This window comes from Schistocerca americana, chromosome 5 (assembly GCF_021461395.2).
Source record: "Schistocerca americana isolate TAMUIC-IGC-003095 chromosome 5, iqSchAmer2.1, whole genome shotgun sequence".
Taxonomy (NCBI): domain Eukaryota; kingdom Metazoa; phylum Arthropoda; class Insecta; order Orthoptera; family Acrididae; genus Schistocerca; species Schistocerca americana.
This window is the reverse complement of record NC_060123.1, coordinates 123,015,536-123,159,714: the sequence shown is the minus strand read 5'-3', so window position 1 is coordinate 123,159,714 and position 144,179 is coordinate 123,015,536. Positions and strand designations below refer to the sequence as shown.

General features: G+C 43.1%; 1 protein-coding gene and 1 pseudogene across 1 annotated transcript; one reads left to right on the top strand and one right to left on the bottom strand.

Moving 5' to 3' along the window:
* Positions 1-42,008: 42,008 nt before the first annotated feature.
* LOC124616231 (zinc transporter ZIP1-like) lies at positions 42,009-138,742 on the bottom strand. Its single transcript, XM_047144533.1, has 3 exons — positions 138,505-138,742; positions 46,761-47,188; positions 42,009-42,032 (listed from the first exon to the last, which is right to left on the bottom strand). Exons 1-3 carry the CDS (start codon positions 138,740-138,742, stop codon positions 42,009-42,011), a joined length of 690 nt encoding a protein of 229 aa, XP_047000489.1.
* LOC124617105 lies at positions 42,866-42,983 on the top strand (annotated as a pseudogene).
* Positions 138,743-144,179: the final 5,437 nt, after the last annotated feature.

Sequence of the window (144,179 nt, the reverse complement as noted above, 5' to 3'; positions counted from 1 at the left end):
GGACGTTGCATAGGTAACGACAATACTATTGAAGCCCAAGATCACATTGCTTTTACTCAAAAATTGTGCGCGTAACATATCGTATACTAAAGTGTTCTGTCTGAAGAATATCCGGTGTATAAGTATGAAGTACGATTCATCGAATAAAAAGAGAACCTACTCTCATCGGGTACCTAAAATAAGCTAGGAATCGAACAACTTTAAATATACATGCAGTGTCAAGACAATCTCAGCCTCCCATCAGCCGGTGTGACAGGAAAGAGCGTCTGGAGAAAGTTGTTTTGAAGAATCGCCGAATGAGTTTGATACACATCGCCTCTAAAGCTGCCATTTCCGCAGAATCTGTGCACACAATCCTGCCTGAACGTCAGCAAAATGAGAAAACTGTCCTCCATGCATCCTACCAGGATTTCTTAAAGCATTGTGTGAAAAAAGGCAAATCAGACAACGCACCAGCGAATCGGGAGAACGCAATGCTATAGTTTCTTCGTGACAACAACTTTGAAATGGTTCCTTATGTTCCCTGCTCTTCTGACCTGGTTGATAGCCAGTTTTGGCTGTTTCCAACGATGAAAGACATTGTCCTTTGTCACATATTCACTAGCCGCGCCGCTATTGCGTCAACAATTTTCCAGTGGTCGAATCAGACTCCTAAAGAATCGTTCGCAGTGGCCATGGACGCATGTCGTCGACGTTGTGAAAAAATGTATTTGACTACAGGGAGATTACGTCTAGAAGTGACACAAGTTTCACCATTTTGGTGTGATTATTGGGTAAAAAAAAAAAAGAAAAAAAAAAGGAACTTATCGTAACCTGCACCTCCTATTTCCGCCAGTACTTGCCCTCCTTCCCTCCTTCTTCGAACTTTACAGAGGGCCTCCTGCACGAGTCTAACTCCGCTGCAGAGTGATTAATCATTCCCGAAATCCCAAAAATTGTTTCAGCATTCCGGCTATTCAACCAAGCAGCCTCAGGAGCAGATTTTTCTTTATTTCCGCTGTATAAGGTCTCTCGGGAGTCCTGCCAGGACTTTTAGCAATTCTACTTAAAACTAGTGTTGAAAAGTTAGTAACCCTTAAGCCCACCTGATAGCTCCGATTGTATCTCACTGTAGACGGATTAGAGGAGGACAAAACCCACACACCTCGTGGTAGGCGGCACTTATGTCACTGACTGGGCCACGACGTTGTTGGGGATGGTGTACTACTTGCAGAAGACATTCCAGAAAATAAAGGTTACGGTGGAACCAAGGCAAGCCAATAACCTAATCCTTCTATGAAGAATTATTTCGAATAACATCATTTTGGGCTTCAGGGCGCGTTATTTTTAAACTGTAACTACTCTTGGAACCGACGTCTAGATAATTTTTACAACAGTCCTCTTCATGGCCACCACGTTGCTTACTGGTTTCTGCAATGGTCTTCTCTTGTATATTATCCTATTTCGGTTGTCACGAGATAATTGACGTCACATTCCTACTCGTTGATGGACAGCTGAGAGTAAATATGCCTTTGGATGGGTGGTTGTGCGTAAAGATATTGCCTCTCCAAAAGAAGCAGGTGATAAGCAGGCAACAGCGAATGTTTCACTTGTATCAAGGAATAGAGCTTTCTTGCAGCAGAACGTGACTCCAGAGGGTAGATCTCCAGTGGCCGCTTGTTTACGTTGGCGTATCCGGGTATAGATAAGCAGCTAGCCTGACCCCTTGAACTGGGATCGCTGGTGAACAGGCCGTCGGCAATTTTTAGCCAACTTTCCTGTTCGTGCCGTGGGGATGTAAATGTACCGGATGTTCATAAAGTTCCATTATCATTTCAAATGCTAACAATTTCGGAACGTCGTGGTCTATTGTAAAACATTTAGCAGCTCTCATTTTTTCTGGTATTCCACAAATTCAATGTATGGCCGACTCGTCGCTAGTAGAACATCAAGCCGGTAATCGAGTTCCGTCTACGTACGGGTCAGCGTTGCAGCATCAACAGTTCGCATCGTTTCACTGATTCGTGCCCCAAGAGTAGCAATGTCATTGAGTGGTGTTGTGTACTTGACGTAATCCCACAAAAAGAACTCTAATGGCAGGACTTCGGGAGAGAGCAAGAGCAATGCGATGGGACCATCATAACCCATTCACTTCTCTGGAAATGTGTGATTCAGCACGTTCACTCTACAGAGTGGGGATGCACCATCATACTAGAAAATATTGTATGGCTACAGCTTTTCGATCTGTGGTAGCAGGAACTGTTCGAGCATACCCATGTAAGCATATTCCCTTCTCCAAATTAAGCAATAAATTGCAGAGAACCGCCAAAGTTGCAGTATTAATTTTCTGTATTACTTGGTGACCAATTTCGAGCCTAAGTTCATTATCAAATCACCCCAAAAAGCTATGCAATAGCATAGATTACGACAGCCACTTGAATGTTCACCATCGTTAAAGAAACCTTTAGTCCTCAATGGAGGTATATTCCATCTTCGCAACGAAATGAACGACGGTTTGTTTCTTGTCATGCGCGTTTCGCTTCTTTTATTCATCAAGCATTTTCAGTGACCTGTAATATATTTTTGTTTTATATAGACAATAAACTTGTAACTACCATATAGTAGTTACAAGTATGTTACTATGGTACATTTTGTGATGTTTCTCTCTTGTCTTTCAGGTTAGAAACATCTTTCGCAATACAAGTTTCATGAAGTTACATTGACGTTTTGTTTTACTTATTTTCCAATGTTACTAATCTGTGTGTGTGGTCCTGGACATGTGTTTACTCGGCCCCCATAATCCAGATAGCCGATTTCCGGCGTTTTTTCACCCACATTTATTACAAACCCTCGTTTGCAATTTTCATTGTGTGGAAGGTGTTTGTGTTTACGGTGTTTTGTGTTGCAAACTGTCGCTGTGTTTTTATCTTTTGTCTTTTGTTTTCGTTGTGTGTGTGGTTTTATATCTGTTCATTTGTTTTGTGTGTGTGTGTGTGTGTGTGTGTGTGTGTGAGAGAGAGAGAGAGAGAGAGAGAGAGAGAGAGAGAGAGAGAGAGAGAAGGGAGGGAAGGATAAGGGGGTAGTTATGTATTCCGCTTATATTTCGCATTTTATTGTTTTAGAGGCTAACGTGATCACGACCTGGTAAATGGACTAGCAACGTTGGAAAGCGTAAATAACACAAAACGATAACGTAACCTCGCGGAACTCGTGCTGCAAAAGTTGTTTCTGAAGTGAAAAACCAGAGATTAACATGAGAAAATGTAGCAAAGTAACATACTTGTAAGTACTACATAATCCATTTATTATAAACGAGTATATAAGAAAGAATGTGTATTACAGGCCACTGAACGTGCTACATGAATAAAAGAAGCTAAACACTTATGACGAAAAACGAACTGCTTTTCTATCAAAACTAGACATGATTGTTTTAATCAGATATCCGCGATCGTTCTTTAAATAAAAATATGGCATTTCAGTCTTTGATTGCTATTTTTTATTTTCAGTGACCGGTTTCAGGCTAACTGCCCATCTTCAGATCTGTTAGACAAAGTTAAAAATATAATTAACAAGAGAGATGCATTTATTGATATAAATATCGTAGTTAACAAAAAGAAGAAATTTTGGAATGTATTAAATGCCAACATACCGTATATTGCAGTTACAGAGTAACTTGTCAGTACAGAACTATCGGTTCACTGTCATAACTAAAGTAAATTTTAATCTGCTAAAAGCTTATATCGCAGTTTTGGAGAAACCTGATTGGAAACAGTAAAATTGTTTTATTAAAAAGTATATTCGCCATTAATATGTACGGTGAAAAAATGACATATTCACAATTATTATAGGTAGAGGGCACTTTTTGTCCCACAATGGTGCCTCGAGTTTGTTTTCGTGATGGTGTCGGTGTCTCTATGACTTACTTGCTTTACTCTATGCGATTAGGCTCAGAGGGCCGACCGACTTCGCAGTTAGCGCTCTCCATCTGATTCTGTCTTCTGCTGCCTGTCTCCCGTTCTCCATGGTTTCCAGCTGCATCAAGTCTTGTACTGCCCCATTCATCCATCTCTTCCCAGGTCTTCCCACTGCTCTGGGCCATCTCGTTCCTCCCATTCTCACTATATGTCTAGCCCGTTGGAGTATTTTGGTTATCATCACTCCAACGATGTTAGGCTCATTGCATATTTCTTCTAGTTCTGTACTGCGGCGCCTTCTCCATTCTCTAGTAGATAAGTCCCACCACTTGTCTACATACTCGTATTTTCCTGAGAACATTTGCCGGCCGAAGTGGCCGTGCGGTTAAAGGCGCTGCAGTCTGGAACCGCAAGACCGCTACGGTCGCAGGTTCGAATCCTGCCTCGGGCATGGATGTTTGTGATGTCCTTAGGTTAGTTAGGTTTAACTAGTTCTAAGTTCTAGGGGACTAATGACCTCAGCAGTTGAGTCCCATAGTGCTCAGAGCCATTTGAACCATTTTGAGAACATTTCTCCCAAATGTAAGCATTTGTTTAAGGTCTTGCTTTCTTGTGCTCCAGTTCTGACAACCAAGTAGTACAGAAAAAGAAAACAAAAGAAACCCTGTTATCAGGCCCTGAGGACCACGCAGTGGTCGACCCGATCGCCGTGTCATCCCCAGTAATTCATCATCGGATGCGGTATGGAGGGGCATGGAGTCAGCATACTGCACTCCCGGCCGTTGTCGACGCTTCGACCTTGGAGCTCCTACCTCTCATTCAGGTGGCTCCGTGGCTCCTCAACTGGCATCACGAGGATGAGTGCACCCCAGCCCAGTCATCGCACCAAGGAAAACTCCCTGGCACGACCGGGAATCGAACCAGTCTTCCTGCGTGAAGGCTTGTCACGCTGACCACTCTGCTACATAGACAGACAACATACAGTACTGATGGGATTATTGACGTGTTATATAGTCTTAGTTTTAGTTTTTGTGGTTGTTGTTGTTGTTGTGGTCTTCAGTCCTGAGACTGGTTTGATGCAGCTCTCCATGCTACTCTGTCCTGCGCAAGCTTTTTCATCCCCCAGTACCTACTGCAACCTACATCCTTCTGAATCTGCTTAGTGTATTCATCTCTTGGTCTCCCCCTACGATTTTTACCCTCCACGCTGCCCTCCAATACTAAATTGGTGATCCCTTGATGCCTCAGAACATGTCCTACCAACCGATCCCTTCTTCTAGTCAAGTTGTGCCACAAACTCCTCTTCTCTCCAATTCTATTCAATACCTGCTCGTTAGTTATGTGATCTACCCATCTATTCTTGTCCAAACTATTTATCGTCCATGTTCCACTTCCATACATGGCTACAGTCCATACAAATACATTCAGAAACGACTTCCTGACACTTAAATCAATACTCGATGTTAACAAATTTCTGTTCTTCAGAAACGATTTCCTTGCCATTGCCAGTCTACATTTTATATCCTCTCTACTTCGACCATCATCAGTTATTTTGCTCCCCAAATAGCAAAACTCCTTTACTACTTTAAGTGCCTCATTTCCTAATCCAATTCCCTCAGCATCACCCGACTTAATTAGACTACATTCCATTATCCTTGTTTTGCTTTTGTTGATGTTCATCTTATATGCTCCTTTCAAGACACTGTCCATTCCATTCAACTGCTCTTCCAAGTCCTTTGCTGTCTCTGACAGAATTACAATGTCATCGGCGAACCTCAAAGTTTTTATTTCTTCTCCACGAATTTTAATACCTACTCCGAATTTTTCTTTTGTTTCCTTTACTGCTTGCTCAATATACAGATTGAACAACATCGGGGAGAGGCTACAACCCTGTCTTACTCCCTTCCCAACCACTGCTTCCCTTTCATGTCCCTCGACTCTTATAACTGCCATCTGGTTTCTGTACAAATTGTAAATAGCCTATCGCTCCCTGTATTTTACCCCTGCCACCTTTAGAATTTGAAAGAGAGTATTCCAGTCAACATTGTCAAAAACTTTCTCTAAGTCTACAAATGCTAGAAACGTAGGTTTGCCTTTCCTTAATCTTTCTCCTAAGATAAGTCGTAAGGTCAGTATTGCCTCACGTAATCATACAGTAAAGCTGCATGCCCTCGGGAAAAATTACGGCTGTAGTTTCCCCTTGCTTTCAGCCGTTCGCAGTACCAGTACAGCAAGGCCGTTTTGGTTATTGTTACAAGGCCAGATCAGTCAATCATCCAGAGTGTTGCCCTTGCACCTACTGAAAAGGCTGCTACCCCTCTTCAGGAACCACACGTTTGTCTGGCCTCTCAACAGATACCCCTCCGTTGTGGTTGCACCTACGGTACGGCTATCTGTTTCGCTGAGGCACGCAAGCCTCCCCACCAACGGCAAGGTCCATGGTTCATGGGGGGGGTTTGTGGTATGTGTCAAAATTTTAATAAGGGGTTTAGAGGGTACCCGATAGGTAGCTGAGGCTCGCCCGAGAGTCAGTATCTCTATTAACAACTGAAATACGTACTAGATGTTCGAAATTTAACACATATTCAATAGCATGTTATTCATTTTTTCCGATGGATGCGGTTGTTACACAGGAACAGAAAAACTTTTCTGTCTTTTCTTTTATACATCGATTTTCTATAGTCCAAAGATATACGAAGAAAAATAAAAAAATGAAACTTTCTAATGATGTGACACACAAGGAACATATAAGAAGTTTCAAAATATGCATATGAATTGAGTAACACAAAAAACTGCAATTTGGTTGAGAAGACTCACACATTCAGTTTTTTAGGCAATAATATATGCTCATTCAGTGCCATACACAATACCTAAGCAGTGATTTATCTCCCCCCTTCCCTCCCCCCACTCCCCCCCCCCCCCCCAGTTATTCGTTACAACAGATATGCATCATCTATGGCCCTCGTGTAAGTGAACTGGGTCTTCACTCATAGGAATTAGGAAAAAGTCGATCCCCATAGGCTAAACCCATAAATGAATGTTGGGTGACTAGAGAGGCAAGGGAATCTCGCCATTTCTGACAGTTTATTCTTCTAGATAAACCAGGTCGGTGCACCATCTTGTTAGAAAAATGATGCTGGTCACAGAATATTAAAGAAAGTTATAAAATAATAAATATTTCCTAAAACAATGCTTCAATGATTCTACAAGTCGCAAACAACACCGTACAATCACTTTATGGCTATTGCGTATGAACGTGGAGATTATTTGTTTCCTGAAACGACCGTTACATTCGTTTATCATATCGAAGACGTGGAAAGTGGATTCGTTAGAAAATATCGCGCCGTTTAGGAAATCGCAATTCGCATTTAAAAAATGAATAATGCCCATAAAAATTGCTTTCGTTGTGGTTCGTGGGCCAGTTTCAGCGTTTGAAACAGTGTCAAGCAGAACTGCTGCAGATTTACAGATTTTGAAGAAGTCTGTGCACAGCCGATCTGCGGATCTGAAGCTTTTGTGAGACTTTCGTGCTGAAAGCTTTTCTGTGACAACTTCACTCAGCCTCTGTGATGTCGTCAGTCATACGACCACACCGCCGCCTGAGAGATCGATCCGCCGGATGCGATTCTCTCGATGAACGGAACAGAAGAACGGCTGTCCTAGCCAAAGAGTACACAGCCAGTCGCAGTACTTATGCTCGCCGCGAGGCGCCGCTAGGCCACTTCATGTGCAGAAGGAGAGTAGTGCAGTTGTGCCAGTTTATGGTTCGTAGCCGCGCTCAGTGGTCAGCCAGCGCCGATGTTAGTCAGTCATCGTCTGCAGCTCAGTCGTTGCTGCCATCAAGTCTTTATAGGTGTGTTCCAAGTTAGTCTTCAAATTCACCGGATTCGACATTCAATATTACGAGAGATTAATTCGTCACTGCAAGATTTGTGACTTGTAAATTATGTCATTCTACAGACGCTTAGTCTAGTCGCGTATTCTATAATTGTCAACCAACTGATCATGGACTACAGCAAAGTTAAGTAATAAATACTTTCTTATTTTGTACTCCTGCTAATTAATCGTGTTTTCCTGTTATATCTACCAAGCAGTCTTGGCAGCGAAGTTAAGCAATAAAAACTTTCTTATTTTGTACTTCTGCTAATTAACTGTGTTTTCCTGTTGTAGCTACCATGCAGTCTTGGCATAGTAAAACCCACGTTTCGACCTCCTTGGCTACCTCATATTTGCCACCTCATGTTGATGGACTCGATTATGGTAGAATATCGAGAGCCATCACCCTCAGTTAACCAGAATGATGTTTTACGTCCACACTGACTGTAAACATGTAACTGATGATGACTGTTTTACTATTCTGTCAGCGACGGTCACTTGATCATTTTCACGCGCAAGCGTAGCTCGTACCCTGCTCTCCAGATATCCCGTTACGCCTCGAGCGGTAGACATCACACACGCTGCTCAGCCAAAACGTTTTCTGACCATTGACCACCATGAGAATGCATGTTGTTTGGCGGTGTTGTGGATACCTGGCTTTGTAAGCAAAAAGTGTAAGCAGAGCAGAGGCGAATGGGATAGAATTCCAGCGACGATGTGGGATGCAAGTGGGCAAATTGCACCCGTGTAAACAGGGCAGATATTTATGTGAAACGTAGAATGGGAAAAGAAAGGGTCGGGGTGGGTGGGACTTCGCAGCTTAAAGCCGCACAGGGCGCCATTGTAATGCAATGGTGAAACTTGAAAATTTGTGCCAGACCGAAACTCAAACCTAGATTTACCACTTCTCATTGGTGACTGCCTTCAGCGCTTCGGCCATTCGGACAGCGTCCCTGAACGACTCAAATTTTCAACTTACTGCACGCTGCAGTGCAACATCCCTCGTCCATTAATCGCTATTCGCAATTATTGATTCCCGTAGGACGATGTTACTGTTATCTGCAATGAAACAAGCCTCAAGAGGTCCTCGCGCTCCTACAGATATGTATATATACTTGAGTGGTGTCTGCAATGTTCGGCAGAACAGACGCGACTCATATACATAAAGGCCCAGCGCATAGGAGAGAGTATCTCACAAACGGCGAAACTTGGGGGCTGCTTGCGTTTTACAGTCGTAAGCAGCTACGGAAAGTGGTTGAAATTCGGCAAAACCACGAGTTGGCGACAAGGCACTGGACGCCTCACACAGAATGTGGTGGATGGAGGCTGCCCATTCAGCGACGTAGGACAGGAGGTGGCCTGTCGCATATCTAACGACAGCGTTCGTGGCACAGTGCTGAGGCGGCAACAGGTATTCCAGAACATTATTGTGCCTGGTGCTCCACAGCAGACGACTCTTACGTGTTCCTACCGTGAACCAATGAAACCGTCAGTAAATCTGCAAGGGGCACTGTACCATCAACATTGGACTGTGAATGAAAGGAAACGTTTGCCTGGTCAGGTGAATCACGTTTCTTGTTACATCAAGACGATCGTCGTGACTACATACATCATCATCCAGATGCGTAGCTGCCAAGGGCGTAGGCTGGTGGGGACACTATTACACTTTGGGGCACATTCACCTGGGCTGCCATGGGACGTGTGGTAGTAATCGTGGTTGTGAATTACGAATCGTTATTGCAGACCACCTGCATCCATTCATGTCTGATGTCTTCCCCGACAGTGATGGCATCTTCCAGCAGGATAACAGTCTGTTTTACAAGGCCAGAATCGTGTAATAGTTCTCTGGGGAGCTTGATGGTGATCTCACGCAGATGCCTGTAACGTTATGCATATGTAGGCGAGTTAATCGTCCACCTATAGTTGGTACGAGGTGAGGTGAATTTGCTTTTACAGCTAAACGCTAGTGCCAAGGGCTGAGGGCACGCTACGGCTGGTCCAGGTAAGCCACCAGTGTGGCAAACGGCATGGCTGGAAAAGGGGGAAATCCCAGTGGGGAGCTGGGCAGTAGTCGCTCGCTTAGTAGAATGTGAAATGCACCAGTAGTGGCGGACAATCTGAAATATGGCAAAGTTGCAACCATACAAAATCTATAGTAATTCGCAGTCAAATATTAAAACTATTCTGAAGACACCTGCGATCTCAGAAATATAAGAAACATTCAGTGACACAACAATATTTTTAATATCTTCAAAACTGCAGAAGTTAATATTTTACAGTGTTTAGTACTTTCACAATGAAACTTTCAATGAACAACTTTTAAACGCTTCGTGGGATTTCAGAAAAACGATATCTCAGACGATAGGAGTCCACTGTAGCTATGATCCCTAAAAGCAATGTATCTGTATGTACACACATCAAAAAAAGTTTTCCATCGCCCCGGTTCCCAGAACTCCTGAAGATAGACGTTGACTGTGGATATTGTATCACAGACACAGTCCGTTTGACTGTTCAGACATGTCACTAAACCCGCCCAAAGACGTAAACAACCATGCATGAGCAGCGCCCACCTATTAGACCGAGGGGGTCTGACAGCCGATCAGTTCCAGTCATTTCACCAGGAAGGAGGTACACGGCTCGTGTTTTCTGTAGTTGAACCATGCCTAGACGGTCGATACCGGTTTGATTGCGACTGCATTTTTATTTTTTGCCAGGAAGGTCTGTCAACAAGGGAATTGTCCAGGTGTCTCGGAGTGAACCAAAGCAATGTTGTTCGGACATGGAGGAGATACAGAGAGTCAGGAACTGTCGATGACATGCCTTACTCAGGCCGCCCAAGGGCTACTACTGAAGTGGATGACTGCTACATGCGGATTGTGACTCGGAGGAACCCTGACAGCAACGCCACAATGTTGAATAATTCTTTTCGTGCAGCCACAGGACATCGTGTTATGACTCAAACTGTGCGCAATAGGCTGCATGATGCGCAACTTCACTCCAGACGTCCATGGCGGGGTCCATCTTTGCAACCATGACACCATGCAGCGCGGAACAAATGGGCCCAACAACATGCCGAATGGACCGCTCAGGATTGGCATCCCATTGTCTTCACCGATGAATGTCGCATATGCCTTCAACCACACAATCGTCAGAGACGTGTTTGGAGGCAACCTGGTCAGGATGAACGCCTTAGATACACTGTCCAGTGAGTGCAGCAAGGTGGAGGTTCCCTGCTGTTTTGGGGTGGCATTATGTGGGGCTGACGTGCGCTGCTGGTGGTCACTGAAGGCGCCGTAACGGCTGTAGGATACGTGAATGCCATCCTCCAACCGATAGTGCAACCACACCGGCAGCATATTGGCGAGGCATTCGTCTTCATGGACGACAATTCGCGCCTTATCGTGGATATCTTGTGAATGACTTCCTTCGGCATAACGACATCGCTCGACTAGAGCGGCCAGCATGTTGTCCAGACGTGAACCCTATCGAACATGCCTGGGATAGATTGAAAAGGGCGGTTTATGGACGAAGTGACCCACCAAGGGATCTACGCCGAATCGCCGTTGAGGAGTCGGACAATTTGGAACAACAGTGCCTTGATGAACTTGTGGATAGTTTACCGCGACGAATACAGGTATTCATCATTGCAAGAGGACGTGCTACTGGGTATTAGAGGTACCGGTGTGAACAGTAATCTGGACCACCATCTCGGAAGGTCTCGCTGTGTGATGGTACAACACGCGATGTGTGGTTTTCATGAGCAACAAAATGGGTGGTAATGATGTTTACGTTGATCTCTATTCCAATTTTCTGTACAGGTTCCAGAACTCTCGGAACCGAGGTGATGCAAAACTTTTTTGAGGTATGTGTTTTATTTCGTGATTTATTTTGTTTTTTAATGTCTTTTCATTACGCAAATATATGTTAGGACATCGTATTCCCACAGTAACAAACCAAATGAATGCAGCATGAATACTTCATATGTTGTCATAATTGTGTATTTAGTTAATGAACAAGTGAATATTTTTTTCCAGATATTTATTTAACTATTGATTACAACTGCTGATACAAAATCGTGGTAATTTAAAAACTGATGAGTCACATGTGTTACTTGACGCCACTACTGAAAAGAGAACCAAAGGACAGACGTAATAATTGGTCAAACAATATTTAACGACAATTAGTTCTCATTCAACACGAGCGCTGTTGCACAACAACACTAGCTTATTCATACATTAACCAACCTTTATATGTAATTATTGCGATTGGTCTGGAATGTTTATAACTTTAATTTATTGAAATATTGTGGTAATACAGTAGTTTAGTGTGGGAAGTTGTCAAGTTGAGTTCAAAATGGCTCTGAGCACTATGGGACTCAACTGCTGAGGTCATTAGTCCCCTAGAACTTAGAACTAGTTAAACCTAACTAACCTAAGGACATCACAAACATCCATGCCCGAGGAAGGATTCGAACCTGCGACCGTAGCGGTCTTGCGGTTCCAGACTGCAGCGCCTTTAACCGCACGACCACTTCGGCCGGCTGTCAAGTTGAGTCTAATTATGTCTACAGAACATAAGAACGATGTATATTTTGTGGGGATGGCCTTTAGCGAATGCAAAGGAGGCAGTGGTCAAGTGGAGACAGAGACTTTTTGAGTGGAAAGATCAAGGGAGCGATTCTAGACACTTCTGATATTTGTGCTGCGAGAAGGCAGACCTGCCTGTGGTAACATGCCTGATTTGGTCATGTAGGTGACTGATTCTGGGCAGTGAACGGCCGCTACGGTACTATGACTTTTCCCGATTGCGTTATAGACTCGGGAATAACAAAGTATGAGTTCCTACTCGGTTCCTCTCATATTTTAAGTTGTAAATCATGTTGAGCTCTCAACTATAGGGGCTGGTGAATATTTTCTGTATTGTGATCACAAAATGAGCTAAGTTTTCACGTGTCTTGGATGACTATCTAGCTTGGGGATTCTGCTGCCAATCTTCTAACGCTTTCAACGCAACTTTACTGCATTTGATGAGGTTACTTTCTGTCTGTATTTTGACTGGATATTGTAGAACCACTTCCTTTTTATTTGAGATGTCCTTTATTCAAAAAAAAATTATTCAATGTTATTCTCTGTTGTCTACCAGTTACAGACGTTAGAGTGGAACCCTTGTTATTAAATTATTCAATTAACTTTTATTTTGCATTTCTCTGTATTTTATAAACTCGAAATTCTAGCCAATGCGTGGAGTGACTCCAGGATCACAGCTACGGTTTATTATTTGTAGTTGCTGGATATGAATGCAGACGTGCACAGCGAGACCCTACAGCTATATCGACGTATTCTTATTAATCAGTGCCGTTTATAGCCCAATTACCTAATAAGGTGTGAGCAACATCTGGTGAAGTAGCACTTGGTTTGCTAGTGTGGGATGATGTTCAGAGGACTCTCACTCACGAGGAGAACATAGTAAGTGAAATAATCCGATTTCCGATAAATTTTGCTCACTGGAAGAGGAGCCAAAATAAGCTTATCCGTAGATGTGTGTGAAATCTTATGGGACTTAAATGCTAAAGGTCATCAGTCCCTAAGCGTACACACTACTTAACCTAAATTATCCTAAGGACAAACATACACACCCATGCACAAGGGAGGACTTGAACCTACGCCGGGATCAGCCGCACAGTCCATGACTGCAGCGCCCTAGACCGATCCTGCGCGGCTATTCGTAGATACTCGACCGTTTCTGGGTAAGCTACCGTCAAAGTTTTTGACCTAATTTAGGCGACATTTAGCGCTCAATGTTGTAGGCCCGCCAGGTAGCGTAGTGTCTAGCATTGTCTCTTCTTCGCTTTGCGTCGCGCATTCCAAACCCAATTATTGCGTTTATTTAATGCTTCAAATGGCTCTGAGCACTATGGGACTTAACTGCTGAGGTCGTCAGTACCCTAGGACTTCGAACTACTTAAACCTAAGTAACCTAAGGACATCACACACATTCATGCCCGAGGCAGGATTCGAACTTGCGACCGTAGCGGTCGCGCGGTTCCAGGCTGTAGCGCCTAGAACCGCTCGGCCACTCCGGCCGGCACGTTTATTTATTTTATTTCAGTTTTTTTCTTTTATCTACTCATATCCGTAGAAGGTTTCTGTACGAGTATTTATTAAGATAACAGATACAAGGGCATAATATTAATTTTAAAATTGCGTTTGGGCTTCACAATAAAAGTGATCGTTTATTATATAAGTGTGTGTGGTACATTCAGGGGTTACAATTTTTTTAATTCTCATATTCTTTTGCTTCAATCTTATATCAATTCTTCATTCTTATGTTCTATACTTATATTTATTCTTCAGGAAGATTTGACGCTTTCCCTTGGATGATAGCGATCATAGAAACATTCGAAACATAGATATTCAGAACACCAGGACCATCGCGCGAAGCCAGGTTTGCCACAACGACATTTCTTGGTTTGAAACTTACTCGGGAAAGAAACGTCGTTAACATTGCCGAAGATTTCACGTGTCGGCCATAATTTCGCGGCAAACCACGCATGACGGGTCACTTTTCCGAAAGCTGGCGCTTGCAATGGATTATGAATCACGATACAATAAGGGAATTTCACCGGAAACAATTTCAAATTAGTTTTCTATTCATTTATTGTGTTTCTTCGTTTTTCTTTTTTTTTAATTCGTTCATCAGACATACAAATAGGAGACGAATAAGGACAACTTTATTTAAATATACATTGGAAAACATTCGTGCAGCAATATTTCATGGACATGGTTAGATACTCGTAAATGAAAAATAAAAATAATAATCGGGTTTCGAACACAGCGCAAAAAAGTGTGAAACCCTGACGCTAGCCTGTGTGCCACAACTTCGGTCGGACCGTTTACTTGCTGAAAGGCATATAAATTAATTTGAAAACTTTGACTGTCGTTTTCTCAGAAACAGTCCAATATTAACAGGTAAGCGAAGACACGTGTACGCTTATTTTCACCTGTCTTCCACAGAGCGAAGTTTCTGGGAAATCGGGTTACGGCACTTGCTGTGTTCCCCTCATCAGCAGAAAGCGATAGGTAACGTCGCATGTCTTGGACATCGAATTCGCCTGACCTGAACTTGATGGCACACGTCTGGGACGCTATCGGCCGCCATCTCAGAGCCCACATCGGCTCGCAATTTACGGGAACTGGGTCACCCGGCAGTAGTAATCTGGTGCTGCGCTCCTCACGTAACCTAGCAACGACTTGTGGAACCCATGACATGCAGGACCCGCTGCTGCACGCGTTTCAAAGGCGGACCAAGGTACTGTTAAGCATCTACATCTACATCTACATTGATACTCCGCAAGCCACCCAACGGTGTGTGGCGGAGGGCACTTTACGTGCCACTGTCATTACCTCCCTTTCCTGTTCCAGTCGCGTATGGTTCGCGGGAAGAACGACTGTCTGAAAGCCTCCGTGCGCTCTCTAATCTCTCTAATTTTACATTCGTGATCTCCTCGGGAGGTATAAGTAGGGGGAAGCAATATATTCGATACCTCATCCAGAAACGCACCCTCTCGAAACCTGGCGAGCAAGCTACACCGCGATGCAGAGCGCCTCTCTTGCAGAGTCTGCCACTTGAGTTTATTAAACATCTCCGTAACGCTATCACGGTTACCAAATAACCCTGTGACGAAACGCGCCGCTCTTCTTTGGATCTTCTCTATCTCCTCCGTCAGACCGATCTGGTACGGATCCCACACTGATGAGCAATACTCAAGTATAGGTCGAACGAGTGTATTGTAAGCCACCTCCTTTGTTGATGGACTACATTTTCTAAGCACTCTCCCAATGAATCTCAACCTGGTACCCGCCTTACCAACAATTAATTTTATATGATCATTCCACTTCAAATCGTTCCGCACGCATACTCCCAGATATTTTACAGAAGTAACTGCTACCAGTGTTTGTTCCGCTATCATATAATCATACAATAAAGGATCCTTCTTTCTATGTATTCGCAATACATTACATTTGTCTACGTTAAGGGTCAGTTGCCACTCCCTGCACCTAGTGCCTATCCGCTGCAGATCTTCCTGCATTTCGCTACAATTTTCTAATGCTGCACCTTCTCTGTATACTACAGCATCATCCGCGAAAAGCCGCATGGAACTTCCGACACTACCTACTAGGTCATTTATATATATTGTGAAAAGCAATGGTCCCATAACACTCCCCTGTGGCACGCCAGAGGTTACTTTAACGTCTGTAGACGTCTCTCCATTGATAACAACATGCTGTGTTCTGTTTGCTAAAAACTCTTCAATCCAGCCACACAGCTGGTCTCATATTCCGTAGGCTCTTACTTTGTTTATCAGGCGACAGTGCGGAACTGTATCGAACGCCCTCCGGAAGTCAAGAAAAATAGCATCTACCTGCGAGCCTCTATCTAATATTTTCTGGGTCTCATGAACAAATAAAGCGAGTTGGGTCTCACACGATCGCTGTTTCCGGAATCCATGTTGATTCCTACATAGTAGATTCTGGGTTTCCAGAAATGACATGATACGCGAGCAGAAAACATGTTCTAAAATGCAGGTGGTCATAACGTTTTGCCTAATCAGTGGTGTCCGATAGTTGTTTGCTGCGTTTGTTATACATGTGATGTTTTCCTTCTGCCTCTTGACTCTAATACTGGTGGTGATCTAGAGTAATGTATCTCCGCCGTGACATAATAGCGCAAGCTGTATATGGTTCAAAATGGTTCAAATGGCTCTGAACACTATGCGACTTAACTTCTGAGGTCATCAGTCGCCTAGAACTTAGAACTAATTAAACCTAACTAAACCTAAGGACATCACACACATCCATGGCCGAGGCAGGATTCGGACCTGCGACCGTAGCGGTTGCTCGGTTCCAGACTGTAGCGCCTAGAACCGCACGGCCACTCCGGCCGGCAGCTGTATAAGAATTTGATTGCGTTTGTTATACATGTGATGTTTTCCTTCTGCCTCTTGACTCTAATACTGGTGTTGATCTAGAGTAATGAATCTCCGCCGTGACATAATAGCGCAAGCTGTATAAGGTTCAAAATGGTTCAAATGGCTCTGAACACTATGCGACTTAACTTCTGAGGTCATCAGTCGCCTAGAACTTAGAACTAATTAAACCTAACTAAACCTAAGGACATCACACACATCCATGCCCGAGGCAGGATTCGGACCTGCGACCGTAGCGGTCGCTCGGTTCCAGACTGTAGCACCTAGAACCGCACGGCCACTCCGACCGGCAGCTGTATAAGAATTTGATGCGTAGTAGTCACATTAGAAAATATCACAACCTGATCTAGAGGACGAAGGAAATCTGTGGAAGACCCGTAGGGTGTAACGTTGCAGAGCGATATGAAATAGAAATAGCATGTGAGAACTGTGGTAGGGAAGACGAATGATCGACTTTAGTTTGTTAGGAGAATTTTAGGAAAGAGGGCTTCACTTGTAAAGTCGACCGCATGTAGGATACTGGTGCAATCTGTTCTTGAGTACTGCTTGAGTGTTCGGGGTTCTTATCAGGTCATATTGAAGGAAGACATCGAAACAGTTCAGAGGCGGGCTGCTAGATTTAACCCGTATGTTCGAACAATACGTAAGTGTTACGGAGATACTTTGGACACGGGATAAGACCAGCAAAAAGAAGAAAGAAAAAGAAGAAGACGAAGAAGAAGATTTCAGTCTGTAGCAGAGAGGTACTGGCAAAAGTGAAGTTGTGAGGTCAGGCCTTACCATGGGAATCCGTGGAGAGAAGGCGACGTTCTTTTCGAGAAACACTACTGAGCATTTGAAGCATACTGCCAAAAGATTCTACTCTAGCCAGTATACGAGTACATTGCGCGTAAGGACCACGAAGATAAGATACGAGAAATTAGGGCTCTATTTGCGAGTGGAAAAGGAAAGAAAATAATTACTATTGGTACAGGGTACCCTCCGCCAGACACCGTACGGTGGGTTGTGGAGTATCGATGTAGATGTGTATGAAGAGACAATTCAGTGGGACATTGCTGCGTCGTACATCAATGGTTAATTTGGCACTAAAACGAACGCTGTTGAGGAAAAATAGTAGGGGCAGAGAAAGAATACTTAAAACTTATTATACAGGAAGTTAGGATTCGTTGTCACGTAAAGGCGGAAAGATTAGCACAAGACAGGAGAGAATGGATAGCATCAATCCAGTAGAAAACTCATGAATTAAAAGTAAAATGCATGTCACCTGAAGCTGTTGGAGTGATCGCAACCGAAAATAGAGCAAAACACTTAATTAGAAGTTATAACGGACAAGATTGATTTCGTGTCTGTAAAACAACATTAAATTGAACGATCTACGCTTAATGATGCATGAAGTAGCTGACGCTCTAGGTCGATCAGAAGATGCAGTATTCTACATTTTATACGACTAGTTTGCCAAGAGAAAGCCTTATGGAACCTGTGAGTTGCAAGTATTTCGAAGACTGAGCGAATGTAAATACAAAAACGAAATTTGTGCGTTGTTTGGACAGTTTTAAAAAGAATCATTATGACAAAGTGCTCTTCTTTGTCACCGTTAACAACGATACATTTACCACGAGATGTCAGTAATGTGTGGAAGGCGGTGCCTCTGCGCTATTAAAGTTGAAGTGGATCTTCGTATAATGTATCCTGAGATCAAAACACACTTTTCTCTCAGATTTTCTTGCAAATAGTAAAATAATAGTATGTTTGTCTTGGCAAACTAAATGCCAGAATGCATCTGGATGTAAAAGGAAAGAAAAGGGGAAGTCTCATCATTACAATAGCCTTATGAATAATGGAAAAATTGGGCTATTTGCAATAAAAATTGTTTCACCATCAACTGTAGTAATGGAATTTTCTGAACTTAAAATTAATGGTGAATGTAAGGCAATTTGCGACTTGAAGTTTTGACTCCTGTGGTGAAGATATGTCAACCTTAATCACTTTACATGAATGATATTTACTGATTGAGAATTCGATGGCCAAAGTGTATTGACCTTACAAGAGACTATGCTGAAATATTTTAGCAATAGGTTTTTCGTGAATACCACGAAATTTTCTCTTTGCACTCATACAAGAAACGCAGTTGAAGAGAAATGCTACGTAACTACGCTTTGGTTGAAATGGCTCTGAGCACTATGGGACTCACCTGCTGTGGTCATAAGTCCCCTAGAACTTAGAACTACTTAAACCTTACTAACCTAAGGACATCACACACATCCATGCCCGAGGCAGGATTCGAACCTGTGACCGTAGCGGTCGTGCGGTTCCAGACTGTAGCGCCTTTAACCGCTCGGTCACTGCGGCCGGCAACTACGCTTTATGTGCACCAGTGTATATCCCAAGTGAAAAATTAAAAAAAGAAAATTATTCCAATACGAAACGTATCGGCGTAGTAGATCTGGATAAAGTGCTTCATTTGTGATCAAAACATCTGCTGACGGAGTGCGTATATCCTCTTCCTCGCTGTGGTGGTTTGGACTGGCAGATAGATCTCCGTCACTCCGTCACACTGTGCCAACAGCGTGTCATTCATTCCAACTGATATTGTCTCTCCTATCTCTCAGGACACCAGCAAACAAAAGCTGACTGTTTGTCACGTATACCGTAAGTCGCGCCAGTGAAGAACGGTTTCTGGCATTCAGAGTCCGTTCTTGTCACAGTAGCTTCCGATGTTGCCGGGGCACATATTTAACGGGTAACAGACACGTAGGCTTCCACAAGTGCAACCAAAGTTATTTAATCGTAAGGCTGCGCAATTCTATAAGACGCTTTAGCGTCTGCTCTACTTGGCGGTCGTCGATCACAAATTGCACGCTTCGCCATTTATATTTGTCATTGTTGACAAAGTTGTGTTTGCTTCTTCACGTAATATAGTCTGTAAAGTAGACATATCTCCGGGGAAATCCAGTCACTGCTACCTTACGTGTGATCAAAACTTTGTCACACGCTAAACGTCTTAGCCGGCGGAAGAAGGTGCGAAAGGCGCCACTTTCATCCGCTTTGGTGAGTGCTCAGGAACTACCTACCGTCGCATTCAAGTGCTTCGCCCGGAGCCTCTCTTCCACGTACTTTCCGCTTTTTGCAAGAGATCCTGCACTCCTCTCAGTTTTGGGTTCACTTGCATTTTATTACATTGACCAGTATGTAAAACTTAGTGTTCCGATAAAACTATCACTTGAAACTTCCTGGCAGATGGAAACTGTGTACTAGATTCGGATACGACTCCGCAACCTAGCTTTCCCCTGGTAAGGCCTGACCTCACAACTTCTGACAGTACCTCTCTGCTACAGACTTCTTCTTCTTCTTCTTCTTCTTCCTGGCCTTATCCTGTGTCTAATATTACTTCTAGACAGTGGCCCGATGCCCTTCAACAACCCCTTCCTCCCTGGGACAGAATTTGTGTACCCCCATCTGTCTGCATCTAGTGTTATCCCATGAGCAAGAGAGAGATCGTTTTATCGAAATGTTTGTGAATCGTGTAAGACACGAGTAGGGTGGGGGGGGGGGGGGGGGTAAGGGGTGAAAGGGGGATGGGGGGGATGAGGGTGGTGTCAGTCCTTGGTTCCAACCTGGAGGGTCAAATTAAGTTTTCTGAGAGATAAAAGCTAAATGATTCCATTCTGTATCAGTCGTAAAGCGAAATTATTTTCAAAAGACTATTACTATTATCATATTTTTGTAAGACTCTAATACCGATTATTTAAGTTATCAATAATTACTTTTTCTCAAATGGTTCAAATGGCTCTGTGCACTATGGGACTTAACATGTGAGGTCATCAGTTCCCTAGAACTTAGAACTACTTAAACCTAACTAACCTAAGGACATTACACACATCCATGCCCGAGGCAGGATTCGAACCTGCAATCGTAGCGGTCGCGCGGTTCCAGACTGAAGCGCCTAGAACCGCTCGGCCAAAAGGTAGCTGAAAATTAATTCTTTTACTCTAAACGGAGTTTTTTTCACGATGACTCTTTGTGACACGACAATACTGTTCACCGGACTGGGATTCAATCCTGCAATTTACGCACGCCTCCCGGACACACTTAGATAATCAAATTGTCTCGAGATCCTCCCCTTTCCTGTGAAAATCTGAGGCTATGGAGAATCAAAATCCCCCACTGTATCGTTTCTTTATTCCAGCAGCACAGTGGGAAAGCTGGAGAAGAGTTTGGAAGGAAGGAGAGGAGTCCGAGAGAGACTGTGCGTGTGTGCTGGATGGCGTCGTCATCGTATGTGGTAATCGGTACAGCATTCGATGCGACTGCCAGTAATCCGGAATAAAATCTCAACCCACTATAAAGGTTCAAGTTATTCTGTTTTACTCAGGATCGATAATTATTACAATGATGTTTACACCAGCAGCTCTAGCAAGCCATTTCCGTCGACAGATGTGGAACCGTAAACTCGAGTAAATAGAAATAATGGGGTGAACAGAAACGAAGTTCAAAAAATGTTCGACGCTGCCGTGTGGGAGGAAAAATTGGGAATATTAGTAAAAGATTTGTTTGTCTAGGTTGGTTGCGAACCAGTCTAACAGCGAAATTATGAATTTGAAAGATGGCGACATTGTCAGATGATGTTTTGCTCACTCTAGGACAGTCCGGCCATTGTGGCCGAGCGGTTCTAGGCGCTTCAGTCTGGAACCGCGCTACCGCTACGGTCGCAGGTTCGAATCCTGCCTCGGGCAGGGATGTGTGTGATGTCCTTAGGTTAGTTAGGTTTAAATAGTTCTAAGTGCTAGGGGACTGATGACCTCAGATGTTAAGTCCCATAGTGCTCAGAGCCATTTCACTCTACGACAAACGTTGACTTTATTTTTGACTACCAATCTAAACTGTGTTGTTTTAAGTACGGCACATGGTAAGCAAATTTTCAATCTCGACTCATTAACCAAACGTTCAGTTTTAAATTATTCTTAAAGTATTCTTTAATCTCACTTTATTTTGGCTAATTGAAAATGTAGGGCTGTGTTATCGGAACAGAAAGAGTAACCATCACTGTATCTTCAGAGAGAGACTGAAAATTTGACGGAAATCAAGAACTTTCTGTCAGTGTTCGCAACCCAGGTCATTACATTGTGATTAAAATGTATGGTAAAGGTAAGTTGTTGTTGTTGTTGTTGTTGTTGTGGTCTTCAGTCCTGAGACTGGTTTGATGCAACTCTCCATGCTACTCTATTCTGTGCAAGCTTCTTCATCTCCCAGTACCTACTACAACCTACATCCTTCTGAATCTGCTTAGTGTATTCATCTCTTGGTCTCCCTCTACGATTTTTACCCTCCACGCTGCCCTCCAATACTTCACGCTGGCGATCCCTTGATGCTTCAGAACATGTCCTACCAACCGATCCATTCTTCTGCTCAAGTTGTGCCACAAACTTCTCTTCTCCCCAATCCTATTTATTAGTTATGTGATCTACACATCTAACCTTCAGCATTCTTCTGTAGCACCACATTTCGAAAGCTTCTATTCTCTTCTTGTCCAAACTATTTATCGTCGCGCGCATCTCGTGGTCGTGCGGTAGCGTTCTCGCTTCCCACGCACGGGTTCCCGGGTTCGATTCCCGGCGGGGTCAGGGATTTTCTCTGCCTCGTGATGGCTGGGTGTTGTCTGATATCCTTAGGTTAGTTAGATTTAAGTAGTTCTAAGTTCTAGAGGACTGATGACCATAGATGTTAAGTCCCATAGTGCTCAGAGCCATTTATCGTACATGTTTCACTTCCATACATGGCTACACTCCATACAAATACTTTCAGAAATGACTTCCTGACACTTAAATCTATACTCGATATTAACAAATTTCTATTCTTCAGAAACGCTCTCCTTGCCATTGCCAGTCTACATTTTATATCCTCTCTACTTCGACCATCATCAGTTACTTTGCTCCCCAAATAGCAAAACTCCTTTACTACTTTAAGTGTCTCATTCCCTAATCTAATTCCCTCAGCATCACCCGATTTAGTTCGACTACATTCCATTATCCTCGTTTTGCTTTTCTTGATGTTCATCTTATATCCTCCTTTCAAGACGCTATCCATTCCATTCAACTGCTCTTCCAAGTCCTTTGCTGTCTCTGACAGAATTACAATGTCATCGACGAACCTCAAAGTTTTTATTTCTTCTCCATGGATTTTAATACCTACTCCGAATTTTTCTTTTGTTTCCTTTACTGCTTGCTCAATATACAGATTGAATAACATCGGGGAGAGGCTACAACCCTGTCTTAACCCCTTCCCAACAACTGCTTCCCTTTCGTGTCCCTCGACTCTTATAACTGCCATCTGGTTTCTGTACAAATAGTAAATAGCCTTTCGCTCCCTGTATTTTACCCCTGCCACCTTTAGAATTTGAAAGAGAGTATTCCAGTCAACATTGTCAAACGCTTTCTCTAAGTCTACAAATGCTAGAAACGTAGGTTTGCCTTTCCTTAATCTTTCTTCTAAGATAAGTCGTAAGGTCAGTATTGGCTCACGTGTTCCAGTATTTCTACGGAATCCAAACTGATCTTCCCCGAGGTCGGCTTCTACTAGTTTTTCCATTCGCCTGTAAAGAATTCCTTTTAGTATTTTGCAGCTGTGGCTTGTTAAACTGAATGTTCGGTAATTTTCACATCTGTCAACACCTGCTTTCTTTGAGATTGGAATTATTATATTCTTCTTCAAGTCTGAGGGTGTTTCGCCTGTTTCATACATCTTGCTCGCCAGATGGTAGAGTTTTGTCAGGACTGGCTCTCCCAAGGCCGTCAGTAGTTCCAATGGAATGTTGTCTACTCCGGGGGCCTTGTTTCGACTCAGGTCTTTCAGTGCTCTGTCAAACTCTTCACGCAGTATCGTATCTCCCATTTCATCTTCATCTACATCCTCTTCCATTTCCATAATATTGTCCTCAAGTACATCGCCCTTGTATAGACCCTCTATATACTCCTTCCACCTTTCTGCTTTCCCTTCTTTGCTTAGAACTGGGTTTCCATCTGAGCTCTTGATGTACATACAAGTGGTTCTCTTATCTCCAAAGGTCTCTTTAATTTTCCTGTAGGCAGTATCTATCTTACCCCTAGTGAGATAAGCCTCTACATCCTTACATTTGTCCTCTAGCCATCCCTGCTTAGCCATTTTGCACTTCCTGTCGATCTCATTTTTGAGACGTTTGTATTCCTTTTTGCCTGCTTCATTTACTGCATTTTTATATTTTCTCCTTTCATCAATTAAATTTAATATTTCTTATGTTACCCAAAAAGTTGCCTTCACTACTTCATCCCTCAGAGCTACCCATTCGTCTTCTACTGTACTTCTTTCCCCCATTCCTGTCAATTGTTCCCTTATGCTCTCCCTGAAACTCTGTACAACCTCTGGATTTTCAGTTTATCCAGGTCCCATCTCCTTAAGTTCCCATCTTTTTGCAGTTTCTTCAGTTTTAATCTACAGGTCATAACCAATAGATTGTGGTCAGAATCCACATCTGCCCCTGGAAATGTCTTGCATTTTAAAACCTGGTTCCTAAATCTCTGTCTTACCATTATATAATCTGTCTGATACCTTTTAGTATCTCCAGGGTTCTTCCATGTATGCAACCTTCTTTCATGATTCTTAAACCAAGTGTTAGCTATGATTAAGTTGTGCTCTGTGCAAAATTCTACCAGGCGGCTTCCTCTTTCATTTCTTAGCCCCAATCCATATTCACCTACTACGTTTCCTTCTCCCCGTTTCCTACTACCGAATTCCAGTCACCCATGACTATTAAATTTTCGTCACCCTTCACTATCTGAATAATTTCTTTTATTTCATCATACATTTCTTCAATTTCTTCGTCATCTGCAGAGCTAGTTGGCATATAAACTTGTACTACTGTAGTAGGTGTGGGCTTCGTATCTATCTTGGCCACAATAATGCGTTCACTATGCTGTTAGTAGTAGCTTACCCGCATTCCTATTTTCCTATTCATTATTAAACCTACTCCTGCGTTACCCCTAATTGATTTTGTGTTTATAACCCTGTAGTCACCTGTCCAGAAGTCTTGTTCCTCCTGCCACCGAACTTCACTAATTCCCACTATATCTAACTTTAACCTATCCATTTCCATTTTTAAATTTTCTAACCTACCTGTCCGATGAAGTGATCTGACATTCCACGCTCCGATCCGTAGAACGCCAGTTTTCTTTCTCCTGATAACGACATCCTCTTGAGTAGTCGCCGCCCAGAGATCCGAATGGGGGACTATTTTACCTCCGGAATATTTTCCCCAAGATGACGCCATCATCATTCAATCATACAGTAAAGCTGCATGCCCTCGGGAAAAATTACGGCCGTAGTTTCCCCTTGCTTTCAGCCGTTCGCAATACATGCACAGCAAGGCCGTTTTGGTTAGTGTTACAAGACCAGATCAGTCAATCATCCAGACTGTTGCCCCTGCAACGACTGAAAAGGCTGCTGCCCCTCTTCAGGAACCACACGTTTGTCTGACCTCTCAACAGATACCCCTCCGTTGTGGTTGCACCTGCAGTACGGCTATCTGTATCGCTGAGGCACGCAAGCCTCCCCACCAACGGCAAGGTCCATGGTTCATGGGGGGAGGTAAAAGTAAGTACGCAATTAAATTGTATACATGTAAAATTTATTGTTTAGAGAATAAAGATTACGTAGATAATTTTTTTTGATAAAACAATGTTCATAAAATAAGTTTATTTCAACACATCATAGTCATGGCGATGTTGTTCGAAAGCTCTTCGTTACTTCTGGACGTACGATTTGTAGATTCAAAGACATTATTTTAAAAAATGATGTCAGTGATTTCATTTATTAACAAACAAACCAAGTTCATCAATTTAATGTTACAATAAAACAATTAGAGAAATAGGAATCATTATTTGGAAAATATAATAAAAAACCACAATTCATACAATATTTTTACTTTTTGTATCGAATAAATTTTTTTGTATCAGATAAATTTCATTTGTTATTCTCTTGTATCTAAATCACGTGTTATCATATCCCTACTCGCCCCAAAACAAATAAATAGAAAAAATAATTAGACTGACACTGATGTTTCTACTCACCTCTCCCTGCTAGTTGAATGGAAATACCAAGTTCTGCAATGTTATAAAAACATGAGCTAGGTCCCAAATTTAACTATAAATTTAAAGTCGGCGCAAGACGTACACTAACATACAATTTTGATTTTCATATTGCTTTTTAAGAGGGACAGTTTTTTATTTACAAGTTGAAAAACGTTTCTATTCAACCTATTTTACGGTGTGAATATATAGTAAAAGCTTCCTCCAGTCTAAAGAAAGTAGTTCCGTATGCGTAACAAAAATCGGTAACGATGAATACTTTAACGAACACAGATGCAATTCATGGCAAAATATAATAAACTAAAAGAGTACATAATTCCAAATTCTGTCATGTACAGTGCGATGTTTACAACTGATTGTTACACCTAGCTCCGTACCTGCTACCCTTCCCTTTTTCCTTCATCGATACCTAGTCTTTCAGTATCATGTGTATAAAGGTAGCGCTAATAAAGTACAAGTGCAGTCTGTAAAATTGTGCAGTTTAACGTACCAGAACATTGGTAACTTGTGTTCATCACTGCCGGTACTGTTTGCGCCTACATAATTATTGTTTCTGTCTCAGTGTGACAAATGATCACAGTGGAGAAGGCCGGCCGCGGTGGTCTCGCGGTTCTAGGCGCGCAGTCCGGAACCGTGCGACTGCTACGGTCGCAGGTTCGAGTCCTGCCTCGGGCATGGATGTGTGTGATGTCCTTAGGTTAGTTAGGTTTAAGTAGTTCTAAGTTCTAGGGAACTGATCACCACAGCAGTTGAGTCCCATAGTGCTGAGAGCCATTTTAACCATTTGAACAGTGGAGAAACCGAAGAGGTCAGTGTGGGTAGTACAAGTTTGCCTTATGAGAGGCTTCAGTTTAACCGTGATTTCCTATATATTCACACCGTAAAATAGGTTGAATAGACCAGTTTGGAGAGTCGTTTGTTGAGAAAGCGCGGTGAAGTAAAATTATGGAGTAAAATCTCCCTCTGATGTTGTGTTTAATAGGAAATATACTCTCTTACGAGGTAGAGCTATCCAACGCTAAAACGTGGTTCTGCTGAGGTCGGCAAGTGGTAAGAAACTCAGTATAACCTCGCGAACATAAACTCTTATTCGTAGAAGCGTACAGTATCTAAGACACAATGGGATTAGTTCACTAATTCGCTGACGGTAAAAAACCGGAAAACCAAGAAGGAGTTGTGCGACATAAGCAAAAGTTGGTGATTCTACGTCTGAGAGATGATGTCGCCAGTCACATAAGAGTGGCGCTAAAACCGCCACCATGAATATGCAAATCAGGTTTGCTCTAAATACCCGGTGTAACGATCGTGAGCATTAGGTATCTTTGAGATTGGAAGAGGTGAGTTGATGTTAGTCAATAACGCCGTTTAGGCGGCAGAGACCCTATTATCAACAATGAATTGAATGAGACCGTCAGGAGTGTAACATATTTGCTGGCAGCGGTGGTGACGAGAATGTACGGTGGCAAGACGACTAGACACCGTACGGCCGTGATGCGCTATCGAAAGGGAAGATCTGACGCTTCGTACTGCATCTGCAGCAGAAATTTGAGCAGTTTTTACCACAGCGACACGACGAACTGTTACAAATCGGTTACTTCAAGGACAGCTCCGAGCCTATAGCGTGCGTTACACTGACCGCAAATCGCCGCCATTTGCAATTTCAGTGGTGTCAAGCGAGATCTCATTGGAGGGGAATATGGAGAGGTCTATTGTGTTTTCGGATGAAGGCTGGTTTTGCCTCGGTGGCAGTGATGGCCGTGTATTGCTTAGATGTCGGTCAGTTGATGACCTGCAGCTAATTGGTTTGTGTACTAGGCACACTGGATCTGCACGTGGAGTTTGCGGTTTCGTATGTGTTCGTGATTATCCCACGCTGTCTGCAAATTGGTACGTCAGTCTGGTGATTCGACCTGTTGTGCTCCTGTTCATGAACAGCATTCTAGGGAGTGCTTTCCAACAGGATAGCGCTCGTCTACGTACCGGTGTTGTAGGCCAACATGCTCTACAGTGTGTTGATATGTTACCTTGGCCTGGTCGATCACCAGATATGTTTCCAATTGAGCACATATCAGACTTCATCGGAAGACAACTGCAACGTCGTCCACAAACAGCATTAACAGTCACAGTATTGACCGATCAAGCGCGACAGGAATGGAACTCCATTTCACAAATTGACATCTCGCACATGTACATCATAATGCATGTACTTTTTCAAGCTTGCATTCAGCTTTTGGCAGTTACACCGGTTATTAATGTACCTGCATTTCACATTTGCAATGGTTTATCTCGCATGTTAATTAATCTGTGATATTGCAATGTTATTCACTAAAATATATTACCTAAACAAATGTCTTCCCGAAATTTCATTACTAGGCGTCAATTAGTATTGCTGTTGTAATTTTTTTCCTTCATTGTATACAGGGTACATAATGAAGCAGACGCGACCACAGCGCAACAGCCGGCCGTGTGGCAGAGCGGTTCTAGGCGCTTCAGTCTGGAACGGCGCGACCGCTACGGTCGCAGGTTCGAATCCTGCCTCGGGCATGGATGAGTGTGATGTCCTTAGGTTAGTTAGGTTTAAGTAGTTCTTAGTTCTAGGGGACTGATGACCTCAGAAGTTAAGTCCCATAGTGCTCCGAGCAACAGACGAAATTTAGTTGTCTTACTGTATGCTGTGTGTGAGCGTGGAACTGGCGGCGGATCAGTGAAATCTCTTCAGCAAGGTTTCGTGAGCGTTTCATTTGTGTGTGTGTGTGTGGTGGCCAACACTTGCTGCTGCGTCAGTGACACAGTGGCGGCGAACAGCTGCGAGGAGGCGCAGTCGGCGCGAGAAAGATCACGCCATGGAGACTTGTCTGTCCGTTGCTCAAAACGTGTCGCAATGACAACACGGACGAGTATGGAGAGGAGAACGCTTCTGGCACCGTGGAAACTAAGTCGTTAACAGACGCTACGAACTGCACACCTGGCACTGATAACTGCATTTACTTATTCGAGAAATGCTATAAGGAAGAAAACAAATTTATAAAGGAGGATGTAGTCAGTAATAAAGTATAAGCAGCAGGAAAGCAGAGCTTAAAATCATGGCATGGGCGATTCTTCAAGCTAGGTTAACGGGGCGCATTGAGAAATTAGGCAAAAACGAGAAACTACGAGCAGATACAAGGGTGAGCATAAAGTAGTTCCCTGATTACAAAACTTTATTTCTAAGTAACTTCGTTTGGTATAGCTATACTGTTCGTTGCAAGTGGTACCTTAACATAGTTCTTTTTTTGTGGATAGTCTTTCACATGTCTGTGCGATCTATCGTAAATGATAGCTTAACTAGTGAAGTTCAGTGTATTTTGCGGTCTCATGAAATAAGGTTACCTATTACCAAAAAAATGGCTCTGAGCACTATGGGACTTAACATCTATGGTCATCAGTCCCCTAGAACTTAGAACTACTTAAACCTAACTAACCTATGGACAGCACACAACACCCAGTCATCACGAGGCAGAGAAAATCCCTGACCCCGCCGGGAATCGAACTCGAGAACCCGGGCGTGTTACCTATCACAGTTCAGCAACAGTTCCGGAATGCGGACGGCCGAGATCTGCCAGATGTGAAGAGCATCGAAAGATGGCATTAGAAGCTTGAAGATACTATCAGTGGTCGTTCTTTTCTTTGAACTGGCTTTCGGATCGTGCCCATACAGCCATGCCAACATTGCAAATGTCATATTACAATTTGGTTTGACAGTTCACTTTAGACATTGTTTTAAGACTTATTTTTATACGAAGTTACATAGGCTTAACAAATTATTGATTCGACATAAAACAGAATTTACAACCAGAGTATATTGAAACGAGTAAACAAAACGAAAACGGAACACGGCATACACAGTGGCAGGGTACTATAAAAATCCCACTGGTAACAACATGAAATAGCAAATCGCCGTTGGTAGACTGGCAGTATTGTTGACAAGGCAAGAAGCGGTAGACCTGGAGTGAGTAAGGGCACTGCTTATACAATGCGAGATGAAGTTCATCGCAGTCCGCGGAACTCGACGTTTCTCGTTTCCAGAGCAAAAAACGTATCTCAGAGCAGTGTGGTGAAAATTTTACACAAGCGGCTACATTTCCTTGCTTGCAAAGTGCAGCTCTTGCAGGTTTTGCCGCCATCTGGTAAGCCGAGATGTACTAGGAGCATGGTGGAACGAATCGATGTTGACAGTGAGTACCACAAGGAAGCTTGTTTTCCTGATGAAGCGACTTCTCCGGGAAAGTAAACGGATATAAAGTTCAGATCTGGGAGAGGAAGAACCCACACATCATGGTACAGCAGATAAAGGACAGCTCGAAAGTAAAGGCGTGATTTGGTTTAATGAACAACACAATTACTGGGCCGTTCTTTTTCACTGACAAGGGGATGACTGAAGCCGTCATAGACGGAAAACCAGCTCGTTATTTGGCAGGTCACCTGTGTACAAACTAAAATGAAAGACTAACATATTTTGGCTGAATCCCCCTCCTGTTCTTTGAGAAAACCAATCAGCAGTTGATGACGCGCAATCGTCTCTCAGAATAGACGGGATCGACAGATGATTGAAAATTGAATATTTTTATCATCATATATGGAGTCCGTAAACGCATCTTTTCCTAGAAATCGAAGAAATAAACTGTTTTGACAGCTGCTTTTTTACACACAGTCCGCCCCTGGTAGCTGAGTGGTCAGCGCGACGGAATGTCATACCTAACGGCCTGCGTTTGATTCCCGGCTGGGTCACAGATTTTCTCCGCACAGGGACTGGGTGTTGTGTTGTCCTTATCATCATCATTTAATCCTCATCGTCACACAAGTCGCCGAAGTGGCGTCAACTCGAAAGACTTGCACCAGGCGAACGGTCTACCCGACGGGAGGCCCTAGCCACCCGCCATTTCCATTTACACACAAAGTAAACGCCCCTGGTGTAGCGCCCAAGGCATTTGGTTCGGGAGCAGAGAATTTGTTTTCGATTGCCAAGTACATTCACCTTCTCTTTATTTGTATTTCTTTCCATTTCGGAATTGGTAGGAATAGGAAGGTTAATAAGGTACGTAAATAAATAAGGAATAACAACAAGGTACGCAAATAAATTTCCCAAACGACTTCAGGTAGCAAAGAATGAAAAATTTAATTTTGGCCGCTTTGCAATGGCTCTTTCACTCACTCTGTTACACATCTTCCATTTCTTTCGAACAAGTAGATGGCTGGTGCTTGTCATATAAACATTCGAAACAAATATACTCACGGCACCAAGAACATTTAATGAATGCAATATTCGCGAAATTACATCGTCCGTTTCAACGACTCGGCAGAAAAACGACTCGGTTTTCATTAAAAAATATTTATTTTTCGGGAATTAATTTTGATGCAGAGCATGCGTATGACAACATTGCCTGAAAAATCGGCGGTGGTAGTTGATCATGAATTATGCTGTGAATCGTTACTACATCCGCGCGATTGTGCAATTCCCGCTGGGTTTCCAGAAGCCGATTACAATTCTGAAGCCTCGAAATGAAATTTTTAACTTGGCGACAAAAATGAACATCACACTCCTGGCACTCAGGTGTGTATTTTAGCAGTATTACTTCCATTGTGCAAGTCGACTTACTCTCACCATGTATAAACATGCTGTCATATATGACAGTATTAATTTGTCCACCCCGGGGATCCAATACCAAATAAAAAACTTGTTATCAGCAACATATGGTTTTAAAATGCTTCAGAGATATGTTTTGTAAATTTAATTTGTCAATTTACCGGATTTAGAGCAAGTGGCATAAACATTTTTTTTAGCGAGTTGGTTAAACGATTGATCTCATCCATACCCAGAGGACCAAATTAATCATTTGTTACTTAGAAACACAAGAGAACTTGGCAACATTTTTCGGGCCACTATGATGGAATATTGCGCTGTGTACGTATGCATTATAACTGCGATAAGGATTCGTTTTTCTCCCTTATGCGACAAAGTGTGACGAATGCTCGTCTTCGAAGCACTCTTGCTCGTAATTGTTTTCATATAACGAGGCCTAAAATTTTAATTCCTTAGTAATCCAAGTGTTTTTCAGAAAGTTATTTGCCTATCACGTTATTATTTCTTCTCGATTTACTTACGCTATTAACTCCATTAATAGCACAAATTTATGAACGAAGAAAATTACAAATAAAAGAAAAAAAGGGTTGCGCTTTGGAATCGAACACAGGTTCTCTGCTCCCGCTCCAAATGCCTTGATCGTAATAGCAGCAGCGTTTTCATTTCACAGCTTTTACCTTATGGGTACATGAGGGAGAGTCAAAACTGTTCACATCATCGGTTTCTAGTACAATATGCATTTGTGGCCCCCATGTATTATGATAATAAGAGCTCAGTTTTTAATTATCTACCGTCTTGTCAATTTTGAGTCGACTGCACATCATGAACTTTTGGGACGATTTTCTCAAGAACCGGGGAGGGACGGAGGTGTTGAGCCAAAATATGTCAGTCTTTCATTTTAGGTTGTACACAAGCGAACTGCCAATTACAAGCCGAATCGATTGGCTGTGTTGAGGCTTTCCCCTTGTGAGCGTACCACAGCGGCAACAGTTTACATGGTTATATTCGAACTTCACGTTGCGCCTCAGTTACAGGAACTTCAACTACGGGTAGTGTTTCAGCAAGATAGTAAATCTGATTGGGGTTACTGTTCAACTGTGTGTGAGTTTCCAAGGAACCAAATTGCTTAGGTTGGCTGATGGCTCTGAGCACTATGGGACTTAACTTCGGAGGTCATCAGACCCCAAGAACTTAGAACTACTTAAACCTAACTAACCTAAAGACATCACACACATCCATGCCCGAGGCAGGATTCGAACCTGCGACCGTAGCGGTCGCGCGGTTCCCGATTGTAACGCCTAGAACCGCTCGGCCACCACGGCCGGCCAAATTGCTTAGGTCATCGGTCCCTAGACTTACACACTACTCAGACTAACATATGCTAAGAACAACACATACACCCATGACCAACGGACGACTCGAACCTCCGCGGATTGTGGGATATTTGTTCGCCAGTTCTCGGCTGAAACCTTTTGAGACAGCTCGGTCGGTACAGACGGTTCAGCATCATGGTCATCACTATCTCTTCATTTGGTTTTGTTGGGCTACGTTAAGGATAAAGTGTTCAGTCCACCAATTCCGGACAAGGGAACTCTGCCGGCAGGAATACGAGATGCTGTAGAAGCGGAAATGGAAGAGATGTCGGCAAAGACATAAAGACATGGATAGAAACGGAATCTCACCAAGACTTCCTACGAGTAACAAACGGAGCATATGTGGAAACATTTTTTTTAATGATCTGTGTATAGATTTTTAAGCCGTTTCTCGGCAACGTCGAATCCAGGACTGTCGATTACTGTATAACGCATCTTTTGAATTTCTTCGTTGTATATAGTTCCTCACTAGATTTTTCCATTGTGCACAATGTCTTCATCTTTTTCTTCTGCTTGGAGGTTGGCAACATAGTCCCTTTTTCGGCCACCGTTCATCCGCTAATCTTGTCACATGCCCGTACAATTTTAAACGCAGTTTAAACTTGGTTTCAAGCATGCCTCAAAGATGCGAAAAATTATCGACGCTGTGGGTGACTGAAGGTATTATTAACTGTAATTGCATTTTTCTTTTGCTCATAGATGATATACGAGTATGTTTTATTTTGTTGTCAAATAAATTTTTCTACTGATTAGTCCGATCACGATCTTACTTAACAGAACTTACGTTGGAGTTTTCATTCGCTTCCTGATTTCATTGTTTAGGATCTTGCCTCGGTTTGAAACTATCTTTTACTCTAAAATCCATCCGCGCGGCTTCAAGTCTTCTTCCGTCCCGTCATTTTCCAGGATTCGGCTCCATATAAAGAAAAAAATTTTATTATTGAAACATATAACCTTTTTTCTGTGTGTATGTGTGTGTTTTTTAATTTTAACTGACTAAATAATGGTGTTAATCGTATTGAGTGCTTGTTTAGCTCGTGCTGTCTTCTTCTTTTGTTCTTAATGACATGTCTCAACAGTATTTCCGTCTCTGGCACCATTTTGTATACTCCCTATAGACGAATATTTTGAGTTAGAAAAATTTATTGTTAATCTGGCGTTACTGTATGTTTCTAAGATTTTCTTCATCATGTACTCTATATCATAGTCACGTGCAGTCTTTAAGACTGGGTTAAAAGACAGCCTATATCGCAGTAGCACTTTATTAATCACAGGTTTCGATTTCATGCTGAAGTCATCGTCAGACAGTACAGTTATCGTTTGTGCTACCGCGTGAGCATACAAGGAGCCGCCAGCAGCAGGCAGATGTGTGTTCATTCCCTGAAGATGACTTCTACATGACATCAAAACCTCTGATTAACAAAATTTTATTGCGATCTAGACCGTTGTTTTAATCCAGTTGCATAAGCAGACCGCTGTTAGTCTTCTGGATCTTGTTGTTCAAATGTAACATTCTTTAATAGCTCTGAACAGCTAATACTTAAACAGAGTACGTGTTGCACAGTACCCTAATCTAAGGCCTCTGATAAATCGTGTTACTCGGCAGATTTCTTTGTCTACTTTGTTGTCTCTAATATCTCATATACTTTTAAAGTGCAGCAACCTATATTTTATTTATAGATATGTTTTCTAGATATAGATTCTTTATTGGTAGTATGTCTTACGACGTTTGTAAATCTATGAAAATCATTTGTGTAGTTTCCTTTGGATGCTAATTTGCAATTGCCCCTTTTATAGTAAACTAGCTGCAGCGCCCGGCGTTGCCCGGGACGTTTAATATCTGCCACACAAATTGACTGGCCATGTGCCTTCTTGATACTCATAGCGAATGCAGGCTGTATGGGAAACAGCAATCACTTTTCTTCCCTGAATTGTCATTTGATTCCCCTGCCCTATGGGGGCAGGTGTGGGCAGCGGCAAAATTCGCCGCTCTTCAGGCAAGAGATTACATAAAATGCCAGAAGAGAACATTAAATATATAAAATACGGGGATAAAAGATGAAATGTACAGATGAGAGGGGGGAAGCACTTGGAGTTAGAATGTACAAAAAAGGAGTAGATTGACGAGGCAGGTTTACATAAAATTCGCATACAGTTAAAATGGCACTTGATGAAGACTTAGAACTGGCGGCAAGAGTAACACAATTAAAAGCGGCGTTCACAGTATGAGACGATGACACTGAACACACACTGCACTGATGTTACACACACGGCAAACACCAAAACATGACGAAATAAATGCATTAAAATTTGAAGGGCCTGCCAAGGGAGGTGAGGTCTGAGAGAAGGGAGAGAGGAAAGAGAAATGGGGGGCGGGGGATTGAGGAGGGGGGGAGGAAGGGGGGAAGGGGTGGAACACGGAGCACACCAAGGGGCAGTAGATGGGAGGGAGTGAAAGGACTGGGAATGGAGAAGTAAGAAAGACAGGGGGAGGAGGGTGGAAACAGCAGAGGGAGGGGAGGGGGAGAAGAGAGAGCCTAAGGGAGGAGGGGAATGGGGAAGGAGGGTCAGAATTGGAAGGAAGGATAAATATTGGGGCGAAGCATATCATCCAAGATCGGAATACGTTGGAAGTTCCTTTGGTAGAGAAGGTGGAGGGTGTGAAGATGGAGAGAGGGGGGGGGGGGGCAGCAAGCGAGGAGTGGAGACGAGACACCAGGGGGTCAGAGGGATCGAGGCAGCAGTTGGTGTGGAGGACATGGATGTGTTCAAGGAAACGGAGGAGATGTGGAAAGGGGATGAGATCATAGAGGATCCTCGTGGGGGGACAGATGCGGAAAGCGACGCAGATCGCATGGCGTTCAAGGATCTGGAGGGCTTCGTAGAACTTAGGAGGAGCGGAGGTCCATGCAACACTGGCGTAACAAAGGTTGCGACGGATAAGGCATTTGCAGGTTGTAAGAGGTCCGAGCAGATGTAATTTCGATGTATTGCTCATGCGCTGCCTGCAATATGCTAGGTCTCTGACCAGGGAGCAGTGCTGACGGCAGTAGGAACTGTGTAGCTGTAGCAGTAAGTTGTTGCTAGTCTGCAGTCTGCTCTGGTCTGGTCTGGTGTATCGTGTTGGCTGGCCCGGTCGTGGTGCAGCGATGCTGGAGCCTGAGTATTATTGTATAAGGTAAAAAGCAGCCTTGCGCATATGTAGTAATGTTATCTCAAGTCCCATGTAAATGTTTTAAAAATCTCGTAATAACAATCTTCCTCATAAAAGTAACTTTTAACAACCATTCATTTCAATTTAAAGAATTTACAAATTTCTCCCATCCATGATCATCCCGATCGCTGGAAAAAAAAAAAAAAAAAAAAAAAAACAGTTGTTTCCTTTCATAAATGACAGATCTATCGGCCAGCATTGCACAGGGCTGTGCCAAAAAAATTTGTTGTAAGAGCAGATATATATGCGTTATCCGGCGACTTCATTGAGGTAAGAATTTTTCCTTTTTTTATTCAGAATGATCTTTCAGGACCATGACGCAGCACTGCTGTCGTCCAAAATTTACCAGGTTAAATTCACAGTGAATTATTGAAAAGTCATAAGTGAGCAACAATTTAATTGAGAGGTTAGTTACATTGTATTATTACCAGGTTACTGAATTTATTTTTTTTATTGGGATGTTACACTGAATGTGAACGACATCATTATAATTTTTACTGTTGAGAGGTTTAGGAATTTTTCAGTTTAGAGGTTACACTAAAATGCGAATGAAAATGTTGTGGGAAGGTTAAATTAGAATCATATTCATATTATTTATTTTATTTTGTGGGGAGGTTACAAGGTATGAAGGATGGTGGAAGGGTGCAATCCCCATGTCTGGCCAGATAGGAGTGAAGTCAACTGTAGGTTCTGCATTGGATGGTAAGGAGATGGAGAGTTCAGGTGAAGTGACGGTCAAGGGTGACGCCAAGATATTTCAAGTGTCTGGGGGGGGGGGGGGGGGGTAAGTTGGGTAGGACAATCACAGATGGTGACGTAGAATGCAATCACTTTATATCGAAGGGCGTGTCACTGGGTATCAATGGAATGTCAGGAATCAATATGTCTTCATCTGCAGCATACCTCGTGACAATGGTCGCCCCTATTACCTTCGGCAATAGGTTCTTCATAGCCAGGCTTGTTTCGGTGCATATGTAACAATGACAACTAATAAATAACTAAGAGTTTCCAATCAAATTCTTGACCATCCGTTCGTCCCGCGATCTAGGGACGTATGATGGTACTATCTCCAAGACGGGTATTGCCAGTGTAACTTACTCCCGCGACAGGAATTACAATCAATTTACAAAGATATATTTCGTTTTCAGGTATTTAAATTTTCTAGGATTTTCTTCATTGTTTCATCTGAACGTAGAAATCTGAAGTAAATCGGCCAACAACACTGAAGTAAATCGGTCAAGTACATTTCGACATGATTGGTAACAACGTTTCTGCTTTATATGTACCATGCGGTTATAATTAAACTTCGCTATTTAATACATTATAATGCGGATACTAATTACTGTACGAGTCCTAAACTTGGTAGCATCAATGTCAAGGACGTGGGGAAGGGAAATAATGAAGAATCAGTCCAACTGAAATAGTTTTAATGCGCTGCTACGGTGCATCATACCATTACATACCGGTACCGTTACTGCTACGAAAGGGACTCAATATGGCGCCCATCAGTGTCCAGAAGAGTCTGAAAGCGCAGAATTGCATTCTGCACAGCGGAACGAAGCATGTCCTTAGGTATGCTGGCTACGACTCTTGATATGCTGCGCTTCAGATCAGCATGTTTGCGAACGTTCCCCTGGTAAAGCCTGTCTTTCAGGTAGCCGCACAACCAGAAATCACAGGAAGTGAGAAAAGGTGATCGTGCCGGTGAAGCATTTGGAAACGATTGGCTGATAATTCGATCTTTTCCAAATGTGTTTCGGAGAAGCAGGTGAACTTCACGAGAGACGTGAGGTGGGGCCCTTCTTGCACGAAAACTGTCGAGTTCAATGCGTCTCCCTCTTGTAGGGCGGCTATGACATGCTGGTGAAGCATATCGCTGTAACGCTGATCAGTCACACTGCATTCTTTGGCCCTTGAACGCCAACCTGTTCAATAAAGAATGGCTCAATGGTGAACGTAGCCGTGAAGCCACACCACATGGTGACACGTTCACCATACAGATGAACTTCATACACAGTGACGGGACTCGACAATTCTTTGTGTTCACCTCACCCGTCAAAGAAAAATGAGCTTCGTTTGTTCATAGGATGGTCCAGGGCCAGCCCTGGACAACTTCAGTCCTTGCGAGAAAGTGCCGAGTGAAGTCAACACATCGTTGCGCGTCTTACAGTGCAAGCTGCTGTACGATATGCATCTTGTACGGATGCTATTTGAGAATCGTTCGAAGCACTATCTGTACAGTGGGCGACGGGATGTGCAACTGTCATGAAAAAAGTATGCGCACAGCCTGACGTTTGGAAATTGCGCGCAGCATTGTCTGCCGTAGTAACAGCGATTTCATCAACCACCTGTGGTGCAAACTATCATTGACCTCTTCCGGGAGCGACGCCTAGTTCTCCAGTTGATTCGAACTTCTTCATCATGCTACACACAGCAGGCGGAGAAAGAGGACTCTCCCGTAATCCTTTCACCCGGCGGTATTCTCGAAATGCAGCTGCAGCACTACTGTTTCAATAACAGAGCTTCATCAATAATGCCCTGCTCCTTCTGTCCAAGCTCATGTTGACACGTCGCCAAGTACATTGCGACTGGTCAGGTGTGAGAGACTATGAATCACGACGACTGATCACGGCACCTGGTGGCTATAGTTGAAACTGGACGGTTGTGCTTCCACACATGGAACTCATGCATCCCGTACTCCGGACATTAATGCTACGAAGTTTGGTACTCGTACGGTAATTAGTTTCCGTGTTGCAACGTGTTAAATAGGGGAAGTTTAATTATAACCACAGGGTATGTATCCTACGTCCGTTCAAATGTTCGTTACAGGATCGTGTAGGAATTTGAAGTAAATCGGCCAAAAGCTTTTAGACATTTTTGATAACAACCTGTCCCCTTCATATGTTACATAAATATATGTTTCAAATCAGATTACGAAATCTTATTTCGATACTGGTCGTCCTCTTGTCTTGAAGCTAAAGTGTGCAAAATTTCATCAGGCTCGAAATAAAAGTGTAGATTTGTATGAATTACAAATAAACGGACACTCTTCTTATATACACTGCCGGAAAAACAAATTAAAACACCCTTTTAGAAGTTTCCACTTCATTCAAAATTTATTACTGCAGCTGTGCGTATGGAGTACATGAAATGATTACATTTACAGATCAATAGCACAAGTGGTTCAGAGGCAAGATTCGTGACCGGTACATTTAACCATCGCGAGAGCGTTACAAATCTCATAGAAAGTTTGAAGTGGAACACACTTGCAGATAGACGATGTGCTAAACAGAAGGGGCTGCTCACTAAATTCCGAAATCCAATCTTCGCCGAGGATGTAGAGCATATATTACTACCACCAACTTTCAAATCGCTTAATGATCACCATTCAAAGGTAAGAGAAATAAGAGCTCGTACTGAGGCGTTCAGACAGTCGTTTTTCCCTCGCGCGATCCGCGACTGGAGCAGATGGGGGGAAATATGACTTTGGCGCGAATTGTGCCCTCCGCCACACACTGCTTGGTGGCTAGCGGAGTATATATATAGATGTAGATGTACCAAGCACCGACTCATACTGAAACACCCACATTACTACGCGGCGTAGCCTCCACGGGCGGCAATGCAGGCACTGACTCTTGCATCCAGTCGATCGTACAGATGGCGAATGCTGTCAAAGGATAAGTTAAGCCACGCCTTCCCGATCTGTTCTCGTAGCTCTGTAAGGGATGTTAAATGACGAGTTGCACGAGTCACTTCTCGTCCCATCGTAATCCACACGTGCTCGTTTGCAGCCAGGTCCGGAGATGATGCCGGCCAGGGAACTTGCAGCACGTCTTGTAGAGCCCGTTGAGTTTCACGGGCAGTGTGTAGGCAAGCATTATCCTGAAACTTCCTGGCAGATTAAAACTGTGTGCCGGACCGAGACTCGAACTCGGGGCCTTTGCCTTTCGCAGGCAAGTGCTCTACCATCTCAGCTACGCAAGCACGACTCACGCCCCGTCCTGACAGCTTTACTTCCGCCAGTACCTCGTCTCCTACTTTCCAAACTTCACAGAAGCTGTCCTGCGAACCTTGCAGAACTAGCACTCCTGGAAGAAAGGATATTGCGGAGACATGGCTTAGCCACAGCTTGAGGGATGTTTCCAGAATGACATTTTCACTCTGCAGCGGAGTATTCGCCGATATGAAACTTCCCGGCAGATGAAACTGTGTGCCGGACCTAGACTCGAACTCGGGACCTTCGCCTTTCGCGGGCAAGTGCTCTACCACCTGAGCTACCCAAGCACGACTCACGTCCCGCCCTTGTGTGAAGTTTGGAAAGTTGGAGACGTGGTACTGCCGGAAGTAAAGCTGTGAGAACGGGGCGTGAGTCGTGCTTGGGTAGCTCAGGTGGTAGAGCAGTTGCCCGCGAAAGGCGAAGGTCCCGAGTTCGAGTCTCGGTCCAGCACATAGTTTTAATCTGCCAGGAAGTTTCATATCAGCGAACACTCCGCTGCAGAGTGAAAATGTCTTTCTGGAAGCATTATCCTGCTGGAAAAGAACGGGTGTAACAGCATTCTGACGCACTGAGCGCTGGTTAGCGTCCCTTACAGGAACACCAAAGGTAAACGAGAGTTGTAGCTTACTGCACCCCAGACCATAAGGCCTGGGATGGGGCAGTGTGTCTTGGTCGAATGCGCTCAGCAGGTCTAAGTCGTAAACGCAAACGACAGTCACCTGCGTGCAGGCAGAATCTGATTCCGTCGCTGAGGACGACGACGCCCCATTCCATCTCACAAGTGATCCTCTGACGGCACAAGTCGAGCGGTGTATGTCGATGCTGTGGCGTGTGTGGAAGACGGGCTGGAGTTGTGCGTGGCCATATCCAACTGCTAATAATCGGTTCGCAACAGTTCGTCGTTGGATGACGTTCCCGGACATGGGTTCTTACTTAAAACTTGATCTACTAACTCCCCTCTACAATGTCTAGAAGTGTGTACATGAATTGCGAAATACCCATCAGATGGATATATTATCCCATCAGGGTTGGCCTGCGGCGAAGCCACTCTATACTTCTCTTACTATAATTCCATTCTTCAGAAGTTCTTTTATGATTTGATCGTGCTGTTTTCCTATATGTGCAAGTGCATGAATATAAAACGTAATGGGTTAAGCTGCAATTTGCATCAAACCTTATAGCTACGTCCCTGACAGTTCTTTTTTTTTTTTAATTCATTAGCTTTCGAGCCGCGTCCATTCAGCTAGCCTAACTGAAATATCAGTCATAAGGATACGAAAGTAAGGACAACACCCAGTTCCTGAGGAGAGAAAAGTCTCCGTGCCGGCCGGGAATCGAACCCGGTCCCCCTGGCTTAGCAATACGCCGTGCTAACTGCGCAGCTACCAAATTTTTGTTATAGGGGAAGATTCCAAACAGAATCAGGTATCAAATACCGACTTGTGCGAAAGTGATAACACTCGACCGGCTCGCCACCGCCTTGGCAGTTTTGGAGCTTTAAGTCCCTTTCGTTTACTCGTTAGTGCAAAATTGCGCGTGCTGTGAGAGCTGTCTGCGCTGGAGTTTGACATCTGAGCGGTGAAAGTAACGCTATGAGGGACTGTCATTTTTACTAAGAAATCGAAATGTACTCCTAGTGCAAAATGTAAGGACCAGTATAATAAGAGAACTTATTAATGACAAAGCACAATTCATAGTGGACATTCTTTTCAAACGTTGTGTGGTAAATGCGTTACACTACAAAAACTACCGAGCGGGGTAGCCGCGCTGTCCGAGGCGCCTTGAAACAGTTCGCGCTGCTGCCCCCGTCGGAGGTTCGAGTCCTCCCTCGGGCATGGGTGTGTGTTGTCCTTAGCGTAAGTCAGTTGAAGTTAGATTAAGTAGTGCGTAAGCCTAGGGACCGATGACCTCAGCAGTTTGATCCCATAGGAACTTACCACGACCACCACTCCAAAAACTACAAGAATACGAAAAGTGTCATCTAAAAAGTTCAGAACACATATATATTTATTTGTACGCGAAAATAGGTACTTGCAAAGACATCAATACCTATAACGCCGTTAAAAGAGACATTTTGCTTTATAGTGTGTAACTTGTTTTCTTGTTAAGTGCCAAATAACACCGAAGATTACTTTTGTTGTCAAATAATTGTGACTTTTTCAGTATTGAAGTAATTATCTAGACAGATAGTCCGCAAGCCACCGTGTGCGTGGATGAGGGTACCATGTAATACAACTAGTCATTGCCTCTCTTGTTCCACTTGCAAACAGAGCGAGGGAAAAACGACTATCTATTAGACTACGTAAAAGTCCAAATTTCTCTTATCTTCGCGGTCCTTACGCGCAATGTATGTCGGTGGCAGCAGGATCGTTCGGCAGACAGCTTAAAATGCCGGTTCTCAAAATTTTCTCAATAGCGTTCCTCGAAAAGAAAGTCACCTTAGCTCCAGGAGTTCCCATTTGAGTTCCCGAAGCATCTCAATAACACTTACAAGTGCTGTTTGAATCTATCGGTAACAAAAGTAGCAGCCCGCCTCTCAATTGCTTTGATGTCTTCTTCAATCCAACCTGGTAGTGATACCAAACACTCCGGCAGTACTTAAGAATAGGTCGCACTAGCGTCCAATATGCGTTCTCCTTTACACTCGAGCCACATTTTCCTACAATTATCCCAAATAACCGAAGTTGACCATTCGTCTTCCCTACCACAGATCTCACATGTTCGTTCCACTTTATATCGCTTTGCAAGGTTTCGCCCACATATTTAAACGACTTCACTGTGTCAAGCTGTGGCAACGGCCTTGCCGCAGTGGATACACCGGTTCCCGTCAGATCACCGAAGTTAAGCGCTGTCGGGCGTGGCCGGCAATTGAATGGGTGACCATCCGGGCCGCCATGAGCTGTTGCCATTTTTCGGGGTGCACTCAGCCTCGTGATGCCTGAGGAGCTACTCGACCAAATAGTAGCGGCTCCGGTCAAAGAAAACCGTCATAACGACCGGGAGAGCGGTGTGCTCACCACACGCCCCTCCTATCCGCATCCTCAGCTGAGGGTGACACGGTGGTCGGATGGTCCCGATGGGCGACTTGTGGACAGAAGACGGACTGCTTTACTGTGTCAAGCAGGACAGTACTAATGCTGTGGCGGAACATTACAGGTTTTTCCTTCGTACCCATCCATTAACTTACATTTTTCACATTTAGTGCTAGCTCTCAACGACGACACGAACTAGAAATTTTGTGTTAGTCGTCTTTTGTCTTCCTATAGCCACTCAACTGTGACACCTTACAGTACATTACAGTATCATCAGTAATCGCAGACTCCTGCCCACCCTGTTCACCAAACCATTTTGAATGAAACAAGTTTATCTGTTTACATTCTTATTTACACATAGTGTAGGCTTCTCCTCTGTAAAATGTAGACGATTTTTTGCTTTCAGATGTCTCGTCTCCCTTGTAGGAGAACACTAGTAGGAAAAATACATGGAGCTTGTGTAACTTTTCAATGAGTCATGAAAACAAAACAAACAACACAATGAAGATTGAGGGCAGATTCGATTTATATAAGAGGACTGAGCTTTAACCGAATAGGTTAATTCCCAGGCCACCGTACGGCCGGCCTGGGTGGGTGGCCGAGCGGTTCTAGGCGCTGGAACCGCGCAACCGCTACGGTCGCAGGTGCACCCATCTGCAGGTGGTCGCTCATGTCGTCACCAATGATGTGTGTCGCTATGGATCGGAGGAAATCCTCTCTGGCTTCCGGCGGCTATCTGATTTGGTGAAGACTGCCAGTCTCCCTAGCGGGATGAAAGCAAAGCTCACCATCTGCAGCATCGTCGACAGGACTGACTGCGGATCTTTGGTACAGAGCCGAGTGGAGGGTCAGAATCAGAGGCTGAGACGGTTCTGCCACCGTGTGGGCTGCAGATTCCTCGACTTGCGCCATAGGGTGGTTGGGTTTCGGGTTCCGCTGGATAGGTCAGGAGTCCACTACAGACAGCAGGCGGCTACACGGGTAGCCGGGGTTGTGTGGCGTGGACACGGCGGTTTTTTAGGTGAGATGGCCTCGGGCAAGTACAGAAAGGGCAACAGTCTCAAAGGGTGCGGGGGAAAGTCAGGATATGCGGGGACCAAGTAGCAATCGGTATTGTAATTGTAAACTGTCGAAGCTGCGTTGGTAAAGTACCGGAACTTCAAGCGCTGATAGAAAGCACCGAGGCTGCTGAAGCCAGGGATAAATTCTGCCGAAATTTTGACAAAGGCACAGATGGTGTTTAGAAAGGATAGATTGCATGCAACCGGTGGTGGCGTGTTTGTCGTTGTTAGTAGTAGTTTATCCTGCAGTGAAATAGAAGTGGGTAGTTCCTGTGAATTATTATGGGTGGAGGTTATAGTCAACAACCGAGCTAGGTTAATAATTGGCTCCTTATACCGACCTCCCGACTCAGCAGCATTAGTGGCAGAACAACTGAGAGAAAAATCTGGAATACATTTCACATAAATTTCCTCAGCACTTTATGGTCTTAGGTGGAGGTTTCAATTTACCATATATAGACTGGGACACTCAGATGTTTAGGATGGGTGGTAGGGACAGAGCATCGAGTGACATTATACTGAGTGCACATCCGAAAATTACCTCGAGCAATTAAACAGAAAACCGACTCGTGGAGATAACATCTTGGATCTATTCATAACAAACAGACCCGAACTTTTCGATTCTGTAAGCGTAGAACAGGGAATCAGTGATCGCAATGCCGTTGCAGCATCCCTGAATATGGAAGTAAATAGGAATATAAAAAAAGGGAAGAAGGTTTATCTGTTTACAAGAGTAATGGGAGGCAGATTTCAGACTACGTAACAGATCAAAACGAAAATTTCTGTTCCGACACTGACAATGTTGAGTGTTTACAGAAAAAGTTCAAGGCAATCGTAAAGTGCGTTTTAGACAGGTACGTGCCGAGTAAAACTGTGAGGGACGGGAAAAACCCACCGTGGTTCAACAACAAAGTTAGGAAACTACTGCGAAACCAAAGAGAGCTTCACTGCAAGTTTAAACGCAGCCAAAAACTCTCAGACAAGCAGAAGCTAAACGATGTCAAAGTCAGCGTAAGGAGGGCTATGCGTGAAGCGTTCAGTGAATTCGAAAGTAAAATTCTATGTACCGACTTGAGAGAAAATCCTAGGAAGTTCTGGTCTTACGTTAAATCAGTAAGTAGCTCGAAACAGCACATCCAGACACTCCGGGATGATGATGGCATTGAAACAGAGGATGACACGCGTAAAGCTGAAATACTAAACACCTTTTTCCAAAGCTGTTTCACAGAGGAAGACCGCACTCCAGTTCCTTCTCCAAATCCTCGCACAAACGAAAAAATGGCTGACATCGAAATAAGTGTCCAAGGAATAGAAAAGCAACTGAAATCACTCAACAGGAAAGTCCACTGGACCTAACGGGATACCAATTCGATTCTACACAGAGTACATCTACATCTACATCTACATCCATACTCCGCAAGCCACCTGACGGCGTGTGGCGGAGGGTACCTTGAGTACGTCTATCGGTTCTCCCTTCTATTCCAGTCACGTATTGTTCGTGGAAAGAAGGATTGTCGGTATGCCTCTGTGTGGGCTCTAATATCTCTGATTTTATCCTCATGGTCTCTTCGCGAGATGTACGTAGGAGGGAGCAATATACTGCTTGACTCCTCGGTGATGGTATGTCCTCGAAACTTCAACAAAAGCCCGTACTGAGCGTCTCTCCTGCAGAGTCTACACTGGAGTTTATCTATCATCTCCGTAACACTTTTGCCATTACTAAATGATCCTGTAACGAGGCGCGCTGCTCTCCGTTGGATCTTCTCTATCTCTTGTATCAACCCTATCTGGTACGAATCCCACACTGCTGAGCAGTATTCAAGCAGTGGGCGAACAAGCGTACTGTAACCTACTTCCTTTGTTTTCGGACTGCATTTCCTTAGGATTCTTCCAATGAATCTCAGTCTGGCATCTGCTTTACCGACGATTAATTTTATATGATCAATCCATTTTAAATCGCTCCTAATGCGTACTCGCAGATAATTTATGGAATTAACTGCTTCCAGTTGCTGACCAGCTATTTTGTAGCTAAATGATAAGGGATCTATCTTTCTATGTATTCGCAAGAGTATTTGAAAGAACTTGCCCCCCTTCTAACAGCCGGGTACAGTAGGTCTCTAGAGGAACGGAGAGGGATGTAATGACGGTGGCACGTAAAGTGCCCTTCGCCACACACCGTTGGGTGGCTTGCGGAGTATAAATGTAGATATGTAGGTTCGAATGCTGCCTCGGGCGTAGATGTGTGTGATGTCCTTAGGTTAGTTAGGTTTAAGTAGTTCTAATTTCTACGGGACTGATGACCTCACAAGTTAAGTCGCGTAGTGCTCAGAGCCATTTGAACCATTTTTGAGCCACCGTACGCCCCTGTTTCTGTGCGTGCGCAGCGTGCAGCATACTCGGAAGTTTAGAACTCCACACCCGGCACACGCTATAGATCCTTGACATCAGAGAGGCAATCGATTTTTGATTGGTTGCTGATTTACAGAAAGGCACGAAAGACGCATGCACCTCAAGTGGTCAGTTTCGACCAGAGAGTCGCTCGAGTGAGACTGGCGGGCAGGGCATGGCAGGGCAGAGCGCGGCGCGGCTGACCTTGGCGCCGACGCAGAGCAGCAGCGGCACGGCGTGCGCGGACAGCGCGGTCAGCAGCAGCCAGGCGTCGCGCGCCGTCGCCTGCAGGCCCAGCGCCACGCCCTCCAGCAGTGAGTGCACGCCCAGCGCCAGGATCAGAGCCCACGTGCAGCCCGCGTCGCCGCCGCCGCTGCCGTCGGCGCCGTTCGCGGCCAGCAGGTGCTGCGTGGAGTCTGCGGGGGCGATGCGGCTGGCCGGTGGCCAGGGGCACGCGGGGGCGGCGGCAAGCGCGGGGGCTGCCGCCTTCTGCTGCGCGGCGGTCAGCGCCGGCAGCTGCAGAGGCGGCGGCGGCGGCTCGGCCGGAGGCGGCTGGGAGCGGCCGTGCCACACCTCCTCCAGGACGTACATCGCCAGCAGGCCCGCGCCCATCAGCAGCTCCGCCAGGCACCCTGCACCGTCACCGCACACGATGTTACTTTATTTAATTTGTTTTAACCTACGTTGTTAGCATTTGTGGACTTACAGAAAGCTTTCGACAAAGTTGACTCGAATACTCTGTTTCCAATTCTAAAGGTGGCAGGGGTAAAATACAGGGAGCGAAAGGCTATTTACAATTTGTACAAAAACCAGATGGCAGTTATAAGAGTCGAGGGACATGAAAGGGAGGCAGTGGTTGGGAAGGGAGTGAGACAGGGTTGCAGCCTCTCCCCGATGCTATTCAATCTGTATATTGAGCAAGCAGTAAAGGAAACAAAAGAAAAGTTTGGAGCAGGTATTTAAATCCACGGATAAGAAATAAAAACTTTGAGGTTCGCCGATGACATTGTAATTCTGTCAGAGACAGCAAAGGACTTCGAAGAGCAGTTGAACGGAATGGACAGTGTCTTGAAAGGACGGTATAAGATGAACATCAACAAAAGCAAAACGATGATAATGGAATGTAGTCGAATTAAGTCGGGTGATGCTGAGGGAATTAGATCAGGAAATGAGACACTTAAAGTAGTAAAGGAGTTTTGCTATTTGGGGAGCAAAATAACTGATGATGGTCGAAGTAGAGAGGATATAAAATGTAGACTGGCAATGGCAAGGAAATCGTTTCTGAAGAACAGAAATTTGTTAACATCGAATATTGATTTAAGTGTCAGGAAGTCGTTTCTGAATGTATTTGTATGGACTGTAGCCATGTATGGAAGTGGAACATGTACGATAAATAGTTTGGACAAGAAGAGAATAGAAGCTTTCGAAATGTGGTGCTACAGAAGAGCCCGCATCTTGTGGTCGTGCGGTAGCGTTCTCGCTTCCTACGCCCGGGTTCCCGGGTTCGATTCCCGGCGGGGTCAGGGATTTTCTCTGCCTCGTGATGGCTGGGTGTTGTGTGCTGTCCTTAGGTTAGTTAGGTTTAAGTAGTTCTAAGTTCTAGGGGACTGATGACCATAGATGTTATGTCCCATAGTGCTCAGAGCCAATGCAATGCTACAGAAGAATGCTGAAGATGAGATGGGTAGATCACATAACTAACGAGCAGGTATTGAATAGAATTGGGGAGAAGAGGAGTTTGTGGCACAACTTGACTAGAAGAAGGGATCGGTGTGTAGGACATGTTCTGAGGCATCAAGGAATCACCAATTTAGTACTGCAGGGCAGAGTGGAGGGTAAAAATAGTAGAGGGAGACCAAGAGATGAATACACTAAGCAGATTCAGAAGGATGTAGGTTGCAGCAGGTACAGGGAGATGAAGAGGCTTGCACAGGATAGAGTAACATGGAGAGCTGCATCAAACCAGTCTCAGGACTGAAGACCACAACAACAACATTAGCTTATTTTTTTATTTATATGGGTGTTGCATTAGTTAATAGGTCTGGCTCTCTGAGGAGCTATTGCGAGGAGCGGAAGGTCTGGCTATCATCCCCTAGCGGGGGAGTTGGAAAATCAATAACTAAGGGATGTCCCCAGGGTTCCGTCCTAGGACCCCTGTTTTGGGTCACCCACATGGAGCCGCTATTAGATTACAGCAAAGTGAAGAAGTGCTAGAGGTGATAGCATATGCAGATGACCTCCTCCTTTTGGTTGGTGGCCGTAACCGCTAGGACATAGAGCCCACAATAGTAAGTGCCTTGTACAAACTGCAACTATGGTGCCAAAACACTAAAATGAAATTATCACCAAGTAAGTCTACTTACCTATTATTAGAAAGACTATTAATCAGACTCCACTGTAAGAATTGAGCGCTCACCTGTTCTTCGGCGACATGACACACGGTACCTAGGAATCATCATTTATTTATTTATTCATTTATTTATTGTTACGTGGGACCAAATTAAGGAGAAGTCACCATGGTCATGGAACGAGTCAATAAATGAAATTATAACACGATAGCAGAAACAGAAAAAACGAAATATAAGAAACGTATTCATGTGATAATTCGTTAGTTTAAATAAAGAAAATCAATAATGTAACACTGGAATTTGCTTAATTTTTCAGCTCTTCCAGGAGCTCCTCGACAGAATAGAAGGAGTGAGCCATGAGGAAACTCTTCAGTTTAGACTTAAAAGTGTTTGGACTACTGCTACGATTTTTGAGTTCTTGTGGTAGCTTATTGAAAATGGATGCAGCAGAATAGTGCACTCCTTTCTGTACAAGAGTCAAGGGAGTGCATTCCACATGCAGATTTCATTTCTGCCTAGTATTAACTGAGTGAAAGCTGCTAACTCTTGGGAATAAGCTAATGTTGCTAAGAACAAACGACATTAAAGAAAAATATACTGTGAGGGCAATATCAGAATTCCCAGACTATTGAATAGAGGTCGACAAGAGGTTCTCGAACTTACACCACATATAGCTCGAACAGCCCGTTTTTGAGCCAAAAATACCTTTTTTGAATCAGAAGAATTACCCCAAAAAATAATAGCATATGACATAAACGTATGAAAATATGTGAAGTAGATTACTTTTCGTGTTGAACTGTCACTTATTTCAGATACTGTTATAATGGTAAATAAAGCAGCATTTAGTTTCTGAACAAGATCCTGAACATGGGCTTTCCACAACAGCTTACTATCTATGCGAACGCCTAGGAACTTGAAGTGTTCCGTCTCGCTTATAATATGCCCATTCTGTCTCATCAAAATATCGGTTCTTGTTGAATTGTGAGTTAGAAACTGTAAAAACTGAGTCTTACTGTGATTTAGCATCAAATTATTTTCCATAAGCCACGAACTTATTAGGCACTGGGGTTGGTCGTTGACGAAAGGTGAAACGTCGGGAAACACATCGACACTGCAATCCAGAAAGCCCTTCAAACATTAAACAATCTCATCTCCATCGGACACAAAAGATTTCATCTTCCCCCTCATCTCATAAATTTATACCACAATAGTATCTTAACATCAATAGTGGGTTACGGCTCGGGAGTCTGGGCACACAGGCTCACGAGGGGTGTGCCCGACATGACAGTGAGAAGGGTTCAGAGAAATATGATACTCAGATCTGTGGGGGCCTATAGAACATCTCCAGGGGGAGCCCTATTAGTCATAATGGGGCTCTGCCCCCTGGACATCAAAATTAGAGAGCAGGCTGCGTGGTTCTGGGTCAAGAAAGGGAACATCAAGAAGACAGAAGACATATTAGGAACTGGGGTTGAGGATAAGGGTGAGATACGGCAAAGGGGGCGAGCAATTGTGGCAAGAACTATGGGAGGCGGATGAAACAGGGCGTAGAACTTTTGAATTTCTTCCGAGCGTTAGGGAACGGCTGAAAATGAGATACTTTGAACCCACTTGAGGACAGATCCATTTTCTCACTGGACATGGGCCATACCCGACATATTTTTGTCGGTTCGGGAAAAGGGCCACACCCGCGTCTGAATGTAGTGAATCAGAGGGTACCCCCGATCATGTGATCTACGAGTGACCCCTTTTTAATGATGTTGCTTCCACATTACGTGACCAATTACCTGACCGCGACACATACCAATTACTAAGACAACAAGACACTTTTCAAACTCTCATTAAACTAGCAGATGAGATGTCTCGAAAAGTGTTAAAGGAATTCCTGAGGGACATAAATTAACGTAAAAATTGAGACGTACTAAATGCTGAATGCGCGCCCTACTCCTATACCGGCTGCGCGTGGATAGGCCGACTTTCCTCGTAGTCTGGAATCCGCCACATACAGGACTAGGGGGAGTGGGGAGTAGTATCACCAATACTAGACATAGCACCGGACTTGACTTAGGTTAGAGCAAGTTAGTAGGACTTAGATTAGGAAATTAGTTATTAAGAACCTGCAGCGAATAACATCTTGGTCTGCCCTGTGTCAGGGGCACGCCCATCGGGATTAGCTCGATGGGCAAGGTACTAAAGTAGGTTTATATATTTCTGACTCAATTGTGACGCTGCAGGCAGTAGAGTTTTAGTCACGATAGACTGCATTAAATACTACTGATAATAATAGTAGAAATTTAGTTGCCCATTGTCATTAGTTATAGCTGTAGTTCACAAATTAATTAAACCTATAATTAGTTGCAATTGATGTTTTGAACAAATTAGGACGCACTAATCATACAAGGAAGTGGGTTATGTTTATAATTATTTTTAATATTATTATTATTGAAATAAATAATTTGTTTAAAGAAAGCTTGATAGATCTGTGGGGGCCTACAGAACATCCCCGGGAGGAGCCCTATTAGTCATAATGGGGCTCTGCTCCCTGGACATCAAAATTCGAGAATAGGCTGCATGGTTCTGGGCTAAAAAAGGGAATACTGCGAAGATAGAAAAGGGCCACACCCGCGTGTGAATGTGGTATGTCAGAGTGTACTCCCGATCATGTGATCTACGAGTGCCCCCTTTTCAATGATGTACCATCCACATTACGTGACCAATTACCGGACCATGACACATACCACTTACGTAGACGAAAGTCACTTTTCAAACTCTTAACCAATTGGCAAACGAGGTATGACGAAAAGTGTTAAAAGAATATCTGAGGGACATAAACTAAATTAACAATTTGAGACAGACCAAACACTGAATCTAGCGCCCTATTCCCATACCGCCTGTGCGTGGACAGGCCGACTTTCCTGATTGTCTGGAATCCGACGCGTACAGTACTAGGGGGAGTGGGGTACGACACCACCGATACATGGCAAAGCACCGGACTTGACTTAGATTAGAACTAGTTAGCATGACTTAGGAAATTAGCTATTTAGAAACCAGCAGCGAATAACATCTTGGCCTGCCCAGTGTCAGGGGCACGCTCATCGGGATTAGCTCGATGAGCAAGGCTCTAAAAAGTTGGTTTATAAACTACTGACACAACTGTGACGCTGAAGGCAGTAGAGTTTAGTAAAGAGTAGCTCATATAAAGTTAACATTAATAATAATAAATAAATTAGTTGCCCATTGTTATCTAGTTATAGCTGTAGCTCACTAATTAATTAAATTTGTATCTAGCTGCAATTAATGTTGGATAAAATTAGGACCCACTAATCATTTAAGGAAGTGGGTTAAGATTGTATAATTACTATAAATTTGTAATAAAGATTTTTTTTTAAAAAGTTCATAGCGTTTTTCCGGTAGTTTAATAAGCACAACAGATACACGTAACAGAGACTTAATGAAAAGACCTAAACTTCGTCCATATAGGCCTTGAGCGCCTAACGGACCGACCGACTGCCGTGTCTTCCTCACCTCACAAGCGTCACTGTACACTGATATTGAGGGGCACGTGGTCAGCACACCGTTCTTCCAGCCGTTGGCAGTGACCGCTACTTCAGAATCGGGTTGTTCCTGGAGTGGCCTCAGAAGAACTGAGTGCACCCCGCTTGCTAAAAGCACTCAGCACACCGAACTGTCACCCGTCCAACTGGTAGCCAAGCCCGATAGCGCTTAACTTCGGTGCTCTGACGGGGACCTGTATTAGCACTGGGGCAAAGCTGTTGGCTAACAAAAAGTTTAGTCATCAATAATACGGTATCTTCCACGGTTTAGAACAGTCTGCCAGCGCTGGGGTACCTTTTCGATTCCCGACTGTAGAAAACACATGGTTTTGAGGCGAAAACTCGTCGGGCCACGTCCCGAGAGCGGGAGAGAGCGGAAAAGGTGAAAACCTGAGGAAGCAAGATCAGATGAATAAGATGGGTGCAGAATGAGTTCACAGCCCAACTTTGCGTAGAGTTTTTTCGTCAGTGTAACAGAGTGCGAGCGTGCGTTATCCTGGAGTACCATCACTTTACGTGGTCTATCTGGTAGTTGTTCTTGGACTGCGTCTAAAAGGCTTCTCAATTGTTGACAAATGTCAGCAGCGGCGATTACAGCTCGGAGAACCGATTCGTAGACAGCGCTGCTGTTCCACCAGATGCATAACATCATCTTATGTGGACGCACGCAGGTCTTTCTAAGGGAATCTGCAGCTTTGCTTGGAGTCAGCCATTCCTCTCTTTTCCTTTCTTTTTTTTTTTGGTCATCAATATTATCACTGGTTTGATGCGGCCCGCCATGAAATCCTCTCCTGTGCTAACCTCTTCATCTCAGAGTAGCACTTGCAACCTACGTCCTCTATTGTTTGCTGGATGTGTTCCGATCTCTGTCTTCCTCTACAGTTTTTGCCTTCTACAGCTCCCTCTAACACCATGGAAGTCATCCCCTCATGTCTTAACAGATGTCTTAGCATCCTGTCCCTTCTCCTTATCAGTGTTTTCCACATATTTCTTTCCTCTCTGATTCTGCACAGAACCTCCTCATTCGTTACCTTATCAGTCCACGTACAACCCAACATTCGTCTGTAACACTACATCTCAAATGCTTCGATCCTCTTCTGTTCCGCTTTTCCCACAGTCCGTGTTTCACTATCATACAATGCTTTACTCCAGGCGTACATTCACGGAAATTTCTTCCTCAAATTAAGCCTGATATTTGATATTAGTAGACTTATCTTGGCCATAAATGCCATTTTTGCAGTTGCTAGTCTGCTTTTGATGACCTCCTTGCTCCGTCTGTCACTCGTTCAAAATGGTTCAAATGGCTCTGAGCACTATGGGACTTAACATCTATGGTCATCAGTCCCCTAGAACTCAGAACTACTTAAACCTAACTAACCTAAGGACATCACACACATCCATGCCCGAGGCAGGATTCGAACCTGCGACCGTAGCAGTCGCGCGGCTCCGGACTGAGCGCCTAGAACCGCACGGCCACCGCGGCCGGCCCGTCACTCGTTATTTCACTGCCTAGGTTCGAAGCGCAAGTCGCCGAAGTGGCGTCAAATCGAAAGACTTGGACCCGGCGAACAGTCGACCCGACGGGAGGCTCTAGTCACACAACATTAATTCTTTCACTGCCTAGGTAGCAGTATTCCTTAATTTAACACACTTCATGACCATCGATCCTGATATTAAGTTTCTCGCCTCATTTCGTCCTTCTTGGATTTACTCTCAGTTCATACTCTGTTCTCATTAGACTGTTCATTCCATTCAGCAGATCATGTAATTCTTCTTCACTTTCACCAGCGAATCATATCATTGATATTTTTTCACTTTGAATTTTAATCCTACTCCTGAACCTTTTTTTTATTTCCATCATTGCTTCCTCGATGTACAAATTGAACAGTAGGAGCGAAAGGCTACAGCCCTGTCTTACATCCTTTTTCATCCGAGCACTTCCTTCTAGGTCGTCCACTCTTATTATTCACTCTTGGCTGTTGTACATGACCCGTCTCTCCCTACAGCTTACCCCTACTTTTCTCAGAATTTCGAACATTTTGCACCATTTTACATTGTCGAACGCTTTTTCCAGGTCGACAAATCCTATGAACGCGTCTTGATTTTTCTTTGCTTCCATTATTAACTGCAACGTCAGAATTGTCTCTCTTGTGCCTTTACCTTTCCTAAAGCCAAACTGATCGTCATCTAGCGCATCCTCAATTTTTTTTACATATTTCTGTATATTATTCTTGTCAGCAACTTGGATGCATGAGCTGTTAAGCTGATTCTACGGTAATTCCCGCACTTGTTAGCTCTTGCCGTCTTCGGAATTGTGTGGCTGATGTTTCTCCGACAGTGAGATAGTATATCGCCCGACTGATATATTCTACAAACCAACGTCAATAGTCGTTTTGTTGCCACTTCCCCCCATGATTTTAGAAATTCTGATGGAATTTTATCAGTCCATACTGCTTTATTTGATCCTAAGTCCTCCAACGCTCCGTTAACTTCTGAACTAGTAGTGGAGCCCCCATCATGTCTGAATAGACTCCTGTTTCTTCGTCTATCACATCAGACAAATCTTCCCCCTCATAGTGGCTTCAGTGTATCCTTTCCACCTATTTGCTCTCTCGTCTGCATTTAATAGTGGAATTCCCGTTGCACTCTTAATGTTTTCACTCTTGCTTTACCTGTCACCGATGGTCGTTTTGACTTTCCTGTCTGCTGAGTCAGTCCTACTGACAGTCATTTCTTTTTCGATTTCTTCACATTTTCACGCAGCCATTTCGTCTTAGCTTCCCTGCACTTCCTATTTATTTCATTCCTCTGTGACTTGTATTTCTGTATTCCTGAGTCTCCCGGAACACTTTTGTACTTCCTCCTTTCATCAATCAATTGAAGTATTTCTTCTGTTGCCCATGGTTTCTTCGCAGTTACCTTCTTTGTTCCTATGTTTTCCTTCCCAACTTCTGTTATCGCCCTTTTTAGAGATGTCCATTCCTCTTCAACTGTACTGCCTATTGAGCTATTTCTTATTGGTGTTTCTAAAACCTTAGCGAACTTCAAGCGTATCTCGAAAACCTGAGTACTTCTGTATCCCATTCTTTTGGGTATTGATTCTTCCTGACTAATGTCTTAAACTTCAGCGTACTCTTCATCACCACTATGGTGTGATCTGAGTCTATATCTGCTCCTGTGTACGCCTTACAATCCAATATCTCATTTCGGAATCTCTGTCTGACCAAGATGTAATCTAACTGAAATCTTCCTGCATCACCCGGAATTTTCCAAGTATACCTCCTCTTCTTTTGATTCCTGGACAGAGTATTCGCTATTACTAGCTGAAGCTTATTACAGAGCTCAATTAATCTTTCTATTCTCTCATTCCTTGTCCCAAGCCCATATTCTCCTGTAACCTTTTCTTCTACCACTTCCCCTCCAACTGCAATTCAGTCCCCCATGACCATTAGATTTTCATCTCCCTTTACACACTGTATTACCCTTTCAATATTCTCACACACACAGTCGCACAAATGGCCATCCGCTGATTTTCGTGATTTTGGCTTCTAGAGCATGGCGTACTCATACAACCGATTTTTGAGAGCCGTCCCCACTGCATGCAAATGCCACAGTTCTTCAAATTTGCCTGTTCTCGACTACAATGGCGAGGGTCATTGTGGAGTAATGCCTTTAAAGAATCTTCATCAAACCGTGTAAGTCTTCCTGAACATGGAGAGTCACTAATGTCAAAACGATCCTCCCTGAAACGAGAAAACTATTTTCTCGTCGCTCTCTCTGCAGTGGTATTATCCCTGCACACGACGAAAATGTTTCTGGACGCCTCGGCTGTTGTCACCCCACTACTGAACTCAGTAGAAAAGTTTCGAATTCTCCACTTGGCACTCTTTTTCTATCGTTCACAGATCCACTCACCATCTCCAAATGACAAAATGACAATACGTAAACTCAAGTAGCAATAGTGAACTACAAAATGAAAATCGCAAATATACCCATAACTGGAAAACCAAGATGCAAAGCAAAGACGCTACGAACTTGTGCACTCATCTGATATTTATCAAGTTTCAAAGAAACGTAATTTTTATTTAATGTCTTGATCGCAAAGTTTTTTGAATAGAATTACCACTCTCGGCTATATAATAGTCAACTTCAGAATCTCAATAGAAGTAAAGGAAAATACATTACTACCTGCTGTATCAAGAGATTAAAATCCTAGGACAGATGTTATAACAAAAACGCAATATAACTCTTATTCTAATCGCTGTACATGTTCTCGAAGTTTAGTCCGTCTTCTTTGTTTACAAGACTTGTCTGTTTATTGTCTTGTTTTTCAATAAGTTCTTTCTTATTGCCGGCTGGAGTGGCCGAGCTGTTCTAGGCGCTTCAGTCTGGAACCGCGCGACCGCTACGGTCGCAGGTTAGAATCCTGCCTCGGGCATGGATGTGTGTGATGTCCTTAGGTTAGTTAGGTTTAAGTAGGTCTAAGTTCTAGGGGACTGATGACCTCGATGTTAAGTCCCATAGTGCTCAGAGCCATTTGAACCAAGCCATTTCTTACTGTCTCACTGTAAATCTGTACTGATCGTGATATGAATTTAGCTTCAGGTGGTACAGTCAGGTCATTCATACTGTTAATAAGTTCACAGCTGTTCCTTATGGGATATGATTTTTCAAATGTGTATTTTTCAACAAGTATGTAATTGAGTCCACTCATTTATTATTGGGCTGTTCCATTAACTTTCACAATAGGTCTGATTGGTAGGTTGGTCTTATGGACCTTTGCTGTGCTCTGAGTCTAGCGGTTGTGGAATTAATACATTGAAGCCCCGTACTTCATTCTTGGTGAAAATGAATTTATTGTTGTACAGGCATTTACTTATTTTAGCTGGGAACTTTGATGACGGGTCATCCTGGAATCACGAAGGAATTCAAGGCCTCCATATTGTATTAAGTGTATAATTTTTACATGTATGTAGAAAAAAATGTGCAATGAATTACGTCGAAAAACAGTTCCAAAATAAATGGTGCAATAATGTAATGTTTCACAACTCCGCCAGTGTACCAATGATACATACGAAGTTTTGGGACGCCAAAATCATAAGTGAACAAATGCACATAAAAAATGTATCACACGATTTTCGCACCATAACAACTGACGCAAAACTTTCTGCCTCCCACACGGGCTGTGATGTCAGTCATAATAAACGCCGAGACACCGCTCCACATCAGCAGAAGACATCAGTGGACATCAATTTCTAGCCAACCACTGCCCTCACCTTACCCCTTCCTATAAATACCCCAACAGTCACACCAGCAGCGATCAATAAATAAAAGAACTAAGTTAATTAAGTTCAGGACATTTTATTTTTAAGTTACAATTTTCTGTATGTATCAACACCTGAAGATGAGCAGACACTATTCGAAACGCGTTGGAATATGTTAAATTAAACACAAAACAAGTAATAGTGACTGATACCATAAAATAAAAGTAACCAATTATGCACATCATGATCGCTCTCCAGATTGTCATTTTATGTCAAATTCTATTCTAAAATATCATTTGTGCCAGGGCTACTTATTACGCAAAAAATAAGTACCGTGTTGTCGTTGCTGTCTTAGGTCGGATAACTGGTTTGATGTCGCCTTCCACGTTAGTCTACGCTGTGCTAGCCTCTTCATCTCTGAACAACTACGGCAAGCTACAGTCATTTGAAACTGCTTACTGTAGTCAAGCGTTGGATTTTCTCCCTTCTACAATTTTTACCTGCACGCTTGTCTTCATGACCAAACTGACGCTTCATTGATGCCTCGGGATGTATGCTAACAACTGTTTCTTTCATACACCCAAACTGTGCCGTAAAGTTCTTTACTTCTCAGTTAGATTCAGTACCTCCTAATTACTTACTCGATCTACCACCCATCTAACCTTCAACATTTTTCTGTAGCATTACATTTTACAAGCTTCTATATTATACTTGTCTTATACGTATTTTGTTATTTACTCTTTCATTCAGCCGTCTGCAGTATCAACATCGCAAGTCCGTATTGCCTGTTGCTAAAAGCCGAGTTCAATCAGTGATGCGCAACTTTGCTCCTGCAACTACTGAGGAGGTTCTGCCGATTTGGTGTCTGCGGTGTGGCGCGACCGGAGACGCTCCTTTGGAAAGGTTTGCAATCAGTTAATGCGCCTACACACTCGGCCAACGAAGAACAACGAACGACAGCCAGTGAATTCGGCCGCTCATCAAACCAAGAGGCTGAGGTGAAGGGATTGGGCCTCATGGAATCGCTGATGGCTCTTGTAACTGTAGAGGTTGCTCCTGTTTTGTTATTGTTGTAAAGTAGCGTTTTGGTTGTAACTTCACTGGCGGATATTATGAGGCAAGAAATGTGTTTAGCAGTTTGAAACCTTGTAGTCAAGGGAAGGCAGGATTCGGTTACGATTGTGGACGGGGCCGTAATCAGTTACTATTGTTTGTTTTTTACAATTACACACAATTTATTTTAAACCAATAATTACAGACTCAACAAAAAATAAAAAAATACCACACGTTATTACTGAAGGAATAAACAACAGTGTAAATAAGTGTTTTCAGTGAGTTACACATTAGCAAATCACTATTGAATACAGATATAACAGATAATGTTTTAAAAACAAGCCACTGTGATCTAGGTAGAAGGCTTTACGCGCCAGGAATGGCAATAAATTAAGAATTGTTTGAAACTCGCTGCAACTTACAAATTACAGGTATAGAAATATTAAAGGCAAGTCGCCACAAACACAGCAGAGGGCATCAGACGCCAAGAATGGCAGTAAATAAGTTTTAAGGCTTACTGCTAAAATATAAATACCAAGTTTGAATTTTAAGGCAAATGACCACTATCACGGCTGAAGGCTTTAGACGCCAGGAACGGCAATAATATACAAATATTTGGAAACCTACACTAAAACAGCAAATACAAAAGCAAAAGTTAATTAAAAAAGATCTAGTCGGTGCTCCAGGAATCGACCTCTGAGAAGGTCCGGCAACGAACACTTTCGCGAGCGATGAGATAGGCAGCCAAAAGTTGCAATCACTTCACAAGATGGTAACTCAGACTAGTGGCAGTCTAACGAATGACTAATGATAATCTTGCTGAAGGTACCTGACGTCCGATAAAGCAAATGCAACGATGGGACAATACGTCAAAGCCGGAACCGGAGGTCTGCACTATGTCCCAAGAATACTGTGTATAGAGCGCCCGGAACGAGAAAGGAACGATTACCAGCTGGCCGGTGTGGGTTCCTACCAAATGCGATTGTAAAAACAAATTGATAAGATTAGACACTTTCAGGAAAGTAAGTGAGATTTTGGAAAATATTCTGTATGTTGTGACAAATAGAATCGACTGTGTATTTATGGTTTTCGTTATAAACGACATAGAGAAATAAACAAAACCGGAAGTCACCATTGATCTTTCTCCTGCAGGCGCAGTTCTCCTAAAAGAAATGTCATCTATCGAAATTTAGGGTCTACACAGTTCAATAACAATTCGAAATCTGTAGCTTTCATTCGGAAAAAATATGAAATACCCCATATTCCAAGTCAGCTTTAACGTGAGAAATGAATTTTGTCCTACCACACTGGTCGTTACTTCTTAAAAGAGAAGTCGTCCGCCAGCGTTCTTCTTCTTCTTCTTTTTCTGATGATCGGCTTCTTGCAGGAAAACAAAAAACTGTGCGAGCGACAGCTGTGCTGCGGCTCGCGCTGCGGCTGTTCGTAGGTTTCCGCCCTGTGCTGCAGGCCAGAAGGTATCGTTTAGCTGGCATCTTGTTAGTCTTCTCGTGTTGACTGGCGCCACTCGGTTGCGCAAGCGTTGCCTGCCTGCTAGTGGCAGCAGCGGCGGTTATCGATATGTAGTAACTGTTGCCCTATCTTTGGGGCGACGTCGCTGTTTTTCCGCGTCGTGTCAGTGTGTCAGTTCAGTTGGGGACTCTGGAGGAGCCAGGTCCGCGCAGTTCACCCAATACGCCGGGACCGCTGGCGGCACGCATGGACTGCCGGATGAAAGGGCTGTGGTCACGACGGTGCACGTCGTAAACCGGATCCAGCAAGTTTTAAGATGAGTGCATTTCTATCCAAGTAGATCGGAGTCAGCCACCCTTGTGGGTCCTGTACTACGTATGTGATGAGACAGATTATCTTCGCGCCGTCATGTGCAGTTCGGTGGATCTGCGTACCGCTTAGTACTTGAAGATCTTACTGTATTAAAAGCACTTGGCTCGGTGATTAGAAGGTATGGTTACTCAACTGTGAAGTATTAAATCAATGAAGAGATTTATTTCATTCTAACAACCGTCGTCAGATTGTCACAGTGAGTTCAGTGTGCGTTTGTGTGACTAATGAATTTCATGTCACTCATTTGGTTCTTGGTTTTGGGTCGCTTTGTGATCCTTTCCGCAATGACGTGTGGTTGCTGATTCTGGTTGGTTACATTTCGGTTTTGCCTCGCACGCAAATCGAGTGGGGCTTTAGTTACTGTTAGTTTGTCTGGTGTTCTGTACTGTGACTTGTTTGTTCAGATTTTTGGGTATGTGGAATCGGACGGAAATCTGGTAGTGGTTCCAATGGTTCAAATGGCTCTGAGCACTATGGGACTTAATTTCTGAGGTCATCAGTCCCCTATAACTTAGAACTACTTAAACCTAACTAACCTAAGGACATCACACACATCCATGACCGAGGCAGGACTCGAACCCGCGACCGCAGCGGTCGCGCGGTTCCAGACTGTAGAACCGCTCGGCCACTCCGGCCGGCAACTGATTAACAAAAGCGTAAACAATTCGAGCCGTTGTTCTGAGTTTGAAAAATTGCAAAATATCATCTAACGAAAATGTTAATGAGAAATTTCCGGTTTTTTCAGAACACTGCTTCGTTAAACTCTCACTGTAAAGAAACTAATTCCGTCAGCATCTGAGGTGCCATTATTTTAACGACGAATGAAAAATTTTTACATGGTAACAGTGTACATCTCTGTAGGTCATTTAGTGATGATTTGGAAAAACTTGAAACTCACAACCTGCAGCCAGTACCTGTTGGCGTCGCATACTTTTCATAGCGATACAACCCTTAGGTAATGTTGCGTAATACTCAGTCACGAATCCAAAAGGAAGATGGAAAGAAAATAAATGTTTAAAGACCTGCTGATACTGAGGTCATCACGCTTCTTTGGCATCTGAAGATGGCCACAGTGGGTCGAAAGCGATGATAGTTGTGCCACAAAAAAGTAATTGTGTTAAAAATAAACAAATATTTTGAAAGTGTTTGACAATTCATTAGAGCTACCCATCAGCTGGTTACATTCCACGTAAAAAAGAGCCTTGTGAATTCAGTAAGGTAAGGGGAAGCCCGCCCGGTTAGCCGAGCGGTCTAGCGCACGGCTTTCCGGAGCGGGAAGAAGCGCCCGGTCCCCGGCACGAATCCGCCCGGCGGACTTGTGTCGAGGTCCAGTAAGCTGGCCAGTCTGTGGATGGTTTTTAGGCGATTTTCCATCTGCCTCGGCGAATGCGGGCTGGTTCCCCTTATTCTGCCTCAGCTACACTATGTCGGCGAATGCTGCGCAAACAAGTTCTCAAATGTTTCAAATGGCTCTGAGCACAATGGGACTTAACTTCTGAGGTCATCAGTCCCCTAGAACTTAGAACTACTTAAACCTAACTAACCTAAGGACATCACAGACATCCATGCCCGAGGCAGGATTCGAACTTGCGACCGAAGCGGTCGCGCGGCTTCAGATTGTAGCGCCTAGAACCGCTCGGTGACTACGGCCGGCCAACAAGTTCTCCACGTACGTGTACACCAGCATTACTCTACCACGCAAACATAGGGGTTACACGTCTGGTGTGAGACTTCCATATGGGGAGACCGAACCGCATAATAACCCTGGGTTCGTTGTGGGGCGGCGTAGGGGTGAAGTGGACTTTGATAGTCGTCGTGGGGTTGTGAACCTCTGCGGCTGCACCAGGGACGGAGCCTCTCCGTCGTTTCTAGGTCCCCGGTTCATACACAACATACAAGGTACGGTGAAGGGATGTGCCTGGACCTCCAAAGTAGGAAGGACAAAGAGAAAAAGAGAACCATCGGTTTAGCAAAATATTACTTCAGCATGATAAATTGTTCGATATGTAATATAGATATAATGTTTACTTGCATCTCCTTAATTGAATCCGTCCTCGTTTCAGAGAACACATTGCTCGGGTGATGTGATAGGTCAGTCATCACCAACGATGCAGGGAGCAGGCAGAGCAAGCAGAGCCCCTCCCTTTTAGGATAAAATTCGAACTACTACATTCCTTTTTCACTTCAGAGAGAAGTTAGTAGACGTAGCAGTTATCATGTCTTCGTCTTCAATTTGATAATTTATTTGTTTGAGTTTCTCTCGCATGAAATAACCAGAAACAAACTACCACTATCAGATAAACGATATTGATTTTCCACTAAAATTTGCGGGGTAGGAACTTTGTATTAACAATGCTGGAAACTATAAACTGAAAGTCGAGCTTCACAACTGAAATAATTTAAATGACACAAAATTGTAAATAATCAAAGAATAGATTTTTGAGGCAGAATCATCAAACAAAAGTATTAAAGATGTTAATGTGCTAATCGATGAAATCCCTGAGTTGATCAATAATGTTAATTAACAAACGGTTTCTTATATAGTAAGAACATTTCTTTACCAGACTGAAGATTGGTGAAGACTTCTTTTAGACTGATCGTTCTCAGTGGCATGAAAAAGATTTCGTCAAGTCTCTCGAGATAGTACAAAGTAATATACTGAAAGTTGTAAGTCACCCGACCGAGAGAAGCGTCAAGCTCATGGAAGACTAGAATAAATTACTTACAGAAAATGATGGGAACAATATTAAATGTAATAAAGAATATTAAGAACTGGAAGTGATGTTACTGATTTGTCAGAGACTGCAGAACAATATTATTTTAAATAAAAAAAATATGTGGGAATTTTTCCTTTTCTTCAGTTGTAGTGGCGAAGGGGTATCATTGTTCCTTTTACTGTTGAGTTTAAATTACATTAAACTCCTTTTTTGTGCCGTGGAACCTAAGTGCGGGATTACAGAAAGAAAAAACAACCTTACAAAATACGATACACCCTAGTGTACAATCAGGTGGCCGCGCGGGATTAGCCGAGCGGTCTATGGCGCTGCAGTCATGGACTGTGCGGCGGAAGTTTGAGTCCTACCTCGGGCATGGGTGTGTGTGTTTGTCCTTAGGACAATTTAGGTTATGTAGTGTGTAAGCTTAGGGACTGACACCTTAGCAGTTAAGTCCCATAAGATTTCACACACTTTTTTTATTTTTATTTTTTTTACAATCAGGCCTCCCTGGTAGCGACAATGACAATAAATATGTCACACCACATGGCGAAGGATTACGCTGAATTGCTCTAATCATTCTTTTTGACGAGTTTGACGTACAATTGCAGAAAGACGCATAAAAATGGCTGCTTTTCTTCGTAAAACATGGATGGTGCTAGTAACTCTATTTAACGTTACGCCAATGTCATTCAAAAAAGTGTATTTTTGAATTAGACTAAGTAGTGATAAACGTTTATTTCAGGGTAGAAAATGGGTAACCTATTTAAATCTGAATGAAGAAAGTACGTATGCAAATGACAACATTGGTTGTTAGAGGGCGCAGGATGTGTAAAGGACGTGGATCGACCACGAGAAACCGAACGTTGGCCATCCACATTCCAACTCTATAACATAAGTGGTGTTGTACATCTGATGACTAAATAAAATTACGTGAAGACATACAGAGAACGTAATAGCTTCCTATAACAGTTTTCAGTGTAGGCTAATGTGTCATCGTGCTGTTGTATAGACCACTGCTGCAAGCGGTGTTTGTAATCTGTAAGGACACCACCCTTATCCGGGCAAGTATGGAAGTGACCGCAGTGTTGGACATGACAACTATTTCGACGGCGTGGTCATACGACAAGAAAAGCTGTTCAAGTGGTTCAAGTGGCTCTGAGCACTATGCGACTTAACTTCTGAGGTCATCAGTCCCCTAGAACTTAGAACTACTTAAACCTAGCTAACCTAAGGACATCACACACATCCATGCCCGAGGCAGGATTCGAACCTGCGACCGTAGTGGTCGCGCGGTTCCTGACTGTAGCGACTAGAACAGCTCGGCCACACCTGCCGGCAGAAAAGCTGTACTCAAGATCAATACAGCCATAGAAGCCTACGCTCGTTCACATAACAAGTGATAACAGATCATAACACATCATGGTGACAGGTAACAAGTTCAACTTAGATAAAACCGATGAAGACTAAACCGATTTGTTCTCAGAGGAAATTGCTACAGATTACTTCCATAACGTAAGTTAAACAATTCACGTACATGATACTGTCACCTTAGTCCGTGGGAATGTTCAGAAGTTCACGGCGGTATCACAGACTGAAACATACCAGTACCTGAAAATAACGTGTTCCTTGACTTCAGCAAGGCATTTGATAAAGTTCCCCACAGCCGTTTAATGAACGAAGTAAGAGCATATGGACTATCAGACCAATTGTGTGATTGGATTGAAGAGTTCCTAGATAACAGAACGCAGCATGTCATTCTCAATGGAGAGATGTCTTGCAAAGTAAGAGTGATTTCAGGTGTGCCGCAGAGGAGTGTCGTAGGACCGTTGCTATTCACAATATACATAAATAACCTTATGGATGACATCGGAACTTCACTGAGGCTTTTTGCGGATGATGCTGTGGTATATCGAGAGGTTGTTACAATGGAAAATTGTACTGAAATGCAGGAGGATCTGCAACGAATTGACGCATGTTGCAGGGAATGGCAACTGAATCTCAATGTAGACAAGTGCAATGTGTTTCGAATACATAGGAAGAAAGATCCTTTATCATTTAGCTACAATATAGCAGCTCAGCAACTGGAAGCAGTTAATTCCATAAATTATTTGGGAGTAGACATTAGGAGTGATTTGAAATGGAATGATCGTATAAAGTTGATCGTCGGTAAAGCAGATGCCAGACTGAGATTCATTGGAAGAATCCAAAGGAAATGTAATCCGAAAACAAAGGAAGTAGGTTACTGTACACTTGTTCGCCCACTGCTTGAATATTGCTCAGCAGTGTGGGACCCGTACCTGTTAGGGCTGACAGAATAGATAGAGAAGATCCAACGGACAGCAGCGCGCTTCGTTACAGGATCATTTAGTAATCGCGAAAGCGTTACGGAGATGATAGATAAACTCCAGTGGAAGACTTTGCAGGAGAGATGCTCAGTAGCTCGGTATGGGCTTTTGTTGAAGTTTCGAGAACATACCTTCACCGAGGAGTCAAGCAGTATATTACTCCCTCCTACGTATATCTCGCGAAGAGACCATGAGGATAAAATCAGAGAGATTAGAGCCCACACAGAGGCATACCGACAATCTTTCTTTCCACGAACGACACGAGACTGGAATAGAAGGGAGAACCGATAGAGGTACACAAAGTACCCTCCGCTTGCGGAGTATGGATGTAAATGTTGAGTAGATGCAGATCTTCAAAAAGCCCTTACAAAACTTTTTGTTTTCACATGCGAAGATAGTGCTAATGCTTTCATATTGGAAAGAACAGACACTGCCGAACAACAGCTCCTATGACAGACATGAAATGTGTTGGCATTTGCGAACATGAGCCACTCCCAGCTGTATAATGAAGTGACGACAGTGAAAATTTGTGCCGGATGTTCCGCTTTTGCGCGAGTGGTCGCCGTAATCGCTTCGGCTATACGAGAGCGACCCCCTGTCAGGCCCAAACTTCCATATGTCGTCGTCCATGTGTCACACGTCTGCATTCGTCCATCCCATCGATGTTATTCCCTTACAGGGGAGACATTTTGTAAATAAATCGCAGAACCGTTATCGGCATGCATGTCCGAAGGAACACTGCATCTTACACAGGTACTGCAATTACAACTACACTTACATCTACGTGATTACTCTGCTATTCACAAAAAAGTGCCTGACAGAGGGTTCAATGAACCACCTTCAAGCTGTCTCTCTACCGTTCCACTCCCGAACGGCACGCGGGAAAAACGAGAACTAAGATTTTTCTGTGCGAGCCCTGATTTCCCTCTTTTTATCGTTATGATCATTTCTCCCTATGTAGTTGGGTGCCAAAAGAAAGTTTTCGCAATCGGAGGAGAAAACTGGTGATTGAAATTTCATGAGAAGGTCCTGTCGCAACGAAAAACACCTTTGTTTTAATGACAGCCACTCCAATTCACGTATCATGTCTGTGACACTCTCTCCCCTATTTCGCGATGATACAGAACGAGCTGCCCTTCTTTGTACTTCTTCGATGTCATCCCTCAGTCCCACCTGATGCGGATCCCCCACCGCACAGCAATACTCCAGAATAGGGCGGACGAGCGTGGTGTAAGCAGTCTCTTTAGTAGACCTGTTGCACCTTCTAAGTGTTCTGACAATGAATCGCAGTCTTTCGTTTGCTCTACCCATAATATTATCTATGTGATCGTTCCAATTTAGGTTATTTCTAATTGCAATCCCTAAGTATTTAGTTGAATTTACAGCCTTCACATTTGTGTGACTTATCGCATAATCGAAATTTAGCTGATTTGTTTTAGTACTCATGTGAATAACTTCACACTTTTCTTTATTCAGGGTCAATCGCCACTTTTCGCACCATACAGATATCATATCTAAATCATTTTGCAAGTCGTTTTGATCATCTGATGACTTTACAAGACGGTAAAAGTCAGCATCATCTACTCATACTGTCTCCTATGTCGTTAATATAGATCAGGAACAACAGAGGGCCTATAACACTTCCTTGGGGAACGCCGGATATTACTTCTGTTTTACTCGATGACTTTCCGTCTAACACTACGAACTGTGATCTTTCTGACAGGAAACCACGAATCCAGTCGCACAACTGAGGTGACATTCCAGAGGCACGCAGTTTGGTGAGAAGACGCTTGTGAGGAACGGTTCGAAAGCCTTCTGGAAATCTAAAAATATGGATAGCACTCATTACTTCATGAGTATAAAGAGCCAGTTGTGTTTCGAAAGAACGATATTTTCTGAATCCGTGCTATGTGACAATAAATCGTTTTCTTCGAGGTACTTCATAATGTTCGAATACAATATATGTTCCAAAACCCTACTGCAAAGCGACGTTAGTGATATAGGCCTGTAATTCAGCGGATTACTCCTACTTCCCTTTTTGGGTATTGGTGTGACTTGAGCAATTTTCCAGTCTTTAGGTGCGGATCTTTCTATGAGCGAGCTGTTGTATATAATTGCTAAATATTGGGCTATTTTATCGGCATACTCTGAGAGGAACCTGACTGGTATACAATCTGGACCGGAGGCCTTGCCTTTATTAAGTGATTTAAGCTGCTTTGTTACGCCGAGGATATCTACGTCTGTGTTTCTCATCTTGGCACTAGTTCTTGATTGGAATTCAGGAATATTTACTTCGTCTTGTTTGGTGAAGGAGTTTCCGAAAACCGTGTTTAATAACTCTGCTTTAGTGGCACTGTCATCAGTGACTTCACCGTTGTTATCGCGCAGTGAAGGTATTGATTGTGTCTTGCCACTGGTGTGCTTTATGTATGACCAGAATCTCTTTGGGTTTTCTGCCAGATTTCGAGACAGAATTTCGTTGTGGGAATTATTAAAAGCATCCCTCACTGAATTACGTATTTATCGGCCGATACTTGACCCGTGACTTACAAATGGAATGTCTCTCCTGTACGTGAATAACATTAACAGGGTGTATGAGTTATGATACGTGGACGACGACACGTGGAAGTTTCGGTTTGGCCGTAAATGATGCTCGGCTGGGCTAAGCGGTTAAGCGACGGCTCGCGTAAAGCGGGAAATCCGGGTTCGATTCGCGGTCCAGCACAAATTTTCACTGTCGCCGTTCGATTACGCAGCTAAAGGTGGTTCATTTTCGCAACTACGAATACATTTCATCATTCCTACTCTCCTCCCACGCGTTAAATGTTGCAGCTTTACGTTATAGATGTGGGAGGATACATTGAAATCGGGTTTAAGTAATTCCTAATTGTACTGCGTTACATCCTTTGCGAGGAGGTGCACGTAGTCATTTTATCGGATGCTTTCCTGCGCTGATGTACGGAGGAAGTTCACCGACATTCCGTAAGGCTACAGTCCAATTGTCTTCTTAAATATATTCATAATACCATCGTTGTCTATCAGTATTGCTGACATGTTGAGAACTGATGGTTTAGCTAATGTCTCTGACACAATGAGTTTGTTCAGTCGAAGCTGAGTCTTGGCACCATTGAGTTAGTAGACTGTTCTGTCTGGCGCTACTGGTTCAGGTGTAGTATCGACTGTCACTGTTGCGGCCCCATTGCCAGTATCTACGAGAAAGAGTTGGTATCTGTGGGTTGTATCCTTAGAAGGTCTTTGCTTGCCAATATATATACGGGGATCGCTGGCCGAGAGAGTCCCGCACCTCCTCCTTTTTCTCGAACAGATATGGATCCTTTACACATACTGCAAGCTTGATCTTCCCCACCCGGTTGCCTCTCCCATCCTCTCCCACCCCAACCCGCTGCTGTACCTGTACTCTTGCATCCCACGTCTTCACACTCTCCACACCCTTGCCCAAGGTGGCTTCCGCCAACTCCCCCTTCCTTTCTTTTCCTTCCCCTTTTCCTCCAGGGGCTCCCTCTCTCCCTCCTCCCTCTCCTTTCTCCCTCCCACCTCCTTGCTCCCAGTTTCCCACTCCCCCCTTCCCCAGGCTTCCCCACATAACCCTACCCTCTCCCCTCCCCTCACCCTTCCTATCTCCCATTGGCTACTTCCCCCCCCCCCTCCTTCCCCCCTGCCTGTCCCCTGCACCCAGTGGCCGGACCCCCCCCCCCCCCCCCATCTCATCAGTGTGTTCAGTGTGCTGAAGATCGTCACCAATGTGCTACAGTGTTCTCTTCACCTACGTGCGTCAGTGTTCTTGTTCAGTGCGCTCCCCCGTTCACGTGTGAAACTGTTTGTCTACATTCGTGCGCACTGCTGAACTTACTTGTTCAACCAGTGCCTTCCACGAACGCCCTAATTTCATTTCTTATGTCTGTCTCCGGTTTTTACCATTCATGTATGTCTGTCTCCATGTTTTCTGTCCGTTATTCTGTGGCCGAAGAGCTGCGCAAATAGGCCGCTGCCGGCCTACCTTTTGTAAGGTATTGAAATAAAAGTAAAGGAAAAGAAAAAGCCGAGAGAGGGGCACAAAGTTTGGGGATTGGCGGTAGCGTCGCGAGAAGAGGTGATCACGAGGTCCGAGCGGCGGAAGCCACGAGCTGCACAAGGAGGGCCTGAGCAGAGCGAAGATACCGGAGTACTTCACCGGGGTCAGCGTCGACTACAAGTAGTAGGCCGACATCCCGTCGGTTGGCTGGCAACATTCGTGTCGGACGGCGCTCGTCGCCTGGCTGCCCTCTTCTACCTGGCTTTCATCAGCATCACTCAGTAACCGCTGCGACGCGCCGTGGATCCATGGAACTGTTCGCTGATAAAGGGGAGTAACATTCTGTAATCCTCGTGGCGATTTGTTTCATTGTCTACCTGCCCTCCCTATTATTTTCTGGTTTGTACTCGATCATTAATGTTCTAATTAATCAGCTCTTGGTCTCGTGAATACAGCCGGGACAATTCTACTAAGGCACAGGTTGCTTAAACAAAAGAGGGACCTTTTGGCTAAATTTAGATGTTAACCGGTTCAAATCTTTGATTGTCATTGCATTTCTCAGTCATTAGTTATAATCTGGACAGCCTGTTGTACTAAGCTGTTCGTTTCTGTGTTCGAAAGACCGCGTCATTATTGGCGTATTTTAGCTGCATCTTGTGGTGCCGCCGAGTTCTCTTGTAATAAGTGTTCACAAGTAATGTTTTAAGTCGTTCCTTCAGAGCGGTCTGACAATCAGTTTAACTTTGAAAGTATTAACAGCCAACTGTCAGCAGGGCTTTAGTCAAAATAAAATTGTCAGAAGGGGCGGGTTGGGATCCAGTCGCACCTTGGTTGCCGATTGAAATTAAGAGGTTGGTTGCCTTGAAGTAAGCCTTAGCATTGTCATGTTGTTTGCTAAGCTGTTTAACTTTTAAGCACAGATGCGCATCTTAACCCCGAACCTTTCGACATTCAGCTTTCAAATTAAAAGTTAAGTCGTCTGTTTTGAGTACCTGAATCACTCTTGTCGTCAATGGTGTTTATATAGTTTTCATGTTTTGCAGAAGGGCATTTAATAAGACAGCCTGTGTCCACCGCGCTAGTGAACGCCGCTGTTTCGCCCGATAACTGGCGGGTTGCAAGTCCGGCCGTATTGTAATCATTGTCATATCGCTTGCTGTTTTGCAGTACAGCACTTCCGATTGCTTTTGCAAAGATTAAAAGCTTATTTAGCTTAGGGTTTAAGGTCGAAAGAATTTTGCAAATTTGTTCATTTTGTTACAGAAGATTTTATGGTTAAATGCTTCGATTATCTGTAAAACACAGTTTATATATTGTTAAATAAACAGGTTGTGTGAAAAGAAAGATATATTGGTGGGTCTTCCCTTCCACGTTTTCCTTAATTCCAGTAAGTACGACGTATCAGTAGTGGCCTGACGAATCGAAAAGTTTTCATGAAAACCACTACCTCACTGACGTGTTCTGAAAGAGAGCGCTCCATCGTTGAAGGTAACGATCAGCACAAAAGAAGGTGCTGGAAACGTTGTTCACAAGAATATCGACCAAACCTTCCACCACCACAAACTTATCTTCAAGTCTATGATTGTTTTCCGGACAGGAAAAAGAAAAAGTCAAGTAAGCACCAAACAAAGTGCTATTCCATTGTTTCAGTAAATGGAAACAATGAATCAGTCAGAAATAATGTCTCCATCTCAACAGATTGTTACAGCGGAAGTCCAGGTTCTAAATGCGCGGCTGTTAACCGCTACTGTCATTAACTTTCCCTGATGCAGACTTTTGTACCGCCCACCCCCCCCCCCCTTCCCCGCCCAATCAGGGACACCTACTCTCACTATCCGGTCATGAGTGTCAGTGACTAAATACCAGACAATGTTTCAATCCTACGCATTTTTGCTAAACAATTGGCGAGCTATGTTAAGCTGAGTGAACGAAGAACGGTCGGCAGAAACCCGTTGCTAAGAGTCCGGTACGGCAGACTGTGGGCGTCTAACAGCTCTCTTACGCAAGGCCAGCTTCGTGTGAGACTGTTGCGGTCACAGTAGCACCTGCACTTCAACGAGGGAAAAAAACTGTCGACTTCCGCGGCCGCTGGGAGATGGCCAACGTGGAAAATCAGGCAGGCAGCGGACACTGCCCGTGCTTTTATTGAAGAAAGCTTAGACTCACGTTATGAACTCGGTACCCGTCGCTGCAAGCTGATATTCGCTGTCATAGCTTATTACAGCTGTGACACATCGTCTAATAATCTCGCAGACTAGTCGCTTCCCAAACCTGCATAATGCTAAGTCAGCTTATAGAAAGGTTGAAAGTCTTAAACATAAAGCCTCTGCACCAGGTTATGACTAAAATGTAACAAACTATGAATGGATTTATATAAGTTCGAACACACTATGCCGACTTAGAGTATATCGTCCCTTTCACAACGAATGCTGGCATGAGTCTCTTAAACTGGATACCTCTACTATAATTTTCTTGACTGATAATTTGTACAGGAATATTAGTTGTGCTGTTCCCGAAACCCTGGTCACATTAGCTGTGAAGCTATGATCCGAAAATTGAATTCAAACTCAGCTAGCCTTTCTCTATTTCATTTTAGTGCTTACCAATTTCATGTGTGATTAATTGAATTGAATACACCTTAAGGAATTAATGGATAATAAAGCTAATTCTTCCAGGTTGTATGGCCGTGGTGCATGGAACTCTTCTATCCCTGACGTTTCCTCCAAAGCTGCACTGGACATCTTCGGAGGTGCTCCTAGTTGTGCTGAGTCTTGCCGACTGACGAGTCGGACGTCGAAGAACGGCCTAAATATCGTGGAAATTTGGCGTGGTCTAAATTTCACGTGATAGCACAGATGAACTTTGTCAAGGATAAAATATAAATATCGATCATAGTACGTCAAAGATAAAAACTTCTCTTCGATTCTGTAGCACCACTGTCCATATATCGCTGACTAAATATCGTGGAAATTTGGCGTGGTCTAAATTTCACGTGATAGCACAGATGAACTTTGTCAAGGATAAAATATAAGTATCGATCATAGTACGTCAAAGATAAAAACTTCTCTTCGATTATGTAGCACCACTGTCCATATATCGCTGAGTTTCATAGCTTCTTCTTTTCTGTTAAAATTATCCCCATGTTTATACATTTCGATGGCTTCTCTATATAGCCGTGGATAATAGTTCGACGTAGTACGTAAAACTTCAGTTTCCGAAAATTTCAATACGTGATCACCCGCTTGAAGAGCATGTTCCGCCACGGCGGACTTGTCTGTTTTCCTTAGTCCGCAAAGACTTTTATGTTCCTTCAACCGTGTATTCACACTTCTCTTTGTAGTTCCAGCGTAGACCCTACCACATGTACACGGAATGTCGTATACACCACTTGCAAACAGAGGGGCACGTTTATCGTTAACGGATCGAAGTGCTTGGCCTATTTTCTTAGTTGGTCTGAAAATCGGTCGAACGTTGTTTCCTTAAAATCCTGCCGACTTGATCCGTTACTTTTTTGATGAGAAGTTTTTATCTTTGACGAACTACGATCGATAGTTATATTTTATCCTTGACGAGGTTCATCTTTGCTATCACGTGAAATCCAGACTACGGGAACTTTCCACGGTATTTCGGCCGTTCTTCGACGTCCGAGTCGTCAGTCGACAAGACAGCACAACCAGGAGCACCTCCGGAGATGTCCAACGTAGCTTTGGACGAAACGTCAGGGATAGAAGAGTTCCATGGACCACGGCCATACAACCCGGAAGACTTCTCGGCAGCTGAAACATCCGTTCGTGAAAGCCTTCACTGTATAATAAAGCTAATCATCCCTTCAATTATTAACTGCATTTCTCAGTGGTTTATTTCCTCAGAGATCATTGACACAATAATGTAGTGGGCTCCTTTTCTCTTTACCCTGTGACGTCCCCTTAGAAAAATTATGAATGACTGTGCTGGTAAGCTTATACGTTATTTGATTTTCAAACAGCTGAGCAAAACTCAACGTACTCAAACAGTTTTCTCTTTTCTTATTCTCATCATCACTAAACTGACACGCAATATTTTTTACAGCAATGCAATCTGACTTTCAATAATTCCTACAAAAGAATGCCCCTGACTAATAGTAACCTATACCTTTCATGAATCACTTACCTCACAAAAATCTTCGTTACTCGAACTACTGTAATACAGCGAGTGCCAGTACTGCCAGCTAAATAAAAGATTCTAACTACTGAAGGCACTAACTACTGGTAGGCACAGTCAACAAATGAAAGATTTTGATACAGAACAAACAATGTATTTACCTTAATAGTGTTCAAAAGTCATCATATATATATATATATATATATATATATATATATATATATATATATATATATATACCAATTCATGACAGCCATCTTTGCAAATTTCCTTTTTCTGACGGACAAACGTCCAGATCGTCCGTTTATCACAACCTCTCAAGACCCTGGCATCTCTCTCTCCACATCCACCACTGCTGGCGGCTCACCTCCAACTGCCCGACGCTACGCGCTGTTCACGTCCAACTGCCCAACACTACACAAGCGAATATTCCAACAATGAGTCCAACCAACCACAGATTGCACACAGCGCAATCAGTGATTTTCATATAGAGCACTACGTGGCGTTACCAACATAAAAACCTAAACAGCCTACTTACAACCCATCAATATTCAGATATCCTATACGCATCACTGAAGCTACGAAAAGGACAAAAAAATAATACACTGGTGCGAAAACCTAAGGACGAGAGTAACTTTCGCATGATGTGTCACTGCGAATTAACATAGCTCGATGAAACTAGGACTATACATAAAAAAAACTGCTGCAGTATAGGAGTAAAGGTAACAGGAAGAAATTCGCAAGGACAAACAGATACGAAAATTTTATTTTAAGACAACGTCCACCCCGATAGCTGAATGGTCGGCGTGACGGACTGCCGTCCTAAGGGACCCGGGTTCGATTCCCGGGTAAGTCGGAGATTTTCTCCGGTCAGGGACTGGGTGCTGTGTTGTCTTCATCATCATTTCATCTCCATCCGGAGCGCAGGGCGCCAAATGTGGCGTCGAATGTAATAACACATGCACCAAGGCGGCCGGACCTGCCCCGTAAGGGGTCTCCCGGCCAATGACGCCAAACGCTCATTTCCATTTCCATCCAAAGACTACACTGGGCGCTCTGAAACGTTCTCCCACGCAGTCCACAATGTTGATAACGAGTTCTTGTGGCGGGACGTCCCATTCCTGCATCAATGCAGCTGACAACTGCTGCATGGTCGTCTGTGCGTGCGGACGTGCTGCAGTACGTCTCGATGGGCCTCCTACATCTGCTCTGCTCGAAACCGTCACGCACGCCATCTGTATAAATGGAGTCAGGATCGAAAGCGGCCCAGGGAAGACGCGTAAGGAGATGGAGTACAGTGTCACAATAACGTTGGCCGTTGAGGGGACCGTCTTCAAAAATATGGGGTCCAGTGTGCCCATGCAACATAATGCCTGCCCACATCATAAAACTTGGACTACCAAAACGATCATTTTCGACCAAGTCCTTGAGCGCATTACGTGTTTCAACCTGGCACCATACGGAGGTAAGTCGAGCACTGTCAAACGTGACAGCCTACGGAACTGTGTAAGGTGGGCGCACCGCTGGTACTACACGTACCGTTATGTGCACGCAACTGATTGCTGTTGTTGTGGTCTTCAGTCCAGAGACTGGTTTGATGCAGCTCTCCATGCCACTCTATCCTGTGCAAGCCTCATCGTCTCCCAGTACCTACTGCAACCTACATCCTTCTGAATCTGCTTAGTGTATTCATCTCTTCGTCTCCCTCTACGATTTTTACCCTCCACGCTGCCCTCCAATACTAAATTTGTGATCCCTTGATGCCTCAGAACATGTCCTACCAACCGATCCCTTCCTCTAGTCAAGTTGTGCCACAAATTTCTCTTTTCCTCAATTATATTCAATAACTCCTCATTAGTTGCGTGATCTACTCATCTAATCTTCAGCATTCTTCTGTAGCACCACATTTCGACCGCTTCTATTCCCCTCTTGTCCAATCTATTTATCATCCACGTTTCACTTCCATACATGGCTACACTCCATACAAATAGTTTCAGAAACGACTTCCTGACACTCAAATCTATACTCGATGTTAACAAATTTCTCTTCTTCAGAAACGCTTTCCTTGCCGTTGGCAGTCTACATTTTATATCCTCTCTACTTCGACCATCATCAGTTATTTTCCTCCCCTAATAGCAAAACTCATTTACTTAAATGACCTTGTGGATGACATCGGAAGTTCACTGAGGGTTTTTGCGGATGATGCTCTGGTATATCGAGAGGTTGTAACAATGGAAAATTGTACTGAAATGCAGGAGGATCTGCAGCAAATTGACGCATGGTGCAGGGAATGGCAATTGAATCTCAATGTAGACAAGCGTAATGTACTGCTAAAACATAGAAAGAAAGATCCCTTATCATTTAGCTACAACATAGCAGGTCAGCAACTGGAAGCAGTTAATTCCATAAATTATTTGCGAGTACGCATTAGGAGTGATTTAAAATGGAATGATCATATAAAATTAATCGTCGGTAAAGCAGATGCCAGATTGAGATTCATTGGAAGAATCCTAAGGAAATGCAATCCGAAAACAAAGGAAGTAGGTTACAGTACGCTTGTTAGCCCACTACTTGAATACTGCTCACCAGTGTGGGCTCCGTACCAAATAGGGTGGACAGAAGAGATAGAGAAGATCCAACAGAGAGCAGCGCGCTTCGTTACAGGATCATTTAGTAATCGCGAAAGCGTTACGGAGATGATAGATAAACTCCAGTGGATGACTTTGCAGGAGAGACGCTCAGTAGCTCGGTACGGGCTTTTGTTGAAGTTTCGAGAACACCTTCACCGAGGAGTCAAGCATTATATTGCTCCCTCCTACGTATATCTCGCGAAGAGACCATGAGGATAAAATCAGAGAGATTAGAGCCCACACAGAGGCATACCGACAATCCTTCTTTACACGAACAATACGAGACTGGAATAGAAGGGAGGTCCAATAGAGGTACTCAAGGTACCCTCCGCCACACACCGTCAGGTGGCTTGCGGAGTATGGATGTAGATGTAGATGTACTACTTTAAGTGTCTCATTTCCTAGTCTAATACCCTCAGCATTACCCCATTTAATTCGACTACATTCAATTATCCTCGTATTGCTTTTGTTGATGTTCATCCCATATCCTCTTTTCAAGACACTCTCCATTCCGTTCAAATGCTCTCCAGATTCTTTGCTGTCTCTGACGTAATTACAGTGTCATCAGCGGACCTCAAAGTTTTTATTTCTTCTGTATGGATTCTAATTCCTACTCCAAATTTTTCTTTTGTTTCCTTTACTGCTTGCTTAGTGCATGCATAGATTGAATAACATCGGGAATAGGCTACAACCCTGTCTCACTCCCTTCCCAACCACTGCTTCCCTTTCATGCCCCTCGACTCATATAACTGCCATCTGGTTTTTGTAGAAATTGTAAATAGCTTTTTGCTCCCTGTATTTTACTCCTGCCACCTTCAGAATTTGAAAGAGAGTATTCCAGTCAACACTGTCAAAAGCTTTCTCTAAGTCTACAAATGCTAGAAACGTAGGTTTGCCTTTCCTTAATCTGTCTTTTAAGATAAGTCGTAGGGTCAGTATTGCTTCACGAGTTCCAACATTTCTACGGAATCCAAACTGATCGTCCCCGAGGTCAGCTTCTACCAGTTTTTCCATTCGTTTGTAAATAATTCGTGTTAGTATTTTGCTGCCGTGACTTATTAAACTGATAGTTCGGTAATTTTCACATCTGCCAACACGTGCTTTCTTTGGGATTGGAATTATTACATTCTTCTTGAAGTCTGAGGGTATTTCACCTGTGTCATACATCTTGCTCACCCTTCAATAAAATTTACTACCTTGCTGAATTTACAGAGTATCACCTTTCATAAAAGGTTCCTTTACAGTCCACAAAAGAGCTCCTGTTTTTTTGTGATAAGAAGTTCGATCAGCTTTTTTTTATTCTTCTAGTTTCTAATAGCTCAAGTGGCTCAAATGGCTCTGAGCACTATGGGACTTAACTGCTGAGGTCATCAGTCCCCTAGAACTTAGAACTACTTAAACCTAACTAACCTAAGGATATCACATACGTCCATGCCCGAGGCAGGATTCGTACCTGCGACTGTAGCAGTCGCGCGGTTCCAGACTGAAGCACCTAGAACCGCGCGGCCACAACGGTCGCCGTTCTGGTTTCTGACAACTATCGAAGAAACTGAGAGTTGTACACATTATATCTTTTCCTTTTCCATTGACCGTACTGGCGTTCTGCTTTTATAATCTTCTTTGTCTAATATTATGAATATGTGTTTTCCCAGAAGACAGTGTTTACATGAACTAGCTCGCTCGCACTGGAGGCAGTCAGTTAGTACTTCATGGACCATTTGACACAAAGCTCTAAAATCACCAAAGTCTGCTACGGTTCGTGGCACCTCGACGCCTACATGTATAAATCCGGTTGTATCGTCTTAAGCCATGTGAGAGAAAAACCCATCTCGTGCGTTCTAAGGTGATAGACATACTTCTCCTGTTTCATAGTAAATTTGATATTCACGTGAATGACATTCAGATGCTTCAACAACTCTATCAATTTATCTTCACCACGCAGTCAAATTATGAAATTGTTCGGAACAACGTCAGTTGCAAAGCTCTAAAATTGATCTCTTCAGGCTCCTGCATAAATAAACATGTCGTCTGGGCTTCAAGATACTAGTTACTACAAAAACTTAAGTAGATTTTATGACGTGCTTCAATGATGATGTTTCATACGGTTCTGACCACAGAGAATAACAGATAGTATAGTAAACAAAGAAACGACATAGAAATTGTTAGATTTAAATGCCTTAAACTGCTACGAACATTCTCTGAAATAATGAAACTATCTGAAGATGTTCCCCCAGAATGGTGCGACAATGTTGCTATACATGGGAATCAATAAGTATATCGGGCTATTTTCCTCAATGTGCGTCTAAAAAGCAAAGCGTCTGGTATGCTACAAATAATGATTACGATTTTTCTTTCCTTATGACCCAGTTTTCACTTTTCCACTTAATGGACTTTTTTAGTTAACTTACTTTGTCTTATAATTCCTATATCTTTTCAAGCTGCTATGTAACATAGCGGTTGTAGGAAAAGCTGTATAACCTGACAGGCCTAAAGCTTCAATTTGTTGCTAACGACCTAGTGTAAGGAAGTGGAACTGAGACAACAAATAGTTTATCTCGAAACACTGTCAGCGAGCGTCTGTATGTCTCTTACGATATGTTGACAGGTCAAATACATTCCTGGAAATTGAAATAAGAACACCGTGAATTCATTGTCCCAGGAAGGGGAAACTTTATTGACACATTCCTGGGGTCAGATACATCACATGATCACACTGACAGAACCACAGGCACATAGACACAGGCAACAGAGCATGCACAATGTCGGCACTAGTACAGTGTATATCCACCTTTCGCAGCAATGCAGGCTGCTATTCTCCCATGGAGACGATCGTAGAGATGCTGGATGTAATCCTGTGGAACGGCTTGCCATGCCATTTCCACCTGGCGCCTCAGTTGGACTAGCGTTCGTGCTGGACGTGCAGACCGCGTGAGACGACGCTTCATCCAGTCCCAAATATGCTCAATGGGGGACAGATCCGGAGATCTTGCTGGCCAGGGTAGTTGACTTACACCTTCTAGAGCACGTTGGGTGGCACGGGATACATGCGGACGTGCATTGTCCTGTTGGAACAGCAAGTTCCCTTGGCGGTCTAGGAATGGTAGAACGATGGGTTCGATGACGGTTTGGATGTACCGTGCACTATTCAGTGTCCCCTCGACGATCACCAGTGGTGTACGGCCAGTGTAGGAGATCGCTCCCCACACTATGATGCCGGGTGTTGGCCCTGTGTGCCTCGGTCGTATGCCGTCCTGATTGTGGCGCTCACCTGCACGGCGCCAAACACGCATACGACCATCATTGGCACCAAGGCAGAAGCGACTCTCATCGCTGAAGACGACACGTCTCCATTCGTCCCTCCATTCACGCCTGTCGCGACACCACTGGAGGCGGGCTGCACGATGTTGGGGCGTGAGCGGAAGACGGCCTAACGGTGTGCGGGACCGTAGCCCAGCTTCATGGAGACGGTTGCGAATGGTCCTCGCCGATACCCCAGGAGCAACAGTGTCCCTAATTTGCTGGGAAGTGGCGGTGCGGTCCCCTACGGCACTGCGTAGGATCCTACGGTCTTGGCGTGCATCCGTGCGTCGCTACGGTCCGGTCCCAGGTCGACGGGCACGTGCACCTTCCGCCGACCACTGGCGACAACATCGATGTACTGTGGAGACCTCACGCCCCACGTGTTGAGCAATTCGGCAGTACGTCCACCCGGCCTCCCGCATGCCCACTATACGCCCTCGCTCAAAGTCCGTCAACTGCACATACGGTTCACGTCCATGCTGTCGCGGCATGCTACCAGTGTTAAAGACTGCGATGGAGCTCCGTATGCCACGGCAAACTGGCTGACACTGACGGCGGCGGTGCACAAATGCTGCGCAGCTAGCGCCATTCGACGGCCAACACCGCGGTTCCTGGTGAGTCCGCTGTGCCGTGCGTGTGATCATTGCTTGTACAGCCCTCTCGCAGTGTCCGGAGCAAGTATGGTGGGTCTGACACACCGGTGTCAATGTGTTCTTTTTTCCATTTCCAGGAGTGTAGAATGTATATAATTTTTATGAGTCTCGAAAATGTTAGAAATAGGATGTACGACAATCAGAAACTGTGTATTATTGTTCCTGTTATTAAACCAACAAGGAGGCAAAACAGTGGCACTTCATTTAATTGTACCAGCATCTGGGAATCCTTTCAGAGCCACAAGGCAACTTGTAAGATGTCGTGATCTCCTGACCTTCATTGCTTACATATTCCGCCCTCACAATCATATTCTGCACATCAAGACGCTTCACTCGAACCCAAACTCAATAAGATAAAGCCAATGTTGTATGAATTCATGTAAACCATATGCAAATAACAAACAAATCGCAAGTGCGCACCAAGATTGAAATACTCGAGGCTGGCGTACACACACACACACACACACACATTAAAGACACGACGGTCACAAAAGCTTTTAGTTCGGGAGAGGCAAACCGTACGCCAGGGGGCCGGTCCCTTCAGAGGATGAGTCAACCTATCTACATCGGCTGGCTACTGCCCGTAGAGCAGACAGCGTTTGCCTGAGTGAAAGGGAGAACGACTCCGTGTTCGGCTTAAAAGCAAATTCCGCTACACTGTGTGGGAGCGCCTAGCCTACGCACTCTATACAAACATAGCACGCAGTTTCAGAGGTTTTCACAGGGAGACAGCAAACACCAAACGTGGATGTTACAGATTTCCGGATTGGTCGCCTTAAATGAAATGTCATTCTCCCGTTTTAGAAGAGCAATGCTGATTGGCAGACAATATTCTTGACGTCTTGAGCTGAAGGAGTAATGGAATAGACCGAAAGATGTACCCCTTCACATCTGGTGTGGAGAGGGGCCGCTCCGTTGTCGCTCTTGGAGCGAGAACACGTAACGAGAGCATGTGCGCTCGTACATGTACTCAAAGAGCGAGGAACAAGTGTCACCTCAGTACTTCACTGGGAGATCACCTCTGTCGAGAGCGAATCAGAGTGAACTCTATATTGAGTCCTTGGGGTTAAGCATTGTTCACTGTGTTGGCTGCCACACTTATTGTGTATTGTGAATTGACAGAGTTATAGTTAACGCCTGCGAGCGAATTTTTGAGTGGCATCGTGATGCTGACCAGTGTACCACGCCAGTAGTTAGACTAGGGGCGAATAGGAGTCCTTGACTTCATCAAGGCGCAGGGAGAGTTTGACTGATAGAACGAGAGCTATCTTATTTGTCAGCAGCGAGCGGCACAGACAGCAGTCGTCGCTGCTTACGGTATTGTGTGCTACAGCTCTTGTGAGCCCCAGATTTCCTCCACAACAGTACACTTCACTGCGACAGCCTCAACCGTACCTAGTAACATTCTAACAGATAATTATTCAAGTTGAGTAGGCGCGGCCCTCAGTCACTCTGCCAAACAATCTTAAACTTTGTATAGAAATTTCATTAGCGAATCGTATCCTTAAGAGGTAACTTCACATTCCGAAAAGAACCAGGAAATAACTTGTTCAGTTCATAACTAAAAGTGCCATTGTGATTTCTCAGAACTTTTGCAAAAAAATAAAAATAATAATAATTTTCGTTAGTTTCATGTTTTTCTTACACTAACTAGCACTACTCCAGTACCCAAGTATCCCACTAGTTACGTAAGAAATTTTGTGAATTTTTGTGTCATTTCCTTACAGAGGACGACTCCAGAAGATGTTTATTGCTGAAAGTTTTTCAGGCATTTCTCTTTAGAACGTTAGGAGCGTCTGTCTGACTTCTGTAGCAGTGTGGGGGTGGAAATTGCATCTTGCAGGAGCCGCAGGGTAAAGGGTACATCTCAGATTAATCCGTTGCGCAGAATGACAGAATAGCACCCCCGTCGCTCACAAACTTTTGGATGGCTTCTGCAATGGCTCCGGTAAAATATATTGGTAGCAAGGACTTGGAAGTAAGAGCAAAATATCTTTCCCAATGACTGTCTTCATAGTGTTGTTCAAATCCTGATTTTTTTGAGTTAAAAACAGACCAACATAAAATAATGTGCCTTGTTGCGACTGAGGCGACTACGGGGTACACAGAAAAACGATTAACGTAAGATTATCCAGTAACTCAGTCAAGGAAAAAAAAAGAAAACGGCGTGAAACCGTCGGATCGCGCACCGAGCGAGGCGGCGCAGTGGTTAACCCACTGATCTCACATTCGGGAGGACGACGGTTCAAACCCGCGTCCGGCCATCCTGATTTAGGTTTTCCGTAATTTCCCTAAATCACTGCAGGTAAATGCCGGGACGTTTTCTTCGAGAGGGCACGGCCGATTTCTTTCCCCATTCTTGACACAATCCGAGCTCGTGCTCCATCTAAAAATGGTTCAAATGGCTCTAACCACAATGGGACTTAACATCTGACGTGATCAGTCCCCTATACTTAGAACTACTTAAACCTAACTAACCTAACGACATCGTACACATCCATGCCCGCGGCAGGATTGGAACCTGCGACCGTAGCAGCAGCGCGGTTCCGGACTGAAACGCCTAGAACCGCTCGGCCACAGCGGCTCGCTTGTGCTCCATCTCTAATGACCTCCTTGTCGATGGGACGTCAAACTCAATCTTCCTCCCTTCCTTCCTCCGGGCGCATGTGTTATGCTGTTTACGTGCGAGACAGGACAGTTATCCGGTACTGGATTTTTATTACTAATAATCTGATAACGTGCCATTGGTCGATTATTCATTTATCCTATTAGAAAGGGGAAAATGTTATCAGAACGAGTCAGCAAACGACCCTGAAAGCTGTAATGCCACTCTGATATTTGTCATTTTGATTATTTTTCCAAGTCACTATCACTCCTAGGGCTGTAAGGCACGCCTTACACCCTGTGTTTTTTCGGACAGTCAATAAGGTGTCTGAAGGTTTGGCTGAAATTGCTCAACGCATTCCACAATTATGCTTTACATTTCAGTCTTCTTATCACCCCCACATCTTCCTTTTGTCGTCATTTATCTGACTGATTTGATGCTGCATTCCACGACTTCCTCTGCTGTGCCAACCTCGTCACCTGAGATAGCATTTACACCCACCGTCCTCAGTTATTTGCGGGATATATTCCAATATCTGTCCTCCTCTACAGTTTATAGCCTCTACAGCTCACTCAGGTACAATGAGAACAGTAGATGCTATTCCTTGATGTCGTAACAAATGTCCTATTATCTTGCTTGCAACGTGATCTTCTCCTTTCTGACTCCGCAGTGAAACTCCACATTTCTTATCTTGTCAGCCTACCTAATTTTCAGTATCCTTATCTAACACGAAATCCCAAACGCTTCGATTCTATTTCCGATTTCCCCCATAGTCCAGGATGCTGTGTTCCAAACGTACGTTCCCGTCAATTTCTTGTTCAGATTAATGCTGATGTTTGCTACTACTAGACTACTTTTATTAGGGAATGACCTTCCTGCCTGTGTCAGTCTGCTTATTACGTTCCCACTGCATCACCTGCCTTGTAGTATTTTGCTTCCTACGTAGCAGAAACCATCCATTTCCTCTCCTTCAATTTTGACGGTAAGTTTCTCACTCTTCTCAGTCCTGCTACTCCTCACTTTTTTCGTCTTTCGTCGTTTGTCCTCCAGTCAGTAGTGTGTGCTCATTGGGCTACTTATTCCAGTTGACAATTCCTGTAATCCTTCTTCACTTTCACAGAGATTAGCAATTCTTCTTCACTTTCACCGAGATTAGAAATATTATCGGCAAACCCTTATCACTGATGCCATGAATTTGAATCTCACTCCTGAACCTCATTTTATTTCCGTCATTGGTTGTTGACTCTGTAGTTTGAACAGTAGGGGCGAAAGACTGCATCCTCGTACCGAGTTGTCATAATTAAAGTGCAGCTACTCACAGAGGTCCAGTGAGGGCTTTAATTATCGTACGATAATGAAATTTGGTAGATATAGTAATACGGTAATGCGGAACCGATTTACACTTTAAAAAATTAATTGAAGTTAGTTCTAATTATAAGCACCCGGTATTAAACTTTTTTAAATCCTAGTGCTTGGTTCTTAGTCTTTCATTCTTATTTTTAGCTCCTGATTATTGTACAATGTAGACGTCACATGTTTTTTCTTGTAGTTTACATCTGTTTTCTTGAAAATTTTGCATATCATGCACCATTTTAAATTTCCAAACGCATTTTATGGGTCGATAAAATCTGTGATCAAATAAGGCAGAACTGATAGATAACATTCTTTCGCAGTTTCTGAAATCATTAGGGGAAGTGACAATCTAACAACTATTCAATTTGGTGCGTAGAATCTACGAGTCTGGAGACGTTCTATCAGACTTTCGGAGCAATATCATCCACATAGTCTCGAAGGCAGTTGGGCAGGTAATTGAGAGACCTATCGCACAGTCAGCTTAAAAGCTCATGTATCCAAGTTGTTGATAAGAATAATATACAGCAGAGTGCAAAAGGAAATTGCAAATCTGTTAGACGACGATCTTCGCCTCTGGGAAAGCTGAAGGCACAAAGCACGCAGCTCTGACGCTGCGTTTCAAAATGGGAACAAGACGTGCGATAAATTAAGACACTTTCATAGGATTTGCCTAGTTAGAAACTTCATTTTACAGTGCAAACTGTGCAAGATATTTGAAATACTGAGACAAATAGGGGTAAATTACAAGGCAAAACGGATAATATGCAATATGTGCAAAAACCGAGAGACAAATATAAGAATAGAAGACGAAGAACGAAATGCTCTAACGAAAACGGGTTCGTGGTGGAAGGATATCAATGATAATAGCCTACTGTTGACGTTGCTATCCTCAGGGAAATTGGGGAAGAATTACAGGACGTGTTAAATTGAACAAAAAGTCTTATGAATAGAGAATAGCGAGTGAGAGGGAAGAGAAGAGTAATGAAGAGCAGAGAAATGAGATTAGCGATAAACTTCAAAACTATGGACCACGAGTAGACGGATTTAAAGAATTCTTCTACCTTGGAAGCAAAATAACACACGAAGGAGGATATAAAAGCCAAATTAGCACAGACGAAGGGTGTGTTTCTGGTCAAGAGAATTCTACTATTCCCAAAAATCTTACTTCATGCGGAGAAGAAGTTTATGAGAGCGTACGTTTGGAGCACAGCATTGTATGATAACAAAACATTTGGCATCTCGAAGCGCCTGAGATGTGGCGCTACAGAAGAATGCTGAAAATTAGGTCGGCTGGTAAGATACGGGCTGGGGAGGTTCGCCGCAGAATCGATAAAACAGGAACGTATGGAAAACACTGTCAAGAGGAAGGGACAGCGTGATAGCATATGTGCTAAGACATCAGGGAATATTTTCCGTGGTACTAGCGTGACATGTAGAGAGTAAAATACCATAGAGGAAGACAGATGTTGGAATATATCCAACAAACAATTAAGAACGTAGAGTGCAAGTGCTACTTCGGGAAGAAGACTTTTGCACGAGAGGAATTTACGACGGGCCACATCAAACCAGTCATAAAACTGACGACTGAGGAATGCCCTATGAACTTCCCTTGCTTGCATTATCAAAGCACACCGTCAGAACGGCCTCTCTGGTGCCTTTACTTTTCATGAAGAATTGATCGTTATCTAAGACATCCTGTTTTCTTTTCCGTTCTTCTCTTTAAAATTTACTTACTTTTACTTTTAGGCTTTTACTTTTAGGCTTTTACTTTTAGGCTTCTCTATGTTATCTTCGCCTGCAGCTCTAATGCATGAACTCTGACTCAACACTTTTGTGCCATTTCTGTCTTCTGGCTGGATAGTGTGGGCGATAGTTTTCCAAAAGTGTGATGATCTGTATCCAGTCTCTTAAAGTCTACAAAAAACAGAAAGAAGTCATTTGAATCCCATTGCCCCTAACGCTTGCAGGAATTCCGAAAGAATTTGACCCATGGTCGTCACCTAATTTGACCGCATGTGTTCCAAAGTTTTGTAAAACTTTGGTCATCAAACTCGATCAGTCATATCTTCCATATCAACTTCCATTTCCTCTTTTACCACATGAAACAGTTTCCTTTCCTAATAGAGACCTTCAGTGTACTCTTTGCTCCTACCTACTCCCTCTCTCTCTCTCTTGCTTTCTTGCTTGACACATTTCTTCTGACTTCACCGAGGGTTATTTTGACTGTGTTATATACTGACTCTGTCTCCCCTACAAACAATACTTTCCCGACTTCTTCGAAGTTTTCTTGCAAGCATTTCGGCTTTGCTTTCCTGGATTTCCTGATTCCTTGAGCTGTATTTGAAAGTTCCTGAATTAAGTTAAGTCTCTTTTTAGAAATGAAGTGAAACTTATATTCCCTTTGAAGAGTAAGTTACAATTAATCTCAGGTCTGCGACAGCTTCAAAGTTTGTCTTCTCGGAGGTATTTTGTCGGGTTTACTTCATAATCTTGCGCCTCTTTCCGGTAGTTAATTGTCTGATTTCTGTTTTCCTAACTTTGAAAGCCCCATTCGCCGAAAGCTCCGCACTGCCATTTTTGGATGTGATGTGAGAAGCTTTTGCCATTACGTCGTTCAGACGCGGCAAGAAGTGGTAAATAAGGCGGGATGGAAGTAAAATAATCTTCTGGAACATAACTGAGGTTCTTAACAAAGGTAATAAAAATAAAATATTATGTTTTTTCGTCTGAAGGCTCTTTGCATATTCCTGGAGAGACCAGATGAAAGGTATTACTAAAGTACAACTTCTGAATATAATCTTACCATTGAAGTTAAAATCTTCTGGGTTATTAGACGCATCATATTTCCTCTAAAATGGTCGACGTTTCGACCCCTCTGCTGGGATCTTCCTCAGGATCTTCCGGTACCCACTACTCCAGCAGTCGTGGACACCAGAAGATCATGAGGAAGATCCCAGCAGAGGGGTCGAAACGTCGCTCATTTTGGAGGAAATATGACGCGGCCTAATGACCCAGAAGATTTTAACTTCAGTGACAACGGCCACGAAAGCCTGCAGACTTGCATAATCTTAACATGTTTCTGCTAATCCAGGCCATTGTTACATATTCACATTCTTATGTTAAAGTATGAATAACGAAGTTTTGAAAACATTCTTGCTGTATGTGCTGCCTCATGAATCATAAAATATTTTTAAGTGGCAACTTTGTTTCTAATTTATAGTTCACGAGGAATTCACGTAGCCAGCCACGACTATGAGTGTTTTGTGCTGGGATATAAACTCGTCTGGATAGAGTACATTCTATACAGATATTCGACTTCCTGTTGATGACGATTAGCGTTTTTCGTGCCCAGTTACCCAAATTAGTGCTATCGCTGCAAACAAAGGTATGTCCCAGTGTTTTAGTCCACAATATGGATCAGACTTATACAGTTTATTATCCTTTAGAACTTCCTCATTGACAACAATATACCGTGCAGATTATACGTCTGATGTGAATATATTTTTGTTTATGTTCTTCCAGATTTTTTTTTCAATGTTTTATTGGATATTTCAGCTGCATAGGGTTTTGTATTTGTCCAGTAGCCAGTGAGATGTGTAAGTTGGAAGTGGCGTGCCGGCGAGGGGCTCGTAGTAGATAAGTTATTTCCGCATATATGTACGAACATATGCCAGTTGGGCATATGTTACACAGGCGCCCTGTGGTTTTGAGGGGCTAAGACGGTAAACAAGTGTCTGGTCATGACTGCGTGGTCGCTCTGTAACGTTTTAGAAGTCTGTTTTATAAAACTTTCAGTACACTGTGAACGGACATCCTTAACGCGGAACAGCCATCAGTTGAGCCAAAGTCATTGTTTGAGGTGAAAGTCTGTGTATGTTGCCTCTCCATCCAGACCATCATATGGTAGTCAAAATTTTATCTACGATGTCAGAAAGGAATCTGTTGCGCAGCCTCGTGTGGCACATCGTGCGGAAGACAGAAGTATTGATAAACAGCGCTCTTCGCAAACGATTTAATGTCCGGTTTGTGTACTCTTTCAGTGTGGTTCTTAACACATTGAGCTTATGCTCCCACTTAAAATTATTCAGGTCATGTGAACCCGCCGTGAAGATCATTCCTAGCCGGTTTACCTTGTCAGTTCTTTGTAGGCAGGATGTTTCCATATGATCGCTAGTGGGTTCGATGGGCTAAGCTTTGGACTGATGTTTAACTTCGCGCCGCAGGCATTGGTATATGCCGTAGTAAATCCTCTAACTGTATTGATCTCTTGGATCGTGTTGACAAGACTGTTATATCGTCCGCATATGCGTGTGACACTGTTCTTATGTTAAAAACTTAAAATCCGTTTAGATTTAAGTCCAGATATAAAAGTAGCCGTTCCACAACTATGTTATAGAGAGTTATAGATAAAGGGCAGTCTTAGGGAACAGATTGGTTGATCGGCACGAGGTTCGTTAACTGACCATTGGTACTTATTGTGGATTGCGTTCCGATTAAGCGTTTTTGTATCAGATGTGAGAACCGAGCATTAAAACCCGTACCACGCATCACACCTAACAAAAATTTGTCCTGAATCTTGTCAAAAGGTATGCTAAAGTCTGAAAACCGAAATGCATTTTGACACTTGTACGACCAATCAGAAGTCAGGACTGAGCAGCAGAGAATAGGTCAGAGTCCCTCATCGTCGTGCTTCGTGTCTTTTTTGGGCTGACCACGATCAGACCTGCAGTAAATTCTGCCGGAAGGCCATCGACAGCCTATAGTTCGTTATGCATTACAGTATGTTCGTGGCCAATAACGTTCCAAAATCTTGCACAAAACTCGACTGGTAAGCCATGTGGTCCAGCTGCTTTGTTGCGTGGAGATTCCGTAATTGTTTTAATTTCTCCTTCCGAGATGTTTTCGAGAAGCCCTTCGTTATCTTTGGGACTGACTGTGGGTTCTGTATTGGATGGGAAGGCTTTCTCCATAGTCGGGTCTGTCACTGATCCAGAATAGAGATCCGTTTAGTACCATACAATATGTTGCTTAATTGTGCTTTGGTCATCGTAGTTATTTCCTTCGTCATCGCGAAGGTATTGAAGGATTTCCTGTTTGCCTCTTTTGGCTTGCCTTATCAAATAAAGCACTCCGTCTTCAGGCCTCAAGTGACCCATCGGGACCATCCGACCGCCGTATCTTCCTCAGTTGAGGATGCGGATAGGAGAGGCGTGTGGTCAGAACACCGCTCTCCCAGTCGTTATGATGGTTTTCTTTGACCGGAGCCGCTACTATTCGGTCGAGTAGCTCCTCATTTGGCATCACGAGGCTGAGTGCACCTCGAAAAGTGACAACAGCGGATGGCGGCCTGGATGGTCACCCATCCAAGTGCCAGCCACGCCCGAGAGCGCTTAACTTCGGTGCTCTCACAGGATCCACTGCGGCAAGGCCGTTGCCGTCTTATCATATAGTATACCGAATATCATATAGTATACCGAGATATCGCGCGTTTTTGTCTTTCAGTCACTGCCGTACCAGAGCAGCAATTTTCGCGTTGATGTGTTATTTTCAAAGACTATTTGCCGGCAAATTCGCTGGTTCATTGCACAAGTCACGTAGACACAGGAAGTAGTATTCCAGCAACTGTCTCCGCACGTAGACCTTTTTTTCGGTCCAAATAAAACACCTTGCCCTGCTTGACTGGCTCTGGAGGCACCATGCCCATGTCTCTGTGATTGCTTGGTGCAGTTCCTCGTCGTCTAGGAGCGATCGGTTTGAGGTGACCTCGCTTCAAGTAGAGTTATTGGTTGATGTGTTGAGCCGTGATGAGATAGCCACAATTATCCGAAAAAATATTTGGCCATATCTCGCAGTTAATCACACTGTACAGAAAATCTTTAGTGGCGTAAATCCTGCCTAGCCTGCTTGTGCATTTGCTACTGGCGCAAGTGTAGCCTGTAGAGCGTGTCCGTCAAGTCTAATCCGGTAGTTAATACACTCAATTCTTCACAGAAATTGAAATTAGGCCATTTATCTTCCTTATGCAAAACAAAATTAAAATTTCCTTCTAAAATTTCATTGATTCGAAAGTCCATTAGTAGATTCACTATTTTCTCATGAAACAAACCGCTTCTGCGTCGTTTGCCTATAGAGTCAGTTGGGACATATATATTTACTATGAGCTTTTGCCGCAGTCTCTTTGCCACTTTTGAATATAGATTGTGCTTGCACGTATGACTACCTTGTACGTCATAATTTCCTCGTGATCCAGTCCCATGTTCATGATAACATTGTATCCAGAGATGATGGCGATTTTAAATGTGACTACCTGCTGAAGCTTAGCTACGTCGATATCGGCTGCGTACAAATAATCCCGTACTCACTCGACCTTGACGTCGGATTTAGTTCTATTAATATTAATAGCAGCTATATTACTTGCATGCATGAATGTGAGGCGACTACACTTGTTGAGACTGCTGCCACCAACGTCACATGAACATTCAGTGTTTCAAAGTACTGTGGTTCAGAGTACAATCAACGTCCGTCTGCTCGCAGGTCTGTGTACGGTGTATTGTATGCCTGTAATCCCAAGTACTCATCCTGGAATTGTTGTTCGTCTGATCCGTCCGTCTGTCTACTTGTATTGTCGCTAGAGATAGCCACATCGCGGTGTTATCTACCGACGCGACAAGTCCAGGTGGTCCCGTGATTTCGACCGTGGCAGATCTTCGTGTAGCGACGGCGGATCTGCTAGCATCTGTGGGTGTGTTGTTATTCTTCAGTGAGTGGATCTTGGAGTAGCTGTTTGATTCGCGGGCATCCTCTTAGATCTTCTATGGAGTCGCAAATGACGCTCCTCCTTTCGTTAAACTGATTTTAACATTCCTGATACCACTGTCAACGTTAAAGTGTTTGCATCCTCGCGATTTCTCGGCTGTTATTTACAAATCTCTGCCGAAATGGTATAGGGTCTGGCGAATGTATTCGAATTCCATTTCAGACGGAACATTAAAAACTCGAACTGATCGAAAACCTAACCCAGCACAGCAGATTTCAACACTGACAACTTCACCTTACAATTCTGAATTTTCGTGGAACCGCTTGTGAGCGTTATTAGAGCACAAGTTGGTCGTTTGTTAGTTTTGCACACACAGCATCAAGTGTATAGTAGGTGTCCACAAATTTCTCTTTTTCAGAAGCAGTTTTGTTGCCAGCGTCAGTCTACAGGCGAAATACCCTCAGACGTCAAGAAGAATGTAATAGTTCCAGTTCCAAGGAAAGCACGTGCTAACAGGTGTGAATTTTAACGATCTATCTGTTTAATAAGTCATGACTGCAAAATACTAACACGGTTCTTTACAGGAGAATGGAAAAAACAGATGGAAGTTGACATTGGGGACGATATGTTTGGATACCAGAGAAATGTAGGAACTCGCGAGGCAATACCGAGACTAAGAAGATAGGTTAAGGAGAGGCAAACATACGTTTATAACATTTGTAGACTTTGAGAAAGCTTTTGACATTGTTGACTGGAATACTCTCTTCGAAATTATGAAGGTTGCAGAGATAAAATACAGGAAGCGAAAGGATATTTAAAACTTGTACAGAAACTAGACGGCAGCTGTAAGAGTCGAAGGACATGAAAGGAAAGTAAGAGTCAAGGGACATGAAAGGAAAGCGGCGGTTGAGATGGGACTGAGACATGTTTGTAGCCTATCTCCGATGTTATTCATTCCGTACACTGAGCAACCCGTAAAATAAACTAGAGAAAAATTGGGAGTATGAATTGATGTCCAGGGAGAAGAAACAAAAACTTTGAGGGTTGCCGACGACATTGTAATTCTGTCAGAAACAACAAAGTACTTGGAAGAACAGTTGAACGGAATGGACAGTGTCTTGAAATCAGGATATAAGATGAACGTCAATAAAAGCAAAACAAGAATAATGGAACATAGTCGAATTAAATCAGGTGATGCTGATGGCACTGGATTGGGAAATGAGACACTTAAATTAGCAGATGTATTTTGTTATTTGGGCAACAAAATAAATGACAATGGCCGAAGTAGACAGCATATCAAATGTAGACTGGCAATTTCAAGAAAATCGTTTCTGAAGAAGAGACATTTGTTAACCCCGAATGTGGATTCAGTGTTACGCAGTCTTTCCTGAAGATATTTGTCTTTAGTGTAGTCGTGTATGGAAGCGAAAAACGGACGATGAACAGTTTAGACAAGAACAGAATCGAAGGTTTTGAAATGAGGTGCTACAGAAGACTTTATGGGTAGATCATGTAATTAATGAGGATGTATATACTAAGATGGTATCTGTTCTTTCGGAAATGCAGCTCGTTAGAATGAAATTACAATGAAATGAACACCCTAAGCTGCTTACAGGCGTTGACATACGTCAACGGAGACAGATGAAAATGTATGCCCCGACTGGGACTCGAACCTGGGATCTCCTGCTTACATGGCAGACGCTCTATCGATCTGAGCCACAGAGGACACAGAGGATAGCGCGACTGCGAGGATTTATCTCTGGCACGCCTCCCGCGAAACCCACATTCTCAACGTATTGACCCGCACTAAATTCGTAGTGTCCCCGCCCATTATACTCATTACTCGCGGCGCGTCGCCGATTCCCGTAAGAGTTCGGGCACTGTTTGTGCATTGGCACAGAAGAAGAAGATGGTAAAGTAGCCGGTGAGCCTTAGCTATATATATATACTAAGATGGTATCTGTTCTTTCGGACATGTCCTGAGGATGTACTGAGGAGACTGGGCGTTTGTGCCAAAACTTGACCAAAGAATGGATCGGTTGACTGGACACATTCGAGGCATCAAGGGGTCACCAATTTAGTATTGGAGGGAAGTGTGGGGCGTGAAAATCGTTGAGGGCGACAAAAGATGCATACAGTAAGCAGATTCAAAAAGATACAGGTTGCAACAGTTCGATACTAATATTCGCCAGTTTCGCTTATTCGTACAGCCTTCACTTTCCAAACCCTACCGCATGCGGTGGAAATAATGTGATCTGAATAACCACAAATTAGCTTACTGACCCCAATAGAAGATTTTACGATGTCAGCTGTTGATAATTACTTTAGCACGTCACTCCCACTCCATTGCTAGAGGTGAAAGGAGGACATAGAGACAAGGAATCCAGGAAGCCACGGACGGGTAACGAAATGTATAACAGACAATCACGAATTGCAGTAGACAACGGCGAGTCGTGTAAAACTACTCGATTAAAATTCCGTTGTCCGGATTTACGCCTGGATTTAACGCTTACCGTCATTTCCAACCCTTCATTTGCTATAGCTCTGTTTGAGTCGGAAAGGTGTGGCCCCCAAACAATAGGCATTTACAATGAGGCGCGGCTCACAATGGAGCTCATTGTCACCTCTAAACAAGAGATGCACGAGCCACTGCCTCACAAGTCGTCAGCCATTCACGAGAATACCGCAAGAGACAAGCCTGTTGAACTGGAGGACAGTTATTAGTCTGAAGGCGCCTCAGCTATCCAGTGCAATGAAGAGGGCTTTCATAACAATCGGATCCGCCATACCGCAGTGCCTCCACAAACTACACTGAGCAGTCACCGTGCAAGAGCATGCGGTTTATTACGGCTGAATCTTAAAAGTAAATTACGAATAAAAAAGGTATCGCGGTCTTTATAGAGAAAAAGCACGGTGCCAAGCAGTTTTTATCTGAATGGTTAAGGAAGAGTGTAAAATCCTACAATAACGTTGGATCTGCCACATTTACTGGGGGCTGCAACTGTTTTCTTTATCCTGACAATTCTCCCCCGAGGTACAGGACATAATTCCACTTATGACCTTGCAGTGCTTGTAACTAAGTCTTACGATATAATTATAGCAGGATAAATAGACGACAATAATTACAGCTGATCTAGCTCAATCAGTTTGTGGAACCTCATGACATGAGGTAAGCAGCTGCGTAAAAAATTTTGAACTCTGGATTGAGCTGTTTGTTAATGTTCGGTCAAATGTTTGTGCGGAGAGAAAACAAGACGTCGTAGAAATTGCGCATTGGATTTTGGTTTGGATTTTCATGAGCAAATGGGGGGTGGACAATAGACAGAAGGGGTACCGAAGTGAACAGCGTGGGGTACAGTTTTGAAAAGAAAGATTTAATTGCTTGAAAGTAAGCAGGGTAATTTATAAAAATTCCACTAGCGATTATAGGGAAATTTTGTCCGAATCTTCATAGCCCAATGTTAGGAGTCGGAAACAGATAACTGGATAACAAATAACAACAGCGTGAGGTATATTTTTGAAAAAAAAAGTTTAATTTATTGAAAGTGAGCAGAATAATTAAGAAACACTTGATTTTGTGATGTACTGAATAGTTTGTCCTTTAACTCTGTGGATATCGTTTCCATTTTGTCGGTCCGATTTCCGAGGCTATTCAGAAGTATACCAGTGGTATTAATCTTTTTCTTGGCCGCGTTACGAGAGGGCTATATGAACTATATAAAGTTGCACAGCAACATAATTTAAGCAACTCCATGGCATTGCAAGGGCCATAACCATTAAGATGTACATTCATATGAGAAAACGAAACTATTGAACTTCAGATTCTTGGATTGTGACAAACCATATCTGGCGTAGCGGATATTGAAAAAAGGCTGAGAGACTCAGTATAATGTGCGGAACCATGAAAAGAACGCTCAGCGGAATAATTCGAAAGGATACCAATTTTATAATTATGACAGTTTCCTGTTGACTATAAGCAAATGAAACTTGGACTACCAACTCTTGAACACAAATCAGACTCCAAGCAGCTGAGGTAAGAATTTTGAGAACAGTCTACCGAGTAACAAGAGGAGCCAAATTAAAAAATGAGACCATCCTGAAGAATGAAGGAATTTACAATCAAAAGTTAAGGAACATAGAAGAGCATGGAAAGAACATGAAGAAAGAATGGATGATGAACGAATTCTTAAACTACTGCTACAGTGCATCGCTAAAGGAACAGGGGACATTTGTAGACCCATGAGAAGATGGATGGATGAAGAAGTCGCAGCGGACCAACTGGTCTAATGCTTGAGGAAGAAGAAAAAGAACAAGAAGAAGACAAATACTTAGTAATTAGAGGGAAAATTTTTGTCTGAGTTTTCATAGCCAAACGCAAAGTGGTGAATGGACAAATGGCGTATCAAAATGATCAGTGTGAGGTGTACAAATGGAAAAAAACTTGTAGAATGATTTGTCTAAAAATAAGAAACAAAATGGATTATAGAAACATTTGCTGTATATGATTTCGAAAATCATTCAAAGGCCTGTGAATCTTTATCTAATGTATTTTATTTATTACTTTTAGACAAATCATTCAAAAAAAACATTTTATGGTGTTTTTTGAATTTTTTTCTTAAGCTTACTCCATTTAACATACAAACTGTTATTTCTGTCTACAAATTATTTGCTTTTGTCAATAATCTCCCTATTCGTTAGAACCGTAGTTCGTTCTTCCGCTGCTCAAACAGCACAGCCTGTGCTTACTTGTACCCCGCTCTTATCGCTCCTGTCACCATCTTTCAAGAGAGACAAATGGTGAATCCAATTCGGCCATCATGGTTTACCTTTTCCGACGGCCTCAACCATTTGTCAACAAACTGATCCAGTTCTTCTTCTCTGATGATCAGGTAGTAGACGGAACGTTAAACACCAAGTTTTCACCCTTCTTCTTATCCCTTAAGCGACTTAGTCGACGGCTGACTAGGAAACTGAGACGCTATAAAAAGACGCACAAGTAATGAGACATCTGAAACGTGGGAGTAAGTGAAGCATAAAAATTAAATAACCTTCAGAACTGAAAGAAATTTCTTTGGAAATTAGAAAAAAACACAGTTTCCTTTTCATAAGGAATGTTGAAACGTGAAACGTCTACACAGGTGTAAAGAATTATTTCACACAAACAAATAAGTTTCCCACAAACCTGTTTTTTTTACGCACGAGGAAAGCACTATGTTTCTGTTTCACTCACTGAATCATCCACTTGCGAATTTCCTTTGAATAACTGCCTTAGAATCTAAACCTTGGCAGGAAATATTGGAATCCAGTTTATGAGTCTATATTTTTAAGGTGTATTAGAATTCCCAAACACCAACAAGAAAAAAGGGTATATGTTACATTCGTAGGCTTTCGCTTAACGCATTTCGAGTTAAAATGTACCAACTATAGTTTAGATTAAAACTATTTTAATGAAAAATAGAATGATATTACCTATGTAATCAATATACCGACCACCGCTCATGGGAGATATTTTGGCAGTTCTTTAATCGTTTGTTGATCCAACTTCTCGTAGTTTTAAGCCACAATCTAAAGAAATGAAACAGCAAATTTTCAGAATCAGTATTCGTGAGCGGATTCAGGAGGTTGTCTCCATAACCGTACACGTCCATTCGCTCCATACAATTTGAAACGAGGCTCGTCCGCCGAGGCAACATGTCTCCAGTCATCAACAGTTCGATGTCGGTGTTGACGGGCCCAGGCGAGACGTTCACGAGTGCGCCTTCGGTTCCGAAAGCCCATATTGACGATATTTCGTTGAATAGTTCGCACTCTCACACTTGTTCATGGCCCGGCATTGAAATCTGAAGCAATTTTCGGAAGGGTTGCACTTGTGTCGTGTTGAACGATTCTCTTTAGTCGTCGTTCCTCCCATTCTTGCTGGATCACGGTACACTCGTGAAATGTTCGCACGGGAAAATCCCAAATTCATCGCTATCTCGGAGATGCCGGGTCCCAACGCTCGTGTGACGACTGTAACATCACGTTCAAACTCACTTAAATCTCGATAACCTGGCATTATAGCGATCTAACAACTGCGCCAGACACTTCTTGTCTTATATAGGCACTGCCGGCCGCAGCGCCGTATTCATTCTGTTTACATATCTTTGTATTTGAATACGTATGCCTATACCAGTTTCTTTGGCGTTTCAGTGTACATATGTACACTACTGGCCATTAAAATTGCTACACCACGAAGATGACGTGCTAAAGACGAGAAATTTAACCGACAACAAGATGATGCTGTGATATGCAAATGATTAGCTTTTCAGAGCATTCACACAAGGTTGGCGCCGGTGGCGACACCTACAACGTGTTGACATGAGAAAAGTTTCCAACCGATTTCTCATACACAAACAGCAGTTGACCGGCGTTGCCTGGTGAAACGTTGTTGTGATGCCTCGTGTAAGGAGGAGAAATGCATACTATCACGTTTCCGACTTTGACAAATGTCGGATTGTAGCCTATTGCGATTGCGGTTTATCGTATCGCGACATTGCTGCTCGCGTTGGTCGAGATCAAATGACTGTTAGCAGAATATGGAATCAGTGGGTTCAGGAGGGTAATACGGAACGCCGTGCTGGATTCCAACGGCCTCGTATCACGAGCAGTCAGGATGACAGGCATCTTATACGCATGGCTGTAACGGATCGTGCAGCCACGTCTCGATCCCTGAGTCAAACGATGGGAACGTTTGCAAGACAACAACCATCTGCACGAACAGTTCGACGACGATTGCAGCAGCATGGACTATCAGCTCGGAGACCGTGGCTGTGGTTACCCTTGACACTGCATCGCAGACAGCAGCGCCTGCGATGGTGTACTCAACGACGAAGCTGGGTGCACGAATGGCAAAACGTAATTTTTTCGGATGAATCCAGGTTCTGTTTACAGCATCATTATGGTCGCATCCGTGTTTGGCGACATCGCGGAGAACGCACATTGGAAGCGTGTATTCGTCATCGCCATACTGGCGTATCACTCGGTGTGATAGTATGGGGTGCCATTGTTTACACGTATCGATCACCTCTTGTTCGCATTGACGTCTGTTTGAACAGTGGACGATACATTTCAGATGTGTTACGACCCGTGGCTCTACCCTTCATTCGATCACTGCAAAACCCTACATTTCAGCAGGATAATGCACGACCGCATGTTGCAGGTACTGTGCGGCCCTTTCTGGATACAGAAAATGTTCTATTGCTGCCCTGGCCAGCACATTCTCCAGATCTCTCACCAATGGAAAACATCTGGTCAATGGTGGCCGAGCAACTGGCTCCTCACAATACGCCAGTCACTACTGTTGATGAACTGTGGTATCGTGTTGAAGTTGCATGGGCCGCTGTACCTGTACACGCCATCCAAGCTCTGTTTGACTCAACGCCCAGGCGTATGAAGGCCGTTATTACGGCCAGAGGTGGTTGTTCTGGGTACTAATTTCTCAGGATCTATGCACCCAAATTGCGTGAAAATATAATCACATGTCAGTTCTAGTATAATATATTTGTCCAATGAATACCCGTTTATCATCTGCATTTCTTCTTGGTGTAGCAATTTTAATGGCCAGTAGTGTATTTACTACTTGTTACAACTTCTTACGGCTCAGCTTCTTGTCTTACATAGTTCTCCACTCTAGTGTGGCTTGCAAAAATCTCTTCAAATTTGTATAACTACTGTGATCTACATTTATTTGAACCTGCCAACTATAGTCGAATCGTGATCTTGTCCTCATTCTACCACTTTTATCCCTTCTCCCCCCTCCTCGCTCCCCACGGCTTCCTTCTATTACCAAATTGACTATTCCTTGATGGGTCAGAATGTGTCTCATAAAATTATCTCTCCTTTTAATCACTTTATATCATAAAGATACTTTCTTTCGGACTCGGTTCGGTATCTCTCCGTTCACGATTATATCTTATCTTCAGCATCTTTCTGTAGCATCACATTTCAGAAACGTATGTTTTCTTCACGTCTATTGTGTTTATCGCCCTTCTTTCACTTCCATATCAGGTTACACTCCAGGCATGTATTGTTAAGGAAAAAGCTTCTTAAAACTTATATGTGTATTTTCTATTGAGATACTGCTCTTTTCTGAATGGTTTCCTTGCATTTTACGTACTCTTTTTTTCTGCTCTCGTCAGTAATTTTCCAAACAGCAAGTGTCGGCTACTACTTTAAGTTTCTCATTTCATAATGTAATTCCCTCACCTAAATTAACAAAATTACAGTCGATTTAGTCAATCCTGCTGGGTGATACCTCGTGTCGATAATAAACTGCGGAGGCCTAAGTTTAAAAAAACTACAGAAATATCTGTGCTGTTAGAGTCGAACAGGATGAAATAAAACCAAACGTCATTACAGTACAACCCTGTAGGGCACGGCCTATAATGGAGGGAGATCAGATCAACGCTCTCCCGGCCAATGATCTATGTTTTGAACCTGTGGCCATTTTTTTTTCCTTCCTGTGTTTCTCCCCAAAAGCTGAATGAACCTCGTACCAAATACTGTTGTGGATCGAGCCTGCATCCTTCGTGTGGCTGGGCGTTCGTGTAAATCTCTCAAACACGTAAACAAACCTATAATTATAGCAGCTGTGAGAAGCTCTTCAGGCTGGAATATGTGAGGCTGCTCGACAGTTAGTATGGTCGAGCTGACCTGTAGGACATTTCCCAATATAAACGTGTACTCCGGTTGTGAGAGAGCAATATTACACACCATTATTATTTTTTAGTTTACTTATGTTGAGCCGCAAGTGGTGTTCTATGTTAATAGATTAGGAAAGATAAACTTTTTTCCAAGATTGCAAATAATCACCTTTATTCTCGATAACCAGTTTCGGTAATCAATGTTACCATCATCAGACCTCGCCGGACAGGTTAGTGCATATTTCCTAAAATAGCAGTAAAAGTTTCCGTTCATGTGAGTTGGCAGGTATGTAACAAACTAGAAGACTAATGCATCGGCATGTCAAAATTAAAACAACTATATACACAGTTATTCACCACATACATATATCTGATATCTACATCTAAATACATATTCCGCAATCCACCATACGGCGCGTGGCGGAGGGTACCTCGTACCACAACTAGCATCTTCTCTCCCAGTTCCACTCCCAAACAGAACGAGGGAAAAATGACTGCCTATATGCCTCTGTGCGAGACCTAATCTCTCTTATCTTATCTTTGTGGTCTTTCCGCGAATTGTAAGTTGGCGGCAGTAAAACTGTACTGCAGTCAGCCCCAAGTGCTGGTTCTCTAAATTTCCTCAGTAGCAATTCACGAAAAGATCGCCTCCTTTCCTCTAGAGACTCCCACCCGGGTTCCTGAAGCATTTCCGTGATGATCAAACCTACCAGTAACAAATCTAGCAGCCCGCCTCTGAATTGCATGTATGTCCTCCCTCAATCCAACCTGGTAGGGATCCCAAACGGTCGAGCAGTACTCAAGAATAGGTCGTATTAGCGTTTTATAAGCGGTCTCCTTTACAGATGAACCACATCTTCCCAAAATTCTACCAATGAACCGAAGACGACTATCAGTCTTCCCCACAACTGCCATTACATGCTTATCCCACTTCATATCGCTCTGCAATGTTACGCCCAAATATTTAATCGACGTGACTGTGTCAAGCGCTACACTACTAATGGAGTATTCAAACATCACGGGATTCTTTTTCCTATTCATCTGCATTAATTTACATTTATCTATATTTAGAGTTAGCTGCCATTCTTTACACCAATCACAAATCCTGTCCAAGTCATCTTGTATCCTCCTACAGTCACTCAACGACGACACCTTCCCGTACACCACAGAATCATCAGCAAACAGCCGCACATTGCTATACACCCTATCCAAAAGATCATTTATGTAGATAGAAAACAACAGCGGACCTACCACACTTCCCTGGGGCGCTCCAGATGATACCCTCACCTCCGATGAACACTCACCATCGAGGACAACGTACTAGGTCCTGTTACTTAAGAAGTCTTCGAGCCACATATTTGGGAACCAATCCCATATGCTCGTACCTTAGTTAGGAATCTGCAGTGGGGCACCGAGTCAAACGCTTTCCGGAAGTCAAGGAATATGGTATCCGTCTGATACCCTTCATCCATCGTTCGCAAGATATCATGTGAAAAAAATGGCGAGTTGCGTTTCGCAGGCGCGATGCTTTCTAAAGCCGTGGTGATGCATGGACAGCAACTTCCCTGTCTCAAGGAAATTCATTATATTCGAATTGAGAATATGTTCGAGAATTCTGCAACAAACCGATGTTAAGGATATTGGTCTGTAATTTTGAGGATCCGTGCTTCTACCCTTCTTATAAACAGGTGTCACCTGCGGCTTTTTTTCAGTCACTCGGGACTCTACGTTGGGCAAGAGAATCGCGATAAATGCAAGCTAAGTAAGGAGCCAATGCAGTAGAGTACTCTCTGTAAAACCGAATTGGAATCCCATCAGGACCTGGCGATTTATTTATTTTCAACCCATTTAGCTGCTTCACAACCCCAGGGATATCTATCACTATGTCTTCCATGCGGGAATCTGTACGAGACTCAAACGGCGGTATGTTTGTACGATCCTCCTGCGTCAAAGATTTCTCAAATGCTAAATTTAAAATTTCAGCTTTCGTTTTCCTGTCTTCCGTTGCCAGGCCAGACTGATCAGTGAGTGACTGGATGGAAGCCTTCGACCCGCTTACCGAGTTTACGTAAGACCAGAATCTCCTTGGGTTTTCAGCAAGATCTTTTGCGAAGGTATGACGGTGGCAGTGGTTGAATGCTTCGCACTTCGCTCTTTTTACAGCAGCACGAATCTCTGCTAACTTTTGCCTGTCCTCATTCTCCCGATCTTTCTTGTACCGCGAGTGCAACTGTCTTTTCTTCCTGAGCATTCTCCGAATTGCGCTGTTAAACCACGGTGGGTCTTTTCCGTCCGTAACCCACTTCTTCGGCACATACTTGTCCAATGCGTGAATTACAATGTGTTTAAAATTTTCCAATAATTCTTCCACGTCCATCGTACCGAAAGTAAATGAAGCCGATTCATTTACTAAGTGGGATGCTACCAACTGCTTATCTGCTCTTTCTAGTAAGACTACTCTCCTAGCCTTCTTGACCGACTTTTTAGCTTTCGTAACCATAGTCGTAATGACAACATCAATTGACGATCGAGCATATCACTGCAGCCACAGCGCATTGATGTACTCGATTGTGAGTGACAAAAGACAGACCTATGTGGTGAATAACTGTGTATATGGTTGTTTTAATTTTGACATGCCAACGCACCGGTCTTCCAGTCTGCTATGCACCTGCAAACTCATGTTAAAGAGCATTTTTACTAAAATTTTAAGAAACATACAATAATGGGTCGGTCAAGATCTGATGATGGTAACATTGATTACCGAAACCGATTAGCTTGAATGAAGATTATTATTAACGAACTTAGCCAAGAAGTTTATCTTCTCTGATCCATTATTATTATCTGTACTAGACTGGGTTTATTTTAGATCATCCTCATATAAATCTTAAGACTTTGTTCAAGAGGTGAGGTAATATTGGGTACAATTTTTTTTGCCTTACATCTAACAGTATTTCGTTTTGTATATGATTGCTGGTAAGACCTACTGTACTACTACACTTTACAGTAAATAAATGATCCTTCCAATGTGGTTTCTACTCAGAAACTGTTATGATGTATATGTATAACGGGTTTGGAGCATGTCCGGGAAATTCAGCTGGCCTTTTAGCCTCTAAATTATCCTCATAAGCCACAGTACAGTGCATTTCGTACCTTTCTTAATGGCTCTAGTGACTATACTTTTTGTAGATGACCACAATCTACTCTTGATAGCTGAAAGTTCAAGGGACCTCGATAAATATTCTAATATTGAGAGTTCAGTTTAACGAAAGTTTGAATGATCAACAGAAGTAAACGTATCTGATAAAAAAATGGTACTATGATTTCAATAACAACTTTACTTCTTTATAATGAGAAACAGAACGTAACAAAGAGACCTAAAGTTAAAGTACGTTGACTTTTCATTAGTTTTATCATTTTTTGTTGATTTTAACATTTGAGATTAAAATAAAGTTGTGTTTTAACGATTTTGCCAATTTTTTATTTATTTTGACATTCCATAAGAAAGGCACGTGCAAATTTACGATAGTACGTAAGAAAACTCCGATTTTATTCTACAAAGAAATCAGTGCTCTTTTGCTGCCTTAGTGACCTCCAGCTTTCTCCGTCACGTACATTATTTGCTATAACCAAAGTTGAAACTACATCATCGTCTACTTCCTTTATAAAGGTATACAAGCATAACGTTTGCTGTGACAACTTTGTTTCTTTTGCAGTTCAAAATGGTTCAAATGGCTCACTCCTTAACATCTGAGGTCATCAGTCCCCTATAACTTAGAATTACTTAAACCTAACTAACCTAAGGACATCACAGACATCCATGTCCGAGGCAGGATTCGAACCTGCGACCGTAGCGGCCGCGCAGTTCCGCGGTTCCTGACTTGAGCGCCTAGAACCCCTCGGCCGCTCCGACCGGCTCTTTTGGAGTAACAGGGCTAATCTGCTCTGCTTCTTCTTCTTCTTTTTCTCTCCATCATCTCCATTTTTATCACACGAATGTGACAATGATTGAGTTAGGACACTGCAGACTTCCATATTATCCTAAAAATGTACGAATCATCAAATATCACGTTTTTTCCTGCAAGCAGAAAACTATTCCAAGTACATGGAAGTAGTGGAGATGCATTCATACAAATGAAGACAACACTGCTGCCAGAATTTCAATCATTTCATCGATGATGTCACGATGCAACATACCATACTCCTGCCCCCCCCCCCCCCCCCCTCAAGGCCTCGTATGTCGCAGGCCATCTATCCTACTTACCTACGTAAACATTGGTAGGTAATTCAAAACAGCCAACTCTGCAACAAGGTTTTACCTCACTCCTGTGACGCCACAACTCGAAATCCATCTGCCCAGAGCGTAAATTAGTGGAAAATTCAAAACATCCAAGTTGGGAAATTGTCCTGATGGTGGTACGTACAAGATGACGCAAGTCTGCCAGTTGTGCTAAGTGTAGATTACAATATGGCTGACCTGGCATGATGAGTGTAGCCTGTGTGGCTGCCAGCTTGCTTGCACTAAGTACACAATACAAGACAGAGGACCTGAGGATATGGGTGCAACTTGCATGGCTGTCAGATTTTCTGGGCTTTCTCCAGCCTTTTTACACCAGAATCCAATGTGGTGGATCCGGAAATTTTGAAAATTTGTGGTAAGTTCCTTTGGGACCAAACTGCTGCGGTCATCCGTCCCTAGGCTTACACACTACTGAATCTAACTTACGCTAAGGACAACACACACACAACCATGCCCGAGGGAGGATTCGAACCTCCGACGGGGCGATCTGGGAGATATGGGTTCAAGCTGAGTGATTGTCAGGTTTCGTGCATTTAAATTAGAATACTATGTGGAAAATGGTGGGGCAGTCACCATTTGACTTAAGTTTACAACCGTGTGCTGTTTAAAATTTATGAGTGTGTGACAAGAACAACTGCATCTCTATTTAAACACCAACGTGGAAGGGTCCCTTCTGCATGGGTTGTAAAGTTTGTGAATGGCATGCTGCACTGTGCCTCAGTTTTTCTGCATCGATTGGAGCACGCCGAGCCCACCAGCCGCCCGCCGCCCACTGTGTCATGTAGGGTTATGAGCAGTGACTCTTGCTGTTGCAGCGCACAGCAGGTCACTGTGCATGGGCCTATGTGCTTCGGGTGCAACTGAGTGTTGATGCATGTGAATTTAAAAATTCAAATTGAATGTTCAAACCAATTTCGGGCTTTCAGCCGGTCGTCGTTTAGTTCATTGCACGATGATTCGATTGGGCACCTGACAGTTATCTTCATGTGTAACATCAAAGACTGTCGAAGACTTGCTCCGTTCCGCCCCATATAGCGCGCTGCGAGTATTCTGCGCATGCGTCAGAATTCAAGTTGACAGACGGGGCATACCTCAAGGAATCAGTGCCCCCATTGGTGGAACCGCGAAACGCAGCTGCCCTCTGTGTTACCGCTCACCGCGGCCGTTGTCGCACTCTATCGCCTTCGATTAGAACAAATCGTGGAGATGATGGGATTCCACGCACTGTCCAACTGGTAGCAGCTATCACGGTTTATCGAATTTTCCGGCAAGCGTATTTCAACGGATTCTTTAAGAACAGAATCCAGAAGAGAGGTAGCTGTGGTCAGTATCACAGTTCTATCACACTCCAATCAATGTCCCATTGAAATAGTGTCAGACAATTCTTCTTCTTCTTTCGCTTGCTCCTTTGTCCCGCAGTTTTCGTAGGGTCGGTGTGGCTACAACGGATATGGCAAGGTTAATTTAAAGGGGTGGCTGGATGCCCTTCCTGCTGCCACCCCATAGCCCCCAGGACGGAATCGGTGTACCCCAGCGGTCTGCATCTAGTGCAAACCCTGAAATAGTGCGAACATGTCAGCGGGTCGTGTAACTGAGGCGGCATGTGGAGACCAGCCCGGTATTCCCCTAGGGGGATGTGGAAAACCGCCTGAAAACCATATCCAGGCTGGCAGGCACACCAGCCCACGTCGTTAATCCGCTGGGCGGATTCGATCCGTGGCCGGCGCGCATACTCGAGTCCAGGAAGCAGCGCATTAGCGCCCTCGGATAACCTGGTGGGTCAGACGTTTTCGTACTCGCTTGCTTGCAAAACGTAGATGTTCAGTGCAGTGTTCTTTCACAGTGCATGTGGTCTATCCTACGTAAGCCATCGCTCACTGACAAGGTATTTTGTAAACTCCGGCCTTCCACAGCAACAGGTCGTCCTCCACCTACCAAAAGGTCTGCAATCTTAGACGGTGGACGGAAAAATCACTTTCACTCCAAATTTAAAGAGGTTTCGTTATATTTTTAACGAAGCGTTGCCCACAAAAAGAAGAAAAGCTAAAGATTTTGTTGTCCCGTTTATCCACTTCCTGATTCTTGATTTTCACTGACAGTGCACTGTTACTCTTCTGGGTTGAACATCCATTCATTATAAACGCTGTCTTTAGGTAAGCGAGCTCTTTAAGTAAACTACCCAGATTTGAGAGGGTGTCAGCTCTGCATAAGAGTGTTTTAGGCATGCCCATTGTTTGTGATGGGTGATAACAACTTGACGCATGCAAATACAAATCAGTATGAGTGAGCTTACTATAAACTGAATGCGCCAGGGGCCATTATTCTTTCGCCTAACCAAGACATCCAAGAAAGGCAAACAACCATCTCTCTCTATTTCCATGGTGAACCGAATGTTGTTGTGAGTGCAACTGAAGATATTCTGTCGATTTATATTCTCCGTGAGGCCACACTACGGAAGTATCGTCCACATACCCCTAGAACATAGGTGGTTTAAGGGCAGCTGATTCAAGCGCTCTTTCCACGAAATCCTCCATAAAAGGGTTGGCCACCTAGGGAGACGGGGGGAGGCTGCCCATGGTGACGCTGTGAGTCTACTCACAATGTTCTTGGTTGAACGTAAAATAGGTTGGATGTCCACATGAAACTTTTTGCCAATTAATGCCAAGGAAACTGCGAGAGGGCCTTTGTAAAAACTGATACTACATCAAAGCTAACCAAATGGTCAGAACTGCTTAGACAGAGAGCTCCCAGTCTACTGATAAAGTCAGGTGAGTTACGGATGTGATGCGGGGATTCCCCCACCAGTAGTCTCAGCAATGAAGCGACAGATGTTTGGCTAAGTCATGTACAGGCGCTTCAACGTTGCTGATACAAGTGCCATCGCTCGCTAGCGTATGACAAACACAATTCTGGCCCTGACATGTGCTAATCGACAGGCGACAGTCTGCGAGACTGCCGTCACAGTACTTTCCAGACTTGCAGTATACTTTGTATTCTTTTCACAGAAAACTCAAACATGTTTGTCCCTCCGTACAACTGCCCTGAGCCTGCCTGCTATTCTGAGCCTGCATGCTATTCATAACGAACAGAAACGTGTTTCCCCTTTCTCGCTAAACCATCTATTCACTCACCAAGAATGTAACACAGAAAACCACTTAGACATACTATCTGTCCTACTTTCCCCAAGCAGATAGTATCCTGTATGGGCCTCTAACATTTTCCATCAGTTGTTTACAGCTGGCCTACTTTCCCCATGAAAATTCACACACCAAAAATTTGGAGACATTAAGTTAGTACACACACAAACACACACACACACACACACACACACACACACACACACACACACAGAGGATAATTTTGGGCACATGGCAATTCATCGAATAATAAATAAATCATGATTCTCTGAACGCTGCAAATTTCCTGATGTGGTAACAAAACTGATGGGACTCAATAAACGAATATAGAAACTTGCAAATGATAGTTATAAGTCACCCACCTTGAAAGTTAATATTGACATGTGGGTGACGTGTTACAGTTGGTATGATCATTGTTGTGGTTATAATAGTAGTAGCAGGTTCATTCCACATATTCAAACAGTAGATTCTGTAGTATTCTATACTACAAAAGTGCAACTCACTGAACATAAATGAAGAATGATTTCAGTTAGTGAGGTGTGACTGAACAGTTGACAGCGTCACCATAAAGCGTCAAGCTGCATCGTCAACAATATGTTAGTTTTGTCAATGTGCCTGCGGATGTGTGTGCCTGGCTTAACTTAAATTTATTTTCAATTCTAGGTGATGTGGTGGAGCAACGATTGTAAAGACACCTCAACAACATTACATATCAATATTCAACACATCTTTCATTTTAATTCGAGCCAGAGAAAACTGTAAGCATTGAAATGATGTCTGATTGTGAATTTAAGCCAGCTGTGATTTTTGAGAACCCATGATGTTCTGGCACCAAAGTGATATTATCCCCCTACAGACCACTGCAGGTAGTGTGAGAACTCAATTTTGACTATGTGCGTGTTTGCTCGAAATATTCAAACACCCACACATTTGTATAGGCGACTTCTCACTATTAATCAGACTTTTTAATGAAACAGAACCGACTCACATGCAGCAGCAGGCCTTCAAGTATCTATTACACAGTAGTTATGCCTTAAAACACCCACCTGACCAGAGACTGAGCTGGCAGCCGTATGTGTATAGCTTTCATGAAACTTTTTGGGCCATTTTAATACAACTGTCATGACAATCTACAAATCCTACCGAAGAAAATGTAGCCCAATATTTCGATGCATGTTCCATGTCCATATGCAGAACTATGTATGAGTTTGCAACACTTGATGTGTATACAGTACTATGTTTTTATTTGAGGATCTGTGTGTACCCAACTATATGTAAGAGTTAATAAAAAACAGATGGAGTGTCTGACTTCCCTCTTTTTATTTCCTATAAAACCCCATGCATGCTGGTGTAATCATACAGTCGACGCCATGAATGGTTGTATGAAATACTCAACTCATAAGAACTTTATCGTAACAGATAAGTCTGAGAAAACTGCAGAGAAGCACCATACGTAGAAGAACTGCTGCTGCACAGTTTCAGACCGATAAGTGAAGGTCCATCGGGCTGTGAAGTACTCAAAATTTATCTGTGGAAACAAAGATGGCAGTTGCACAAGTGACTGATCAATTGTTACTGATGGGAACCAATTCCAACTCAACAACCATCAAACACACATGACAGTTATTTCAAGAGGGCAAGAGGGCAATGGAGCAATATAGAATACACCGATAATCAATGTTCCACCAGTTGAGTCAAGTATCATGCCACATTTGGAAAAAAATAATAAATGTACTAACTTGTATGCATTTTAATGTTTATAGTTGTTATAAATGGACTGATATCCTCCCAAAAATCATCGATGTATAAGAGAACTGTGCACAAAACAATGAAAGTGGAGCCAATTGAGGTTCATGATGATGAGTATCTCAGTATTGTAAAAATGGTGGATCCATACAAACAGAAATTCAATATTGGTAATTTGATATGCATTTCAAAATAAAAGACAGCCTTCAAGAAATCACACTCGCTGAACTGATCAATAGACATATTTACAGTTTCCAAAGTGTAATGAACAAACCCCAAAACTTACAACTTAAAGGATAGCAATGATAGTGAAAGAGCTGATAGTTTTTACACAGAAGAATTACAGAGAAGCGGCAAACCAGATGTGTTTCACAAAGAATGCATTATAAGGCGACAGGGGAATAAGGCCTTTGTTCATGGGCTTGGCTTTCCTTCATCGCACAACAGCTGTTCGAGTGCATGTTAATTTTCTGCAAAACAAAGTGTGCTAATCTTAATCTCTGCAGTAGCATAACAGACATGAGTAGTACGACAGTCTACTATCGAGCACGCTTAAATGCAGTACTTAAGTGTGCAGTACGATCGACATCTCAACCGAGGATGGTGGCCGCTTGATCTTGGAAAGTGTGTTAGTGGGGGTTGCCTGTATGCACAGTGACTCTTATGAATGACACCATCATTCTGATGAACGATATCATGAAGCCACTTGCTATTCACTCCCCCTCACTCTCCCACCTCCTCACCAATCATAGCGTGGGATTAAAATGCGTCAGACAGTATGTAGTTTCAATAAACGAGTAACATATATTTTTAAAAATCCAAGAAGGTGGAAGTAGCCCATTTGTGCTTTGTACCCCCTCCTCTTCCCTCAACTCTAGCCAATGTCGGTATAGTAATAAAATGAGGCATTCAGTTGCATAAAAACGACGGCAAGTTGCATTAGTTCTATGAAAGTCAAAGATATGTACATCTACATCTACATACATCGAAAGTCACCATGCAGTGCATGATGGACGGTATCCGGTACCACAACTAGTCGTTTCCCTTCCTATTCCACTCGCGGCTAGAGTGAGGGAGAAACGATTGTTTATATGCCTTCGTATGAGCCCTAAATTCTCGTTTCTTATCTTCCTGGTCCCTACGTAAAATGTATTTGGGCGACAGTTGGGTAGTTCTGCAATCAGCTTCAAATGCCACTTCTCTAACTTCATCAGTATTTGTTCTTCGAAATGAATGATCCTTCTCTCCAGGGATTACCACTTTAACTCCCAAAGATTATCTGTAACACTTGCATGCTGAGCAAATCTACCAGTAGCGTATCTACCAGCTCTCCTATGAATTGCTTCGATGTCTTCTTTCGATCCGACCTGGTGCAGATCCCAGACACTCGAGCAGTATTGAAGAATAGGTGGCACTAGCATCCTACAAGCGGTCCCCTTTACAGACTAACAACACATTCCTAAAATTCTCCCAATAAACTGAAGTCGACAATTCACTTTCCCTACTACAATCCTCAAATGCTTGTTCCTTTTCAACACACTTCGCAACGTTACACCAAGATATTTAAACTACGTGACTATCAAGCAAAACGCTACTAATGTTGTATTCGCCCATTATGTGTTTGTTTTTCCTACTCATACGCATTAACTTACATTTTCCTAAATTAAGAGCCAGCTGCTATCCATCACACCAACCATAAATTTTGTTTGGGTCATTTTATATCAACCTACTGTCACTTATCTTTGACACCTTCCTGTTCGCCACAGCATCATCAACGAACAAACAAAGCTTGTTGCACACCGTGTCTATCAGATCATTTATGTATGTAGGAAATAGCAACGGTCCTGCCACACATCCCTGTGACAGTCCTGGTGTTACCCCTATCTCCGATGAATACTCGTCGTCGAGGACAACAAACTGGTTTCTATCACTTAAGAAGTCCTCACGCCGGCCATACATATGGGAGCCTATTCGTATGTATGTACCTTCGTTAATAGTTAAAAAAAAGGTTCAAATGTGTGTGAATTCCTAAGGGATAAAACTGCTGAGGTCATCGGTCCCTAGACTTACACACTACGTAAACTTACTGAAGCTAACATGTTGTTTTGTAGGGCGGGCAACCACAGCCAAACTTCGACATTTTTCAAAGAAATTTCCGCACTGGATGTATCAGGCTGTATCAGGCCTGAGGATGCACCGATAAGTTGTGCGAAACCGGTCGCAGATTTAATAAAAATCATTGATACAGCCAGTGTGGAAATTTCTTAGAAAAATAGCTTAAACTAACTTATGCTAAGACCAACACACACACCATTGCACGAGGAAGGACTCGAACCTCCAGTGGGAGGGGCCGCGCAATATGTGACATGGCGCCTCAAACTGTATGTTCACTCCCCGCAGCTCGTTAATAGTCTGCAGTGGGATACCCTGTGGAATGATTTTCGGAAATCTAGAAATGTGGAATCAGCCGGTTTTGCCTCTCATCCATAGTTCACAGTAAATCATGCGAAGATATTTTCCTCTGAACTAAACACACACACACACACACACGCACACACACACACACACAAGCACACACACACACACACACACACACACACACACACACACACCGAGAGAGTTGGTGCAGTGGTTAGCAAACTGGACTCGCATTCTGGAGGACGACGGTTCAATCCCGCGTCGGTTATCCTGATTTAGGTTTACCGTGATTTCCCTAAATCGCTTCCAGGAAATGGCAGGGTGGTTCCTTTGAAAGGGCACGGCCGACTTCGTTCCCTAATCTGATGAGACCGATGACCTCGCTGTTTTGTCTCGTTCCCCAGATCAACCCAACCCAACACACACACACACACACACACACAAACACACACACACACACACACACACACACACACACACACAGACGCCACACTCTCTCACACCACACGCTGCATAATGTACGACCTATGTAAATACCGTACTGCCCCTTAAATTTCAACTCACAAAATAGTTCCTATTTTTGTTTCCACCTCTGCCTTGTCATTAAATTTCATCACCTATATGTACGTGCTCAGAGTTGTTTCCACATTGGTCTCACCATTGTGTTACAGAGGAAATTTGAAGGAAAAAAATACTTTGACGCAAAATTTATCATAATTTTTTCTTCGTACAGTGTCTTTCAGTGTATCTCAGCAAAATCTCTAAATTTACATCAAGGTAATGAGAACATGAGTATGTGAATTCACATCAGTTACAATTTACATTTTCCAGTTACCCACATTTTTCAAATTTTTTTATAAAACAATCAATCATCATTATTCATGTGGTAGTGACCCGAAGTCCCTGTATTTATCTTATTAGGAATTATAAAGTATTTATTGTGAAGATAAAAGAAGTTTATGTTGTGTAATACCAGTAACAACGTGATACTTAGATTTGTTCTTATTCATGGACCTACTTTATTTTGTGGTGCGAAGTTAAATTTTTCTCTAATGAAAGTTTCTTCTTCTTCCAGTTTGGGTAACGGATGGATAACAGTTGCTTTCGTTGCTTGTAACAATGCAGGGAGAGCCGGTTTGGAATCCTTTGAAACTCGTGAAATCTTGGCTTACCGTACTATACCTGTTTCTGAGATTATTATTGCTAGTGAGGGTTCCTACCTTTTACCGCACGGGAGTTTGTCTTTGTCTTGTCGTAGACGTTTTAAGATAAATTCCGATTGTAGTATTCACTTATGGGTGAAGGCTAGTGGTCCTTCTTCTTTGGAAGATTGTCGCATTGTTGGTGATTGTACCATCTATAATCATTGAAAGCAGTTCTCAACAAACGGCCCTTTTAAGGGCCACAAATACTACACATTGATCTTGCCAAAAGCCGAGAAGCTATTCTTTGTACTTCAAAATCAATACGCATTGGCTGTGGTCGTCTATGGTTAACCTATTAATAGAATACTGTTTTATAACGTTTGCCCTGTGCACTATGTGCTCTGCCTCGAGCTTGATGGCATACATTTTTTTCTTGTAGATCAACAAATCCTGTAACAGATTTATCACTAAGGAAGTCGTTCGTCAACCAACCTCATTTTTAATAACCAGTGGAGCACTGTATCTTTTATTTGCTGGGAACACCAAAGTATCGAAACATGGATGCTATCACTCCTTATATCCTTTTAGATATTTGGAGTTTTACTGTCACAGATTACGCTATCTCTGTAGCACTTGTTTAATATGTATCCTTAGCGAAAGTCGTTACGAAGCATTCTGAAAATATCCAAAAATGGCATTTCTACTGCAGTGGGTTTATCAAGAACTACATTATACCTGCTCTGTTCTTTGGAAACCCAATTTTCGTTGAAAATAGCATTCCCTTGAATAGCGTGAAGTGCCCAATACTTTCCATAACGATTTATAGGGACAGCAAGCGTTATTTCGTTAACGATCAGTTACATAATTAACCGACATCCAGAGTATAACTGTTGATTAAGGTAAATAATGAGCTTTTGTGAGAACATCATATAAAAGTTTGGAAGACTTTCGCACATAGCGCCTGCAGTGCGGTGGCGGGCGTTCTGAGTATCTCGTGTAATATGAGCAGTATCTGTCTCGTCAGTTCTCTCATTTGAAAGCTGCTGACACGCGTGCGCATATTGTGGGGTCTTAATTGAGTGGACGCTCTTATCGACGCCATCTCGCAACTTGTTAGTCTACAGACGCCTGTTTACTGGAAACATTTTCTTCGCAATTAATTATGATACTCCCTACGTGTACGTAAAGAGGAAATCACGCACACAAGCGCAGCTACCAACGTGCAACATAGTAGTGTGCAAACTTGCTTCCTGACTATAATATCAAGATAGAATATCCTAGTTAAGATCGGTTAACCTTGTGATTAAGCTTTCATATCCACGTCATAACTTCTCGAAATGTAATAGATATAATTGGATAGGCTATGTGCCTGATCCAAAGCTCAAAGAATATCTTTTGTATTTGCGCCTTACAATGCGTATAGCATTACCTGCGAGTCAAATTGCTTTCCAGAATTTTGGAGCAAATATTCCTCATTAGCACTTACAAGAGCTACAAATGATAGCCTTAAATCAGTGAAACCAGTATGCGAAAACCAACAGAATTACAAACACTTAAAAAGCACGTAATTCACAGGTTCTCGCACTTTCGAAAACATTTTAAATCCGGAACACCACAGTGGCTCCACCTGCAGAGTCTTTGCAACACCAATAGTGAATAATTTTTTTTCTGCCGACAATTTGGTGCTATTGATGAAGGCTGTTTTCTCAAAATTCATACATATGTAGGTTGTCCAATAATTTCATGAGCAATTATTCACATATTCTCTTTGTTTCCACTTGTGCAATACCTTAAAAGCTTGAATTATGTGGCATGATGTAATATATTAATAATTAGCTTTGGATATGTGACTGACATAAGAAAATAGAAAGGCGTGATCTATTTTAAAGTACGTTGTTGGCGATCGCACGAAAGCTCTCACTGAGTCAATAAGAAAATTATACAAAGTGTGTAAAAACCGAATTAGTTTTATGTAAAAGTTCTGTATTGCCATTCTAGAAACTAAATGTCGATAATTTTGTTAATTTCTGTCATCGAGTGATCACAAAATAAAATATCGTAAGAGCGTCACGAAGTATTAAACTCTGTGGTCATGTGGCAGAATCGCTATCACTGCAAACTATAACGGATCTTCTACGTTGGGATAAATTTATTTTATTTTTTGTGAGATGTTTTCGTTAAATAGGTGAATAAATTGTAATTAGGAATAATTTAATTAAGCAGAGTAGAAAAGATAAAGTGAAAGAGATGTTCATTGGGCGGGCATTGTCGTAATGTAACGCCACTGCGTTGTTAAAACAAGTCATTTGTGTTCCGTTTTGCTGTTCGGTCGTGCGCGTATCTGAAAGGAATTAATTCGGGGACTATAATAAACTCTCACGTAATAGTTACGATTCGATGTTCCGACAAAAGGGGTTAACGTCAGTGTTAATTTGAATTGTGTGCGACAGGATTAGTTTTGACAGATACGTGAAAACGGACGTAACGAAAGTTGTTCGCATATCATCCTTGAACGTGACTTTCTATTTAATTAACGATTGCGGGCTCATTAAAAGCTATTATCTCATGATTAGGATCAATGCCTCTTTCCTCCTAGATAGTGATCATCCATTAGCATTTACGTCATAAGAAAAAGGATTATTAATTAAAGTGATGTTAAATGACGATTACGTGTTAATCCGTTAGTGTGGAACCGACGTAATATCTCTGAAATGACACTGATATATAACTTGTGTTAAATACTGAACTGAGATAGGAAGTAAATTGAAATTAGTGAACATTTGATACTGAGACTATAGAAGCAGAAGCGCTTAAGGTTTCTCTTCTCTAAAACGGCAAACTAGGCACGAACTTTAACTCAATAGTCAGCATTATGCATTGCAAAGACATTAGCATTTCATACTTATATTGACGACGTGCTGTTAAACAAAGGAACGTTGAGTCTCTGTGCGAGTAATAAAATTAAATCTAAAAACATAATTAATAACGGAGAACTCAGCTTTAACAAACTGTATTGCGTGTCGTCATCGGGCAATAACTGCTCAACAGGGGAGACTTGTGTGGTGAAATTAGAAGTCGGACATATAAAACAAACTTAAAAATCCATTCAAGCTACAGTGGAGTCGGCACAACACGACGTGGGCAGTTATAAAACTTATCACCTGCTCAACTTCAGATCGGACCTGCTAACTCTGAAGTGAGTTGTTATTAGTCGTACGTGATATTAAACTGCAGACAAAAAAATATTGTTTGTATGACATTTGCGGTCTAGAATCAATATTAATAAATAGTAAACTAGAATTCTAGTCAAGGAACGTATGGGTCATGTCGGTGAGTCTTGATACCTCGATTTGGTTCCAGATACTTCGAGAAAACAGCAGCCCATAGAAAGCCGTATTGAATTTTCAAAATTAGCTGATACCCTCTTGTTGAAGCTGTAAGAGCTACGCATCGTACAAGTTAAGGGCGGAAGCTATTTATTACTTGAAAACGTATATGTTCTGTGAGAACTTTAATTGTTAATTTGTCCCAGTGTAAGCAAAGGACCAGTATGTGCCCTGCTTGATACGGGAAAATCCATGTCGTTAATTAGTGAAGAGTGTTACCACAAGTGTTAATCATCATGTCGGTTTCCTCCCTTGATCTCGGAAGTTGGTAGTTGCACGATGGCCAATTCTGGTAAATCGCATGTGTTGGGAAAAGTCACAATCGAGGTGAGAATCCCAGGGTTCGCTAGGAACTTTAAAGTGAACTTAGCACGTGAATTAGTAGTTCCTGTGACTCCTACATCTGATTATATCCAACACACTGGTATGACTGTTAATTGGAAGGAACGCGAATTTTGGTCCCATTCGCTAGACAGCTAACTTATAAATTGTGTACCCATCTTCATGAAGTATTGCTGCAGGTTCATATGTTCAAAGAAACAAAGAAACATGAAAGTGATAATTTTAGTCATCTGCCTTCTGAGCAGGCATGCAGCTATGGCGCATACGTTACGCATATCCCGATGTGCTTATCGATGTTTTAGGAGATGGAAAATTCGGCGAATGCAGGATCTAACTTACTGACAATATTCCTGTCAGACATTCACCGAACAGGCTTTCTCCCGCGAGGTTAAAACAGCTCAGATTGGTTATTGAGGAAATGCCTAAGTATGGAATCACTAGACATTACCATTTTCTGTACTCTTCACCCACAATTTTAGTTCCAAAAGGAGATAGGAGAGTTTGCCCTATCATAGTGTATCGTGCTTTGAACAAAAAAGTAATCTTACAGTCATTTCAATTACCCGACCTGCACTCCTGTTTCTCCAGGTTTTGTAAGGTAACATTCTTCACTACCTTAGATGGCAACCAGACCTGTTATAAAATTCCGCTGTCTGAAGACTCTAAACCGATCGTAGTTTTGCAACCGATTGGAATCTCTACGAACTTAACAGTGTCCCATTACGACTGGACGACGGTATTGTCCCGTCTCCTGAGTAGAATCTTTTCAAATGCTAGATTTAAGTTTATCGTGACGTGGATGACTTAGTTATCTTTAGTGAGAGTTTTTTCTGAGCCTGTTGAACATGTTGAGGAAGTCTTGTGCCATTTAAGGGAGCCGAGGTTCACAGCTAAGCCTTCTAAAGTAAAATTTTCTCAACTACAGACGTCGTTTTTGGGACATAAAGTTTCTCCGCAGGGTATTACTGCTGATCAGAGTGGCTCTGAGGCTATCCACAATCATCCGCTACCTGAGAGTCCCAAGACTGTGGCAAGGTTCATATACATGATTTATTTTTTTCGAAAGTTCGTACCTAACTTCACCCAGATGTCAGATCCTTTGAACTGATAGGTCGTTGACTTTTAAGATAGTGACGTCACCCGCAGAAAGATTATACACAGATTATATACGTTCTCCGCTTTGGTCACGAGTCGAGACTAGGTTCATCCTAGATTGTATGGATGCCTTCACCTAGTTTTGGTCTTAATTTCAGACCCACGATACGACCGCACAAAGCAATAAAGTAGTTTAAGGTCCTTGTTTGGTACCTTCGGGCAACCTCAGTATTTAGTGTCTGATTATGCCGGAACATTCACGTGAAGACTGTTTCGGGGTTTCTGTTACGAGAGGAGGATATCGTATACCACCACAATGCCCTGCTATCCTAACCCTTCACAAGTGAAATGGGTCAACCGTAATTTACGTTCCAAGCTCATAGTATACACCATGAAGGCCATTCTAAGCGGGATCGGTCGCTTAATTGGTTAGCTTTTGCCTCCAGTAAAGAGGTACATGTCTCCCACAAACAGACGCCTGCTAGACTTACGGTTATGTATAAATTCAACTCGCCGCTAGCGAATTTGCGATCAGTGAGTATGGTGTCCCTTTTGAAATATTCAAGCCGATACATTTGAGGTAAATATTAAAAGGACTCTGAATAATATTATATGGACACATATACGACAAATTAACTATCAAAATGTATTAAATTAGCTTCAAAGAAAGACTACATCGATTGCAATGTTATAAAAATACATTATTTATATTAGATGAGATCGTAGTGCATAACGTTGTCTAAACTAAAATTATTATCTTTGTCATTATATATAAGAGAAAAAAGATATTTAAAATCACTTCGAGTCAGACCATTTCTTCTGCTGTATGTAAGGTACGCTTCGGGTAGCTTTTGTTCTTTTTGTTCTCGTACGTAGCAAATAGTTCAAGTGTGTATTCTGTGCCTTGTGGAAATATATTTACGAAAAGTAAGGGCATTGCGTTACTTAAAGAACACAAGCAAACAATTCTTCGTGAATTAATAATTGCAAGAAGTTATATAGCATTTTTTTCAGTCTCTGCGAAGCGAACAGCGCTGCTCTTTGACTGGCAACAATTGGCCGCCATTACGCGGCGTATTTAAATTTATTTTTCTGTGTAACATATCACCACAGCCAGAGCAGAAAAAATATTTTCAAGTTATTCAATTAACTAAAAGCTTCAATAATTTTATTTCGTCAAAAAATGCATACTTTCAAAGATGCAATTTATTCTAGGTCAGTGAACTTAGTCTGCATTATATATCGACGAATGCATTTGAAATAATTTGTAAGGAACCTGGCTCTCATTTGAAACATAATTTAATATTTATCTTTGGCCACCTAAAAATAAATAAATAAATAAATAAACATATATATATATATATATATATCTTATATTATCCCTCTCTTGTGTTTGACTTAATAATAATAATAACAATAATTAATAAGCGCAGAAAGGAAGGAATAATATATCAACTAACTGCAACTTGCGAAAACTGATGCAATACAGGTCTGAGGCACTGGAAGGGGAAAAAGCTAACCGGAAACGTAGTTCTGAAGGAAAAACCCAGCGATACAACAAGGGTAACCATCTTACTCATCTCTAACCAGACGACAGGGTCTTGGTGCTGAACTTTCAGGCAGCCTGTAAGGCCAAAGATATGGTAATGGGAAAGCTGCTGCCCAGCTTTAGGTGCTGGTGCAAATCCTTCGGTTGGTGGTACCAGTCACCCTGCTGGTCAACAAAGCACAGAGTGAACGAATATTTCATGTCCATTTACCTCACGTGGAAACTTCTATTAACAATAAAAGAATTTAATATGTAAATCGTATTAATTTACCAGTTAGTAGGACATGTTCTGAGGCATCAAGGGATCACAAATTTAGCATTGGAGGGCAGCGTGGAGGGTAAAAATCGTAGAGGGAGACCAAGAGATGAATACACTAAGCAGATTCAGAAGGATGTAGGTTGCAGTAAGTACTGGGAGATGAAGAAGGTTGCACAGGATAGAGTAGCATGGAGAGCTGCATCAAACCAGTCTCAGGACTGAAGACCACAACAACAAAAAAGGTGTGTCCATGTCTTCATTAAATTTTGTATTCTTGAAGAAGACACCCTCGCTCTGTAAAATTCTACATAATCTATTTTCTGTTTAATTCTGTGTTGGAGAGAATAGTATTAAAATTATCCGTCTTGACTACTATACACAGGAAGCGGCCAACCTGGGAAGATATTTTGTGGACGGGAGGATGTGTGTTGGACATGACACCCTTCCACAGCTGACAGCCACTAACTATGCACCAGCGAGGCACTCGCACAAACAGTATGTTTCTTGAACGGAGTAAGCTGGTCAACTTTGCACGGACGGCCAACTGTGACTCCTACTGGCACAAAGCTTTGGTTACACCTCTGCTAATCCTTGGAGACTTTACTGAGTGTGGTAGGGTCCTACTACATGGCACATCAACAGGTCTCCTGAGGCAACTGTTAGTAACACAGAAGGAACGTGAAGAGATTACATTTTCCATTCAATCAGGTGCTGAATGAAACGTGTGTGTTTGTAACTTGTGGCGGTACGTCGCATAAATATTGACATTTTTATCGGTTGTAAACCTTAGTTAAGTATTTTATGAATATAATTAGTGTAAAAGATATAGTTAATGTTGTTGAAACAACTGATATGCAGCGATAGCGTTTTTATTTAATGTCTATGAAAATAAAAAAAAGGATCGAAAGAGACGCGATTGTACGGCCGAGGAGGAAGGACGTGTTTTGTGGTACACACACTGTTTTGTTTCGCTATACGGAAGGCAGCCATTGAGCGGCTACACATATTTTATGTAAGTTATTCGTATTTACTGCTGAAATAAACTTGTTATTATTATTACAAATTGAATTTCTTTGTAATAGTTGTCACCTCAAATGTTCGCAGTGGCTAATTATTTTTAATAAGCATTTTTTCAGTAATTTGCGCTGTGAGAGGCTCATCTTCCGATGCAGCCTCTGGTCGGCCATTACGCGCTGAAGTATTAATTTATTTTTCAGTGTTAACAGTAACTGTAAATGCGAGAGATTTCGTTATAAGAACCTTTTTAAATTGCAACAGATAATTAATTTACGTTAAAGTTCATGTTTTTAAACTATACAGATTCCATGAGTTCAGTAAGTTTTATCTTGGCCGCTCCACGGCAACAATCGAAATTTTCTCAAGCCTTGCTTTGCAGTCAATAAATAGAAATTAACAAAATTCCATTCAATTCAGTTAACGGCAACTATATTTCAGTCATCACGTTCAAAAACTAAAGTAGGGTCATGAATAACTGAGACCCTTCAAGAACCCGTTTCATATTTACTTATGCACGTAAGTAAAAGTGATAAGAAAAGACAATGTCCCTGAGAGAAAGAATCATGCTGATAAATTAAAAATAAAAATATATAAGATATATATGTAATTTCCTTTATATATGACGTAACGAATGACAACGGTGACACACGGACGTCACAAACTGTGTAAACTCAAATTCAGCAGTGAAGATTCAGACTTTCAGCACCTGATATTGCATCTCAAGTCTTTTGATAGCTGATGCGACTGCTTATCTAAATTCAATGTTTTTAAATGTTTTTGGTAAAGTGACCATTGTGTCTAATTTATGAGTTCAAATTATTATTTTTGTCACACTGAAGAGCCAAAGATCCTGGTACCGCTGCCTAATATCGTTTAGGGCCTCCGCGGGCACGCAGAAGTGCCGCAACACGACGTGGCATGTCGGAAGTAGTGCTAGAAGGAACTGACACGATGAAGCCTGCAAGGTAAGAGCACGAGGGGGTGGAAATCTCTTTTGAACAGCACGTTACAAGGTCTCTTTTGAACAACACGTTACAAGGCATGCCGGATACGCCCAATAACGTGCTTGTCTGGGGAGTTAGGTGGTCAGCGGAAGTGTTTAAACTCAGAAGAGTGTTCCTGGAGCCACTCTGTAGCAATTCCGGACGTGTGGGGTGTCACACTGTCCTGCTGTAATTGCCCAAGTCCGTCGGAACGGGCAATGGACGTGAATGGATGCAGGTGATCAGACAGGAAGCTTACGTACGTGTCAACTATCAGAGTTGTATTTAGACGTATCAGGTGTTCCATCTCACTCCAACTGCACACGCCCACACAGTTACAGAGCCTCCACCTGATTGAACAATCCTCTGCTGACATGCAGGATCCATGGATTCATGAAGTTGTCTCCATATCCGTTCATACCCATCCGCTCGATACAATTTGAAACGAGACTCGTCCGACGAGGCGACATGTTTTCAGTCGACAATAGCCCAATGTCGGTGTCGACGGGCCCAGGCGAGGAGGAGAGCTTTGTGTTGTTCAGTCGTCAAGGGTACACGAGTGGGCCTTCGGCTCCGAAAGCCCATATCGATGATGTTTCGTTGAGTGCTTCGCACGCTGACACGTGTCGATGGCCAAGCATTGAAATCTGCAGCAATTTTCGGAAGGGTTGCACTTCTGTCTCACTGAACGACTCTCTTCATTCGTCGTTGGTCCCGTTCCCGCAGGATCTACACTCCTGGAAATTGAAGTAAGAACACCGTGAATTCATTGTCCCAGGAAGGGGAAACATTATTGACACATTCCTGGGGTCAGATACATCACATGATCACACTGACAGAACCACAGGCACATAGACACAGGCAACAGAGCATGCACAATGTCGGCACTAGTACAGTGTATATCCACCTTTCGCAGCAATGCAGGCTGCTATTCTCTCATGGAGACGATCGTAGAGATGCTGGATGTAGTCCTGTGGAACGGCTTGCCATGCCATTTCCACATGGCGCCTCAGTTGGACCAGCGTTCGTGCTGGACGTGCAGACCGCGTGAGACGACGCTTCATCCAGTCCCAAATATGCTAATGGGGGACAGATCCGGAGATCTTGCTGGCCAGGGTAGTTGACTTACACTTTATAGAGCACGTTGGGTGGCACGGGATACATGCGGACGTGCATTGTCCTGTTGGAACAGCAAGTTCCCTTGCCAGTCTAAGAATGGTAGAACGATGGGTTCGATGACGGTTTGGATGTACCGTGCACTATTCAGTGTCCCCTCGACGATCACCAGTGGTGTACGGCCAGTGTAGGAGATCGCTCCCCACACCATGATGCCGGGTGTTGGCCCTGTGTGCCTCGGTCGTATGCAGTCCTGATTGTGGCGCTCACCTGCACGGCGCCAAACACGCATACGACCATCATTGGCACCAAGGCAGAAGCGACTCTCATCGCTGAAGACGACACGTCTCCATTCGTCCCTCCATTGACGCCTGTCGCGACACCACTGGAGGCGGGCTGCACGATGTTGGGGCGTGAGCGGAAGACGGCCTAACGGTGTGCGGGACCGTAGCCCAGCTTCATGGAGACGGTTGCGAATGGTCCTCGCCGATACCCCAGGAGCAACAGTGTCCCTAATTTGCTGGGAAGTGGCGGTGCGGTCCCCTACGGCACTGCGTAGGATCCTACGGTCTTGGTGTGCATCCGTGCGTCGCTGCGGTCCGGTCCCAGGTCGACGGGCACGTGCACCTTCCGCCGACCACTGGCGACAACATCGATGTACTGTGGAGACCTCACGCCCCACGTGTTGAGCAATTCGGCAGTACGTCCACCCGGCCTCCCGCATGCCCACTATACGCCCTCGCTCAAAGTCCGTCAACTGCACATACGGTTCACGTCCATGCTGTCGCGGCATGCTACCAGTGTTAAAGACTGCGATGGAGCTCCGTATGCCACGGCAAACTCGCTGACACTGACGGCGGCGGTGCACAAATGCTGCGCAGCTAGCGCCATTCGACGGCCAACACCGCGGTTCCTGGTGTGTCCGCTGTGCCGTGCGTGTGATCATTGCTTGTGCAGCCCTCTCGCAGTGTCCGGAGCAAGTATGGTGGATCTGACACACCGGTGTCAATGTGTTCTTTTTTCCATTTCCGGGAGTGTATTTTGCGGCCGCAGCGATGTCGGAGAATTGATGTTTTAGCGGATTCCAGATATTCACGGTACGCTCATGAAATGGTTGTAATGGAAAATCCTCATTTCATCAATACCTCGGAGATGTTGTGTCCCATCGCTCTTGCGCCGACTATAACACCACGTTAAAATTCACTTAAATCTTGACAACCTGCCATTGTAGCAGCAGTAACTGATCTACCAACTGCTCCAGACACTTGTTGTCTTATATAGGCGTTGCAGAGCGCAATGCCATGTTCTGCCTGTTTGCATATCTCTGTATTTGAATATGCATGCCTACACTAGTTGCTTTGGCGCTTCATTGTAGATCGCTATCATGTCACAATCAAATTCAAATATTGTATTTGGTGAAGTTGTCGCTGGACTGATCATTAAATTTAATTTCAAGTTTTTATTAAAGCAGCCAATGCAGCCAGTCACTGTTGTTATTACTGTGCCTATTGCGCTTCAATCAAAATCACATTTCAAAATAAACGTAAACGTTAGCTTTTGGTAAGCTGGACATTAGGCTTAAATACTGAATTTAAACTGTTGCTTGTCAAATTCAATTTTAATGTATTTGGTGTTGTTAAATTAAGTTTTAAAATTCACTAATAAGCAAGGCTATTGGGCTTAAGTATTTATTTGTGACAACAAAAAATATTATAAAAACTAACCCACTTAATCATCCAGCCCTTCCAACTAACTGTACCTCTGTTAGGTACAGAAACGTTAGCCACGCCACCTCAGAACCCTGATGATGATGATACATTCTTAAAACCTCTTAGTCCCCTACTTGGACTTCCGCATTCATGTTTGATGCAGTAAGTGGAGGGTCCACCTACATTCTTCTTCCAGAGGATGTAGCTAGAAATCAGGGCGCTATTAACATCAAAATAAAGACGACTATTGCCTTTTGCAGCAGCGTATGGCTTTCAAGAGAAAAAAGCAATAAAAATTCTGAGGGTATAAGTAAACATCAAAAGGATATTCATGAGTGTTATAAACTTGTTGGTACCGGATTTCCCATTAGACTCCAGGACAGCGGAAAATTTAAGAGGCAGAATCCCCGTGTACTTATTCATGTATATCGCCTGGATGGATGCAGATCAGATGAGCACCATGTGCACAATAACATTAAGTAGAAAGTTGTTGGACTCCCTCACTTCTCTCCATTCACTGGTCGGTGTGCACCACATCCAGATTTGCTGTAAATATCCCAAAGAGAAAATCGAAAATATTGCTACATCAGAAACATGTCCCACTTAATTTTCTCCCAGCTGTACACAAGATATGGTACATGGCAGATTTGTTGTAGATGGCATGTTAACTACAAGTGAGCGATTAACAAGACATTTACTGGACTGATCTGGTGTGTGTAGAGATGCCTAGCAAGGGGAATAAATTCTTGAAGTTGAAGAATTTTCTGTACAAGAAGCGAATACTCTTTGATCTATATGCCAACTTCAAGTACCTTCTTACTCCTCTGGTGCCCAGGCTCACAAACTACAATCACAGAATGACATATACCGTTTGCAGCAGTGTGTCAGGCCCTTTGCACATGCCACTCTAATCGCAATGATTTTGGATTGTACATAGGGACAGATCTTGCGAGATAGTTGCTCTGTGAGTTTATAGAGCTTACAAGGAACGTTGATGTGGTTCTTTGCAACAACCTTGCGATCAATGGGCGATTTGTAAAAAAAGAGGTTCCAGTACTGTGACCTTCCAGAGGGGTTTTTGAAATTTAGACTTCTAAAAACTGAGCATTTTAAGGGTGTGAACAGAAAATCTCTTTTACATTAGCACAACCACAGCAAAAGTTCTATCTTACCACATCTCCAAATATGCGGTTCTGATTTTTTTCGTCGGAGGTACCAGTACAGCACAGACACAAATCAAACGGCGCTGGAAATCAGATCGTTGTATGAGAATGTAGTTGATTGCTTTAGCCATTAGCTAATAAAGCTCAAATACTGTATAGAGATCATTGCCGACAAATTCCGTGGTATATATATGGGAAGAGTTTACAAAAAAAAAAAAAAACTTGAAGAAGATGTGAAGAGCAATAAGAAAATGTTCTATAAAATGATGAAAAATAAAAGGAAGGCTCCTGAAGTACCAGTGAAGATGGAAACAGAGGACAGTACCGTGACTGGAGATCCAGGGAGTATAAAAGATCTCTGGAAAGAACATTTTAAGAAACTGTTAAACGCTGAGGAGAAGGTACATGAGGAAACAACAAATAATGGAGAAATTGAGAGAAGTTGGGAAGCAGAATTAGGAAAAATTACACTGGAAGAAATGGAAATAGCTGTGAAGAAGACGAATGGAGGGAAAGCCCAAGGACCTGATGAAGTATCAGTTGACATGATAAGAGCAGCAGGTCTAGTGGGAATGCAGTGACTGTATAGAGTACTATCAAGTGTGTGGAGAAATAGTACAATGCCTGACGATTAGAGAAGAGGAGACATTGTTTCCACCTTCAAAAAAGGCAATAAGAGACTTTGTAAAAACTACAGGGGAATAACCCTTATGAGTCATACAGCCAAGATTTTTGAAAGAATTTTACTAAATCGAATAAGTGAAAAGATAGAAAAGGAGCTGAGTGAAGAACAGCATGGGGTTAGGAAAGGAAGAAGCACGATCGACCTGATATTTTCTATCTGTCAACTGTCGGAAAAAAGTTGGGAGTATAACAAAATGGTGATAATGGTTTTTATAGACATGGAAAAGGCATATGACTTAGTTAACTGGGAAGGACTCTGGGAAGAAATGAAGAAGATAGATATAGAAGAAGGATACATTAATTTAATAAAGGCAATGTACAGAGGACACAATTGTAGAATTAGAACACCATTGGGGAACTCTGAATACTTTGGAATAAGACAAGGACTTAAGCAAGGAAGTATTCTATGTCCTGCATTTTTTAATGTTGTGATGGAGGGAATGAATAGGGCAGTTAAAGACATAGTAAAAGGAAAAGACAAAAATATGGTTTTTCCAGATGGTATGGTAATATGGGGCGACAAAGAGGTAGATGTACAGTTACAACTTGATGTGTGGAAGGAAATAATGAAAAGGTATGGATTCAAAATTTTCCAATGGGTATGAAGTCTTATGGGATTAACTGCTAAGGTCATCAGTCCCTAAGCTTACACATTATTTAACCTGAATTATCCTAAGGACAAACACACCCACCCATGCCCGAGGGTGGACTCGAACCTCCGCCGGGACCAGCCGTACAGTCCATGACTGCAGCTCCTAAGACTGCTCGGCTAATCCCGCGTGGCAAAGGTATGAATTAAAAATAAATAAACATAAGGGTGAAGTAATGGTATTTGGAAGAGATAAAGAGATCAACGGAAATATTACCCCTCAAAGTGGTAGAAAGTTTCACTTATTTAGGGAGTGAAATATCTAAGGATGGAAGAATAACCAACGAAATTAATAGGAGGTTACAGAAGGGAGGCAATTTCTTCCAAACAATAAAACACCTGATTTGGAATAAGGAAGTTTCAGAAAAAGCAAAACTCCTTATGTTGTTGTTGTTGTGGTCTTCAGTCCTGAGACTGGTTTGATGCAGGTCTCCATGCAACTCCTTATGTATAAGAATTATTACTTCCCTATTGTCACCTATGGTGGAGAAACATGGACAATGACAGAAAGAGACTGGAGCAGACTGCAGGCAGGGGAAATGAAATTTCTCAGAGCAGTTAAGGAAAAAACAAGAATGGATTGAGTAAGAAATCTAGAGATTAGAAAGGACCTTACATAAGAAAGTATGAGAGAAGAAATTGAAAAAAAGAGATTAAAATGGTATGGACATGTTAAGAGAATGCATGGGCAGAGACTCCTCAAAATTATGGAAGAACTAGAGATGGATGGGAAAAGACCTATAGGGCGCCCAAGAACACGGTGGAAAATGGGAGTGAGAATATCTGTTGAAAGGTGTGACCTGGCAGCAAGTGGAAGAAGAAAAGTGGTGGGAGGACCGAGCCAAATGGAGAGGACTTGTTAGCACCCATACCTGGCAGTAGCTGGAGCGGGATCCGGATATAGATAGACAGATATATATATATATATATATATATATATATATATATATATATATATATATATATATATATGTAGTAGGTGTGTGCGTTTGTGTGCACGTACATGTGTGTGCGACTGTACGTGCATTAGGACGCTGTTATTGTTTGTCCATTATATGTAAAAATTTGTGTGTTCCTTCCCTGCTGGCAGTATTAAAAAAATTAGAATCATATTTAGTTTATTTATATTATGTCTTCAATGTCATGCGTTACAACATCAATTGTAAACTGTGGTTAAACTGTTGAAAATGTGTAAGTGCATCAATATCAACTGTTTGACGCTGTGGTTGAAATGCATTCTAAGCTGGCTAGTGGGATGAAAAACTTTGTAAAAGTGTCATTCTATAAAAAAATATATATTTACCTCTTAGACTTATTTTGTACATATTTTTGTATACTTTTAAATTGCTTCTGTAAGTACAGTAAACAGATTTTCTGTTCTGTTCTTCTTTGCAAAGTGTGTGATCTGTTCCAGCTTGTTGGACACTTATTTTTTGCACAGTATTATTATTATTATTATTATTATCTGAAATGTAAAGTGTATGAACTTGTCCAAATTATGGGATGTGTGTTTTGAAAACATATTACCTGAAATGTAAACTGTAAAATACTTGTTTTTGAAGAAAAATGTATTACAAATAAATCTACATTGTTATACTCCAGTCAACTGATTTTCTTTCTACAACAAACCTATCACATAATTGTTTACAACATGAGATTTGTAAATCATCCAACGTGCAGTTAAATCAGTATTGCCTCTGTCTTTTCTATAAGAATGGGTGCATTTACTCTTCATTACAGGTTTTCAATCTACTGTATACAATGGGCAGGCACACCAGCATTACACACACATCTTCTGTAAGAAGAGACGGAGTTACTCTACAGTGAAAGTGCTGATGGGTTGAAATGTGGCCACCGAGTACTGCCTGCACTTCTCATCAGACGCTGAGCAATGTAAGTCACGGCGCATGGCCTCACACGGTGCAGTTAAGGCAGCTGGAGGAGTTGACATATTCCTGTCGATGCAGACAGGTAGTGTCACACTGCTGCATGGCACTCACGAACTTCGCAGTGTGCACGGAGGACACCCTGCCGCATTTTTGTTTAAAACGAAAAGAGGCAATTGTTTCTGTCACATCCTATTGTAAAAGTTTCAAAAACACACAATTTTAAACCTAGACCAGGTAGATTTTTGAATTTCCGGCCTCTTTGGAGAAATGTTTTAATAAACCATAACCTCACATTCATATCTTCAAACGTTGAATATGAGCACAGCACAAGCGTGTCAGTCTTGACTTAAGACAAAATTGTAAAGCCAGAATTCATTAAATATGACAATCTTGTGTCTGCATCCATATTCACCATACAGGATTCTAGTACTACAGGGCTGAGGAAAACAAAGTAATCTGACAACCTTGGATGCTGCGGCCTCATACTCAGATCCGCCGTCTTGGATTCTGTACTTAGTTCAAGTGGTCTGGTAACCAAGCAGGATGCACAGATCTTCCAGGTCACCTATCTTGGATTCTGTATGTAGCAAGTTGACCTGTCACCGTGAACAGGATAACTGGCCATCTTGGATGTATATAATTTCTCGCCAGATTACACTTTGGACAATTGGGCTCTGAGCTGTGACACGGTTAGAGTTAGGGGAAACCCTGTAGCACAAATGGCTATTTCGATTTTTCACCAATTTCTGAATTTCCCAACCATTTATACATACGGCAGTTGACCTGTGATGTCTGTGCGGGGCGCAGGAGGGGAGAAAATGTTGCAACGTTGCATGGTGAGATCCATGACTTCATCAGAAACCTGGTATCAGTGCACAATATGCACCCATGAATCCAGTGACACTACTCATGGAAACCGAAGTCAGTCCTCCCACTCTCGTATTGTTGCAGTTGATTCAGTGCCTATTTAAGAATTCGTTTTCATTGAGGCAGTTCGAAATTTTGATATTTTTCCATGGGTTATCAGCCAAAACTGTCACGTTAGGTCTCTGAGCATCTTCACTGCTGTTCACCACGAACGCCACAATTTCTTTGGGGTAATGCGTTTTAAAATTCTGAATTATTCCCTATCAAAGCGCAGTAATTTCATTGTGCTGTTCACAGGGAAGAAAAGGAAGTTTCACATTATTTAGAGATAGTGAATTCTTGTGAACTGCGCAACTGTTCAGAAAGTAGCAAGATTTATATTTTGTGTTTTTTTTTCATTTCTTTATCCTGACTCAGCGCCACTCACTGAACATGCGCTAAGACGCAGGAAATGACCTAATACTCTCGGGACATCTATGGTTAGCATCTCCATTATCAAAAGAGATTTTAGTTTCTCCGACCCGACAATGTTCACTTCAAGCAACAACTTTTCTCTTTCTAAGCTATGTTTCTCTGCATGACATTTCTCGTCTTTAAAAGTCCATGTTCAGTTCTGGAAGACACTTGCAAAAATTCCTGTTTCGTCAGTACGAACACGTCGAGTGGATTGTAATTTGCCAGCAGGCTTCCTAGTCCTTTTCTCCACGCCGAACAAAATCCCGTCAACGCTCGAACTTTCTCCGCTAGTTTTGAAATTGTTCAGTCTTTTTGTTTTATTTTTTTTTAAGTTGGAGGCACTCCTCACCACCAACGAACCGTTCAGTGCTCAGACTTACAGCGGATGACAGCCTTTTCTTTACGCATATAGCCTTCGATAGGTATGTTACGTCCTCTCCACTGACAAGCTATTTCAGAAAATTGCGGGAACTCACCTTATCGTGTCTATTCCTATCTCCGTACATTTTCAGTCATCCGGTTTTTCTGCTTCAGGGTTGCTCAAGAGTGGAAGACGAACTCCCTCTTTACTTCACTCCACAGCCTCATTAACCTGTTTCTTTTCTGAGGGAGGAACATTTCTACTTCTTTGAGGTATCCTTTCTTCCAGGAGTGCTAGTTCTGAAAGGTTCGCACGAGAGCTTTTGTGAATTTTGTAAAGTAGGAGACGAAGTACTGGCGGAAGTAAAGCTGTGTGGACGGGGCGTGAGTCGTGCTTGTGTAGCTCAGATGGTAAAGCACTTGCCCGCGAAAGGTAAAGGTCCCGAGTTCGAGTCTCAGTACGGCACACAGTTTTAATCTTCCAGGAAGTTTCTTTGAGGTCAGTTTTACAACTGATTTTTAGTGTGGTAACTTACGTACTGTTGAGTGAACAAAGGAGCGTCGTGTAGAGTTGAATGGCGAAATCATTTGGATTACCGAGTGTTGGACAGCAGCTGACTTCGAATTATAATGTTTATCGAGGTCTGTTATGACAGTCACTTTGTACTACTGAGTGTACAAGAAACAAATCGGATTTTTTTTTCAATTTATAGAGGTTTTTTCAAGGGACCAGACAACTAGATAGAATTATTAAGAAATTCGATTTATCGACGTTCGGATAAGTAATATGTTTCTGTAGGATCCCCGTACGATTACTGTTGCTGTGCCTCGCCTGAAGCACTGAAGATCAATAAACATTTCGAACAAAATCCTAGTTTGGTTCCAAATGATCCTATTTAGTCACACGTTCCGCAGACCACTTGTACGATATACCGTAGTGGCGATAAGCTAGAGCTCAATTTAATTTGTATGCTAAAATCATTTACCGATGAGTTACCACGAAAGAAAATAGCATTGAGTTCAGCAACAGAATCACGTTAAGGTTTGCGCTAAATAAGGAACGAATTTATACATACAAGTTCTTCTATGAAATAGAGAGAATTCTTAGAATGAACAATTTCAATTTCAGATTTAGCTGTTCTATTAATGAGATATTTAATGTCAGTAGATAAATGATGAAAGATTTTGGTAGCAGCATAGTTCACCCCTTTTCTGAGATAAAGTTAATTTTAATGAAGTTTAATATAAACCACATTTTCCTCTAGCGTAGTTGTGCCTATGTGAGTCATTATTCCTTCTGAAGTCTAATGGATTATTTAGAACAAATTTCATGAGAGATAACCGAACACCTTACACAGTTGTCCGCTAGGCGATCATGAATGTGCTTCACATTTTGTTCTTATTGCAGAGGTCAGGATTTCTGAAAGCTGTTTTTCTCAGCAAATAATTTGTACGACACTATTGAACGAAACTGACCACAGTATATTTAAGTAATCATTTATTCCTTTCCTAAACTTACTGAATGAAGCTTATCAAACTGTGTTTAAATACTCCATTCTTTCTTTCCCAGACTTACAATAGCAAGATGTGCATAAGTAGTTGAACTGAGATGTTTATGGGAATCCACTTTTTAAAATAAATGCTCGTCAATACGTATATCCAAAGCATTTGAAGATTTTTACCTTACTAAGTTCTGCCCATGATATAAATTCATCGAGGTGTTGTCTACTTTCAGATACAAAATTGCATAGTCTGTATTTTTTTCTTTAAATAAAAAAGCATTTGCAGAAGTGATATTAATAACTCCTGCTTGCAGTTTCCCTTACTGTCTATTGGACTTGATTATAACACCCGTCATCTGAAAAAAAACAACTAATTCTGCTTGACATTTACATATACGTGGGACATGATATCGATTGAACCTTGTGGAGTTCCATTAGTGCTCTCTCGTCATTCAGGTACACTTGTTGAATTATACAAAAAAAAACCTGCTTTCTTTTGCTTAACTATGACGTGATCCATTTGTTAGCCAACTCCAAAGAACCTCAATTTTTCAAATCAATGTTGTAATTTAACAGAATAACGCCTCAAACAGGTTGTGGAGATTACCAACCCTCTAGAACTTCCACACTGTCATGATTTACTTGACTCAACTACAGTATTCACTTACCTTCCTAACATTCGGATACTTCCCACAAATTATAATGTAATCTGTGCTAAATCATACATTGCACTGTTATTTTTGATCAGGTTAATCCTTATTCCATAATCTTTGTACCCTTTTTATTTTTCCCTCTATTATGAAGGTGCCAAAACCTTACCAAGCATGAACAGACGATGGAATACAATTTATGTGAATACTAGACTAGAATTTGAGTACTACTGGTACCCAGTTTACAGAATGAGGGAAGCAAACGAAAATTTTTCCTTTTGTGTGTGTATGAATGCCCAGTTATTTAATGTGTGTCCTCAGGTAGTTCTCATCACTTAGGTTGCGGTACTGTAATACAAGCAAACTAAGGAGCGTGTACTCAGTAAACTATCTCGTTAAAGAAATTTCAGAAATAATCTCTGTGACATACAGTCGACTAAAAACTAAAATTTTCAGATACACCTCGATAAAACATGGACATAAGCAGAAATCAGTGATGCTATGGCTGAAATAAAGGACTGCGATCTACATTTTTGAACAGGGTTCAGTTTACAGTGCAGAGAGAATGCGAATGGGCACGAAGTGGGATAGCGTACCATTGTCGGCAAATGGCTTGCCTTGGTCCGACTTCCCTAAGGAAAATAGTTAATCTCGCTAGATATCTAGTAGTAGCCAGATGAGTGTAGAAGACTCTGCGATGATCGAAGAGCACCAAAAGTCTTGACTTTTGAGAAAATCTTAATCAGTATCTACTCTCATCACAAGCTCCGTGAAATGGGAGGATCTGACGACTGGTCCACCTTTCTTCTTCCACGTCATCGCCATTTCTGTTTTTACTCGATTTGTTTTGTATGGGTCATGTAAAACAATAACAGGAGAATTAACATTATCACCCCTTAATGATATCCCTTAGGTATACGGCAGTAGACAATTTTATCGTTAGGGGATATTTACTATGTAGCCTCTTATTTTTTTCGTAAGCCATGAAGGGTAATAACACTTTTGTAATGATGTGCAATCAGTGGTCATGTGATGTTGTCTACCATTAAGCCATGAGTTTGATTTTCGTCTTCGATATGGAGGTGTGGGACGTACTAAAAGACGAGATGTACCCCCCACATAAACTTCAAAATTTGGTTAATGGAATTAAGATCCTATGTATTCCACGACGAGTAACGAAGAAGAATATTCGTACAATCGTTTGGTCACCTTCACATCGAGAGAGACTGATGGCTAAGTTTGCCATTGTATCTGAAGATGCCATCAGCATCTTGAGAAAGTGCATTCTTTGCCTGCAAGATGGTGACGAAATCAGGAACTTAGCTCCGCGGCGCTGCAGATCCATTCGTTATGGCAGATCTTCCTACGTAAACAACTCCAACATCATCAGTTGCACAGTTGACGTTGATGATGGAGTGGACTTTGGCTCACACCTTTTTCGGGCTTCATCTGCCGCAAATGCATGCTCGTTACTGAAGGCCAGTCATTCTCATTTATGCCTCAACAGAAAAAGCAGTGGGCTCGAACAGCCTACATTTTATAGCAAATGACACGTGATTCAGATCCCTGTTTGTCAACAGCTGAATCCCATAGTCAGCTGACCACAGTATGGATGGCGGTTATCCGAGAAACAACCGGTTTTCGGTTATACCGGTTTTATCCACGCCAATTTAACATGACTGTTAAAACCGCTCAAAATAACCGGTTCTTGAAATAACCGATCGTCGATTTTTTTATTCATACTTTATCCTGTAATAAACTTAGAAACCGAGCAAACTCTCTGTGTTTCAAGATACATAAAATCAAAATATTATATAAATAGGCAAGGAAAAGAAAACTTAGTCCGTCCATCGTTCGTTGCTTTTCTCGAAAAGTGATAAGTGGTTGAATACTAAAAAAAAAATCACCTGTATTCTCCGCTAAAGGCATAATATGCAGACACAGGTAGCGGATCAGCTGTTTTTTATTTTTGTTATACAGGGTGGAGAAAAATTGTGTCACGAAATTTTAACCCTGGGTAGCTGATGCCAATAGGAACCAAAATTACTGATGTTGTGTAGGTCGACAAAGCATCGTTTTTGAACTATGGAAAATTGGCGCCTCGCGCTCCTATTGGCCGTAGGATTGCCCAGTTGGTGGCGTTCGTCTGTTGACGGGCAGCGCTATGGTTGTCGGTTCACACATACGAACTTCCCTCGCCCCGTCACTGCCCCAACGCGATACGCACTTTGCGATCTCCGGCAGGCAAAACATTCGCGGTCATGCGTTGTCCAGAGCATACGTCAATAGAGCAATCCCGCGGCCAATTGGAGCGCGTGGCGGTAAGTTTCCGTAGTTTAAAAATGGTGCGTTATCGACCTACATAACATTGGCAATTTTGGTTCCTACTGGCATTAGCTATCTAGGGTTCAAATTTCGTGACACAATTTTTCTCCACCCTGTGTACTGCGAACGAACTGTTGTTAAATTTTTGATTTTTTAGCGTTACCGTAATTTGTTTCCTGATTTATTATTTTACTGAAATGGAAGAGTAATCTTTTAAAGTAAATGAAGCACTGTACTTCATTGCTAACTCAATTCGGAAAAAAAATATTCAGACTAGGGTTGGTGTCATTCTGCAACACAACAGATGTCAGGAGACGACATCGAGATACCACCTTATAGACCACGAGAGGGCGAGTCTTCCACACTGCACATAGACGCGTACCTGAAGCCATGACACACGGTAACATGGGACATTACAAATCTCAGCAGTGCTATACCAGTTCTTAAGCTGTGTGTTTGTTGCTCGTTACTGTCCACATCAACGAGCGAGGTGGCGCAGTGGTTAGCACACTGAACTCGCATTCGGGAGGACGACGGTTCAATCCCGCGTCCGGCAGTCCTGATTTAGGTTTTCCGTGCTTTCCCTAATTCGCTCCAGGCAAATGCCAGGATGGTTCCTTTGAAAGGGCACAGCCAACTTCCTTCCCCTTCCTTCCCTAATCCGATGGGATCTATGACCTCGCTGTCTTGTCTCCTCCCCCAAAAACAACCCAACAACCATAACAACCCAACTGTCCACATCGTTACTGAAATAGCAGTGATCACTTTTCCCATTTGTTAACGCAACATTTCAGTGCAATGTAAATTTTACACTTTAAAATTACTCCTTTTTTAAAAGCGGTTTATTTAAAAACGAGAAATTTTAGCGCTACTGATATGGCTAATTGATATTTAGTTTTTTTACTGAGTTATTAGCAAAAAATAAAACAAAACCTGTTCTACATCAAAGGAATATCGAAAAGTACTGGTTATTCAGAACTGAAACACATTTGTCGGCTTGAACCACCCCGTTTTTCCCATCCCTATCCCACAGTGCTACGGTTCTTGGCACATGTTGTTGTTGTGGTCTTCAGTCCAGAGACTGGTTTGACGCAGCTCTCCATGTTACTCTATCCTGTGCAAGCTTCTTCATCTCCCAGTGCCTACTGAAACCTACATCCTTCTGAATCTGTTTAGTGTATTCATCTCTTGGTCACCCTCTACGCTTTTTACCCTCGCGCTGCCCTCCAATACTAAACTGGTGATCCCTTGATGCCTCAGAATATGTCCCACCAACCAATCCCTTCTTCTAGTCAAGTTGTGCCACAGATTTCTCTTCTCCCCAATTCTATTCAATACCTCCTCGTTAGTTATGTGATCTACCCATCTAATCTTCAGTATTCTTCTGTAGCACCACATTTCGAAAGCTTCTATTCTCTTTTTGTCTAAACTATTTATCGTCCATGTTTCACTTCCATACATTGCTGCACTCCATAGAAATACCTTCAGAAATGACTTCCTGACACTTAAATATGTACTCGATTTTAACAAATTTCTCTTCTTCAGAAACGCATTCCTTTCCATTGCCAGCCTACATTTTGTATCCTCTCTACTTCGACCATCATCAGTTATTTTGCTTCCCAAATAGCAAAACTCATTTACTATTTTAAGCGTCTCATTTCCTAATCTAATATCCTCAGCATCACCCGATTTAGTTCGACTACATTCCATTATCCTCGATTCGCTTTTGTTGATGTTCATCTTATGTCCTCCTTTCAAGACACTGCCCATTCCGTTCAGCTGCTCTTCCAGGTCCTTTGCTGTCTCTGACGGAATTACAATGCCATTGGCAAATAATAGTCGGTAAAGGGTGACTTGCCCTTTGGTCGGCCGCCACAGCCGTGTTTACAGTTCTCTCATTTCCCCCGTATCGACACTTTTCACTACACCCGGATTATTCCTTTTCTGTGCCGCACTTTTATTGACTTACGGGGGACAATCACGCAAAGATGGAAAACCATGCCAGTGCTCGAAGAAAGACGGCAACTATACCACCAGACCCCACTTCTAGACTCTCGAGAACAGTATTAAGCACGAAATTATGGTATATGCTCAGCACCTGGATAGAATGCGCATAGGGATCGCGGAGACATCTACATATACATGATTACTCTGCAATTCACATTTAAGTGCTTGGCAGAGGGTTCGTCGAACCACAATCATACTATCTCTCTACCATTCAACTCCCGAACACCGCGCGAGAAAAACGAACACCTATACCTTTCTGATTGAGCTCTGATTTCTCTTATTTTATTTTGATGATCATTCCTACCTATGTAGGGTGGGCTCAACAAAATATTTTTGCATTCGGAAGAGAAAGTTGGTGACTGAAATTCCGTAAATAGATCTCGCCGCGACGAAAAACGTCTTTGCTTTAATGACTTCCATCCCAACTCGCGTATCATATCTGCCACACTCTCTCCCCTATTACGTGATAATACAAAACGAGCTGCCCTTTTTTGCACCCTTTCGATGTCCTCCGTCAATCCCACCTGGTAAGGATCCCACAACGCGCAGCAATATCCTAACAGAGGACGAACGAGTGTAGTGTAAGCTGTCTGTGGACTTGTTGCATCTTCTAAGTGTCCTGCCAATGAAACGCAACATTTGGCTCGCCTTCCCCATAATATTATCTATGTGGTCTTTCCAACTGAAGTTGTTCGTAATTTTAACACCCAGGTACTTAGTTGAATCGACAGCCTTGAGAATTGTACTATTTATCGAGTAATCAAATTCCAACGGATTTCTTTTGGAACTCATGTGGATCACCTCACACTTTTCGTTATTTAGCGTCAACTGCCACCTGCCACACCATACAGCAATCTTTTCTAAATCGCTTTTGGAAGTTATACTGGTCTTCGGGTGATCTTAGTAGACGGTAAATTACAGCATCATCTGAGAACAACCTAAGAGAACTGCTCAGATTGTCACTCAGGTGATTTCTACAGGGTGTTACAAAAAGGTACGGCCAAACTTTCAGGAAACATTCCTCACACACAGAGAAAGAAAAGATGTTATGTGGACATGTGTCCGGAAACGCTTAATATCCATGTTAGAGCTCATTTTATTTTCGTCAGTATGTACTGTACTTCCTCGATTCACCGCCATGATTTCATACGGGATACTCTATCTGTGCTGCTAGAACATGTGCCTTTACAAGTACAACACATGTGGTTAATGCACGATGGAGCTATTGCACATTTCAGTCGAAGTGTTCTTACGCTTCTCAACAACAGATTCGGTGACCAATGGATTGGTAGAGACGGACCAATTCCATGGCCTCCACCTCTCCTGACCTCAACCCTCTTGACTTTCATTTATGGGGCCATTTGAAAGCTCTTGTCTACGCAACCCCGGTACCAAATGTAGAGACTCTTCGTGCTCGTATTGTGGACGGCTGTGATACAATACGCCATTCTCCAGGGCTGTATCAGCGTGTCAGGGATTCCATGCGACGGAGGGTGGATGCATGTATCCTCGCTAACGGAGGACATTTTGAACATTTCCTGTAACAAAGTGTTTGAAGTCACGCTGGTACGTTCTGTTGCTGTGTGTTTCCATTCCATGATTAACGTGATTTGAAGAGAAGTAATAAAATGAGCTCTAACATGGAAATTAAGCGTTTCTGGACATATGTCCACATAACATATTTTCTTTCTTTGTGTGTGAGGAATGTTTCCTGAAAGTTCGGCCGTACCTTTTTGTAACACCCTGTATAGATCAGGAACAGCAGAGGTCCCAGGACGCTTCCCTGAGGAACACCTGATATCACTTCAGTTTTACTCAATGATTTGCCGTCTATTACTACGAACTGCGACCTTCCTGACAGGAAATCACGAATCCAGTCGCACAACTGAGACGATACCCCATACCCAGCATAGATTAATTACCTCCCCAGGCGTGCTCGGGCAGCTGGTCGCGCGCCTCGGGCAGCATGTGCAGCAGCGCCGTAGCCAGCAGCACGCCGCCCGCGAAGCGCGACGCCAGCAGCAGCAGGCGGCGGTGTCCGGCACAGCGGCGCATGCGCGCCACGGCCCACAGAGGCAGCAGCGCCGCCGCCAGCCGCAGCGCCAGCAGCAGCGCCAGCGCCGCCGCCACGCTCCACGCCGCGTTGCCGTCGACCGCCATCGTCGGCCGCGGAGGCAGCCACTGAACCGAACCGCGCGCCACGCGCCGCGCCGCGCCGGCCGTGCGCACACCGGGGCCGCCGCCGCTGCGCATGCGCGGTCCACTCGGCTCCCCCTACGGCGCGCCGTGTTGTGGCGCGCTCGACCGACGTAGTCACAACAGACCGCTTACTACGCACACTGGATGTTGGGCAACCCGCCCAACAAGGCGATTGCAAGCGGATAACGCACACCACTAGCCATTAAAATTGCTATACCACGAAGATGACGTGCTACAGACGCGAAATTTAACCGACAGGAAGATGCTGTGATATGCAAATGATTAGCTTTTCAGAGTATTCACACAAGGTTGGCGCCAGTGACGACACTTACAACATGAAAGTTTCCAACAAATTTCTCATACACAAACAGCAGTTGACCGGCGTTGCCTCGCTAAACGTTTTTGTGTTGTCTCGTGTTAGAAAGAGAGAAAGAGAGTGTGCTCCCTGCCGCCGTTGGATAAGCAGCTGCAGCAGCAAGTCGTATACTCCTAGCTCACTCATTTGTTACATAGTTTAATTCTTAATTTCTTTGCGTGTTTTTGGTACTTGCATTGTTTAATTAATAAATTTCGGGCGTATTATAGTATTTGAGAGTTGTAGCATCGCGTTTTAGTACCTGAATAGTGTAAATTCGCGTAGTCGTTTGTCTACTGTTTTTGTTTTGAACGGCCAGTGTCGGTTGGTCGCAGTCAGTGTGCTCCCTGCCGCCGTTGGATAAGCAGCTGAGCAGCAAGTCGTATACTCCTAGCTCACTCATTTGTTACATAGTTTAATTCTTAATTTCTTTGCGTGTTTTTGGTACTTGCATTGTTTAATTCATAGATTTCGGGCGTATTATAGTATTTGAGAGTTGTAGCATCGTGTTTTAGTACCTGAATAGTGTAATTTCGCTTAGTCTCCTTCCGCCGCCGAGCAGTGTCAGCAGTGCGCAAGTAGCAGCATTACTGCATTTACTAGGCAATCTTGTATTTTAATAACCGTTTAAATTTTGTCGATTTGTTTGCGCTCTCTGTAGATTAGTTCAGACATTCTTTGCAAAACAGTTTTTAGCATGGATAGGGACTGCAACTGCTGTGTTCGGATGCAGGCTGAGTTGGCATCCCTTCGCTCCCAGCTTCAGGCAGTGTTGGCTTCGGTCACACAGCTTGAGGCTGTTGCCAATGGGCATCACTGTGGGGGTCCGGATGGGGGTTTGTCGGGGACGGCCAGCTCGTCCCACGCATCCCCTGATCGGACTAAGACTGTGGTTGCCCGGGATACTGCCCGCATTGAGGCTGATCCCTCACCTGTGGTAGAGTGGGAGGTCGTTTCAAGGTGTGGCAGGGGGCGAAAGACATTCCGGAGGGCTGAACGGAAAGCCTCTCTAGTTTGTCTGACGAACCGGTTTCAGGCTTTGTCTCAGGCTGATACTGATCTTCGGCCTGACATGGCTGCTTGTCCTGTTCCAGAGGTTGCCCCTCAGTCTGCAAGATCCGGGCAGTCGCAGAGGGTGGGCTTACTGGTAGTTGGGAGCTCCAACGTCAGGCGCGTAATGGGGCCCCTTAGGGAAATGGCAGCAAGAGAGGGGAAGAAAACCAATGTGCACTCCGTGTGCATACCGGGGGGAGTCATTCCAGATGTGGAAAGGGTCCTTCCGGATGCCATGGAGGGTACAGGGTGCACCCATCTGCAGGTGGTCGCTCATGTCGGCACCAATGATGTGTGTCGCTATGGATCGGAGGAAATCCTCTCTGGCTTCCGGCGGCTATCTGATTTGGTGAAGACTGCCAGTCTCGCTAGCGGGATGAAAGCAGAGCTCACCATCTGCAGCATCGTCGACAGGACTGACTGCGGACCTTTGGTACAGAGCCGAGTGGAGGGTCTGAATCAGAGGCTGAGACGGTTCTGCGACCGTGTGGGCTGCAGATTCCTCGACTTGCGCCATAGGGTGGTGGGGTTTCGGGTTCCGCTGGATAGGTCAGGAGTCCACTACACGCAACAAGCGGCTACACGGGTAGCAGGGGTTGTGTGGCGTGGGCTGGGCGGTTTTTTTAGGTTAGATGGCCTTGGGCAAGTACAGAAAGGGCAACAGCCTCAACGGGTGTGGGGCAAAGTCAGGACATGCGGGGACCAAGCAGCAATCGGTATTGTAATTGTCAACTGTCGAAGCTGCGTTGGTAAAGTACCGGAACTTCAAGCGCTGATAAAAAGCACCGAAGCTGAAATCGTTATAGGTACAGAAAGTTGGCTTAAGCCAGAGATAAATTCTGCCGAAATTTTTACAAAGGTACAGACGGTGTTTAGAAAGGATAGATTGCATGCAACTGGTGGTGGAGTGTTCGTCGCTGTTAGTAGTAGTTTATCCTGTAGTGAAGTAGAAGTGGATAGTTCCTGTGAATTATTATGGGTGGAGGTTACACTAAACAACCGAACTAGGCTAATAATTGGCTCCTTTTACCGACCTCCCGACTCAGCAGCATTAGTGGCAGAACAACTGAGAGAAAATTTGGAATACATATCACATAAATTTTCTCAGCATGTTATAGTCTTAGGTGGAGATTTCAATTTACCAGATATAGACTGGGACACTCAGATGTTTAGGACGGGTGGTAGGGACAGAGCATCGAGTGACATTATACTGAGTGCACTATCCGAAAATTACCTCGAGCAATTAAACAGAGAACCGACTCGTGGAGATAACATCTTGGACCTACTGATAACAAACAGACCCGAACTTTTCGACTCTGTATGTACAGAACAGGGAATCAGTGATCATAAGGCCGTTGCAGCATCCCTGAATATGGAAGTTAATAGGAATATAAAAAAAGGGAGGAAGGTTTATCTGTTTAGCAAGAGTAATAGAAGGCAGATTTCAGACTACCTAACAGATCAAAACGAAAATTTCTGTTCCGACACTGACAATGTTGAGTGTTTATGGAAAAAGTTCAAGGCAATCGTAAAATGCGTTTTAGACAGGTACGTGCCGAGTAAAACTGTGAGGGACGGGGAAAACCCACCGTGGTACAACAACAAAGTTAGGAAACTACTGCGAAAGCAAAGAGAGCTCCACTCCAAGTTTAAACGCAGCCAAAACCTCTCAGACAAACAGAAGCTAAACGATGTCAAAGTTAGCGTAAGGAGGGCTATGCGTGAAGCGTTCATTGAATTCGAAAGTAAAATTCTATGTACCGACTTGACAGAAAATCCTAGGAAGTTCTGGTCTTACGTTAAATCAGTAAGTGGCTGGAAACAGCATATCCAGACACTACGGGATGATGATGGCACTGAAACAGAGGATGACACGTGTAAAGCTGAAATACTAAACACCTTTTTCCAAAGCTGTTTCACAGAGGAAGACCGCACTGCAGTTCCTTCTCTAAATCCTCGCACAAACGAAAAAATGGCTGACATCGAAATAAGTGTCCAAGGAATAGAAAAGCAACTGGAATCACTCAATAGAGGAAAGTCCACTGGACCTGACGGGATACCAATTCGATTCTACACAGAGTACGCGAAAGAACTTGCCCCCCTTCTAACAGCCGTGTACCGCAAGTCTCTAGAGGAACGGAGGGTTCCAAATGATTGGAAAAGAGCACAGATAGTCCCAGTCTTCAAGAAGGGTCGTCGAGCAGATGCGCAAAACTATAGACCTATATCTCTTACGTCGATCTCTTGTAGAATTTTAGAACATGTTTTTTGCTCGCGTATCACGTCATTTCTGGAAACCCAGAATCTACTATGTAGGAATCAACATGGATTCCGGAAACAGCGATCGTGTGAGACCCAACTCGCCTTATTTGTTCATGAGACCCAGAAAATATTAGATACAGGCTCCCAGGTAGATGCTATTTTTCTTGACTTCCGGAAGGCGTTCGATACAGTTCCGCACTGTCGCCTGATAAACAAAGTAAGAGCCTACGGAATATCAGACCAGCTGTGTGGCTGGATTGAAGAGTTTTTAGCAAACAGAACACAGCATGTTGTTATCAATGGAGAGACGTCTACAGACGTTAAAGTAACCTCTGGCGTGCCACAGGGGAGTGTTATGGGACCATTGCTTTTCACAATATATATAAATGACTTAGTAGATAGTGTCGGAAGTTCCATGCGGCTTTTCGCGGATGATGCTGTAGTATACAGAGAAGTTGCTGCATTAGAAAATTGTAGCGAAATACAGGAAGATCTGCAGCGGATAGGCACTTGGTGCAGGGAGTGGCAACTGACCCTTAACATAGACAAATGTAATGTATTGCGAATACATAGAAAGAAGGATCCTTTATTGTATGATTATATGATAGCGGAACAAACACTGGTAGCAGTTACTTCTGTAAAATATCTGGGAGTATGCGTACGGAACGATTTGAAGTGGAATGATCATATAAAATTAATTGTTGGTAAGGCGGGTACCAGGTTGAGATTCATTGGGAGAGTGCTTAGAAAATGTAGTCCATCAACAAAGGAGGTGGCTTACAAAACACTCGTTCGACCTATACTTGAGTACTGCTCATCAGTGTGGGATCCGTACCAGGTCGGGTTGACGGAGGAGATAGAAAAGATCCAAAGAAGAGCGGCGCGTTTCGTCACCGGGTTATTTGGTAACCGTGATAGCGTTACGGAGATGTTTAATAAACTCAAGTGGCAGACTCTGCAAGAGAGGCGCTCTGCATCGCGGTGTAGCTTGCTGTCCAGGTTTCGAGAGGGTGCGTTTCTGGATGAGGTATCGAATATATTGCTTCCCCCTACTTATACCTCCCGAGGAGATCACGAATGTAAAATTAGAGAGATTAGAGCGCGCACGGAGGCTTTCAGACAGTCGTTCTTCCCGCGAACCATACGCGACTGGAACAGGAAAGGGAGGTAATGACAGTGGCACGTAAAGTGCCCTCCGCCACACACCGTTGGGTGGCTTGCGGAGTATCAATGTAGATGTAGATGTAGATGTAGAAATGCGTACCATCACGTTTCCGACTTTGATAAAGGTCGGACTGTAGCCTATCGCGATTGCGGTTCATTGTGGCTGCGGTTACCCTTGACGCTGCATCACAGACAGGAGCTCCTGGAATGGTGTACTCAACGACGAACCTGGGTGCACGAATGGCAGAACGTCATTTTTTCGGATGAATCCAGGCTCTGTTTACATCATCATGATGGTCGCATCCGTGTTTTCCGACATCGCGGTGAACGCACATTGGAAGCGTGTATTCGTCATCGCTATACTGGCGTATCACCCGGCGTGATGGCATGGGGTGCCACTGGTTACAAGTCTCGGTCACCTCATGTTCGCATTGACGGCACTTTGAACAGTGGACGTTACATTTGAGATGTGTTACCACCCGTGGCTCTACCCTTCATTCGATCCCTGCGAAACCCAACATTTCAGCAGGATAATGCACGACCGCATGTTGCAGGTCCTGTACA

Excerpts from the sequence above, each read along its gene's own strand:
- LOC124616231 (XM_047144533.1), bottom strand. The coding sequence starts at position 138,742 with ATGGCGGTCGACGGCAACGCGGCGTGGAGCGTGGCGGCGGCGCTGGCG. Across the intron at positions 47,189-138,504 it reads GCCCGAGCACGCCTGGGGAG|GGTGCCTGGCGGAGCTGCTG; the intron begins GTAATTAATCTA and ends GTGACGGTGCAG. Across the intron at positions 42,033-46,760 it reads TGCTCTGCGTCGGCGCCAAG|TTTTTGGAGTGGTGGTCGTG; the intron begins GTCAGCCGCGCC and ends GTATTCTTGTAG.